The following is a 144,179-nucleotide window of genomic DNA, read 5'->3' as shown; positions in this document are numbered from 1 at the left end:
ATCTATTTTCATTAAAAGAAAAAAACTTACTGCCAGTTCAAATCCTTAGTGCAGACCTGAAGAGATGGCTTGGGCCCTGACGGCCTAGACTCGCCACCAAAAAACAAGGATGTAGCGCTGGGAAGCAAAAATTGTGTAAACTGTAAAGGAAAAGCTACACACTTTTGTTTTTTAAATATTTATTTCTGTTATAAAACTTATAAATAATAATAATAGATAATAGAAGAATAAACAAATAAACTGTGTGTATGTGAGTGTGTGCTCTTGGGTGCATGTCAGTGCAGAGGTCCATACAATCCAGAAGAGGGTCTTGGGTCCCCTGGAGCTGGAGTGGCAGGCAGTTTTGACCCAACATATGTGGGTACTTGGTACTGAACATGGGTCCTGCAAAAGAGATAAACGCGCTCTCTCTCCAGCCACAGGCTTCTTTTAAATGCTCATTTTGTTGTTCGCCACAAACTATGTATTCAAATTCTTACTGGTTACATACTAAATTTATATTAATTGTTTATTCCTCAATTAACCTCTAAGTTCAGAAGTTAATCAGTGACTTTTAACTTTTGGTCTTCCAAGCTGCATAATTTCTTGCATAACGATGGACTTCTCACTAGATTTCTAAAAGCAAACCAAAACCGAACCAGTTGTTGCTGTTTGGGAAGAAGGCATACCCTATAGTGGGGAGGGACCATTTCTTTGTTTTCTTTCCTAACTGAGCCCAAGCATGGCTTTTGACACTGCATATGTGCTGTAATTCCCTCAGGAACCTGAGGGCATGTGTAAACCACACAAGGTTTAATCCTCACGAGTAGTAGCCCTAGAAAACGGGGCACACCCTGCAGCACACGATCCCCTCGCGTCCCCTTGTATGCAACTCTGGGCAGGGACTCCAGGGAAACGGGTATGAGATTTTTAATTAATAGATGGCAAGAGAAATATGAACAGTCCTGCCCCAGGCCCAGTTCCATGCCGTAAGAACTAAGGTTGTGTACGCTGTGTACGAGGAGAACGGTAGCCCACTGGGCAAGGTGGTAATTGAAGAGGGAGTTGCAGGAACTCTAGGTGAGAACTGCAGGCATATTTGACACTTGTGTTCCTTATGGTCCCACAATGGCCCTTGAGAAGCTATTTGTGTGACTAAGAGGAAGCCTAGGAACAGCGACAGAGTCCGTAACATAGGAACAAGAGAACACATGGAGGTAGCGCGGCTGACAGATGAGACGGGGACAATGGGAGGGCCCGCTGTGACGAACAGAACTCGTCCCTGGAGAGTTACAAACCGCAGCACCAAATGCCCACAGCACTGCCAAGGATAGGCTGCCAACATCCGGCAGGGGCCTGACTGCCTTTTTATGTGAATCTGGGGAAAGCGAGAAGAGGCATCAACGTCAGCTTGAGGGTTGTAGGGGTGGGGAAAATTCTGTGGGGACTTCATGGGATGATGTGGATGAATGTCCCAAAGAACTCCAGAAAAGGTACCCAGCCCTTCTCACAGTGCAGGGCAAACACGTGCCACTATGGCAAGAGCTTTGCAGTCCTCCCGAAGGCACCAGTCGTCCGGCACTAGCGTCTTCTTTCTGCCTCAGAGTGCTTAGGTGGCAAAACCCAGGAAACAAAAGGATATATTTATCTACAGCTCTCTATGATATAGACCTTTCATTCTGGGTCAAAGGAAATCAGAAGAGCTAAGGAAATTGCCATTTACACAAACAGTCTTTAGAGTAAAGGCAGCTGGAGGGCTCCAAGGCGGCCACTCCCACATCTGGGAAGAGCAGGGGGCATTCGCTCCAAACGGCTTCCACGTGGACTCTGTCAGTCATAGACAGACTCAAACTTCCATGTTTATTGTTTTTCAGCTCTGTTGCTACAAAGAGAGTATAACTGAATAATTTCTACCAGATATCCAGATGTAACAATATCATTTTGTTTGCTGAGCTGTAAGATTAAAAAGGGAGATAATTTGTAAAGCTTTCACTGTAAGACAAACACAAAGAGAAATTCTAAGTGTAGTTTTGCTATTTTCCCCTCTAACTGAATTATTTGAATTGAGTGATGCCTAGAGAAATTTTAAAAGATGCCCTATTTAAGTGTTGGAAACACTGCTAAATGTGTCATCTGAATGGATTCTTTTTGCCATGAAACCCTGTTTCCATATTAGTAGTGACATAAGGCTAAACGATACTGCTGTCTTCTTCTGCGTATGCAGCTAGAGTTTACTGTGCTTCGTCGCTTCCTGCCAAGGCATCTTTTTATATTAGTTCCCACACTAGATGACTTGAAAGGTCTGCCTCCATGGAAGGTTCCAGAACACATTGTCCTTCTTCCTGCCACAATTTTCACTGTTTTCTGGCATAATTCCCCACTACCCGGAAGCAGCTGGCAAACCTTCCTATGCCCCCAAACCACCCACATATTATGAAATATGCTAACTCCCGTGTTTTCTATTTTTAAGCTTAGTTTTCTTACCAGCTTGATCGGCACAGTAGAATCTGGGAGGGGAGGAGAGTCACCTGAAAACTTTGTGTCCTAGACTCCCAGATGAAGACTTCCAGACACACATCATCTGTACGGATTTCTTCTTCTATGGAGGGGGGGCATACTGATGTCTGATTTGGCCCCAAGCAGTTAGTCTTCCTGCATCGTGTTTTTCATGGGGTGTGACCCAGTACTGGACTATACTAAAGACTCCAAGGTGGAGCACTAAGCCTTAAGCAACTGTCCTCTAATGTAATTAGTCAGCATTAAATAACATTGCCATGGACTGACTACCCAAGGTACAGACAGACTTCCGTGGCAAAGATGGAGATAAATGAATACAGGTTCCTTGAAGATGATAGCAGAGAGCGGACCTAGAGATGGTCAAGGCACTAGACGAGGGAGGCATTGGCACAGGGAAGGGTTACAGCTCGGTCCCATGAGGCCATAACAGACATGGATCCCAGCGTCAGGCAGTCCCCACAGCACGCTCTACACTTCCTATCTTTTCCCCAGACTTCAGCAGGCTCAGGAGGAAAGAGAAATCTTCTCCTGTGGTAGCTAAGAATCCTTTGGAAGGAATAAATTGCTTGTATCTAGGAAAGAAATCAATTGTACCCAAAACAAAAACATGAATGCCACACAAATGAAAAACTTCCGGGAGGTGAGGCTCTACCGTTGTGTTCAACTTTCAGTTCCCCTTTGAGATTACTCTCTCAGCGAGCGGTACAGAGCTTGCCTTGTATGTGAGTTAGTCTGTATCCCAGCACAGCGAGAGAGAAAGAGAGAGAGAGAGAGTGAGTGAGTGAGAGAGAGAGAGAGAGAGAGAGAGAGAGAGAGAGAGAGAGAGAGAGAGGAGAGAGACAGATAGCAGTACGCTACTGTTTCAGATCCCCAATGACTTGGGCGCGGTGCCCTCTGACGGTACTGTGCTCCACACACGGTTCCGCGTGCATTTAACACTCTTACTCATCTCTGCCTTCTTGTGAGAAGTTTTCTTCTTTCAGGACTTATGCGTCTCGATTTTTTTTCCTGAGATGGCCTCTTTTTTATTGTCCTGTCTCCTTTTATGCCAGTATCATCTGTAAAACACTTTCCCACTTGATTTCACAATTTATTTTTCCTTTCCATTGCTCTATAAAATGTGCATCTTATAATGTGGCCACATTATAAAAGTCCCCAGGCTCTCCCGGTCCCAGAAGAACACATGCAGCTTATTGCTGAGGCTGGTTTTTCCAAGTTGATTTCTATTGTAAATCTAGATGACATATGGGCGCCATTTAAGTAGCTTTGGTTTTATCAGTGAAGAAAAACAAGTCAGCAAGAATACTGCTTTTCAGATAGTTCTTACAGTTTCTGCTACAAATACTTAAGGAGTCTTATCTTTTTGTAAGGTATTTTAAAAGGTTAGTATATTTAATTTAGTTTAATGCTAAATATTATCACTTTTATATAATTCAAGCAAAGTTTAACAGTAAAAGTTAATTTAAAAAGTAAAAAGTTGGCACTGGTGGTGCACACTTTTAATCCCAGTACTCAGGAGCAAAGGAAGGCAGATTACTATGAATTTGAAGCCGTTCTCAGTCTATAAATACAGTAAACACAACAAACAAATGAGAAATTACCAAAGATTATGGTAAGCAGTAGGTAACAGAAAGTTTACCCTTTTAACCATTTTAAATATAGGATTCAGTGCCTTAACTACATCCATGCTCTTGTACAATGATCACTGTCACCCTTCTCTACAAACTTCTCACCATCCCAAGCAGGAACTCCCTGCTCATTAAGCAATAACCCTCGTCTCCCCCTTTCAGCCCTTGGCAATCTCTAGTCCTCTGTCTGTACCTGACACCATTCCAGCTACAGCACATACATGGGATCATGCAGTGTTTGTCTGTTCCAGCCACAGCACATACATGGGATCATACAGTGTTTGTCTATTCCAGCTACAACACATACATGGGATCATACAGTGTTTGTCTATTCCAGCTACAACACATATATGGGATCATACAACGTTTGTCTGTTCCATCTACAACACATACATGGGATCATACAGTACTTGTTATTCCAGATACAGCACAAACATGGGATCATACAATGTCTCTTTCAGCTATAACACATACATGGGATTATACAGTGTATGTCTTTGTGAAATGTTTTCAAGGTTCGTCCATGCCATGGCATCTGTCAGCATCTCCTTCCTTACCATGGCTAGAAATCTCTACTGTGTGTACACACACCTCCTACATGCGCTCCTTTGGCCTTAGCTGTTTGCCCCACCTTAAGGTTTTGGTGAACAATACTGCTGTGAACACAACTATACCACGTCTGAGCCTTCAGATCTGTGAGGCAAACACCAGGAAGTAGATCATATGCCAATTCTGTGCTTCGTGTTTCAGAGAAATTATGTTTTCTGTTTTTAAGAAGGCCTCCTCTTCTGAACGCTTCACTCTGGTGTTGGTGTCGTTTCTTCTTCATTTGAGCCTCTCCTCATCTACACTGTCTAACACTACATTGTGTGTGCATCGTCAGTTCACACTCTCAAGGACCGACTGCTCTTCCTTTCAGTATCTTTTCTTAACTATGATTGGGACTTGTGATAGACACTTGTTTATTCTCCCTCAGAGAGTCCTTTCTCTCTGTGTGTAGATCATCCTTCCAGAATTGCCACTTCTGAGGTCCTGCTGAAATGTAAGAGCATAGAGCATGCCTGCATTTTTTGGTCATTTAGATCCTCCTTGAAACTTTAATTTTCTGAAAAATGAACTAGAATAAAAAATGCTTGAAACCACATCATAATATCTGAAGTTTTGTGAAAGCATTCCCAGTAACTGCTGTTTTCCACATTGACGTATGTCCCCTGATTTTCATTCATACCAAGACCTATTTTATTTAATTTACTTATTTATTTATTTATAAAAATTTCTACTTCCTCCCCTCCTCCCAATACCCTCCCATTCCCCCCACTCCCTCTCCTCCTCCCTCTCCAGTCCTAACAGCAGTCAGGGTTTCCTGCCCTGTGGGAAGTTCAAGTTCTTCCCCTCTCCCTCCAGGTCTAGGAAGGTGAGCATCCAAACAGATTAGGACCCCAAAAAGCCAGTACATGCAGACGAAACAAGACCCAGTGCCATTGTCAATGGCTTCTCAGTCAGTTAATACCACTCTTTATTTTAAATCTATATTATACAATTCCAACAAGGGTTTGTTTATGTAAATTAGCTATAGTTGATTTCTGTTGCTTAAATCTGACTTTGTAGAATACCTCTTTCCATTATACAATCAACCCATGAACAAATTTTATAGTTTTCCCCCAAATTTGTTTATTACTTTTAAACTTTAGCTTTGCTGCTTTTTGCTTTTTCAAAAATTTCAATTTTGTGCAAGTAAATCTCTATCAATTTCTTCAAAGCTAAAAAGTTTGTTTCCTCCAGTCGTTATAATTTTTATCTACTTTCTGTTTGGATGGCAACTAAATTGTTGTTCTTTATGCCCAACTTTCCATCAGTCCCAAATATATGATTCCTTTATGTTTAGTAGTAACAAGTGACTTCCCATGGCTAACGTGTTTAAGTCCTCACTCTCCAGATCTCTTACTGTGCTTGATTTTACGGTGTAGCCCGTACTTTTCACCTACTGAGGAGACACACCTCAAAGCTCCCGGGAGACCAGTACTGCATATTAGAAAGCAGTGAAAGCATTTGCTAAGTTTTTCTTTATTTCTACTCCCAGGTTTTTTGTTTGTTTGTTTTCTGTTTATTTGTTTGGATTTTTTGTTTTGTTTTGCCATTATTTTGGATTTTTTGTTTTGTTTTGTTCTGTTTCTTCGCTGTGGAACAAGGAAGGACGAGAACTGTGTTGGAGGTGGGAAGGCAATGAACTGCGGGGAAGCCTGACTACACTGGGGCGATGGCTGCATGGGAGAGTGTGGAATTAACTCAGGGGAAATGGCAGAAAAGTACCAGTGGCACCCCCTGAATTTGTGCTACAGGCATCATTAGCCCGAGTGGTTAGCACAGAGACACAAAACTAGTCATGACAATGCAGAAGCTTCTCGTGTATAATAAGAAACCTCCAGCAGGTCATGGCAGAACCGCCAATTAAAACCCAGCCCTGACGGAACTCTTATCTTTCTGCCGTCTCTGAAATACTATCTTGGAATAGACTTGAAAGAAAAAGGGCATACTCCATCATCATAATCTACACCCAGGGAAAGCCAGTTGACAGTAGCTTAAACAACACACCTCTCTCTGAGGGAGGGTTAGTTGGAATAGTGATCAGAGGAACTGACCCTTCCAAGGAATTTCATAAATCAGGACGTGTGGAGGATCTGGTCAGGGAGGGAGGTGTTGGCAGACACAAAGCCAACTCAATTGCTCTAAAATCATGCTGTACGCCTTGTCATCTGCTCTCTGGATGAATCGACGACCACCAGCAATTTATTGTGAGGCATCATCACAAGACACTTGATACTTTTTAGGAGGTCACGCGGCACTGGTCCCACACATCAATCCTGCTCACGCCAACTGGGGTGCTTTAAAACCAATAATAAATACACATTCGAAGCGATTCCTGGAAGACTGGGAGAAAAGGGTAAAATTTAAATTCAAAGATTTCAGTCTTTCTACAAGTCAATCAAATGGGACTCACATGTTAAAAAGGAAAGTGGAGATTATTTAGTGTCTGAGAGCCTGACAGAGCGCTTTGTTTGTGCTCTCAGCCAAAGAACTGAATGTTCCATAATGTCACTGAAGAAGAAAATGTCATCTGGTGGAATTAATGGCTGATAAATTTAGAGCGTGTGGAAGAAACTTACTCCGTGCTACATTTAGCCAACCTGTGAAAGCCACTGTCATGGGAGGTTATGAAGTTGAAAGCACTGTAGCTGGATTTAAATGGAATGAATAACTTTATGACTAATAAATGCCACTTCCAACTCTTCATGCTAAGATAAAAGGGGTAATCAAAGCGCGTATTTTAGAGTCCAGGCCAGTTGCTGCAGGGATCGGAATCAGGGACCTCTCCCTTGTAAACACTGGTGTATAATTAGCCATACGGAACCCAGGACCTATTTTTCACCACGCTGCCAACTAGGCACGGCTCCCTACAGAAACGGTGCTTACTGGCTGTCTGAAGAGAGTGTGGGGGATGGTCACAGAGGTGCATGGGAAGCCTGCCACTCAAGCTACCCAGAACAATCAAGGAAGCAAGCAGAAGCCAGGAGATTTCTTTGGTCTTGTTCTCTCTATGCCGGGTTTTCGTTCTGTTCACTACAATCAACAGACCCTCACTTTTTCCACAAGTGAAGATCACTTCCAGCCACTCTATTCCATGCCTCTGACCTCAGCAAATGAGAATTCTCAGAATGGTTGCTTCAAGTTGCCAGGCATTCATTCTCCCACCCCAACACAACGGATGAAGCCTACATCTGGAAAATTCTTTGCCTTTAGTCAGGTGTTCAAAAATCAAAAGCTATGAGGATACAAGTGCAAAATTGTATGCATAACCCAAATACAGAACATTCCACTTCCAGAAACAGAAAAAGACATTTTTTTCATTTATGCATAAATGTGTGTGTGTGTGATCAGATCTCAAGCTGGAGATGAAGTTCTATGTGGTTGTAAGCTGCCTACCTGCATGCTGCGAACAAGCATTTAACGTAACTAAGAAATGCTTACAGGACAAGAGGGCAAGACAGAGAGATTCCTTAGTTACGTTAATTAGAACTGAATCACAAGCGTACTGCACAATGTTAACATGTACTTTGGGCTACATATTAAATTCAAAATGGACAGATTAGCAGAAGCTGAACACAGTGGCACACCCCTGTAACACCGAAAACAGTGAATCTGAGGCGAGATCTCAGTCCTGGGTCACCCCATGAGATTATCTCAACAACAACAAATAGTGAACTGGAAACCTTTTTAAGTCTGTTCTTCTCACGTGAAATTAGGAAACCATTGCTTTTTTTCTGCACACGTTTTAGAGCTCGCATTTCACTGTGAAATAGTTGGTGCAGAATTCAGCCCTAAATTCCTTCAGTGTGGTCAATATTTAACTTTATTCCATTCCATAATGGACAACAGATGCTCCCAAATATAGATACTTCCAACTTTAGTCCAGTTTTATATTTAGAACAACGAGTCACAAGACAAGTGAAGAAATTTAATTTCCCAACAGGCCACATTTTGTTCTCAGTATCATATCATACGGTTGTATGGTTATTTTGTTTCTGATAACCCCATGTCCAACCTATCAACACGGAGAAAGACAGTCTAAATGATAATTTGTTTTCAGAACAGAGTTAGAAGTCAGAGAACCACGGTGGTTTGAATGACTGTGGTCCCCTGGGTTCATCCCTTTGAATTTGTGGTCCCCAGCTGGTATAGCTGTTTTGGAAGGCTTAGGAAGTGTGGCCTTGTTGAAGAAGTTAAGCTACTCTCCAGCAGGTAGGATCTGAGGTTGAAGGAGACTTACCCATTCCCAGTGTCACTCACGTCCTGTCTGTGTCTTGAGATGTAAGCTCCCAGATACTGCTTCATGGTCATGCCTGCCTGTCTGCTTCTACGTCCCCTGTCATGAGAGTCACAGACTCTAACCCTCTGACATGTAAACCCCAAGTTAACTGCTTTCTTTCATAAGCCGCCTTCCTTGGTCATGGTGTTTTAGCACAGCGATAGTAAAGTAACTAAAACAAGAGCCTTGCTTGGACTTGAAAAACTGTTCTGCCTCAGTGTTTGGGGACATTCTGTGACCTTGCTGGGGATAGACACAGTTTAGGACTGAAATTGACATAAAAGGCAAAGAACAGGGACAGAGATGTTTTCTGGCTTTGATGAGGTGATTTAAATGTGAGATCAAACCAAGTTTTAAAAAAATCACTGTATTTCTAGAGGTTCTAGTTGTGAATTTGTTATTTATGGCAAACTTATCTGGGTATTTCATAAAGTGTCATAAACTCAGCTATTTTTCAGAAGTGTGCTAGACTATGTATGCATAGAATTCCTCTAAGAAAGACAATACACTGGGCTGAAGAGATTGATCAGTGATTACAACCACTTCCTGATTCTGTAAATAACCCAAGTTTTGTTCCCAATATCCATATAAGGTGGGTCACTGCTTTCGATAACTCCAGCTCCAGGGATCCAAAACCATCTTCTGGCCTCTGTAGACATGTGTAACGCATGACTTTCACACACACACACACACACACACACACACACACACCTCTAGAAATAATAGATATAAATCTTGAAAAGAAAATAGAAAATAGAGGTACCAGATAACAAAAGATTTCAAAATACTTTTCCAAAGTGTAGCTAAGCTGGAAGTTAACAAATGAGGGTGGGTTTGGGGGGCACAATAAGAAAATGAGAGTTCTTGAAAATTCATTGAGTCCTCAAGCTGGTACTGTCCTTAAGGCACTTGGCAATGATTATAGCAGGTTTGAGTTTTAGTTGGCCTTGTGTGAGGAAAGGAAGTCAAAGCCAGGGATCAGAGGAATAGAGTAAAAAGTAGGATCTGGAACATGGTAAAACGAGGTCCACTTGAAGCCTGCTCTCCTCAAGGGGAGAATCCATAGCAAATGTGACCCATAGAATCAAGATGGACATCTCATCCTTTTCTTTGGATGCAATAGAAACAAAAAAAAAATACCCTTCACGCTCTGTTAGGCACAAGTCATATGCCCATGGGCTTTCCACTGAAATGCATATTGACTGGAAAGCCCAAACTAGAAATTAAAGTTTTGTTTTAGTGTGTCTCTTTTTATAGAGTTGGAATTGTACCCACCCAAATCCTCGAACAAGCTAGCTAAGCCTCTAGAAACTGGGTTTAAATGGATCCCAGGTTAGTAATGACCTAGGTAACTGTAGTTAACAGACATGCTCTATATGCAGGCTTAAAAAAAAATTCTCATAAATTTATGAGATGACAGTAAAAAATTGAATAGCACATATAGAAACAGCAATGAGGAACGGAAGTCAGCGTGGCTCTCTGTAGAAGCTGCTGCGCATTAATAAAGACATGACACTGTCAACCCTTTGGCAGATAGCCAAAGTCTGTAGAGAAACTTAAAATTGAAAATGCTTACATGAGAAAATAAGCAAACCTCAAAGCCCACGCACTTATCTTAATACACCGGAAAGAGAAGAACAACATGGATCTTGAAAATATAGGAATAAAGTAATAAATACAAGAGTAGGGGAGAATGAAGGAAAATAACAAAAACAAACAAAACTCCCCACGGACTTTTGGATCAACAAAACCAACAGTGGTTCTGTGAAACCAATGGCCTTGGGTGGGGGTGTAAGACTGGCTAAAAAAAAGAAAGAGAATGCAAAAACAGACCAAGAATGGAAAAGGGCACAGCTGATAAGTAGGCAGAGATCAAAAATGACAAAGGGATCTATAAGTAACTTTAAAATAACTCACTTCATAAGTTCTCTGGAGTGAACAAAACACTTTAAAAGTTTCCCAAATGGACTCAAAATTGGTCTTGAAGCTGCAAACACAGTGCCTCGTAATTTGCCTTTCAGGGACAAAGGAACCAGATGGCCTCCCAGGAGAGTACAAGATGTAGTGAAAGAAAGAGAACTCCAAACCCGAATTTTCCCCTGCAGAAGAGAGAGCCCTGCCAGGCCAGTTGTTTATCTAATTACATTTCCTATCAGAATTAAAAAGAGGAAAGGATAGGGAAAAAAGCCAGGATAATTATTAATGCAAAGGCAAAAATTAATTAATTAAGGCTTTAAAATGCTTATTAGGCGTCTGGGGATATGGCTCAGTCAGTAAAATGCTTGTGAACCAATCATAAGAACTGTAGTTGGGTTCCCAACGGGGTGATGAGTCATCCTGGGCTTGCTGGTCAACCAGGTCAGGTCAATGAGCTCATGAGCTCCAGGTTCATGAGTAACTGAGGAAGACACCCAACGTCAACCTCTGGCCTCCATATAAATGTGTACCCTGTATATACATACATGTCAAACACAAACATGTACACAGTCATACCAAATCAATAGCTAGCTGAGCTCATCATATATAGAAAAGGCAGTAGACACCACAAAGTGGGGCCTCGTCTAAAAGTATAAGACGATTTAATATTAGAAATCTGGAGCTCATTGACATATGAAAGAAGGAAACACAATTTCAGCAGGTTACAGGGAAAAAAAATCGTTGATAACATTTAGTAACCATTTTAGAGACAAATTCTCAGGAAACAAGTTATTAACAAGAATTTCTATGACCAAAATAGGCGTGAAAAGAATTTAGAACAAACCGGTAAGTTATTGTAATTATCCCCAATATAGCTATTTATGTTTAACATGGAGTGATTTCAGTGTAATGAGAACGGGGGGAGCTGCAAGGACTGGAAAGTAAATTATTACTATTATTATTCAGGGATAATAGTGGGAACGCTGAAGGAATTATTCCCAGTGTAGAGAAACACTGGATTTAGGCAAGCAATATTTTAGCAAGGTCACCAGCTACAGGATTAATAAGTGATAACCAGTAGCATTGTTGTAAAATATCACAAAGTAGCTAGAAAACATCTTAAATATGCCATTCATCTAAGTAAAAACGAAAAGAATACCTAAGAAGAGACCTTTCGGTTTAAGTTCATTTTGAACCTATTTCTTATAATAAAGCAAACAGAAACCTTGGCTATCATTTGAGTGGAGTTTCAATAAAGGAATTCAGGAAAGGAATCAAAGTAAAGGTTTTAAAAACAAACCTTTACTGAATCGCTTTTGACCCATCTGGACCCCACTTCTAAATGACAAGGCCCACAATTGCTAGACCTAAGCTGATTAATGGGCATCTCTAATCTTCCCCTCCCAACACACACTTACACACACATGCGCACGCACGCACGCACATGCACACACTCACATACACACATGTACACATACATATACATGTGCACGCACATGCACACACACACACATAAACACATGTGCGTGCAAACACACACACACACACACACACACACACTACTACTACTACCCATACCTTGTAGGATCTACTTGTTCATGAACTCACATCCATCAGTGTCACGTTGACAGGACACATTCAGAGTCCTCTATCTCCCACTCTCCTCTCCCGGTGACCTAAAGAGTTCAAGCTTCCCCACCCCCATCCCAGTTCCTTACTGTCCTTGGACTTCCAGGGAGAAGACAGAAGTATATGGGTTACCATTTACATTGTTAAAATTTTGTTTAGTTATTATTGGCATGTGTGTGTGTGTGTGTGTGTGTGTGTCTGTCTGTCTGTCTGGAGTGCCTATGGAACATGTGTGGAAGTCAGAAGACAACTTTAGACCTGACTTTGAGGGCTGAAATCACAAGGTTTGAATTTCTCAGTAAGCACCTTTACCCACTGAACCCTCTCAAAAGCCCTCAGGTAGCCAAATTTTATCAGAGGTCTGCTATGACTTTCCAGAAACGTTTGTCTGAGGGAAATCAGTTAATCAAGCATTTATCTGGTAACCATAGGCAAACAATGCCCTTTTGACAGTGAGGCAGATGGTTCTGAGGAACCCTAACTGGTAGACTGTGATCACACTAATTGCCTGAGCTTGTAGGCCAGGTTTATTTAACTTGCACTGAGGTATTACCAGTGAGTGAGTCAGAGTCAAGGATAAAGAAGGGTTCCAAGGAGATATCAAAATATTGTTGTGGGGGGGGGAGGGGAATGGACGGCTGATTCAATATGACCTTTCTCTCAGCAGTAGGGTCAGGGAGTCCAACGTGCCCTGGTGGTAGGATGTTGGTGCCCTTGCATGTGAGTGAACCAAGTGTGATCATAGGGACGGAGTACTTTCTATCCTGTGACTGAGAAGTGAAAACAATGAACACCCATTTAGAATACCTGTTCACAGCTGCTGAGCACTGTTGTCTACAACAGGCCTCCAGTGTTACAGCTGTACTCAGGGTGGGTCTACAGGCCTCGGGTATCACAGCTGTACTCAGGGTGTGTCTTCAGGCCTCAGGTATCACAGCTGTACTTCACAGTGTGTCTACAGGCCTCGGGTAATACAACTGTACCTCAGGGTGGGTCTACAGGCCTTGGGTATTACAGCTATAACTCAGAGTGTGTCTACAGACCTCCGGTATTACAGCTATAACTCAGGGTAGGTCTACAGGCCTCAGGTATTACAGCTGTACCTCAGGGTGTGTATACAGGCCTCGGGTATTGCAGTTGTACCTCAGGGTGGGTCTTCACAACTGACTAGGGTATAGAAAATACTTTTTAATGATGACCTTAAAAGATAATGGTAAAAATTTAAAAACTAACAGTCTAAAGAACATTACTAATTTAGATTGAAAATCCGTATCTCTAGCAGAACAAAATTGCATTCTAATGTCTTTCAAAACTCGTAACTCAGCACAAAATCAAATTTCATTTCACCTTCAGATCTTATGTCCTGTTTGCAAATCCCTGGAGCTCAAGCTAAGCTCTCCAAGTTTTCCCTCCCTTTGACTCTTGCTTCTCAGAACCTGGACTGGGAACCTTTGCTCAAAGCCTGTGTGTCTGTCAGGGAGGGCCTCGTAATGAACATTATACGTTTTCAGTCCTAAACAACTGAGGTAATGACCACTAGCCTAGGAAGGCAGTCGGTGCTTTGTTTCTAAACTCACCACAAGGGAACCCTGGCTTCTTGGAAAACACCCCTGCTCTGCTTTCCTCCCTCCCCTTTGTGAGTGAACACTGTCTAGAATCAGTAAGTGCAAATCCGAGCTTTATTGTTATCTTTCCAAGTAAAGGAATGTATATAGGGAGAAAAAATAAAGAGATAAATATGTATTATTCCAGATTTTTAAATTATCTTACTATTATGGGGGAGCATGTAGGCCAGGGGAAAAGAATGTGGGGCAGGGAGCGACCAGATTAAACCCATCCAAAGTGCTCTTGATACAGGATTAGCAAAGGCTTATACCAGGTGTCACCAGGGCAGTGCTGGACTGTAACATCAAGTGCTGTACTTTTGTTTTTTAGTAAAAAAGATTCAAACATAATAGCCAAAGACTCACACTTTGCATGGAGGTATCAAAACCAGTCAAACAGGGAGCCTCAAATCCATAGGCCAGAATTTTGCTAATTTGAGGGACATCATTTGCTTTTTTCCATATTTTGAGTAAAATGAGATTTCCAAACAAAACAAATTAAGTAAGTAAGTAAACAAGCAAGCAAACAACAACAACAACAGAAATCACAGCTGTTCTTATTCTTTTCATTTAAAAAATTATTTTTTGGTGTGTAAGAGTCAACTGTGCCTTGAAAATTGGTATAGATTTTTCTCTTTCTCATGCTTTCTGACCACATATCTGCCAACTTTTGAAAACCAACTAGTGATTGGGAGGCAAGGATGCTAGTGGCTTTTTGCTGGAACCATTAGCTTTGCTATAGTAATGCAACAATTAAGAATTCTGTATGTTTATGGCGAATGTCTCTAAATGCCAAGTGAAAATAGGATCGTTGCCATTTTATATTAGATGCAGTGTGCAAAATGATTAGATTTTTAGGTTGAGAGTCTGTCTTAAGTAAATGAAAGAGATGACAAGTACACATTTAAGAGTGTGACGAGGGGGCTGAAGAGATGGCTCAGAGATTAAGAGCGCTGATTGAATTCCCAGCACCCACATGGCAGCTCACAAGTGTCTGTAACTCCAGTTCCAGGTGATCCAACAGCCTCACAGACATACATGCAGGCCAACCATCAATGCACATAAAATAAAAATTAAAAAGAGTGACGAAACATTTTAAACTTCACAGCGTAAATGTTCATTTTTAAGAAGCTAATAATTAATGAAAAGCATACTCATTTATTCAAATTGTGTTCTGCTGCTCTTAGCTTTCATTACCTCCTGAGTAGCTCATATCCTAAGGAAGAATATTACTAAAAATGTCCAGCATTAAAGCTGTTTCAGAAATCATGTTGCAGCCCTGTATGACCTTCAGGGGAGAGCAATGAGGAAAGGCTTTGGAGGGATCCGGTGTTTGAAACAAATGCAGGTCTGATTGTGTGAAGTGCCAGCACATGACCCCACACAGTGTAAACACAATAGCGTGGCATTCTCTTTCTCTTCTGAACACTGAGAAATATCTTGTATTAAGCTTCTTTCAAAGAATTATTCCCAGGAACCAAACGCCCCACTCTCTACGCTCTCCAGCTGAGATAATGTGTTGCTTTTCTTTTTATTTACTGTTTTGCCAGCTTTTCTGTTGAAAGTGTTTTGTGATTTGTGACCATTTTTTTCTACATCACCAATTTGGCTAGAAGCTTCTTACAATGTCTGTGTCTGCATTTCCCTCTAAAGAATCACGCTATGTTGTTACATGTAATTCACATTCTCTTCCATGCCTCCCCATTCCCCGTCTCTTTAATTTTATTCCCCCTTTTGGTAATATTTCAGTATTTAAGGATCTAGAATTGGGGTAAAGGTGCTTACCAGCCTGGTGACTTGAGTTTGATTCCCAGAAACCGTGCAAAGACGAATGGAGAAAACTGACTACACAAGGTTGTCCTCTCAGACTGAAATCCGTTGTCCTCAAAAGATGTAAGAAAGTGGAGGATGTCATTCCATCAGCAAAAGGCTGGGCTATGGATCTGAGACTTCGTGTCTGGCTGGTTTTGACCCCTCTGTGCTAAGTGAGCCCTTGGCTATTATTTCTGAGTCTATTTTTTGCTAAAAAGCAAAATTATAGCACTTGATGTTACTGTCCAACACTGTACTGGTGCCATTACCATATAAACCTTTGCTAATCCTGTTTCCAGGGCACTTTGGATGGGTTCATCTGGTCCCTCCCCACCCAAAATTCTCTTCTCTGTCAAATGCTACTGCATGGAAGGTCCAGCAGGCAGGCATGCAAGTATGTGTAGTCATAAATCATGCCCGCAGGGCTGGGAACACACTACATCTGTTGCTGTCAAGCAACTTTGAGCTGATGAGACTTTAACACTAAAAGGATTAAAGCGTGTGTTGACATGGGCTCACTGTAAGAATTAGATAAACAGTTGGAATGCTCAAGAAAATAAAGAGTAAGAGAGAAATTAGAGGACCTAGGTGTGATATGCATGCTGGGATTGTCTCCAATCCAGTTAGAAAAGTTTTATTCTGTATCTCCAAAATGTAGAATTAGTGTCAGCTCCCATCAGTGAGGACAGAATATAGGGAAAAAGCCTTAGGTAGAGCTAATCATCATTTAAGCTAAGTATTATAACACACTGGAAACTTTTTTTTTTTGATAAATGATTGATCACTAGCACTTGAAAAGCATGCCGTATTAAAAATCAGGAAGATCTGTTAAAACTCAGGAGGCAGATTTATTTTTCTCTGAGCGTATTAGCAAGAAAAATAATTTACAAGTCTGAACAGCAGAGGGTAAGTCTGATGGAAAGTTCTTCTATGGCAGGCATGAGGTGCATCCCAGCTTACCCTTGACAAGGTTCAGGTGGTTGGCATAGCCCAGGGTAAAAGTATCCACCATTCCATCTACACCACGGACCACCTGCCTCAGTATCACCAGGCTGAGTGTAGAGCTCATAAAACGAAAATGTTTTGATCCCTACTCCAGAGCTGCTGAGCCAGAAAGGGAGAGTGATGTTTAGCAGTGAGCACCCAACTGAAACTCACACCCGCCCACCCAAGTTGAGAAGCGCGCACCTATTTTACAGTTGCTCTGCACATTCTCTGGAGCAGACTCGGCTCATCTCTACTAGTGAATTACTTCTGAACATTGTCTGCACCGGGCTGGGGGGGATGCTCATTACTGAAGTTCAAGGTTCTTACTGATGCCACCAGTAAATTCATCTCCACTCTGAGAAATCAAAGAGTAAGCCTGGGAAGTTCAAGGACGAAAGAGAATAGCTTTCCCTTCTCTCAGGCAGTCCTGAGACCGTAGGAAGGGCAGTTAAATCCCGGCTTGTTAACTTAATACTTTTAAGTACGATTATTCTCATTTTCTCCATTGCCTGCTGCTAAGCACAAAGATTGCTGGCTTCCTGCATAATCCTTTGATTCACAGAAGCTATGTGAATGAAAAATAAAGTTTAAAGTCGCTAATATCTAACTCAAGCCCTGCTAGTTTATAAATCCCTGTATCTCTAGGCTTTGTAGTCTATAGTTTTTATCTTATAGCATTAATGGTCATTTATAATTTTTCAGTATTTTGTTGATTCTGAGGTACACTTTTTTCAAATTTTACTTGGCAGAAATCAGGATTGTCATATTAATTCTTACTAATAGCAACTTTAAGCAACTATGAAGGAGATTGAATAATCTGCCTAAAGTAAACAAAGTGTATATGATATATATATATATATATATATATATATATATATATATATATGAAATCTCCAACTGATTCTCATGCCTATCAAAGTTGAGAGGCACACACCTATTTACAATTATTTTCCATGTTCTCTAGAGTGGACTCTACTCATCTCTACTGGTGAAACACTTCCTATATGTATATACACACGTATACATGTACACACACACACACAGTATTTTATTTTAAGAGGCCTAAAAAAAATCTTAACAGCTGGGTGGTGGCACATGCCTTTAATTCCAGCACTTAGGAGGCAAAGGCAGGCAGTTCTCTGTGAGTTCGAGGCCAGCCAGAGCAAGATTCAGGACAGGCTCCAAAACTACAAAGAAACCCTGTCTTGAAAAAAAAAAAAAGTATCAACAAATTTTTGTATTTAAATCCTCCAGGGTCAATAGAGAAGACACACCGTATTTCGTGTGAAGTGGGGTGCACAGTTTTGTGTGTGTTTATATTTTCTCTTCACCCCTGAAATTATGACTCTGTAAAGTATATTTCATCAGAAATTAAAGAGTGCCTGGAAATTTGTTCTAAATCATGTGCCTAGGCAACTTCTCTTTAGGTAAAGAATGTTGTCTGTGTTAGAAGTGTTTAAGAAAAATGCACACATCCCCAGAACTAGAAAGCAAGGTTGCCCTTGATAATTCAACTAGCAATATCAGCCCGGGATGGGTGAAAGCAGCTACAGGTAAGAATTGTTTTACTTTGAGAGACAATGTAACCCATTGTCTGCAGAACATTAGCAACAGACAGTTTAAGAAAATAATGAGATTAGTTATCTTTTTGCCATAATCAATGCGGCCTCGGGGGTACCTGGGAGGTGCCGTAGAACACATCATCAGAACAGGTGATGACAACCCTGTGGGTGTCACTGCCCATGAAGACAGACCCTCCAGTCACTCAGTGGTGCCGGTGCAAGCTGGTGACACTGAAGGCCCCGAGCCTGTGTAAGGCTAACACGTGCTTGTGTTTTTGCTTTTAACCAAGTAAGTGATAAATGAATAGATAAAAAGTATAGAAAAAAAGAGATAACTATGCAACATGTTTGTACTTTAAGCTAAGGATAAATGGGTATAAAGTTAAAAGAAATTTAAAAGCTTACAGAGTAAAGGAGCTTTAAAGCTGTAATGTCTACTATGCTGGTAAACTGCAGGGTGTTATTGGAGTTCACTGAGAAGCTGGCTCTGCAAGTGGAGTTGCCCCTCCCCATTTCAGACCCAACTCAAAAGAGACTCAAAGTGTCCTCTAAGGTCCCTTGTCTGGGGATAGCTGAACCCCTGATTCAGCAAAAGAAAAGAACAGCAAAACAGTCCAAGAGTGAAAAACGGGTAGGAGGTAAACCTTTTCCAACAGATGTTGGTTGCTATTGTTTGTCCCATGACATGAAGCCAGCTCCAGCAGAAAGAGAAGCCAGAGCCCTGGGAAGCTCAACCGAAGAGGGCAAAGAGGATGTTCCTCAAAGAGAAACTTGGGAGGACTATTTCAGTTCCCCCGTTGCTTGCTACTGGGTGTGGTGTCAGATTTGGTGATGTTAGCTCTATCTGTTGTCTATTTTGCTGTTTACTTGGTGAAGCCTCACCCAAGAAGACACAGCGCCTGAGACTCGCTCCATCTAGAACTCCAGCTACGGATTGACAGGAGCTTTCCCAGAGCTTCCGGGGACATTATTAGGCCTCGGTTTGCTGACGTTGCCTTTCTGCTCTTGTTTGTTCCTTTCCTCGGAGGTCTCACCAAAGAGACTTCTGTAACTGTCCCAACAAAGCTCCCCCAGTTGATTTCTACTAGATGTGGTGAACACAGTTTTTGATGACCTTTTGTAACCTGTCTGTCTGTCTATCCATCTGCCTACTTCTCCACCTAACTTTTGTTATTAGTTTGAGGCCTTAGTCAAAGTTGGTTTCCCTAACGTTGTAATTGGGACTTTGAGTGATTTCCCAGGTAACCAGTTATCTCTGTCATTTCTTGCACCTTTTGAAAGTTGCTTGATTGTACTTCCTGTTTACTCAGGTAATATTATTTCCCTTCTCAGGTCTTTGATGGGGTTGAAGACTAGATAGTCATAGTTACTTTCCTTTCATGACTTAGTCAAGTCATTTTAATATAAGACTTAGACTCCTTAGGATAGGGTAAGTATTGAAACATTCAGCATATGTTTCTTGTTTGATGTCGTTCATGCTGATTGTAATTCTAAGTTTTATGTATGTTTTTGTCTCTTCTTTTCCCTGGACAACACTTGATGTTTGTTCTTATTGTATATAGTTTTTTTTAATTAGGCTTAGAACTCTCTTATTTAGGCAAAAGAGGGAGGTTTTGTGGGAACTCCTTCAGCCAATAGCCTTTAAGATACTGGCCCACTTTGGGCATGGTCTCATGTACTATATGTACAGATGAAAGGCATGTGTGGCCCTCTTTTCTGCTGGATTTGGTTCCTGTTCCCAGCACACACAGAGAACTGCAGATCGCTACCCTCACTGTGAGTTTATCCCTCAAATAAATAAACCTTTGTTATGCTCCATTCTGGGCTACTGTGTCACTCTTTGGTACTACTACATTGACTTGCTATAACTTAATAAAGTTCATCATCCAAAACCAAGTGTATACCTATCATAGGTCATTCTCCAGAATGTACAAAACATTAGCTAGGGCCAATTTACTATTGGAAAAAAAACTTCAATTAAATTTAATGTAGGCCAGCTATAATGTGTTTATAATATACCCGGAAGTGGACAGTAATGTACCAGATCTTCACTTCGAGTCACCTCTTCACCCACTGACTCAGGCATAGTAACATCCACTCCTACAAGCTCACTCATGGTGAGTGCTTATCTTCAGGTACCATTCAACGTTTTATTCTTTCTTTTCATCATATCTTTTTATGTTTAGATATGTTTATATGCAGCAGTGTTCACCTCTTCTTCGTTTCCTTTAGCGTTTAGTACAGCCATATGCTTTACAAGCCTGTAGCCTCACAACGGTAGGCTGTGTCATGAGTGTCATGGGTGTAGCAAGCTGACCCATCTAGGTTTGCATATGCAGCATCTACAGTGCTTATACAATGGTTAAACCATCTACCGGCACATTTCTTAGAACCCTTGTCACTAAGCAAAACATGACTGCTTTACTAGACCTGAAGATAGTGCTTTCACAAGGCAAGAATTCACAAGCCTTTACAATGATTTATAAATTTCATTGTACCATGATTCTCACCAAGACAAATAATTCCAGTATTTTTAAATCAATGTGAATGCTATAAACCGTGAGGTTTCTGAAAAAAATTACTCCACAGATCAATGTTAGTATGATGTGTCTCGTCTTGGAAACACTGAGATGTGACACACCATTAGAGCGAGAGAGGAGAGCAGAGACTCCCATTCTCGCCTCCTTGGTGTCTACTTCCATCTTTCTCCTCAACACAATGATTCAGTTTAGTACACTTAGTTTTAGTACATACATTCATTTAAACATCACACTGTCTAGACAACCTGCATAAGTTAAAGTCATAGATTCTCATAAGTATGTACTTGTGAACCCAGTGCCATTTGCCCTTCCTTCTCCATGTTCCTGGAAATATGGAGCCAGTGGCTGGAAATTCAGCACCTTGAGCTTTGAAGCAGCTTTATAGATAGAGGTGACTTGCTCAAGATTGCAAACAGTCAAGATGAAAGAAGATCGAGTTCTGGTTGCCCCATAAGACATACCAGCACTGCCTGTATTTTCAGACTGCTTCCTAGAGAAATCTGTCTTGTTTTAGCCATGGGTATATACACCCCAGCTTATCTTAAATGAAGTGTGCAGTGATTCTGTTTTCATGGTACGTGATGCCAGGTAGGATTATCTATAGACACGGGTATTATAATCACTAGAAAGAAATATCTCTCATAATGAGAAAGAATTTTTTCCTCTAACTTGTGTGTCGTGTCTGATTAGTACCTTTCAGCCACTTACAGGTTCAATTCATGGCCAATCAGAAAAAAAAAATGGACCAGGGAATTCTACAACCTTGAGGGACATCTATAATTTCTGCTTAATTAATCAGCTAGCTCCTTCTCTCTGACTTTTGGATTTTATAGAATTCTTTCAACATCTTCTGAAGCTGTTCTTATTACATTCAGATATAGAATTCAACACATGTTTAAAAAATAAATTTCATACATAAAGAACAGAACAAGATTCACCTGAAGCCCAAAGTTTAAAAAGCATTGTGATAAAAGGCCACTGAATGTCTGAAAGAGAGCCTGAACTGTACTGTCTTCTTGAGTCAGTTTCCCTGTGTAATGAAACATATTAAACCCAATGACTTTTAAAAGCAAATGACCATTTCACATCCACATATTGGTGGGTTATCTGGATTTCTGTCAGCTTGGCTTTAAGTGCAGGCTGGTCCAAGTCCATAACACGTGTCTTTCATTCCTCTTATATCACACTACCCAGAGAACATCTTTTTCATAATAAAGCCAGGAATAAAGTCCACATCAAGCCTCTGTTTGCATCACTTCTACTAATCCCTCATTGACAAAAACACATCCCACAGATAAGCCTAAAATCAAAAGGATGAAAAGAATACTTTCATCCTATGGGTAGTATAGATACTCAGTATTAATATAAGAAAGTGAGGATTTGAACATAATTATTCATCATGCCACAGTTCTCAATAAAAAATCGATTAGACAAATCTGTAAATGTGGTAGTGATTATAACTGATTATGTATTGAAGCATTTTAAATGGCCAGACAAAACAAATGCCAAACAAGACTGAGAACTGAAATGCAGAGAGATTGGGGACATTCATTAACCAGCATGTGGCAGGAATGTAGAGGGACCAACTAGAGGCCAATGAGGGAGCTACTTTAAGAAATACATTCCCATCTCAAGAGAGTAACTGAGCAATAACTGTCAGTTCAGGTGAGTCTGGTGCAGCATCATTTGAACTCCTCCTTATCAAGATGTTATCATTACTGAGATAGAGCGATCTCTTACTGGTTGAGAGCACTTGTTGTTCTTCCAGAGGTTCAGTTTCCAGATGCCGCATGGTGGCATGCAACCATATGTAACTCCAGTGTCAAGGGATCAATGTCCTTTCCTGGCCTCTGTGGGCATGGGGAACACATATGATACACAGGCATACATGCAGGCAAAACATCCATACACACGAAATTCTTTTACTTTAATAAAAACTTATCATTACTAGTTGAGAAATATTTTCCTTCTAGACTCACACTTAGGATTTTTAATGAGACTCAATTTTCTTCCATTTGTGGAAATTTATTTTGACAAAATACATGAGCATTGCTTTGAAATGATGTAACAAGGAACCAAACCGAAAACCGAGTCATGCTACGTGCTTCAGGAACGTCCAGAGGCTGACGAAGGAAAACTAGGAGTCTAAGAAGAGCTCCAACTCCTGGAGAGGAATTCTGTGGAAGGAGAATGCCATTGACAAGGCCTCAAACTTGAACTCTCCTGGTTCTTTGGGTAAATAGCTCTCCAAAAATAAACAACATCACATTTGTATAAAACGTAACTTAGAAAAAATAATTATTTGAGCTCAGACACTCAACTCTCTGGCATGGAAAAGTCGCTATCTACCAGCTTTGAGGGTCAAGCTCAGTTGCGTCTCTGCCCTTGAAAAGCACAGCATCTAGCATGACTGCATTAGTAGAAGAGGCTTCATGTGAAAAGTTTCGGGGTGACATGCAGAGCGTGTGAGTCCTAACTCAGAAAAGAATCATCATGGGTGGCTGATGGACAACAAGAAATGAAGAAAGACCTTATCCCATATGCCTACCCTCAGAAATTCTAATGTAACATCACTTGAAGATGATCAGGTCCATTTGGTCAAAGAAATAATGATAAACAATGCTGAAGATGTGAACAAAAGAGACCCAGTAACATTGCTGGTGGTAATGTAAATTAACTGAGCCAGTACGAAAGCTTTTCTAAAAACTAGAAACAGATCTACCATATGAGGGTCTCGTTCCTAAGCTCCAGGTGAACACTTCACAGAAATCCTTGAACACCAGTGTTTATTTCAGTACTATTCACAGTGACTAAGTTTTGAAACCAATACAGATGTCCAGCAACATATGAATCAATAAAGAAGATGCATTATGCATCTATGAAACTATTTAACTGTGGAGAATTGTTTCACCTGTAATAAAACGGATGCATTGGAGGTAGTCATAGTAAGTGAATTAAACCAGTCTCAGAATGAGAGATGTCATGTTTTCTCATGTGTGCTCCACAGATTGACAGACATGTAAAATCTGTGTGAGTATACATGACATGAACGTAGAAGGAAAACTGTCTAAGAGAACAAAAGGTACCAAGGAGAGGGAAAAGGAGCAAGAAGAAAGAAAAATGGTGGGAATGCAGGGTGGGAATATGCTCAATGTACAAAATATGCTTATATGGAAACTTCAGTATTCCACAAAGAAGTTTTTAATTCCTCTCTTCCTGGCAGTTGAAAGGACAAGTCCCTGAAAGGCAGTCATGTGAGTTTAGTCACTGGACACATTTAGCTGGGAATGTAAGCCATGCATCGGCTGACTCAGGGCTGCAGCCCGTGCGTCAACTCGGGGATGTTACTGCTCTTTGCCACACACTTGTTCCAGACAGATCTAACGCTGATGAACTTCATGCCAGGGATCTGTTTCCTGACATAAAACTAACCTGGAGTGTGGAAGATGAACACAGTGAAATCATTTCCCTCCTGAGCAAGAGACCCGCATTTCACAAGTTGTGCTAATTCCACATGGATGATACTGGTAGAATTACTCTCTAAACCCACCTCTTCTCTAAATAATGCACCATCTCTTAAAATTCTCTTTAGTATGATTCAACAAGGAAACAACCACAATTTTTATTTTAATGCATGCTAAAAATATTTTAAGTGGATCATTAATGATTAATAATAACTTCTTTGTCCCAAGGACATTAGAATCAACTTGGACTTAAGATAAGTGGCCATCACAAGATCAAATGACTTTACCCATCCCATTTATAGAGAAGTATTTGTAACGAAATGTTTTAACTATGCCAGGGTAAGATGGAATGTAAGGCATATGTACAAATAAAGAATCTTGAAATCTGCAGTGTGCATTATGGAAAACAAATGGAAACAGTGCTGTGCATTCTAGATTCATCTTTCTTAGAATTAAGAATATATTTCTTTAAGGATAAGTCTTTGAATCTCTTGATTGACTGAATTAAAAACTGGTGCTGGTCAGATAATATAAAAACACCTCAGTGAGAAAAAACAGCAAAAGCATCATTGTCCTTCATTTCCTATTAGACTACATGCTACCTCTGCCAAGAAGCTCTCCAAGAATTTTCTAAATAGAATTAGTTTTGTTCTCCCTTACAAATCCCATAAAATTGGATTGTATATTCATTCTTACCTTTCTAGTACTAAATACATATTTAATATATATATATATATATATATATAATGTAAAGTATGTATATATTACACTAAATTTGTATGTTTGGGAAACAAGGTATTTATTTAACAATAATGCCAATGGGTCTTATAAGAGACATTAAAATACTTGTATAATTTATGCGTGACCTCCACATACATTTTCTGCTTTGCTCTCTCTCTTTCTCTCTCTCTCTCTCTCTCTCTCTCTCTCTCTCTCTCTCTCTCTTTCATGAAGACCCTAGAAGTGGGTACTGTGGAGATGGCTCCGAGTTAAAAGTGCTTGCTGCTTTTCAGGAGTACCCAGCTTGGGTTCCTAACACCCATGTTAGCCAGCTCAGGATCTCCCATAACTGTAGCTCCAGGGGATCTGATCCCCTCTTCAGGACTCCATGGGCACCTTTACTCGGGTACACAACACCCTCCTACATTCGCTGAATGAAAAATACAAATTAAATCTTTAATAAAATAGAGCCCTGGAAGAGTTTTGCATTCTTCTCAGCGTTCTTAGGGGACTTAATTAAAATAACAATGTGAGGGTGTGAGGTAGAATCAAAATACTTTCAAAATAGTTACAGTAACTATTAATCTTATTATTTTTATTTCTGTGCATGTGCATGTGTCACGGGATTTAGATGCCTGCAGAGGCCAGAAGACCGCATCAGATCCCATACAACTGAAGTTACAGGAGTTGTGAACTGACCAACATGGGTGCTAGGAACTGGACTTGGGTCCTTTGGAAGATCTGCAGATGCTCTTAACCCCCTGAGCCATCTTTACACCCTCCAGACACTCCGTTTGGATTGTTTGCTGGAGTCCTGGTCAGTACTGCATATACGTTGTGTTCATTATAAGAAAAATAAAGACTGAACCCAGCCTTTCTAAAAGCGATTGTGTTGGTGACCCAGGACCATGCTAGGGCCCCCAGTACCCTGCCAGCTTCCTCTATCCTTGGCCGAACATTTTTATGTTGAAAGATGAACTGAAACTGTCAGCTCACACAGATATCCTTCTGTCGTGATAAACCAGATGATAAGTGCACCATGCAATGAAGTTTCCTCAACCACAGTGTGCCAGGCTCACCTGGCGTTGGTGCCAAGGCTTTTCTATTTTCATGCAGAATTTGAAAATCACAACTGACAAACAGCTCACTTCTTACTTGGTTCTTAAGACAGTTTTAAGCAGATCCTACTCTTGTTAAAATCGGTTTCTCATTCTTACTACACACAAACTGCCCACAGTTCTTTGGAACATGCAGATTATTCAAAGAGAGATGGGGTGGCAGATGGTTAATCTCTAATGCAAAATCTTCTTATTAAAGACAAAATTTTAGAAGAACAGTAAGAAGCTAAATATTATTATTCAAATAGGATGTGAGATTTGTAGGAAGGAGTAAGATTAGAGTCCCAGAAAAGGAAGCAATGAAAGGAGAAGTGGCTGACGGTGTTTTCTTCTTAGAATACATGCGGGGAGTAGCAAAGCCAGTGGTCTTGAAGTCTCACCTATAAATCGGATTTGTTTATTTTTTTCTTTCAGTGAATATTGAGAATGCATCAGATGAAAGTGAAACCCCCAGTTCTAGTGGCTGTTTCTCCACAAACCAGGTCCTGGGTCAGTAAATCAGGAAGTGACAAGATGGGTATGGTTAGATTTGAGTCTTGGAGAGGCTCCCCTGCCTCCATCAGCTTTGCAGAGAAACTTCTGGAAGGGAAAGACAATATTGAAATCTCCTGCAGCTATGACAATATTCTAGGAAAGAGAATAACAATGAATGAAAATGTACTAAGTGGTAAATTCAGTTGGCATTATGACATCTGGGTTAAGGTAGGGAAAAAAGATGGACGCAAAATTAGGATGACAAATTGCCATTGTAACAATTTTACTGCTTCCTGCGGTTTGTCAAGCATATCATGATCTGAGGCACTGAGATTTGAAACCTAAGGGATAGGAGTATTCTACCTTTGCCAACTAAGAGTAAAGGAAGCATCTTATATTCAAACAATATGGCCGAGTACCATCACATTCTCCCCATCACGTAGTTCTAGGCAGTTGTCATTCCTACCAGCCTTCGGGAAAAGAAATAAAGATCTCATTCATTTACACTGAGCCCCCACCCCATATCTGCCACACCGGGAACTCTAGAAAGCAGGCAGTTCTGCATCCCAGGTTTATCTCCATACAGAGGCCCACTGACCTGAAACTACCCAAGCAGAAGCGTCAGGGCCCCAGTGGACCCTCGCATGGCCACATTAACTTATAGTTACAATTTTGCATTCTTCTGATTTTAAGAAAGGAACGAAGCATTTTAAATGTCAGGCCCAATATCTGAACTATCCACTCCCTCTGCTGCTGTGAGAGTGACTTCTTCCCACACTGGAGAAGAAAGATGCTGTCTCCTGCCTCCCTGGTCCAGTTCATACTGTGCCGCACTGGTAAGCCTGGGATGTGCAGTTGTTACTAACTCGTCAGTGACAGAGTGTCATTTGGTATGGACAAAGGCAGATCATGCCCTGTCCCATCTGAGTAAAAATGATTAGATCACTGTACACAAGTCGTGACCAGATGCAGTCATTCTCAAGTCGGCCCAGACTCTGGAATGAGGGCCAGGCACCAGACTCGGCTTTCCCCGTGCCAGGGTTCCTCTAAGAGTTGTCTGTAGCTCTTAATGCTGGCTGATCTCAGTCCAGGCTGCTCTAGTATTCAGAAACACTATAGTAGCACTGAAACTTGAAGCATTGGGGTCTCCTCATTCTTCCCCTGCTTCCTTGACCCTCATAAAGTCCCACTAGCTCCTTTCCCAAGAAGACATCAAGACATTAATTAGCCTGAAAGGGAAGACAGCCATGTGACATCTGGCCAGAGCTCAAGCTCCACTAATTTCTTAACCATCATTTCTGCATAAAAATCAACACTTGTTTATCTTACTTCAATACAAATGAAATAAGTCATTACAGTGTTTCCCCCTAGGACAAAGAGAGACCATTTCAATAGTGTGTCTCCAGAGATAAATATACCTGTTTTGTTTGGGGTTTTGATTTTTGTGTTTGTTTGTTATTGTTTTGTTTTTCTGAGAAAGGGTTTCTCTGTGTAGCCCTGGCTGCCCTGGAACTCACTCTGCAGATCAGGCTGGTCTTAAACTCAAAGATGCTTCTGCTCTTGGGTTCTGGGATTAGAGGTGTGTGCCACCAATGCCCGACCGAATACAAGTTTTATAATCTTCAAATAGCATGATCTCATTTTTTATATTCTCTCTCTCTCTCTCTCTCTCTCTCTCTCTCTCTCTCACACACACACACACACACACACACACACACACACACACACACACACCACACAAACATACACACATACTCCTTGGACTCTTAAAATTATATGTCATTGAAATACCCTCAAATAAATCCACAGGCATAAACAAATCTAATTAGAACCATTACTTGAAACACACTAGAGTCCTCTGTGCTTCGGAGACTTGAGAGACTGCCTTAGAGACTTGACCTCTGAAAAATGCTACTTTATTCTCTCCACATACAGAGTAGAGAAGTCTCTGGCTGTGACTGTGCTGAACCGATGGGCCTTAGCCTAAGGAACTTGAGTGATCAGAACCATCACAGTGACAACGAGACTCAGAGCCTCGGGGTCTCCTCTAGCATTGACACAGCCCTTTGTGCTGTGTGTGCCATGCACATACACACGTGACAGCAGAGATGAACGTTGGGGTCTTCTTTAATTGCTTTCCATTATATTTTCTGAGACAAGGTCTCTCACAAGGGTGGAAATCACCACCGAGCTCCAGAGATCCACCTATCTCTGTCTCTTCAACTCCTGGCAGGTCAAGCTCTTACGTGGGAGCTGGGAACCTGAACTTGGGTCCTTATGTAGCACTTTATTGACTGAACTGTCTCCCCAGTAGCTATATTTGACAATTGAAAAAACATATGCAGGAGCCTTTTATCTTTCTTCACCTTTAAAAAGTGAAATTGGGTTGATTTATGCATTATCTTAAAAACATATAAATAAGTAACTTGTATTTATTTTTAAGTGTATGCACTTAGGTTTTTTGTTTTTCTTGTTTTGGCTTTTTTTTTTCACTTTATTGTTTTATTTTTCTGGAGGCCCAAAGAGAAACAGAAGTTACAGATGGTTGTGAGTTACCATGTGGGTGCTGGGTGGTAAGTGCTCTGAAGCATTGAACTATCTTACCAATCTATTGATAGGTAAACTGTTAAGTTATAGTTCTGAAAGGACAAGCAGAAAAATTCTCAAAAAACTTTGCTTTCAATAATTAAGAGGAAAATTACTCTGTAAGCCTTTAAAACTTGTCATAAAATCACTGGGAAAAGACCTAAGATGTGTCTTAACCCCTACCACATCACAGTATTGCTCTAAGATCTTGATATGTACTGATGTATTTAACCTATACAGCCAATACTACTCTTCTCCAGTTATGAAATAGGTAAGCTGAGGCTCAATGCATTTATGTAAACTTTCCAATGGTTGTGTATGGCAGAGTTTGAGTTGATCTAGTTGATCTGATATTAGAGACCACACTTACCAGCCTAACTCGATTGCGCAGCCTGAAAGGTCACCTCCCCACCCTGAATGCTCCCCTGCCCTCCTCAACCCCCAGCATCTCTGAAAGTGGAACTTGTATTCCAGCCATGGAAACGGGAAGCCTTGCTTTGGAGAAAGTACAGTCTAAACAAGAATACTCTGTTTTGACAACACTGATCTAAAAGTGTAATATGGAAATGAAGACTTACTAAACAGTTGAAAGCGGCCAACAGCAGAATTAGTCCAAACCTAACAAAAGGTTAATTCTCCAGGAAACAGAGAAAGTAGGGGGAATCATTGTGCCCAATTCATGTTATCACAGATTCACAGGGTGGTGCTCATATTGACACACAACTTTGAGTTCTTGATTTATGCCACTGTACTCCAAGCCCATTTACATATAGATAAGAAGAAAAATGCTGTTACTATTTTCTCCTCCTTCTCCCCTCTTCCTCTCCTAATGTGGGATTCTCCTCTGTATGCTGTGAATACCATTGATTAATAAAGAAACTAACTTGGGCTGATAGCGAAGAACAGAACTAGGCAGGGAAAACTAAACTGAATGCTGGGAGAAAGAAGGCAGAGTGAGAGAGAAGTCATGTAGCCCCGCTAGAGACAGTTGCTAGAACTTTACCCAGTGAGCCACAACCACAGAGCAATACACAGATTAATAGAAATGGGTTAAATTAAGATGTAAGAGTTAGCCAATAAGAAGCTAGAGCTGACGTGCCAAGTGGTTATTTAATTAATACAGTTTTTGTGTGGTTATTTCGGGTCTGAGCGGCAGAAACAAACAATGGCTTCTTACAACACTCTCCTTTCTGTTCCTCTTCCCCTTTCTCCTGCTCCTCCTCCTTCTTTGACATTTTCCTGGCAGCTGGTATAAAGGCAGAGTTCATCCTGGGGTGGGGGGAATCTAACATCACCAGGTCGAGTCTATTCACTGAAAGGTTTCACCTGAAGGCACGTGAGAATGGAGCAGACAAGAGGTCCAGAGCTCAGATGAGTTAGGGAGAAGGGCTTTCCTCCCCCAGGAAGCAGCTATCTCAGCGTTCCTCCATCCTGGGTAGCCAGAGTCCTGAAATGTGACTGCATTTTTTTCCAAGGGTACCTAGTGGCTTACTTTCCTTTGAAATTCACCTAGAGGACTTTGGTCTCAGGCTAGTGCTGCTATTTTTCTGATTCCATTGCCAGCACTCCCATCCTAATTAATTTACCAGCCTCCTGGTTGCTATCTTGCTTCAACCAGTTCTTGGTATCAGTTCCCTCTGTTTCTAGCGTTTCAGTACATCTTGTCATCTTGGTGGTTTTCTCTCGCACATATTTTATGTGTTCCCCAGCTCCTGTCAATCTAAGATCATTGATTTTTGTGTTCTGGGTGAGCCCTGACATCCTGGTTGGCTGATGGCGACTCTTCTTGCTTGACAGTGCCTAACCAGCTTACACTCCCCCACACACTGTAGACATAAGGGAACTGAGTGTGTATTTGCACAGACACTGAGTTCAGCCCCCCAGCTTATTTATTCTCCTTGAAGTTATTTAAGCTAAGTCATTTGCTGAGATAGTTTTAATCTCTTGCTTCAAGCCACAGTATTATTAGCCTGCTCTGAAAATGTTACATTGACCTTTCTCATATAACTTAAATGTTATTTACACTTCTAAATAATCAATTAACGTTAGTTTTTCTGGTAAAAGTTAAATTAATGGCAGCAATTCAATATCTCCCTCCAACCCCAGAGATGGTCACTGCCATTAGGTCTTACTGAATGCTTCCAGAACTCTGTTTACTATGCAGATAAAAGCATATTAAAACATAAATGGCATCATAATATTAGTTTGCTCTTTAAAAAAAAGGGAGACTAGAGGTACAAGCTCACTGATAGAGTACTTGTCTAGCATACACAATGTCGTGGAATTGATATCTAGTACAACATAGTCATCATAATAATGTAATACTAAATAATAAGGCATTAGAAACATACCTTTGATTAGAAATATACCTCATTCTTTCTCATTGTTACACAGTGTGGACTGTAATTTATGTGTTGCTTTTGCAGTTGTGACATTGCTCAAACAATGTCCTTGTACATCTCTACTTGTTAGTGTTTAACTGACCAAGAAGTGGCTGGCTGTAGCGGCACATACAAGGAGAGTCCCACAAAGCATATTTTTATCTCTGTCAAATTTCTCTACCTTGGGGCAAGAAATAATTATAGTGTTATAGTTGTAAATTCTCTCAGGAGAACATATGGGCATAATAAATTTTGTGTGATACATGAATACATTACATATGTTTGAGGGGATCCGTGTAATATTATACTTAAAAACAGATTAATATTTATCTCTGGGGAGAGAAGGAGAATTGAATAAGAGCGGAGTACATAGGAGATGCTAGTGATGTTTAATCTCTTGATGGAATTAGGTTCATGGGCTCTTCTACACGTCTTATGGTCAGAACAAAATTAAATGTAAGCAGGTAAAAGATGAAATTTGATCTACTTAATTCAAAGTTTGGAAGCCAGAAATACCTATTTTCAGGTAAAAGAGAATATTCCTACAAAAGTAAAGAACTCTGTACCCAGCGTGAAGGAACAGAGTCAGCCTGGGAAGGAAGACCAGTGAGAATGGAAGTGAGAATTTTTTTCTTCTTTAGGGAAGAAAAAAATTGAACCCAAAAGCTTGTTATGAATCATGATACTTTCATGAATCATGGAAAAAGTCAGGAACTGGTTTCCATCTCTCAGGCAATGACACTTTCCAGAAACATTAAGTGTCTGTACTTACACACATCTATTGCTTTATGTGTACTCAAATTTAAGTGAACCTAATAAGCCATTACCAGCTCAGCCTACCATTTCTAACATGCTAAACTCTTAGAGCAAAAGGTCTTAAATGAGGCTGGATATTTTAGCTTCCATTTTGTAGTGTTTTGGATAATCAAAGAATTCCGAGTAGGTGAATATTTCATCAAAATCACAACCTTCCAGTAAATAAATACAGAATGCCTGCTGAGTAACTTTTTCTTCCTCTTTGAACCAACCCATCCTGGTAGAAGGTCTTTTTCTTAGCAGAATTGCCCAGTAGAGCTTAATCTGTCAGATTAGAAGAGAAGCCAAATGGAACAGTAGTAACACAAGTTTCCAGTAGCCCATGGGCTCTTGTCAGACGAAAAAGGCTGACCTCATTCTTGAATCATGCTCTATCATAAATTTCTTAGTCCTAGGACATTCCAGAGAGTTTTATATAAACTGTAAGAATCACATTCTGCTCACACTTGGTCTCGACAGAGACTCATGCTGTGACCTATACTTTTTTCTATCACACACATATGAATGTACATATGAATGATCTCCAAATGGAAGTTTGGAACCTGTTGAACTTTATCGAAAAAAAGAAAAAGAGAGAGAAAGAAGGAGGAAGGGAGAGAGAGAAAGAAGGAGGAAGGGAGGGAGGGAGGGAGGGAGGGAGAGAGGAAGAGAGAGGGGAAGAAAGAAAGAAGGAAGGAAGAAAAGAGAGAATGGAAAGGAGGGAGGGAAGGAGGGAAGAAAGAAAGAAAGAAAGAAAGAAAGAAAGAAAGAAAGAAAGAAAGCAAGCAAGCAAGCAAGCATTCTGGGTTCTGATTGGATTTGATTGTAAAGGTCATAACACAACTTCAGAAATCTCAGAAGACAGCTGTCATCTCATGGAGATGACCCATCCAGAGCCAGCAAATCACCAAAAGACATGTCCATTCATGCTTACCACCTTTATAATATATTGAGAGTGTCATTTCAAGATTAAAATGCAAGCCCACAGATGTGTAGCTAAGAATACAAGCTTCTAAGATGAGCCAAAACAAAAAAATTAGTGATGTTTGACTCCGCCGACCATTCCTTCTGACAGGAGATTAAAACGGCCTGGAAATTTTTTTGACTCATGACTCACTTAATTCATTTAGACATTGCCAGCAGAGCAAGTTATGACAATACAGATCCAGCTTAACAGGTTTGCTCCCAACTGTTCTAATAAGGAGGAAAATAAAATAATTGAATTGCTGATTTTGATTCTTTTTTACATGTACTCAAGTATTTGAGTATTTGATTTATTATATCAAATAAATCTAAAACTTTTTTATTACATCATCTTATTGCCCTTAGTAATGGGAAATAACTCACAGAATAAACTCCAGGTATCTGTTTAATTTGAAATATACTTTCTATGCTTTTTTTTTAAATTTGATTTTTAAATTAAAACTTTACCACCTGGTTGGGAGTACATACCAATCTAAGTACACAGCTCCATTACAGATAAATGAATCTGCTGATGTTAAACATAGCTTGAGTTAACCCATTTCTCAAAACGCATCTGCTGCGGTGGAGAAGAGTCAGCCGCTATTAGAGAGGGTCTTATGCAGAGCCAGAAGCAGCAAGCTCCTCTCCACAGACATGTGTATTCTGTCCCCATACTGCTGTCTAAAACATCTAATAGTTTGGTTGGAAGTGTCACCCATGCCCCCAACCTCCATATGCCCAAAGAGTCAGGGATGTTTGAGTAAAAGTGTCGCCCTAGCCCCTGGCCTCCATATACCTGAGAAGTTCTGTGGAACAATGGTCTTTTATCCTGTCTCTTGTATTATTTTAATAAAATGCAGATTGGCCAGTAGCCAGATAGGAAATATAGGCAGGGCGACCAGGCAGGAAGAAGAGGAGGGGCAACGAGAATAGGAAAATTCTGGGAAGAGGAAAGAGTCAGTTTGCAGTCATCATCCAGACACAGAGGAAGTAGGATGAAACTGCCTTGCTAATAAAATGTACCGAGCCACATGGCTAACACAGGCAAGAATTATGAACTAGTATAAGTTGTAAGAGTTAATAAGAAGCCTGAGCTAATAGGTCAACCAGTTTATAATTAACGTAGAACTCTGTATGTTTCTTTGGAACTAAACAGCTGCAGGACATGGCAGGACAGAAACCTCTGTCAACAATGGCACCTAACATGGAGCCATTTGTATATTATATATACATAATATACATTTATGTATATTATTGTGTTTTCTTTAAATTTTTTTGACTATGAAGGAGCTAAGTAACCAACATATATACTTTAAAGGTATTTTGTCTTCAAAATTTGAATCTAAGGATGTATTGCTTTGGAAAAGAGGTTCTTCTTTTGTTTCCACAGAGGATGAGAACTTGTGAAATCCTTCCAGACTAATGTGGTTTAATGGAGCAAGACCCTTGTAAGGTGGCTGTAAACATCCCCCCAAAATTACTTTGCCCAACAAAAAATAGGAAGCAGCTTGGAGAGAACTATACCCAAATTGCCTAAATGATTGTTTATAAATGTTTGTTTACACTTAAAGGTGGATATGATATAGATATGAATACTTTGCATTGGTATGGATCTTGGTTTAATGATACAAATTTAAGGTCAATTTTGTTATGCTGTGCATATGTATTTCTGATCTTGATTAAGGTATTGTGTTTGTGCAGCTCATTTAAAAATGTAGTGTATAATTAAGAAATATAGGTTAATAGATAATCTTCTATAATAGTCAAGCTTGTAGTTATGTTAGTTAGATTTTCTAGATGTACAGAGATATATTTCAGATGGATAGGCATTCTTCAAATTTTTCAAAGACTACAGAATACGCATTTAAAATGTTTTAAGAATTTAAGACTTTTCATGACAGAGACACATCTGCTCTTAGCAGCACCAAGCTACTTCAAGAGGAAGATGGGCATTGAAGAGGCTCCTTATGGGGTTTGTTAGCCTTTTGGGCAAGAAACTGCTCTTGCCTGGACTGCTTGATGCTATGCTGTATGAATTGGACATGCAGGACCCACAGAGAAATGACTGCTGAACTTTTCTAAAGGTGAGATGTTCCTTCAGGGTTCCTGCTACGTTAAAGAGTCTGTCAGACATTCTGCAGAACACAGAAGAAAGCTACTGATGGACTTTGCCATTACAAGGCAAAACAGATCTTCAAATTTCCTGCTTCATGGAATAGTCTGCTGAATATTATGAGCCTGGGCTGTGGGCTGAAGATGAATGCCCCAACAATAGAGAAGAACTTTGGGTTACTGTCCAGGCAGCAAGATGTTTCTGTCAGTTCTAGAGTTTTGGAAGTTGCTTACAAAACACTTCTTGTTTACTTAGGTCTTCTTCTGGAGTCTTTGATGGAGTTAAAGAATATATAGTTATAGTTTTCCTTAGTTATGATAAAAGATAAAGTAGATATAAGTAATGTAACTGTAATTCTTTCTTGATACCTGTTTTGTTATATGCAATTTTACTATGTTAAAGTTAAAATCTTCCTTTTTATTTAAACAGAAAAGTGGAGGTGATGTAGGATTCCCCTCTGTATACTGTGAATACTATTGGTTAACAAAGGAACTGTCTTAGGCCTGCAGAAGACAGAACTTAGGTAGGTGGGGAAAACTAAACTGAATGCTGGGAAAAAGAAGGCGGAGACAGAGTGAGAAGTCTTGTAGCTCCACCAGAGACAGTTGCTGTAACTTTACCTGGTAAGCCACAGCCTCGTGGTGATACACAGATTAAAAGAGATGAGTTAAATTAAGATGTATGATTTAGCCAGAAATAAGCTTAAGCAGTTGGTCAAACAGTATTGCAAATAATATGGTTTCTGTGTGATTATTTCGGGGCTGAGCAACTGGGAAAAAATAAGCAACCTCCTACAACAAAAGAGTCTGGGATGTTCGTGTTGAAGTGTCACCCTAGCCCCTGGCCTCCATATACCCAAAGAGTCTGGAATGTTTGTGTGGAAAATTCCATCCCAAGTCCCCTCCCCTGGGAGTTGCCTCAGTCCAGACTCCACCTCCAAGAAAGTTCACTAAATGGTGACCCTTCCCCAGAGATGGAGGGGTGACCATCCCACAGGGTATTTAAATTTCCCCCTCCCAGAGAGCAAACACATGGTTTTCCAGTCTTCCTTCCCCATCTCCATCCCTGAGAAGCTGGAAGGCCACCCAGGAGCATTAGTATCCATTAAACCTGGGCTTTCTCTATTTAATTTGGTTTGGTCTGATTTGAATTATTGCATTGGTGGAAAGGTTTATCAGGGCGCAAAAACTTTTCACTAATGAATAAGAACAAAGAATGGCATATAACACACACACACACACACACACGTCATCATTGAAATCCATTACTTTGTACACTAATTTAATTTGTTTTAATCAGCCAACAGATCCTGTAATGGTGGTCCTTACATGTGATTCGAGCACTGGGGAAGTCAAGGGGTACAGGTTAGAAGTTCAAGGTCATGTTCAGTCATAGACAGATTTCAAAGCTAGCCTGGATATTCAAAATAAATAAATAAATAAATTGTGAGATTTCACAGGGTTGCAGTTCTCTTGAAAATTTTCAAGAATGACTGCTAGGACACAGCATTTCTAGCCCCTAGGATGAAGATTCTCAACATGTTGGTTGCCACTCCACTGGGGTCACTTTAGTCCATCAGAAAACACAGATATTTGCATTAAGATTCATAACAGTAGCAACATTATAGTTATTGCATAGAAACAAAAATAATTTTATGGTTGGGGGATCACCACAACCAGCACTCACCTCCTCCTAATGCTTGCAGTGATGTGGCTGGTGTTCCTACCTGGCCCTCACTTGGATTTCCCACCTGCCCCTTCCAACAAAGGTTTAGAACGTCTGGTGCAGAGAATAGCACACACATCTTAGAGCAAAAGACCTGTACGCTTATGCCACTGTTGTTGCTACAGTAATCTTCACTTGGATTGTTAGCGGATGACAGTCTGTGGGTGTCTCATTAAGTGACAGCTGAACACAGCTGCATGAGTGCATAGCAAGTCTGCCTAACCCTGGTCTCTGGATGAGAGGAGAGGATCATCACTAACGCTGCGTCTTGGACTCAGAATTTTAGATATCATCTCATTCAAACCTCACAATAAGGCCAGAAATTAGGGCCTTACAGGCAAGGAAGGCAAGTTAGAGGAAGTAGAACAAGTTAGTTGATGCTAGACAGCTACTAAATGACAGGCCCACTGGACAAAGATGAGTATTAGTGACTAAAAAATCCATATGCTGTCAATTTCTTATTTCCTTGGAGAAATATATCCTCTCTACAGAAGGAAAAAAAATGTTATTAATCATTAGACTTTCAGAGCTATGCACTAAATTAACGATTCATTTTTATAATGTGATTCTGTGGGGGAACAGTAGCTTATGACACAATATTTCAAGCTTTAAAATATAGATAATTTTTAAGTAGAACTTTGTTATTATTTTCCCAATGGGCTGTATTGTTTCTTGTTCAGCAGCAAATACAATAGAGATTCAAATTAACATGAACCAACCACACACATGCTTTCTCTTCAGATAATAAGTATTCAATGGCTGCTATAATCGCTCTGTGAGGGCAGGTCCCAGGTCCTTATCCAATTCCACCACCCTGTTGTAAATTTTCCATCTCATGATACAAGACAGCCGGCTATAATGTCTACAACCCGGGCACAAGTTGGCAGTAGGGAAAGAAAGCTTCCCTTTCAAGGATATGGTCCTGGAATTTCACACACTATTTTCACTTACATCTCATTAACAAGTTTAATGAAATAGCCACATAGAGACATAAAGGAAACTGGGGAATGACTATTAACTAAGGTGCCACATGCAAAGTTCAATGTGTAACCCTGAAGGAGGATGAGCCAAAGCTATGAAGTAACTAACCATCAGACACACCCTACAACCCCAGTGAAGAAGGAACCACCAATTCACCAATGTGGATGCACACTTCTTTATCCTACGATTTCTGTTTGCCATGCTGTCTTAGTTAGGGTTTCCTGTTGCTGTGAAGAGATGCCATAAACATGGCAACTCTTTTAAAGAACACCTTTAATTGAGGGTGGCTCGCTTACAGTTTCAGAGGTTCAGTCCACTATGATCATGAAGGAGAGAATGACAGCGTGCAATCAGATTTGGTGCTGGAGCTGAGACAGCTACAACTTGCAGGCAACAGGATGTTGACTGTCACACTGAGTGAAGCTTGAGAAAATAGACCTCAAAGCCCACCCCCATGGTCACACACTTCCTCTAGCAAGACCACACCTACTCCAACAAGGCCACATCTCCTAATAGTGATCCCTGTGGGGCCCATTTTGTTTTAAGCCATCTCACATGCCTTCATTTTCATTAGACCACCAAGGTCCTGAGATTTCTAAAATGTCCCATTTTCTATCATCAGAAGAGGGAGAAGATAGAAATGTGATTTGATGAATCACCTTGTTTAGGGCCATTCAATGACTTTCCTTTCTTGTGTCATAGTTTTCAGGATGAGAATGATTAAAAAAAAAGATATCTCTTAAGAAATACCCTCAATGGATGAGGTATAAGAGCCTATTATACAGAAGTGAGTTAAAAAAAATCCCCCAAATCTAATTGATCAGGTAGGATGGATGCAGTTCACACTTTGCTGAAGATACGGTGTTCACAAATAAGCACATTGTCTTCTAGATTCTCTGTTTGAATTGCATGGGTCTACTTTTCTATTGTGGTGTGATTGGTGCCTTGTCTGCATTCTAGTTTAGTGAAAGAATTTGAAGTTAATTGGTTATTGTTCTCCAACTTTGGGGCTTTTTTTCAGTTTCTCTCCAGATCAGTTTGTAAAATGAATATTAATTGTTGATGTTGTCTGTTGCAATTGGGTCTATCTAGATGCCAGTTGTTTAAAGCCCAAGACTCAGTCAATGGTGTTGCTGACTAGTGCCTATTAAATGCATCTGTATACCTGATTCTAACAAAAAAGTCAATACATGTGTTTTTTCACTTTTTCAGTCAAAATAGCATACAGCTGAATAGAAACAAGCAAACCAGTAGCTGGTCATCCTACCACCACCAAGAAGGTGCATTAGAAATTTGCATTTTAAGGACTCGGGGGGGGGGTAACATTTACTGACAAATCAGTGTTTCTCCTGGGAGAGTACTGCAGTAATTCAGGAATTTCAACTGAAACCGTAGGAAATGTATTTCAAGGACCACAGACACTTCCAAGATATAAAACTGAAAACTCATTTTAAAGATTTGCCCTTCAAAAGAGAGTGCCCGAAGGGTCTCTACTCCTTCAGAGTCACCAAGGACAGTGTCTTCCCACACAGCCACTAAAGTGCTCAGAGAGCCATCAACTGTGTAGTTAATTGCAGCTCAAGATTTTTTTCCCCTTTGGCTCAAAATTCTTAAAGGAGAGAATTCATATTTTCTCTCCCAGTTCTGTGTGTATTCTATATTGTTCTCCCGGCAAGTCTTGGTGTTAACAGAACAACTAGACAAACATATTGCAACAGTCTTATCAATCACTAATATTCCTTCTGCAAACTGGTCTATAGATTTGATGCTATCCTTGACAAAATCTTCAGCTCTTTACTAAATAAGCAGCCTAGTTCTGAAACTAATGTGGAATTGTAAAGGGACCACAACAGTCAACACAAACTGGTAAGGTTGGATTTCAGAAAAATTTAAGATTTCTGCTCTTTATAAAATGCGGGTAGGAGTCAGGCATGGTGGAAAACAGCTCCTACTCAAGCAGGTTGATATCTGTGAGCAGAGACAACACGCCTCCCAGAGCTCGCTCTGAGTGCCAGTCTGAAGACGTCTATGGACTCTTCACTTGTGAGTTTTCACTCTAACCATCCCCAGCTGCCACAGGTGCTGCTGAGGGAACAGAACCTTCAGTGCTGAGAACCTGACTCCATTTCAGACCTACTCCAGTTTAGGCCAAAGAGACTGGAACACCAAACCCCCAAAGTGGATGGTTTCTTCTGTGGACACACAGTGTGAGACTCATTACTTGCATCCTGGACCCTGGTGATTTTCTCCTACTTATTGTTGCCTAGAGTTTCATATTTTTTGTTTACTTTTGCATATCCTGCATTTGTGAGATTTACGAATTCTGGAATTAACTTTGTTGCATTTGTTATTTTATTAGAGAAAAAAACCACCCTGCTCTGCTTAAAGGAGAAAACTTGAAGGAAAATTGTCATCAGGTATTAAGTGTCCAGAACGGACCACATTGTTAGTCTATCGTGGTAGACATAATACTGAAAAATAACTTAGGCAAGGCAGAATTCAGGAGTCTAAGCCACTGATTCTCAATCTTCTTGATGCCGTGACCTTTTAATACAGTTCCTCATGTTGTGGTGGCCCCAACTACAAAATCATTTTTGTTGGGGCCTCTTAAGTCCTTTGCTTCTGTTATTTTGCTTCTATTATTAATCATAATGTAAATAGTTTTGGAGATTGAGTTTTGCCAAAGGGGTTGCAACCCACTAGAAATCTGCTAGTCTAAGCAGGTAAGGTCATTGGTTCTTCTACTTGTCCCAGAGATAAAACTTCCTAGTATGCAGAAGGGTTCCCATAATAGTGTTTTTATGTGAACTCCACAAATAGTGTTCTTACAATTTGCATCTAAGCAGTAAATAGTCAAGTGTTAACTGTAAGAACGTGTGATTCGGTTGTTACATATGACTGTGCACACAATAAGGAACATCACCAGAAGATAACCTAGCTCAAACACGATCTCCTTGGAAAAGTAACAGTAAACATCAAAAAACAAATATATGAGCAGGCTCTGCCACACTGGCAGGAGTTTTAAAACTCTTAGCAGGCAAATTCTCCTTATGATGAAATGCCCATAAAAACAACACCAGATAAAAGTGATGGATAGGTGTTTCCGCTAAATTTAGATCTTCACGTTTTAGTCACAAATACGTTATTGCTTGCATCTGAGGTGTCACCCAGTGTCTAGGATTCAGAAAAATAAATGGTTCATTCGATTTAGAAACTATCACTGCAAACAGCTTGTGCCAAATACTGTAATAAATGGTGGAGATATATCAGTGAGCAGAGAGAACATTTCATAACTTCATGTGGTTTATAGCTGGCAGAATTTTGAGTCTTCACCGTAAAGCAAGGCATTCATGATTGTACCTTAAAATGTCTCAGAGGAAGTTGGACCAGTTGTCAGTCTTCTCTTCCCCTCTCCTCCAACAATTCTACATGATATCTTTATTTAAAAATTTCAAAGTTGATAAGTAATATAAAGGATTTTTATTTTAAAGTTCATGCAAACAAATATAGTTATTATAGCATATATAGTTTTCACTCTAAAAATTATCTGTTTATCTACAATTAAATTTTAAATGCATATTGTGGATGCTGTTATTTGAGGTTAAGTCTGTCAGCTGCAATATCTATGTGTGGTATATATATGCATATCTATATCTAAGGAATGTCTTAAGTAATTTAATATCTTAAAGAAACTTATATGATGATCTGTGTTTAGACTATTATTTTGAATGATTAAACATGATTATTAATGATTTAAAGTTATTTAATATAAGCCAAGTAAGTGCTAAGGCAATTACTCAAAATGAGAATGTCCAGGTAAAGCAGCTGACTCTCAAAACCATTGTGATGAAGCCGGTCAGTGGTGGCGCACGCCTTTAATCCCCGCACTTGGGAGGCAGAGGCAGGCAGATCTCTGTGAGTTTGAGGTCAGCCTGTCTACAGAGTAAGTTCCAGGATAGGCTCCAAAACTACAGAGAAACCCTGTCTCAAAAAAGCAATAAAACCATCACAATTAACAATAGTGGATTTTCTGACCGGTTTCCTCTAAAGTCACTGATAGCTCAAAAGAATAAACAAGTAATTATGAACCAATTCATAATTCATTGAATTGTGATATTCAGGGGAGATCACACAGGAGTGGGATGCCCAAAAAAACAGCAACATAAAAAAACCATAGGATAAAAATGGAAGAAGGTAGGAAATAACAAAAGTATTCCTTGTGTTTTGTTTTGTTTTGAAACATGATCTCATTATGAAATCATACCTTGCCTGGAGCTCACACAAGTAGACCAAGCTGGCCTCAAACTCACACAGATCCTCCTGCTTCTGCCTCCCAAATGTCGGGACTAAATATGTGCTACTATGCATAACCAATACTCTTTGTTTTGTTCTAATAAAATCAATGTCTTTTATGCAGTTTAACCAAGTGCAGGGTTTGGTTGTCAACATGATCTTGGTTGTGGAAGCACACCAAGCAGAATGATATGAAGGCTTTCAAGGGTCTGATGAAGAGCCCAAGATTTGGTTTACACTTCAAGGATAGAGGTCAGAACTCTGAAGATTGGAAAAAGTTTGGTCTAGGGACCAGCACACACAGAGGAAAGGTCCCCTTTCCTCTGGAAATGGGAGTGTTCCCATCTCAAGGCATTTTCTCTCTCCAATACAAGGAATCACAGGATGAATTTACCAAGTCCTAGAGCTTCCTTTTTATTGCAATTATATCATTAACATAGTTCTTATTACATAGATTTTTAAACTGTATTTTAGAACTATTTTCCCATTTTATTAGCATTAATTGATTGTATAAAATAATGAATTTCATTATACTTCATACATACATATAATATATATTTTAAAATTATTTTATCTTACTTGTTTTTTATTTACTTGAATTTGTTTGTTTATTCATTTGCTTATTTTGGTATTTTAAGATGCCTTCCTTTCATGCAATCTAAGCTGGCCACAAGCTTTTGCATTTTTTGCATAGGCCTCTCAAGTCCTAAGCTTACAAGTATTTACTGTCATACCCAACAAGCCTCTGATTCCTAAAGTTGGAAATAGGAAAAATGTGAAAGTCTGGAGGCTTCTTTTGGTACTTTATGTGTCCACTTTCTGGCTGCTGCTTTGCCAATCCAGGTGGTAGACTGTCAGCATCTGAAGTTGACTGCACTATGCCACGTGCGATGGGTGTACCATCAACCAGCTCCAAATAAGTTAATAATGAAGAACTTCAGCTCTGGGCCTAGGAGTCAGAGAGGGGAATCTTAGTCAGGATGATTCCTGGTGAATAAACTGCTCCAAGAGAAAGGCAAGAAACCAGGCATGAAATCTCAACACTTGGGAGGTTTAAACAGGAGGATCACAATTTCAATATCTGTTGGGGCTGCACAGAAAGAAACAACTTAGGGTATACATTTAAAAGGTTGTGGACTATGCTAAAAGACTGTAGAAGGTTAAGGGCTGGAGATAAAGGTCACTGAAGAGCAATTGCCTGTAGGCAGAGTTTTCCTGTCCCATCTACCAACTCCAAAATAACCACAAAGGCTTATATCAATTAAAAATGCTCAGTTGATAACTCAGGCTTATTACTAACTAGCTCTTACTACTTAAATTAACCCATTTCTATTAATCAAAGTATTGTCACGTGGCTTGTGACTTTACATGCCCTCCATCATGTCTTGATGCCTTTGCATCTCCTGGTGAGTCCTCCAAATTCTCCCTTCTTTTCCCCATAATTTACAATTTGGCAATCCTGCCCAGCTACCAGCCAATCAGCTTTTTATTAACAATGAGAGCAATACATACTTACAATGTACAAAGACTGTTCCACAGCACTTGCCTCCCCTGTGCTGGGTTTGATCTCTGCATCATCAAAAAGAAGAAAGAGCAAGTTGCAAGTTCAGGAAAGATCAATCTTACAAATTAATTACTTTTCTTCTTCCTAGGGATTTGTTTAGTTTTTGTTTGGTTGGTTGGTTGGTTGGTTGGGTTGGGTTGGTTTGGTTTGGTTTTTCAAGACAGGATTTTTCTGTGTATCTTTGGAGCCTGTCCTGGAGCTCTCACTATAGTCCAGGCTGGCCTCAAACCCACAGAAATCCACCTGCCTCTGCCTCCTGAGTGCTGGGATTAAAGGCATGCACCACCCCTTCCAGGCTAAATGATGATGACGATGATGATGATTATTTCAGGGTTTTCAAAATTTACCTAGGTAGGCTGAGGTTTGTTTCCATTTGCCAGTCTGGCTGCTGTCAGTGATTCCTCCCCAACTGTGGGTAAAGCTAGAGCAGGTAATAGCCTAGGAGAAGCTTTCTCCTTCCAAGTACAGAGAATGAGGGATTTCCAACAGTTGGTGACAAGGAGTTTCTAAGACCAAGAATGCTAAGAGCAGGTGGTGTGAACCTTGACTTCACCAGACCCAAAACTCTTAAGTCCCTTCTAGTAAATAACATGTGAATTCATAACACATAAGCAAAATCAATCAGGTATTTGACCAAAAAGAAAAGCTGAATGCACTGAAACTGGAAGGAAGAAGATACAGTTTTTTCAAGCTGTCTGCTTAAATCATACTTGGTGGGGGGGGCAGTATGACTTATAAGTTTAACATTTGGAGATTTATTATATAAATCAAAGAGAACAAAGAGGGTAACTTTATATCTTGGAGAACACAAGGTATAGCAACATTAACTACACTCAAAGTAAACTCACCACTTTAAATAAACTAGAAAGAATTAATTGCAATAAAAGATGGAAATTTGTGCATTAAAAATAAAAAGCCAAAACAAAACAGAAAGAACAAATAAATCCAAAGGCCATTTTTCTTTTTTTGAGACCAATAAAGACGATAAACTCCCTGTGAACCTAATTAAAAAGAGACTATACACAAGTGAGGTAACTTTCAAAAAATACGCAGGACTCAAAATGAAAAAGCCCCCAGATACCAAGGAGTTCCAAAAACTCACAAGGTATGAAGGCTTCCGGCTCAACAACTGCAAACTTGAAAACATGGAGGAAGTGAATAATTTCCTAAACAAAATATAAATTACTTAAATTGCCAATCACCAAAGACATCTGCATGATGATTAAGAACGATTCGTGGAAAAAGGAACAAAGACCAGATGGATTTAATCTTTAAAGAACAGATGATTCCAATGTGATTTAAATATTTCCAGGCTAGGAGGGAAAGTATCGCCTCAACTCACTGTAGGAAGCAGATTAATTTTGATTCCAGGGTATGATGTGGACTTGAAAGAATATGCAAGATCATTCTCACTAAAGAATGCAGATATAAGTTTTTTTTTTAACTAAAATGTTAAAAATAAAGTGTTGCTATCTTTGTCTCATATCAGACCCTAGGATTACTGAGAGTAGATTTTGGAAACACCTGGTATAAAGGGGCCAAGTCTTGATGCAGGGAGAGAAGCTGACTGTGAGCAGTAAACTCGCAACACTAGTTTGTCAGCATCCCATTGTATCAAAGCTTGGAACTGCTTGCTCATGGACGGTGAGTCCTTCCCAGGAGCATAGCTATGCACCATAGCAGCCTCCAGTACTTAGGCAGTTGGGGAAAGCTTACTGACGAAGAAATCTTAGAATGGTACCATAGCACCCACCATGCTCCAGTGAGTAGAGTTTCCAAGGAATACAGTATGAATGAAAATTTACTCTTTATTGCAAGTTTGCTTTGCTATCAAAAGACATCTATCATTATAATTCTATGCCTCAACAAACTTGAAAAAATATGCTAAGACTTTATAATTAGGGCTGAGGAAATAACTCAGTGGTAGAGTGCTTGCCTAGCATTTATAAAACCCTGGGTTAAATTCTTAGCTTCACACACAAAAATTACTATTACCATAGATGTTAAAATAGGCAGGAGTTAAATTTGTCAACCTATCTACTGTTTTCTATGCATCTGTAGCATTATGCACTGCAGATATATGTGTGTAATATACATCCTGTGTTTTTAAATCATTCTTGTATGGCTGTTCTTCTTTCCTCATACTAATCTTAGTACAGAAGGCAAAAGAAAAGAAAAGGAAAGGAAAGGAAAGGAAAGAAAAGAAAAGAAAAGAAAAGAAAAGAAAAGAAAAGAAAAGAAAAGAAAAGAAAAAACCATGATAGGTTCTAAGAAATACATTTATGTTTGGCCCCAATTTGTTCAGTAAGCACCCAAACCTAGGAGTTTCTTTTTGCATAGGCATGTGCTGCAAAGTTTCTCATTCAATTAAATGCTCTCTCCCTACATCATTCTCTTGCTTTCCTCTTAACACACTGCCAATCTCCCTGGGATACATTTAAGTCTGGAAGTCTAAATATAAACCTGAATAAGGAACATAATGTCATCAAACTGGTCATTTGTCCACAGACAAAGTGTCCATCTTGGTAGTAGGGTGCTAAGAAGAAAGACAGATCAACACTGGCTGGAAGAGGAGCTGAATCAGGTCTGTTCAGTTACTTCAGTTAACATACCTTAGTAATGCCAAGTGTTGACAGAGGTTTCTGTCCCTCCTGGTTCTGCAGTCATTCAGTCACAAAGAAACACACAGAGGTCTACATCATTTATAAACTGGTTGGCCTAGTAGCTCAGACTTCTTACTAACTCTTACATCCTACATTAATCCATAATTCTTTCTTGGCTGTGTTAGCCACATGGCTTGCTACCTTTTATCAGCGAGACATTCTTGTCTTGCTTCCTCTGCATCTGAGTTATAACTGCAGACTCAGCCTTTCCTTTTCCCAGAATTCTCCTGTTCTAGTTGCCTTGCCTATACTTCCTGTTTGGCTACTGGCCAATCAGCATTTTATTAAACAAGTACAAGAGACAAATCTTTACAGGGTACAAGACCATTGTCCCACAATAGGCAAGTAGCCCCCAACACACACGCACACACACACACACACACACACACAACCTCCCTTCTTCATGTAAGAGAAATTTAAAGTAAGATATGGTGAATATGAACACTTTCACAAGTAAAATTATCTTAAATCCTAAAACCATTCTGCAATCTAAGTCTCCGGCAGATGCAAAACATGTCTCAGAGATAAACCTGAACTCTTGCCTTCTCAGACAGAGGGAGGATCCCCATCTCTGGGAGAACTTAGTTCCAAGTGGCTGACGTTAGTGATTGATAGATCTGTCATGTCCAGTATCTACCACCACCACCAGTTCTCAGAGCTCATCCACGCTAGCCAGCACACTTGTAGATCCAAGGCCAGTGTGGGGAAATTGATTCTCTCCTTCTACTTGTCTTTCAGGCAAAATATCTCATAGTTTCTGTTGCTGTGCGGCATACTCGAGCTTCCTGCCCATTCTGCCTATTCCTCCCATCTCATGACTGGGATGCTGGGAGTACAGACTCAAGCTACCACAGTTAAGTGCTTCATGCAGGTTCTAGGTATCTAACTCAGGTCAGGCTCTCTGCTTGGCATGGCAAGTGCTTTTACCAACGGAACCATACTTTGTCGTTTCAAAACTTTCAAGTCTTTCTACAGGTTAGCCAATTCTTTTATACACACACACACACACACACACACACACACACACACACACACACATATATATATATAAATATTTGTTGGAAAACTTACAATTAATCACTGGTGACCTCTTTCTGGTATTCACATGATGTTAAATAGTATAAGAAAGTTGAAAACTGTAGTAGGTCTTCACACACTTTTGTTTGTTGTTTGTACTTGCCTTTGGTGGGGGTCAGGGGATGGGGAAGGAAAGAGAATTCTCTAAGGTGATGGAAACACCATGCCAAGCAATTGAGACAGTCATTGGGTTCACACTGAGCACTAGTCCAGATGAGCTCTTTGGAATCTTTCCCAGCCTCATATTGCCAAGAGATACCTTGTCATGTGATATTCTACTGATAGCCTGATAGCCAGAACATCCCAATGAAATGTAAATAATTCTGACATACAACAGATTTCAAATGCTTTAAAAGAGACATATTTATTGGACTTCAGATAATTAATTACGTATTTCCCATCTATTTTGTGTTATTTTCCCAAGCTTTTCCTTTCATACTAATTCTCTGCAACTCCTTAGGTGGAAAATACTTTGCAATTTCATTTAACCACAAGATTTTATGTTTCTATAACAGTTTTTATCCCTTTGTTAACTCTGAGGGATCCATCTCTACTAAGCTGCCCTAATAACCCAGGTTATATGGTTAGATTGTAATGTTAAAAAAACAAACAAACAAACAAAAAAAAACCCTAAAAGCGTCCTTTAGTGGATCATTTTTGCAAGCATGGTTGTCTTTCATGTGCCTATTACTAATTTAAAAGCAAACAGTGGGGGGCCAGAAAGATGGCTCAAAACCTTTGGATTCCTCTGAATTTAGCTGTGTATTGAACCATCTTCTGACTCTAGCTACATGTTGGCAACCTGGGACCCTTCAAGCATCAAACTGTACATTTAACTGCTTTAAAGTATGAAATAAATTTCTTCTTCCCTTAACAGCCATCAAACAAATACAGATTTCATTCAAACACGCCCAGTTTTGTCCATGTAAGGGTAGGGGGACCCATCTGGCCTGAAGAAATTTCTGGTACTTGTGCAATAAGACAAATTGTGTCCTCTGAGGGAACTTTTAGAGAAAAGCCACTATTTACCATCCGATGGCCACTATTTACCATCCGATGCCAATGCACAAGATTTCAGTCAAATGCACTATGAAAAAGGACATGTGCAGTGAGCAAAGGCTTATGTAATCCAAGCCTGTCAATCAAATTAGAGAATCACCTTTACTAATAATCACCTTCACTTACTAAACTTCCCCAACAATAATTGAGGACTATTTTGGACTGAATGAGAATGTACCCCATAGGCTTACATATTTGAATGCTTGATCACCACGGAATGGAACTGTTCGAGGTTTCAAATGATTATAAGGATGAGATGGTATAGCCTTGTTGGAGTAGGTTTGTCACTGAATGTGGTCTTTGAGATTTCAAAAGCCCGTGCCAGACACCAGCACTGCTCTCTCGCTCTCTCTCTCTTTTCTCTCTCTCTCCCTCCCTCCCTCTCTCTTTATCTTCTTCCCTCCCTCTTCTCCCTCTCTCCTACCCCTCTCTCTCCCTTCCTCTTCCTCTCTCCCACCCCACCCCTTTCTCTCTTGTTCTGGATCAGAATGCAGCTGTCATCTACTGCTCTAGTGCCATATATGTCTCCATGATTCCCATCCTGATGATAATGGACTAGGCCTGTGAAACTGTAAGCAAGTCCCCAATGAAGTGCTTTATTTTATAGGAGTTTTCTTAATCTCAGTGCAATAGAACAGGCCAAGACAGGGCCTTTGAGTCTTCTCTTATTAATGTGACTTACCATCATTCTGGGTAGTGCAGTCTGATCACTACTCAGCACTTTGGCACAGTTTCCTTGCTGCTTTGTCGTCTCTGTGCATGTTTATTATTTAATTCTTTAAATAAGAAACTGAGAAGCTAGAAACAATGGGAGGGCTGAGAACCCCACCTCTGGTAGCAGTGCTGTGATGAGAGATTACCATGGTAGATTACTGTGGGACAATGGTTTGTACCCTGTCAATTGTATTTTAATAAAATGCTGATTGGCCAGTAGCCAGGTAGGAAGTATAGGTGGGACAACCAGACAGGAAGTAGAGGCGGGTGAGAACAGGAGAATTCTGGGAAAAGGGAAATTCTGGTCCTTGGTGTGATCCAGCCACAGAAGAAGCAAGATGTGACTGCCTCACCAAATAAGGTACTGAGCCATGTGACTAACATAGGCAAGAATAATGGGCTGATATAAGTTATAAGAGTTAATAAGAAGTCTGAGCTAATGGGCCAATTCATTTATAAGTAATGTAGACTTCTGTGTCATTCTTTGGGACTTAACAACTGTGGGAACTGAGCAGGACAGAAACCTCATCAGTAGATGATGATTAAGTTCAAGAATAGATGAGGAAGGAATGGGAGCTTAAAGTGTGGGTGACAAGAGTCACAAGATGCCATTGAATACCTGAGCCAGATGCATCCTCTAGGCAGATATTTGTATATTGGTGCTATAATTTTAGTACTAGGTAAGATGTTATCATAATCCATAATTTGTATGTAACAAGTAAATAGGGGTTTCCATGATTCTGCCATGAGGAATTTACCTGTTTAAGATATATTCATAAGTGTCTGCCATGGAAATGACCTGTTACTGATCTCCACACTGCTGAAAGGCTCTGAGGTGCCTGTAGTGTAGAACTCTGTCTTCCAGGAATGATATAACCATTCTTATATTAAAATCAAGGCAGCCGTTCAAAGTTCAGGAATCTAGCCAACTCTCTATGGTTCCTTGCTCACCGTGGTCTCCTCTCTAGTTAAACATAGGGCTACTCATAAACAGTATAAGGAATCTACAAATGGCTTTCTCCAGGCATGGCGGTACAACACCTGAAATTCTAGCATGTGGGAGACTGAGACAGGAAAATCACAGGGAGCTCCAGGGCATCATGATTTACAAAGTGAGACCTTGTGTTTAAAAAAAATGCTTTAAAAAATTACTGTCATTTCCTCAAGAACAATTATATGCCATGCTTAGCTGCAGTCTCTAAAATGGTTTGGTAAGCTCACATATGTAAAAACTGGGATGAAGAAATCCACTAATATTTCCCCTCATCTTCTTTCCCTTCCCAGTCTCTGCCATTTCCTAGCCTACCAACCATGAACCCCAAGGCATGCATTCTTCCTCTGTAACCCTACTGGAGCTAAGGAACACCTAGGAACACTTAGTTACATCCGCCAGCCTAGCTGACCCAGTAAACCTTATTGACAGCCACAATAACAAATTGGTCACAAGGAGTCCATCAATCAAGTATAGGCCACTTACTTACAAAATGATGCAATGTTCAAAATACCCCTAGTTGTTTAGAAAATATTTTATAACATTGACTATGGTGAAAAGTAATTTTCATTATGGAAGCAATCATTTTATCATTGCAATTAGCAAAATTATTACCTATTTGGCTAATTTTCTTTTAATTATATAATTTAAAGAATTAAACATCATATGACTTTAGGCAATGCCAGATTCTTATTTCATAATTTCCCAGTGAAAAGTGTAATTTACCATACAGTACAATATAATTTCCTACAGAAATTAAGTCTCATTTTATTCTTAATTATAGGATAAATCCTCCCATAACTGCCATGACCTGTGCAGAACCAATGAGAATTTGGTCTAACAGGAAAATGCAATTGCAGAAGATTAAACAAAGAAACTCAGCTAGGTTTTTTCAGTCATACCAAGTGCTGGCTTCCCATTCAAGGACCTCAGGGATCTGTACCCAGCATTGACCTCAAGGGGCTTCACAGTAGAATATTCCTAAGAGGGCAAAGCAAAGACAAAACAAACAGGAACAATCTGATGCCCCAGAGAGCATTTCTGAGGATCTGTTTAATTGCTCTGGGATTGGACCCAGTATGTCTTAAATCGTTCTTCAGATAAAGTCAGGGCTGAACAACATCAAAAAGAAAAAAACATTTTAGTCTGTTGACACTAATTTTCTTTTATTTTAGAGAGAGTTGTTGGTCAATGTTGAGTCAAGAAGACTTTCTGAAAAGAGGGGACAGAAGATGACAATGATGAGGAGGAGGAGAAGGAGGAGAAAGAGGGGAAGTCAGCTGCCTTTCTGTTGAGCATTGACTGAACATGGAATGCAAGAGGACCTAGGCAGCCATCCTGGTTACAGGCTCACGTACTAGGGAGTCAGCATGCAGTGTGGAAGGGTGAGCCAATGGTGTGAGACACCATTTCTAAGCTCCCCCTCTCCATGGCTGCGTCATACCAGCACCGTTTGTTAGATCCATTCAGAATGGTAGGAATTCAAGTTGATAATTTACCTGCTACGAGAGAGAGAGCACCTGATTCCCAAAGCAAAAATTTTCCCAGCTACAGATTCTTTGTAAAATTATGGGTTGCCGTGTTTTGAACTCATGAATTTTTTTAAGAATGTAGAGCTGTAGGCTGGAGAAATGGCTCAGTTAGTGAAGTGCTTGTCACACGAGCATGAGGACCTGTGACCGTTGCAGGCTGTCTTCCTTCTAACTCTCACACGTCTTAGTTGGCTTACCAAGGAATCAGTTTCTGTATGGGTTTTTAGTACGCTGTTCATTTGGTTAACATTCCATTCTCATTCTCCTGGCCTCCCCACCATTTGCCCTCTCTCTCCTTTGGAAACTCCCCCTGCCCTGCCCAGTATTCCTCTTCTTCATCTCCTTGTTGCTTATGCTTTGTTATTAACATTTATTAGTCTGGTGCTTTTTTTGTTTTTTTTTTAACCTAATCAGAACTCCTTCCTTACTTGTTTTTGTTTTGTTTTGTTTTGTTTTGTTTTGTTTTATTGTTTGGTTGGTTGGTTGGTTTTTGGTTTTTTAAGAGAGGGTTTCTCTGGAAAACAGTCCTGGCTGTCCTGGAACTCACAGAGATCCACCATTCTCTGCCTCCCAAGTGCTGAGATTAAAGGATTGTGCCACCACTGTTCAACTAATTTCTTACTTGTAAATCTATATAATCATGCTCATAAACTACTTTATAATCTTATTTGCAAAATAAAAATATAGACACAAGTAAAAGCTCATTCTGTATTTCTTTTGAACCATGTTAACTTCAAAAGCTACCAAAATTATATGTGTGACACCTAGTAAGACACTTAGAAATAAATTGTTGTGCTATGTGTTGTGTGTATGTGTGTGTATATGTGTACATATATGTGCATGTGTGTGAGCATGCGTATTATATGTGTGATCACATATTTGTATGTATGTAAACTTCTGCTATGTATAAGCACATGTGAATGCACGTGTTCATGTGTGTACATGCACACATGTATGTGTATACATGCTCATATGTTCATGTATATGTGCTAATAATTGTGTGTTTGTGTACATATATATTCAGGTGCATGTTTGTGTGAATGTGTACATGAGTGTGTATGTTTGTGTGTTCATGTTCATATGTGTGTATATGTGTATAGGTATGTGTATATTAGTATTATGTGCTTACATATGCTTGTGTGCATACACAAGTGTTATAGGTGTGTACATATTTGTGTGTGTGTACACATAAATGTGCATCTACACATTCATGTGTACATGTAAATGACTATGAATGTGAGTAGGTGAGAGGTCAACATCCAGATGTCTTCTTCAATCATTCATCACCTTATTGTTTGGAACAGGGACTTTCAATAAACCTGGAACTTGCCAGTTTGGCTAGACTGACTGGCCAGCAAACCCCAGGAACCCTCTTGTCTCTGTCTTACCAGTGCTATCATTAAAAGTACACATCATAATCCATCCAGTCACACAACACACACACTTAAAATAAAATGAAGTATTAAAATTAGCAGATGACCCAGCCATTATAGTTCCAAGTATATAACCAAAGAAAGAACTCTACATCAATATACTACAGAAATACTTGTACAACCACATTTATTTATTTCACTGTTCATATTAGCTAAGAAATAGGATCTGTTTAGATACCCCCAACAAGTGACAGGATAATGATGTAGGGTTCCCCTCTGTATAATTTGATTATGTTTTATTGCCATTGGTTAATGAGCAAAGCTGTTTCGGCCAGTGGCTTAGCAGAATAGAGCAAAGTGGAAATACCAAGCAGATAGAGGAGGAAAGAAGACCAAGTCAGTAAGATGCCATCTAGCTGCTGAAGAAGAAAGACACCCGCAGAAACTTGCCAGTAGGCCACAACCTCATGGTGATGCACAGATTAATAGAGATATGTTAATTTAAGATATAAAGTGCTAGCTAGCAATACGCCTAAGTGATTGGCCAAGCAGTGTTATAATTAATACGGTTTCTGTGTGATTTTTTTCAGATCTGGGTGGCCAGGAAAGAACAAGCAGCCTCCATCTACAAGATGAAGTATGAGCTACATTTGCTGCCAATGTGGACAGTTGAATCCACTTAAAATCTGAGAGAGCTTGGGAAGTAATTTTAGACATAAAAGAACAGAGTTAAGCATGGTTTCTTTTTAGCAGCATTTTCTCAGGTAGACTCTGTTTGCTAGAGGCAAGCGTGGCTCATTTAAGAGAGGCTTCCTGATTCAGCTTTAGCTGCAAAAACCTTGTAGCTCTTTTAAGAGGCCCTGTCACCAACCACTTAACTGGTGTTTATAAATAGCTGATAGCATGCTTCTTGGTGGTAGCCAGGTCCTTGGAATTTCAAAGAGCTGTGGCAATAAACATGGCCAGTACCTCTGCCATGAGGCTAGACTCTCAGAAAGCTAAGGAATGGGGATGGATCCAGCCATCAAAGCCACAGCTTTAATCCTAGCCATATTGCTTAGCAAATTAAATACTCATGTGATCAGAAAAAGAGGTATACAGTAAAAATAGAGTCAGGTGAAAAAAAACCCTCTAAACAGTTTAGAGTGTGTTTAAAAATATATGTAGGCTTAGAAGAGAAAAGAAAAAGGATGAAGTCTTTAAAATAAAAAAGAAAGAAAGAGAATAGTTGGGTATGGTGGCATACACCTTTAATCCCAGAACTTGGGAGGCAGAGGCAGGCAGATCTCTGTGAGTTCAAAGACAGCCTAGTCTACAGAGTGGGTGCCAAAACAGCCAAAGATACACAGAGAAACCTTGTCTCAAAAAGTCAACAATTAAAAATAAAAATAAAAGTAAAAATAGAGTTTAAAATAAAGCCATGAAAAGATGGAAACTACACAGAGAGTCTGGATACTGTATGTTATTGTGTTATCTTTAAATTGTTTGATGGCTGAGGAAGGAGCAAAAGCTGCTAAAAGACATTTGATTACAAATGCTGCTGGATTAATCCAACACACACACACACACACACACATTGAAATTGCCTTGACTTCAAAATTTAAGTCAAAAAGTATGGTATGTTACTTTGGAGAAGAGGTTTTGCTTTTGTTTCCACAGGAAGTGAGAGGCTGTGGATTCATTCTGGGTTAAGAAAAATTAGGTTTGATCAAGAAAGAGCCCCCAAAAAAATCTCTGATAGGAGCAGATAGCCCAGATATCTGAGTTCTACATCCAGAATAACCTCAAGACTTCTGACTGAGATGATCAAGCCTCACAGAACACTCAATCAGGACTTAACCATAGTTCAAAATTTTCCTTAGGTCCGCATAGATTATCAGCAAACCCAATCAGCAGGAAGTAGCTTGGAAAACTATGCCCACGTTCCCCAAAAATGGACTATAAATATTTGTCTTTGTTTAGAATGTTAGTTGCAAGTTGTTAAGGGTAATGGTCAGGAGAAAAGCTAAACAAAGGAGATTCGATTCAGAGTTCTTGTCTTGAAGAAAATGGGGAGGGAAGTGCTGTGGGACAATGGTCCTCTACTTTGTAAAGATTTGTCACTTGTATTTTAATAAAACACTGATTGGCCAGTAGCCAGGCAGGAAATAGAGGCAGGGAAATGAGAACAGGAAAATTCTGGGAAAAAGGATAGGCTGAGTCTAGCAGCCAGAAGCAAGAACTGGAAGCAAGAGAGCACGTGCACACTTTACTTTATACTGTAAAAGACCATGCCCAAGTGGGCTGGTATCTTAAAGGCTATTGACCAAATGAGCTGAAGGAGCTCACACAATACCAGAGTTTCACTCAACTTTAATAAAAAAATTAATAAAATTATGTTTCTTTCAGAAAAATGGATAAAACTAGAGATCAGCATGTTAAGTGACATAAGCCAGGCTCAGAAAGATAAATATTACATATTTTCTTATATGTGAAATGTGTCATTCATATATATATATATATATATATATATATATATATATATATATATATATATATCAAGAAAGTAGAAGGAGAACCAGGAGGAGGGAGCAGTCTAAATGGAGGAGAGAGAGAACAAGAAAAGGTAATACAGGACAAACAGGTAAAATATCACATATTTTCTCTCCTCTTAGATCGAGATTTCAGAGAGAGAGAGAAGAGAGGAGGAAAGTGTGTGTTTCTGCCATGAAAGCAGAATGTGACTTGTGGAGGAAGGAAGGGGACTAGTGAGGGAAGATGGGTAGGAGAGAATGGGAAGGTAAATATGGGTAAGGTACAGTAGTATATGTATGTGTACAGAGTCGTAATGAAGCCCACTATTTTGTAGGCTGTTCCAGTTTCATTTCTGTTGTAACCAAACACCCTGATCTAAAGCAACTTAGGGAGCAAAGGCTTATTCTGCAAACCATTCCACTTTACAGTCTACACTGTAGCAAACTCACAGAGGCAGAGTTTGAGCCTGTTGGTCATATCACATCCACAGTCAAAGGCAGAGAGAAAGGTATCGGTGCTGCCACCTTGCTTCTGCTCAGCTAGCTTTCTTCACACTTACACAGTTCAGCATCCAGCCAATGAAATGGTGCTGTCTGCATCCAGGGTGGGTCCTCCCACCTCAATTAACAACCAAGGCAACCCCTACAGACATGCCCACATGATTTAGAGAACTCCTCAATGAATATTCTTTTCTCAAATGATCCTACATAGGTCAAGTTGACAGTTAAAAACTAATCAGCACATATGCTAACCAAAAACAATAACATCAAACACGACCAATTCTGTATCCAAGAAAACAAGTTTTGGCCTTTTCCCTTGTGTCAGCTTCTAGGTAGATACTTTGAGAGGAGAGATCCTATACTTACAAAGAAAACGCTACTGGCATTTTAAATAGCTCCCATTTCAAGGCCGGTTTTGGTTGTTTGGTTTGAATTAATTTAATTCCTTTGAAACAAGGTCTCACTATAAGCCTGGGCTTGCCTTAACTTGTAATCTTCCTGTCCCAAATGCTGGGACTGCAGGCACCTCCCCATCCAGCTGCAAAGCTGGTCTGTTCCAGAGAAGGACTTGCAGAGGAAAGCACTGTGAACCAGTCTAAAATCAAAACAAGTGGCTCCTCACTACCCGAAGCGCTCTCATGAGTAACACAGAATAAAAATGGCTTAATATAATCTGATTTATCATTCCAAGTCCTCTACCCATGGGTGTGCCCATTTGCCATTTTTTTAAATGTATAACGTATGAAGGATGACCCTGAAGTATGACTGCTCAGGAATGTGCCAACCTCTGCATATGCTGACAAGTCTTCCCTGCATGAATGAGATTCTACAATAAGATCTCTTTGCTTTCTTATTCAAGGAAAGGCGGTGCTCAGAGAACAAGAACAGCATTCTTCTTACACAAGTAAGAAATTTTTTTTTTCACCTTTTACTCCTTGGTCACATGTATTGGCTTTCCATTCAGAAAGTAGCAACCCTAGTGCACTTAGTTACAAGCCTTTCGTATTGATTCGAATATCTTATCTTTTCTAGCATAAACACCTTAGTGCTATCAATTCCCCACCTAAAGTATTGATTTAAAGGCATCCTACAAATTTTGTTGTGCTGTGTTTTCATTTCAACCAGTTAAAAATATTTTCTTGTGTCCCTTTTGGTTTTCCAGCCTATCGATTATTGAGAAGTGTTGATGCCAGCCAGAAGCTTACAGATTTTTCATAGATCTATCTGTTATTAATTTCTAATTTAATTTCACTATGGTCAGAAGACATTGTGTTATTTTTTAAACTATTGAGACATTTTATATGGTGATAGTATAGAGTGTGCCTTAATAAATGTTCTGTGGGGCTCTTGGTAAGGACTATGCTCTGCTTTTCTTGGATGTTGTGATGTATATGCGCATCGACTCTCTCTATTTACTGCCAGGTTTTGAGACCTGAAGATTTTCGTGTCATCTCCTTTAAACAGTTTTTCTTTGGTGAAGAAAATGCTTGTTTTGTGAAATTTTCATGCTGCCAAAGTACACATTTTTCTCAGTTTCCAAATAGTATATTAGAGAGGGAATTGGCTATAGAGAACCGGATCAGTAGCCCCACACAAAGGAAGCAAACTGGATTCTGCACTCCTCTTAATCTGGAAAACTACTGCTAATTCAGGGTTCTTACAAGTATTTGTTACAAGTTATTACCTTCCTGCAGCTTTTGCTAGTCTATTAGAAAATCAAGCTTTCCACAGTAGCTGGAATTGGGAGCAACCTAAATACCACCTGCCAGTGGAGGCTACTTCACTGCATTGCAGTTGTATATTATGTGGTCCTTAAGATTGCTGCACTTCCCTCAGAAGACACCCAGGCTGTGCTGTAGTTCTTCCATATAATGTAATTTCATTCCCTCAGTCTCCATGTGAGGCAACTGTAGCAGAGGCTAAATAGAAGATTCCAGACTCAAGCAGTCTATCTCCAGAGCACTTCCCATGCCTGTCCAGCATCCCATGTACCCAGTCTCATACAATGCTCACATATCTCATTGCTCACCAGGGCTGACCTTTGGCACCTCTGGCTGAGCTGTGCCTGGGAGGGAAGACTAGAATTCATCTTGTCAATACTGCTCTACTCCTTTCCTCCTGCTCCTCAAAACTCGGGTCATTGTTGTGCCAACATTTGCTCCAAACTCTACTCCCTGCCTCCTCAATGATCTTTGCCCAGTACTCTGTGAATTGGTTACGTGAACTCAAATTGACCCATCAACTGTGACCTAACACTTCCTTGAAGTTTTCAGTAACTTTCGCCTCTGAGGCCCCTGGTCAATCAGCGTGGAATTCCACAGCAAAATTCAGAGCTGGCTGTGGTTCTTACTCTTTACCCAGCATTAAAACCATAGGGAAAATGAGCTGAGCTTGCTTAGACTGAAATGCAGAACTAGAACCACCATGCAGAAACGACTAAAGGGTGTATCTGGGCTTCCTAATGCAACAAATTGTCCAAATAAACACAATTGTGTAAGAGAAAGAGAAGCCTCTGGAGTGAGTGAGCCTCATTTCTGTTACCCAGTGATAAGGCAGGCTTCTGAGCCTGCCTCCTGATTGACTGAAATTGCAGAGGTGCACTGTGACACATAACCTGAGACCTAAGAAGCCTTTCAACAGGAGATCCCTGCTGATGGGGCTTCACGCAGACTGCTGCTCCATGCTCCTCTCTTTAACTAAACTTCAGAAGTGCATTTATTGCCCCTGACCCTTTACAAACAACATCCCAATTTGATCTCTAACATTAAGGTACCTACATACTGGGTCTTACTCATGTAAGGGAAGGTGACTTCCACTGCACTGGGACAGTAGACGATGTAAATTTAGGACCTGGAAGCTGAACAGATAGTTGTTGGGAAGAAGAACCTACCATGGTAGACGAGGGAACAACCTAAGTGACTTGGTTTTGATATCTACTAGCATCTGAAATTCTGTGGTGCTTTTCTCAGTTTGTTGTTTTAGTTATTGTCCTCTATTTGTTCGTTATTTATTTTCAAGTCCAGGAACAATGGTAGGCAATCCTGTGTTGAATAAATCAAAGATGGTTCGATTGGATAGAGTAATAGCGGAGTGAAAGGTAAGGCAGACAGAGGCATGAGATGGGAGGATCCTGGACAACTCCAGGCAAGCTGTGCCAGCCTGCTGTAGGGCTAGGTTGCTATAGTGATAGGAGAAGGGAGACAAACACTGAGAAGCTGCCATCCACACCAGAGCAGTAGCCAAATCCATCCTCTCTTTATGAGGTGAGAGCAGTGAGGCAGCCATGAAAGTGATTTCCAGGTAGACAAACACTCCTGAGCTCTTCTTGTTCATTCACTCTTTCTCCTGACTCTTCCCGAAATATTTAACGGGGGATTTCCCAAAACTCTATTAATCACACTTTGTCTTTATCATCAAGAGAATTAAAGAGGTTTTAGAGAAATTTTCTTTCAATCTCTATTTCTCACCCAAACAAAGTCTCCACATGGTATGAGAAAGTCCACTTAAAGATCTCAGGAGTTGCTGTGGTGTCCAGGGTACTTAGGGAAAAGACTAAGTAGAGCCTCCCAACTCTCTAGAGTAAAATGCTATGTATAACTATTGATTATGCATTTGCTAAATGAATTTATTTTGAGTGAAGGTAACTAGACTATGAATATAAAGAATTTCACAGGGTAAAGTAACTGGTCAGGTGTCACATTTTCTTGAAATTGATGGACAGCTTCTTTTATCTGGAGGCAGAATCTTGCTCTGTAGCCTATGCTACCCTATAACTTTCTTTAAGGCCTGGCTAACCTCAGACTTACAGGAATCCTCACACTTAAACTTCCCATTGGTGGAACTATAGGCATGAACCAAGTCTCACTTGAAAAACAGTCTTCTTAAGCCTGTCACTGTAGTTCCTAACTCAGTTCCTGGGAAGAGCCAATACAAATGCATTGAATGGATGAATAAATAAATGAAATGAATTTTACCTTTTTTTTTCTGAATGTGGGAGAACTGGCAACCCTGACATCACTGAAAGTCTTGGTTGGGGGTCTAATACTGTTAAAGCACTTAACAGTGCTTTCTGTTAGCTCTGAGTTTCCCAAACTACGTATTTTGACGTTTTGAACAGTCATTAGCTTACTTCTTGCAGTGCTGGGTATTGAACCCAGAGACTTGTGCATGTTTGGGAAGCAGTTCACCACTGAGCTATAACCTCAAATCTTGGCTCTTGAGAGAGTTCTTAAAAACTACTATTTGGCTAATGGGTAAAGAAATCACTGTTATCTGTGATGGTTAGTATTGCCAGCTTAACACCTAATGAGATAGACCTCTGGGGATATGCCTGTTAGGGGTTATCCTGGTTATGTTAGCTTCTGAGCACGTCTATGAAGTATTATCTTGACTAGACTAATTGAAACTGGAAGACCTGCCTACCATAGGTAGCACAGTTCCCTGGGCTTGTTTCCTGATATAGCAAAAGGAGAAAGTGAGATGAGCCCCAGTATTTATCACTGTTTGCCAGAAGAAGCAGTGTAACCAGCTGCGTCAAGTTCCTACCCAGTGATTTCTGAGAAATGGCAGACTATAACCTAGAGTTGTAGACAACAAAACAGACCCTTCCTAAGCGGCTTTTCTTGGCGTATTTTGTTATCTCGACAGGAATGTGACTAAAACACTAAGCCAACATGAAGCACTGAGTTCAGATCCCACTTAAAGCCTGCATCTGCAATGCCGGTGTTCTTCTTGTGGGATGAGAGGTAATTACAAGCTGCTAGCCTACATTTGCAATGGTGAGCATTGTCCCAAGCAATGTGAAAGGCAACAACCAAGACCCAAGGTTGTCTTCTGACCACTGCACGTGTGCTGTAGCCCATGCACACCTGTCCTCACACATAAATGTGTGTGCATACACACATACAAAAAGTTTTTTTTCTAAAAAACACTGCGTTACATATCAGTCATATGGTAGTAGAGGCACATTTTCAGTGTAAAAAATTCATAGATAGAAAAATAACAAAAATCTACCATAAACTATATAACACTTTAAAATCTATAATTTCCTAGCCAAAACAAGTATAAACATCATTAAAATATGCATATATACATATACATTGTGTGTATGTATATATAAATACATGCATATAGTGGTTAAGATGGTCTTTAACTGTGAGATTAAACTGCCTGGATTTGAAGACCTATTTACTTGCTAACTTCATGATCTTGAGTAATTTGCTTAATCTCTCTGAGGCTAAGCTCCCCCACCTGTGGAATGGTACTGATTACCAAACAAACCTCATGGCATCTTTGTGAAGATAAAATGAGATAATGCATGCCCAGGGCTTGGCACAGTACAACTGTCTCACAACTGTCAATGTTATGTGTTCAGCCTAGATGGTGATTCACTTGTTCCTGCAATAATTTCTCCCTTGTTAAGCATCTGAAGCCCACATATTGGAAACACAGTCAGACCCTGATGTGGAATTCTTCTCTGTATGCTATGAATATGTTTTATTACATTTGGCTAATAAAGAAGCTGCTTTAACCTATAGCAGGGCAGAATACAGTAAAGATGGAAGAGATATAGAGACAGAGTAGGTGGAGTAAAAGAGATGCCATGTAGCTGCCAAAGGAGACAAATGGCCCAGAACCTTACCAGTAATCCATGAGCTTCGTGGTAAAATACAACATAATAAAAATGCATTAATTCAAGATGTAAGAGTTAGTTAATAAGAAGCCTGAACTAATAGGCTGAGTGATGTTTTAATTAATACAGATTCTGTGTGATTATTTTGGGTCTGGGCAGCCAGGAACAAACAAGCAGTCTCGGCCAACAAGACTCTGCAGGCACTAGGACACCAGGATATGATGCGCCTTTAGAAAGAATGATGGAGAGTAGCCTTCTACTGTAGAAGCTTGAATTGGGACATGGAAAACTCCAGCACAACTGTCTCTTCTCAGAGGCTCTGGTTGGCAGCTGAAGCAGTCTCAGGAAGAACCTACCACCAGGACCCAAGAAGAGCTACCACTGGCTGGTCTAGTCCCTGGGAGCCAGGTACCACAGTCAGTAAGAGCACTATGACCTGCTGTAGGGTCCCTACTGATGGCACATATCAATGAGGGTAGACTACAGAGGGGAACCCAGAGATCTCAGGATTGAGCTATCACTCATGGCCTCTTGCTTACCAAAAAAGAGTGGCAGCCCCAACTTTCTGTGAAACATCCGATTGTGTCTGTGTGTGTATGTGTGTGTGAGGGGGGGAACCTAAACTAAACAAATGAAGACAAAAAAAGAAACTATGCTCTGTACCTGACACCTGTGGAAGAAGGTCAACAGTCATATTTTCACCAAAAATAAAAAATAAAATAAAAATTGAGGCCAGAAATTGGATAATGATTAAACCTGTCTGAAAGTCTTGATCTTTCAGAACCTGGAGCTTCTATCCGGAGTAGTTACAAGGGTTAGTTTTCAAATGCTTAGTAAGACAGTTGTGGCGAGCATGATGACCTTGTTCATTGTGTGCATTTACATGTATCCACGGTATTTCCTGTGTTACGATAGTACCACAGTAATAAATAGTGAGACTATAGAGGAGATAACAAACAAAAACTTTTCTCCAAGACAAGAAACAGAATCTCACAGTTCAAATCCCAATTAAAGCACCAATTGCTTTTCTCAGAACTGTAATTTTGCCATCTTCAATATGGTAATAGAAGCTATGGCTCTTAGGGTCACTCTTAGCTCTTATACTTCTGCCTCCAGTAACCGTGATTGAATCATATGACCAGGCTACTCCACGACGTGGTCATAGGTGTGAAAACACAAGCCTGCCCTCTGCCTTTGACCTTTTGTGCTTTTGAAGTCTCTTGCTTCACCTTGCTGCACCCCCTCCCCACTCCTCCACAAAAGAAGAGGCAATGAAGCACACACATTTAATCCCAGCACTCAGGAGGCACAGGCAGGCAGATCTCTGTGAGTTCATGGCCAGCCTGGTCTACAAGAGCTAGTTCCAGGATAGGCTCCAAAGCTACAGAGAAAGTCTATCTGTGGTGGTGGGGTGGGCAAAGAAGTGTCAACAAATAGGGCTTACCCCCAAGGCTTCTCCTGAGTTCCCATAATTTTGGTAGTTTCCTGAGAATGTGAAACTCTGATATAAAACCCCATTTCTATACCTTTAGAAGGGCTGTGGTCTCCAATAGACTGAAACTTCCTGCCTTCCCTTCACACGTTAACTGTAAACTGTAGCTGGGGCTATACGCTTTCATAGTGTGTCCTTACAATCCTTAAGACTTTCCTTACAAAATTATTGACTCCTATGCAACCCTGTTCTTCTGATAGAGCGGTGTGCCTTATTTTTCATCATGTGGTCACCCATGTTGAGTCAATATGTTCATCTTTCCAAGTTTACCTTTCTTATGAATTTTAAAGAAGAAAACAAAAATATATCTTTGTGTTTGAATATTCCAATCTTTTCATTTCTGTTTTTCTAGATGAAAAAAAGAATAGTAAGCCATGTTTGTTCCTCTATTTTGAGAGGACTAGGCCTATATGTATCAAAATCATACAAAGTTGGGCTTAGGAATGATATTGTATTTTCCCTGAGGGATTGCCAGTTGGAAGTAGATTAAAAATGTTTAGAATAGAATGAGAAATTGGAGTCATGATGAGTAGATTTAAGTCAGACTTTTTTATAGGTTGGGAAATAATTTCAATAACCAGTACAGCTTTATGTTTGAAAGGCTGTTGCAGAGAGACTGAACAGCAAGGTGCCTGGAGCTCTGTAAACCCGTGACTCTGATGGAGCGGTGTCCTGCAGTACAGCTTCCAAGAGCAGGTGGGCACTGTGGTTCGGCGTGGCTCGTCCCTGTAGGCTCATGGGCTGGAGTTTACTTCCCTGTTTCACAAGCTCTTCAGGCACAAGAGGATTTGAATTCAAATGAGCTTTCAATACGAGGTTCTTTCATTCCATTCCAGAGCCATATAAAGGTGATATTAGCATTCTCTTAGTGTTCGGTGAACTTTTAAAATCTAATAGCTTGATTTTAAACTGTAACACACAATACACTTTCCGATGTAAACGTTTAAGCCTCTAGGAAATAAGCGTATGTAAACGAATTCTCAAACCAAATACAAAGTAGGCATTTAGGCTATATGATTTGATCTTAATATTTTTTGTCAACATGAATGCATGTCTTTGATATTTAAAGTTAATGTAGTATTTGTTCGTATGCTGCTTAAGAAATTGAAATGGATTGAAGTGGAGCTCCAGATAAGAATTTGTATAAGGAAATGTTATTCAGCAACTCAGAGACCTGGTGAAAGTGCCTGGAGCCACCACACGCAGGTGGAGAAGAACAACTTCTGATAGTCTCTTCCTCAAAAACCTTTCAGTGAAAATTCAGCCTCATAGATATATGTACCCTCTAAATAACAGAGGACTTTAAGCAAGTTTCCCTTAATTGATGCTGTTTGGGTATCCTGTTATATAAAAGTAAATAATATAAAAATGCCACAAATAATAAAATGGTAGACTGAACTAATATATAAATAGTATAATTTTTAAAATCAAAAGAAAATACACAAAACTACATAAATATTAATTAAATCGAAGAAAAATATGAAGAGTCAATGTTCTCTTTCCACTTCCTCTATGAGTCTTTATGGCCAGTGTAATCAGACCCTGAAGGGGGCCACAGTATAGTCAGACCCTGAAGGGGGCCACAGTGTAGTCAGACCCTGAAGGGGGCCACAGTGTAGTCAGACCCTGAAGGGGGCCACTTTCTAGGCTGCCCGTATGCCTTCTATCGCAACTTCACAAAGCAAAGAACAGAGACAGGTGCCAAGTTCTCTCATCCTCTAAGAAGGCACTAATTGCACCTGTAAGGGCCCACCCTCGTGAACTCCACCCCCAACACCATGGCAGTTGTGGGAAAACAAGTATTCCATTCATTGAAAAGTTCAGGCAGTCACCTGAAGGAACAACCAACACTGAATTTTTCTGACTTAAAGAAATAGGAATTTCATACACTTCAACCAGACATACAGAGGCACTATAAATAGAGGCTCAATAGTTTAAACTCAGAGTTCAGAGATGCCTTTTCACGGAAGAAAACCATCACAGGATTCAGCACAGATTTCAGGTAGATGAAGTGTGCTTTGAGGGTGAAGCCAAGTAGAAGGTCCTCGAAGTATTCAAGTAGCTCACAGACAGCCAGGGGCTCATGGTTTTTCAAACCCTAGAAAATCTATAAGCAAGAGAAAAATGAAAGCCCCTCCCCTGCAAGTCTATACCACCAAAGCGAAGTGGTGATAGTGAGTTCACTGAGCACATGAAGTTACCTCTCACTGCTGACACACCTTTAAATCCCAAACTAAAAATAACTTCTACAACGGGTCTTGTGAAAATTAAATAAATCATAGAAATAACGAACCCTGTACCTAATAACTACTTAGTGTCAGTTCCCGTCGTCACACTCTTGGTTGACTTCCCAGGGTTTGACCATTGAACCCTCATCCTGAGGGGAGAAACTGTTGCAGAGCCAAGGACAGTAGCTAACGCAGCTGCTCCCAGGCCTTCGTCAAAGCAAAGCAAGCAGCTGCGCGAAATCACTGCATTTTTCGTCTATCTGTTCATTTGTTTTGCAGATTTGTTTTAGTTTTCTGAGACAGCCTCTCATACAGCTCTCAAATACACCTCAAACCTTTTCTCCGTTTGTAGCCGAGGATGAACTTGAACTCCCGGTTCTCCTGCTTCCACCTCCCCACAGGATTATAGGCAAACACCACCACACCTTCTACACCGGTTGTTTTGGTCGAGACAAGATTTGCCCATGCCTCTCAGTCTGTCCCTGAACTCACTAAATAGCCTGACCACCCTTGAGCTCTCAGTCTCCTGCCCGAACAAGCCGAAGGACTACAAACATGAACTACCGCGCCCAGCTTAGGTTTTCTTTTTATTACCAGAACCTCTTTCTATTTTCGATTCCTCTCCCTCAAGTTTTCATGACTTCCTTCAAGCACGTCTCCTGAGATGATTTCACGAATATCAGCAATGACTCCTCCTTTTTATCTCCAGCTCCCACCTCAGAGTGCTGTGCAGCCCCGGGATGTTTTGCAGCACTCTCCTCTCCTCCACATGTCTTCCTTCTCTTCCCCAGCTCTCCTCTACCTGCGCTCCCTTCTCTGGTTTCATGTCATTTGGACTGCTCCCCTGCGTGCTGACCCACTTTCACTGTACACTTACGATTTTCTTCAAGCCCATGACTTGAAGCGCTTCTATACATTTCCGTGCTAGGTGACCCCTTGGATTGTTTGTTTGATCACTGAAGCCGTAACTTCAGCCGCCTGAAGACTAGCTTTACTTGAATGCCGCAAAGACATCTCAGGTTAAATCCCCAAGCCTCCCAGCTCTCCCCGGCTTCCAGGCCTTTGCATCATCACACTGGACTGCTGGGGTTTTAAAATATTCTGTCATTGAGGAAAATGACTCCTTTCTATTCCAAAACAATGGCATCCAGCATCTTTTGAATGAGACTGAGCAGGTTATGTCCTTTCACCCTGACCCCACTGGACTGGACTCCACTTGTCTAGGTTGTGTTTTGGTTGCTGCGATGCACTGTTTTAGCTCCCTCTTGTTGCTAGGTGATTTCCTCGGGGGCTCGCTGGTCCTGGTTGCTGAGTTTCGTATGCCCTGTGATTTCCACTGGTAGCCAAGTCAGCATTTTTTTTCTTTTTTAAAAAACCAGCCACTGGAGCAGCTCAGACCCCAGCCACAGCCACTCATATCTGTGGACTGTAGCAATCAGGAAAGGAGTCTGGTGAGAGCCACACATTCTCCAACCCTTTCCCTTCAAAGTCCTGTTCCCCCAGCTGTCACAGCTCAACCCTCTTGTTTAAATATTTATTGCATTGCTAACAGACCTGCAAGTTTATAAGATGAAAAGGTTTATTAACTCAAAATGTAAATAAGAAGATTGAAGCTTTATTCCTAGCAACTATAGGACACAGACTTTTTGTTGTTTTTCTGTTGCGACTGAAACAGACACTATAGCTGACTTTTCTTTTGACCTTCATTAAAATTAGGCTAGGGAGGATGTCTAGGCTATCTGCCTCGTACAAACATGTTCTAGTATACGTTCATTGTCTAAAAACATTCTGATAATTGAATTTTGATATTCTGATTGACTTGATGTCCTAGTTAAGCAATCCAAACATATTGCTTAAAATTTTGCAACACTGTCTTTGATACTAGAAGGAAATCACAAAAAGTTTTACCGCACAGAGGCAGGCATTATGGGGAGCAGAGGAAACCCCAAGTGTGTGAAGTCCCGAGTGACTGTGTACGATTGACACAGGCACCACCATGGGAGTAGGAACGCTTTCCCAGGGTAGGGCTCAGGAGTGTGGCAAAGCTTCCTTGGGTTCAGATGCTGACGAAGTGTGCAGAAAATGTAAGCTTCTTTCTTCTGAATATTTACATGTAAGAGATAAATCAGAAGGCATTTGTCACAAATAATCCCCAACTCCAAAGGCCAACTCCCTGCGTTTGAGTCAGCGCCACCAGTTAATGCTTCTTCTCCTCAGGGAACTCTCTGAGCTCTGTGGATGGCTTTCTGATACATTAAAAAAAAAGTGTAAAAATAAGTAATTAATCTCAAAGGACTATAGTTATCTGATGTGGTTATTTCCCTCATCCCTCTTTTTACACACACACACACACACACACACACACACACACACACACACACTCATCCATCGGAGGAATAAAGTCTAGAAATTTCTAATGTGTTTCTAACCCATGCACCTTCTCTGAGCTCCAAAGTCTCATATAAACTTTGGAACACTCATTTCTCCTTGCATCTCTAACAGGGCCTGTATTCGTTTCAGTTTTCCTTCTACTATAGCAAATTACATCTTGTAATTGAAAAGAACTTAAAATGATTATTTTGTAGTTCTATAAACGGGACGGTTGGCACAGGCCTTAGAGGAATGAAATCAAAGTGATGACAGAATGGATTCAATTTCTTGAGGTTCAAGACAAAACTCTGCTTCCCTACTTCCTCTAGTCTCTGGAAGCCAGTTTTGAGTCATGAGCCCTCCCCCTTCATCTCCCACTGCATTTCTCTCCGTCTCACTCTATCTCCCCCTACACTTTTTAAAAATAATTTAAGTCCTAATTCACATGCCACAAAAGTAACCTTTTACAGTTGCCCAAACATCATTGCAATTCAATTCTAGAATAATTCCATCATCTCAAGAGGCCAGCCTATAATCCCTATTTCCCACTCCCCAGGTTTGCATCTCGTAGTCCTTGGCAACCATGGATCTTTTTGTCCCTGTAGATTTGGTCATCTGGGACCATTCACACATGAGGTAACATTAGTTGTGTTTACAACTGGTTTCTTTTAGTTAGCAAAATGCTTTCAGAGTTCATCACTTTAGAATGAATCAATACTCCATTACTTTTTATTGCAAAATAATATTTCATTTATGGATACACTACATTTTGCTCACTTGGGTTGATGGGCACATAAACTGTTTCCATGTTTGGGCTACTATGAACATCCATATTTAGGTTTTGTGTGAATACATTTTCAATTATCTTGTGTGTTCACTTAGTAGACCCATATGATAATACTATCATCAACTGTCTCTATGAACTGTCAAACTACTTTTTAAAATTTACACTCCTACAGGTAGTGTATGAGGACTACAATTTCTTTACTAGCTTTTTATCTTGTTTGATGTTGTAATGTCACCTTTTGAGGCAGAGGGTCATCATACATGTCAGCCTGGCTGCTCCTCCTCCTTTCCCTCCCGTGTGTTGAGACCATACACTACCTTACTTGTTACTTATTTCTTTTGATTTTCCTGGCATTTGTTCATATACGTATGCGCATAGGTTTATGTGCACATGTGTACATATGCACACCAGAGATCACCATCAGGTGTCTTTCTTGTTCATTCTCTATCTTATTTTTGGAGTCAGGATCTCTTGCCGAGTGTATCAATCATCACTTCAGCTGACTGGCTAGCCAGTGAGCCTTAGGGATCCTGCCTCTCTTCAGAGTGGATCACTGTGCGCCTTATCACATTCAGCTTTAAATGGGTCTTGGATCAAATTTTAGTCCTCACGCTTGTATGCTTTGCTAACAGAGCCATCTTCTCCATCCTTGAGAATTTTTTTTGTTTTTGAGAAAATTTTATAGCCATCCTAATGATGCTCCTCATCCTGGGTTTGATAGCCCCCATTCCACAACATATTAGTGACTATGAAGAAGTGTCCCAGTATGGTTTTGATTGACATGTTACTAATACAGTGTTGAGCATCTTTTCACACATTATTGACCATTTACATAAGTTATTTTTTATGAATGTCCCAAACCTCTGCTTCTTTCAAATACTTTCTTGTCTCTTTATACCTGGGTTTTATAATTACTTTTATAACTAGATTCTGGAGTCTTCTCAGATAGATGAGATGAAAATATTTTCTCTCAGGCTATAGATTGTCTTTTTACTTTTTACATGATATCTTAAGACTTGAAATGCTTTATTTTAATGAAGTTCAATTTATTTATGTACTTGGGTTTTCAAATCAAAGATGAGTCAAAGGACATAAAGATCCCCACAGGTTTTCCTCTAAGAATTTTATAATTTTGACTCTTACGTTTAAGTATCTGACCTATGCCATATCTCACACATGGTGTGAGAAAGCACTTCAGATTCTTTCATGTGTGGGTGTCAAGTTACTGCAGCAGCATTCATTGACGTGACTGTTGCTTCCTCATTGGATGTTACTACACTCTTCTCCAGAGTAGCTGACCACATATTTATAATTTTCTCTTTCTAACTTTGTTCTACAGAACACCGTCTGGATTATTCTTCTATAATTGTCACTTGGAAGAGCCCATGAGAGTTACTGTTCCTCTGAAGCAGAGCTTGAAATAGGTAAGTTCAATCCCTCAAACTCATTCTCTTTTTCAGGGTTATTTTGACTACTCTGAATTACAAGGCTTCTTGTAATTCCACATCGATTTTGGAACTACTGCCCATTTGCAGAGAAGAGAAAAAGGCATTTGGGGTTTTGTTTATATCTGTAGTGACTTTTGATGGCATGTGTCGCTAACTTAACAACATCAAGCTCTTGCTCTGAGAACATTGCCAGTCTTCCTCAGGAGTCAGGCCTTTCATTTCTTTCAGCCATGTCTTCCACTTTTCCACATACAGGTCTTACATATCCCTGGGTAATTTGTTCCAATGTATTTTATTCTTTTTATTCTATTGGGAGGTTGTTTTCTTAGCATTGTGATGAGATCCTGCGCAGCTAGGATATGTCAATATCTTAGTTTTCATCTTGGCCTTGCAAAGTGCTTTCTTAGTTTGAATAGTTCTTGTGCGTTCTTTCAGGTCTTCTGTGTAGAAGCCCATGCCATCTCCCGTTGGAGACTGTTCACATCTTCATTTTCTGTTGAACAGAAATGGTGACGGCTTGACTTTCTTAAGAGAGAGCTTTCAGGTGGTCATCATACACGTAATGTTAGCTGTGAGTTTTTCGTATATGCCACTGCTCGGTTTGAGGAGGCTCACATCTAGCTCTACTTTTCTGAGTATTTTGTCAAAAAAAAAATCCTGCTGCATGTGGTTAAATGATGCTTGTGCATCCATTGTTTGTTCTTGAATCCTCTAAAATGCTCTATAAAGACTCATTATTGTCTGCTGACGCAACCTTGGATTCCTCAAATAAGTCTCTGCTATCATTGCATATAATCAATTACAGATGCACATGGGTTCTGGTGAGCAAAATCCATTGAAGATTCATAAAGGTATTGATAACTACTTTTCTTGTGATGTTCCATCTGGATTTGTCAGGATGATAGAGGCTTTACAGAATCAATTAAGAAATGCTTGATTCTGATTTTTGGAAGAGTTTTTGAAAGCTTGGCAAATTGTAACTTACAAATTGTAAGTTGGTTATTTGGTAAATTTCACCAGGGAAGCCATCTGATCCTGGGCTTTTCTTTTCTAGAAAATTTTTAGTTTCTGAGTCAACTTTATTTGTTATAGATGAGTCAGATTTTCTATTCCTTTTTGAAATAGAAGGTTTTTTGTATCTTTCTAAAAATCTGTGAATTCTATCTAAATAGTATAACTTACTGACAAACCACTATATGTTCATTCATCAAAATCCTTGTGATCTTTGTAAAGTTGAAAGTAACACACACACACAGTTCTTTCCCAATTTTACTAATTTGTCTTCTCTCAATTATAGCTTATCTAACATTTTATCAAATTTATTGTTATCTTCAGAAAACCAACGTTTTCTTTTATTGATTTTTCTGAATTGCTCTTCTATTTTGGATTTTATTTTATCTTCTACAACTGTATTTTAGTTACATCATTGTTTATTTTTGTTTGCTTTGTATTCAGTTTACCCTTAATTTGTCTTGTTTCTGAAAGTAGAAGCTTTGGTTGATTATTGGAGCAATTTCTTCTTGAAAATGTAGCTAAATTTATGCGTAAGGTGTCCTCTGAATGTCCCTTTGACTGGCTACCATATATGTCTAGTATATTGTGTTTTTACCTACATTCACCCTAAAGCATTTTTTAATTTCCCTTGTGGCTTTTCTTTGACTCATTGGCTCTTAGATGTATGTTGTTTAATTTCTGCAATGTGTAAATTTTGTGAATTTTCTTCTGTTTCTGATTTTCATTTTCATTTCATTGTGGCTGAAAGGACATACTTTATATGGTTGCAGTCTTTTGAAAGTTATACTTATTTAATGGTCTAACATATGGTCTAGCTTTGTGAACTTTCACCAAGTACTCGAGAAGAAAATTTACACTGCTATTGTTGGAAGGAGTGTTCTACAGATCTCTGTGTCATCTGGTTTGTATACGGTGTTTCTCAAGTTTGCTTTCCTGCTAACTTTTGTCTACTGACTATACAGACTTCAGTTCTCAAATCCCTACATATTTCTGGGCTGTCTGGGATCTTTTTTTGCTGTTATTGTTGTTGAATTGTGTCCGCTTTTGCTTCAATTATACTGTCTTTGTTCTCTCAGTTTGTTCACATGGTCTTCCTTCTTGTTTAGTAAATAATTTTAGCACACAATTTTAGTTATCTTCTATCACTTATTATATACTTTATATTTCTGAACCTTAGTTATTGCCATTAGTTTAGTTTTTCTTTTATTTTCTTTCTTTCTTTTTTTTCTTTTCTTTTCTTTTTTTAGAAAGAGTCTCACTATGTCACCATGCTGGCCTGGAATTTACAATCCTCCTGCCTCAACCACCAGAGTGATGGTATCACAAGTATGTTCTACCATATCCAGCTATAATTGATATCTGAAGGTCAACTGATTAACAACCTTAATTCTATCTATAACCTTAATTCTTCTTTGGAATAACTTATGCAAAATAAATTTATCTATAGACTCTATAGATTGGATGCGGGCATTGTAAAGGGCCCATTGTTCTCCTTACCATAGGTAACTAGAAGCAATTATGCCTAAGACCCTTTTATTAAGTGTGTGCAGCTAAACACATGAACAGACCCCTCAAAATAAACAAATGAATCATAAGGTTCTGGTTGTTTCCTGTGTTCCCCATCTGGCTGGATGTCGTCAATGTGTAGCAAAACCTAAGAGTCATGAACAACACCTTTTGCTCTCACCTTCCAAACTATTTATTACTCTCCCTAATAAATTCACAATCCACTCTGTGTTCCGCATGGCTACTTCCAATACCTTAGCCTATCTCTTCATTATCACTTCATATAAAGCCTTATGAACACCTTTCCCATAATTTCCTGTCCACAAAATACTAATATTATAAATATACTATGTATCTAGAATTTATGCATAAAGGAGTAAATATAAGACTTACCCATTTATTCAGTGCAGGAGTAGGAATGGCTAGGTACTATCCCAAATTATAAGGTAAGTCATGGGTGGGCCTGCAAATGATTGGCTCAGTGGGTAAAGGTGTTTGCAAGGCAAGCCTGATGACACGCACATCATTCACCTGTGAGGCCCAATCATGCATACATAAATAATAAGTAAATAAATATTTTTAATGTAAATTTAAAGCTACTCTTGGAGATGTAACTCAAGGCTGGTTTACACCCAGCATGCGAAAGGCTCTGTATTCAGTCTTTGGCATCACACTAATAATAACAATCATTATTATTATCATCATTTAACTTAACTTTAAAACTATTAAATTTTAGTAGAGTATAATGATACACACCTACAATGCCAGCACTTGTGAGGTAGAGGCAGGAGAATCAGAAAACAAAGACCATCTTCAGTTACATATAGAGTTTGAAACGAGCCTTAGCTACATACAACCCTATCTCAAGAAACCAAAACCAAAAACTAAAATAGAAACTTATTATATACTGACTTTTAAAACAACTTAAATGCTTATAAAAATTGTAATGTATCAAATTAAACATGTGAGCAATTCACACTATATATTATTTTTAAAAGTCATCCATGGTAATTTGAGTCATTCAAATTGTATTTTCCATCAAAGTATAAGTATTTTAAAAATTAACTTCTTGAAAATTATTAGAATTACTTTTAGTGAGCTTAACTTTTGATTTTTGCTTGATATGAGAAAATCTAACATATTTAGCAGCTAGAAACCTATTCAGATATTTTTGACATTTTAAGCATCTGTCAAAACAATGAGTCAACTTTAACAAATTAAATATTATATATAAAACATATTATTTTAACTCTCAAAGCTCAATGTAAAAGTATGGGGAGTGTGCTGGCTAGTATCTTGTCAGCTTGACACACACAATAGATTTTTGGAAAGGGGGAAAAATGCTTCTACCAGATTGGTCTGTGAACTCCCCTGTGGGGCATTTTCTTGGCTAATGATCAATGTAGGTGGGCCCGGATCACTGAAGCAAGTGCCCCCCTCTGGGCAGGTGGTACTGGACAATATAAGAATGTAGGCTGAAAAAGTCAGGGGGACCAAGCAGGGAAGTAGCATCCCTCCGTGGCCTCTGCTTCAGTTCTTGCCTCCAGGTCACAGCCCTGCTTGGGTTTCTGTCTGATTTCTCTCTGTGACAAGTATAACCTGAGAGTTGTGAGATGAATAAACCCTTTACCCTCCAAGTTGCTTCAGTCATGGAATTGTATCACAGCAACAGGAACCCTAAGACAGGAATCATACAACAGTATGCGGAGCAAAAATAAACCCTTGTAGCCCCATAGCGGCCACAGCCAAGGCCAGGCCAGCAGGAGGATTTCATTGAAAGGTTAGGGCAGAGCTCACGTACCTTGTCTGACATGCGTCCCTGAGTTCAGTCCCCAGGACTCGAGGAAAAAGAGTTAAATACTAAGGAGTGACATATTATCAATTAGGACAGAGAGAGCATTGAATGACAATAAAATGCTGTAATCACTAAGTTTGTTGTTGTTTAGTCGATTGGTGTTTTAGCCCTGTCTGGCATGACATCATTTGCTGTGGGACAATGATTTGTACCCTGTAAAGACTTGTTTCTTGTACTTGTTTAATAAAACACTGATTGGCCAGTAGCCAGGCAGGAAGTATAGGCGGGGCGACCAGAGAGAAAGTAGAGGTGTGACAATGAGAATTTGGGGAAGAGGAAGCAGTCAGTCTGCAGTCGTCAGCCGGCAACAGAGGACGCAAGATGTGACTGCCTCGCTGAAAAAGGTACCAAGCACATGGCTAACAAAGACAAAAATTATGGGCTAATATAAGTTATAAGAGTTAATAAGAAGCCTGAGCTAACGGGCCAATCAGTGTCTATTTAAAATATAAGTGACAGGGTACAGACCATTGTCCCACAGCAGTCATTCCTACTGAGAACTGATCTCTTACAGGCATCTTAACTGTGAGTTCTGCCAAAATGGCCATCCCATAACTCTCCACACTTTCTTGCCCCTCTGATTGGCTCACAATGCTGTCCAGGATTTCCCAGAACAAACCCACCAATCACTCGCCTCCTTCAGTGCTTTGAACTGCTCTCAAAATAAAAACAAAAGCCACAGCACTGTTGACTCATACTCAGCCTGTCTTCCAGTCTTCTTTCCAGCTCAGAGGCATAGCTCTCCCTTACACAGAACCGAGCTGAGCCACAGGGATGCTGTACATGCTGTTCTGCCTGAATGCTTCTCTGCTTTCCTTGCTTACTTTAAAGTACTTTCTTTAGACTTTTGCTTAATTAAATTTGCCTTTAATAAACTGATATAAACATAACCTCCTTTCTGTAGCACTCATCACCACTGGAATTTCATATTTATTTGTGCTCTTTATTCATTCACCCATTCACTCTCAAACAAGGTCTCATGATGCAGCCCTGACTGGTCTTGAATCTTCAGTGCTCTTGCTCCTGCCTTTCGGGTTCTTAAGATCATAACATCCAACTGTACTACAGAAAGCTGTAAACTCAATTCTTTTTCTCATCACTATCCCTTCATTGTCCATCAGAAATTGTCATAGAGGAGTTGTCTACTGCATTTGCTGAATAAAGGCAAAGTTGACTCATTGCATTTTGAAGTGTTTGCTAATTAAAAGAAGTACAATGTCAATTGCAGTCAGACCCTACCAACCGGAATAATAAGCTATAATGATCATTAATACAACTAGACATTGTGTTTTCCTTAAACTGCATTCCATTCATCTTAAAGGTCAATTTAACAAATTGCATTTGACTGAGAGCTACCACACTGTCACCTCGCAATGTAGTCAATGACAAAGCTGTTCTATACACAAAATTTCTCTCTGATATTTCTTGTCACATCCTGGGAGCTAGCTATCCCTTAGGGACACCACGTGAATCATACTTATCATGGTACAATTCAGTGGTCTCAGACAACAAGGGATTGCTTGGCGGGTGATGAGGGCTGTAAAAAGTGCTGCACCAGCATGTTGCTTCCCAGGCTTCTGTTGTGCTGTAGGCCGTAGATAACGCCCCAGCACACAAGCATGCAGGCAGGAGCAGATCCCACAAACACAGGGTGTGAAGGCAACCACTAACCTCTATCCATGGTAAGTGTGCAGCACACCCTTACAGCCCAGCTGTTTCATGCTGCCCATGCGGAGGGCTACAGAAAGTACTGAAGACTATTACAGGCTTTAGTTATTGGGGCTTAACCCTGCTTCCATCATTAACCAATTGCCTGACTTAGAAAATGCATTTATCATCCATCATTTGACTAGAACGGATAAATAGGATTTGAGGAGTTTCACCCTTTGTTAGGATATGAGTATGCAACATAGGAATATAAGAGCATGCAGAAATATATGTGGCCAAACTGTGATGGCACATTGGCTGAGATGGATAGCTTATGTGCTTCTATTATAACAAATTTCCAAGGGGTAGGGGCTTACAATCACAAAAGTGAATTGTCTTTCAGTTCTGCTGGTCAGAAGTTCAGTATGGTTCTACTTGAACTAAAAATAAGCTATTGGTTAGACTGATGGACTTTGGAGATTCCAGAGAAATCTGTTTCCTTGCCTATTTTGGTTTCTAAAGGTCACTCATGTTCCTAGGCTCATGGTCTTTTTTCTGCACCAGTGGGTTGAGTTCTCACATAAAATCTTCCAAGACCTTCCCTGGACATCATTATCTCCCTTCTGACCACGGGTAACTCCTCTCTCTCTCTCTCTCTCTCTCTCTCTCCTCTTTTCTCAAGACTAGAATCTAGAATCTATTCCATTCTAAGCCCATGGGTCATGACCCCTTTGGTGTCACAGTTTTGCATGTCAGATATTTACACTATGATTCATAACAGTAGAAAAATTATAGTTGTGGAATAGAAACAAAATAATTTTATGTCTGGGAGTCACCACAACATGAGGGACTGTACTAAAGGGTCGCAGCATTAGGAAGGTCGAGAACCACTCAATAGCCCTGAGCTTGCTAGGCAAATATGCTGTTATTGACCTACATCCCAAACTCTAAGTATTTATGCTATTAGCTGGACCCACTTGCATAATCCAGGAAAATCCCCCATCCAGATCCGTACTTTAACTACATCTGCATAGCCTTGTTTTCCACATGGGAGTCCTAGAACTTAGGATGTCCACCATTGGAGATAATTGTTCCACCAGGCATAGCTACTTGTATCACAATATAATTTTCCTTTTCTTCAAAAGTAGGAACTCCATGTTATTAAATTTCCTTTGATGAATTTGATAGAATGGAAGTAGAAATGGCAAGTGCCGCTTCCAGGAGTTTCCACAAAAGGCATTTCAGTCTCTTTTACACTTTCTGCTGTCCCAAATGCACATACGTTGGATGAAGATGGATCTAGAACTCAGCCCACAACACAGAAGGCAATGGTAATGAGCATGGCCAGGCGAGGAGAACGCAGACCATCTCCATGGGTGGTAGAACCAGCATGTCAACAGTTCCAGTGCTAGGAAGAAATCCAGCTCCCCTTTTCTTAGTCCCAATTATCTGGGGCCTTGATGCTTTCAGCCAAACGCAGTCTTCTCAAAAATACAGGCTGCAAAGGGGCCAGCACACTGAAATACAGAGGCAAGACAAATGGAGGGGAAATGAGCAGAGACTTGGGATCCCCCCAAGCTCACACCACTTAAAGGAGCTATAGGCATAGACACATCCATGGCCTCAAAAAAGGTCTGACTGGGCAGGATAGATACACAAGGAATATGTAACAGGGCTCCTCCCCTTTATCAGCCTTTTCCACAAGGGAGGTTCTAGCATACCAAATTTCCTTTCTACAGACATTAGAACCAAACTTTAATTTGAAAATTAAAAAAACATTTATAATTTTCAGTGAAAATAAAGTAGACCCCCCCAAATCTCAGTGACTAAAAATAACAAAGTCTCATGTTTCTTTCACCCTATATATACGTCTTGAGTAAAAAGTGATCTGTGCCATTGCAATCACTCGGAACTTACACTGGAAAATGTTCATCTTCGTACGTGCTCCCTTGATCACAGCAGCAGGCAACAGGAAGTAGAGTAGAGCGGTTTGAATGAGCAATGTCCCCCAGAAGCTCAGGCACTTGAAATCTCTAGTTGGCGGCACTGTTTGAAGAGGTTTTAGAAAAATGCAGGTTTCCTAAAGGAAATATGTCACTAGGGTAGACTTTGAGAGTTCATAACTTCAGCCCTCTCCCGGTTTGTTCTCTTTGCTTTCTGATTGTAATTGAAGATATGAGCTCTCAGCTTCCTGCCCCTGCCACCATTCCTGCCACTTGCTGCCAGGCTTCTCTGCCATAGTGGACTTCATCCCTGGAACCATAAGACAAAATAAACTCTCTCTTGCATAAGTTGCTTTTGGCCATGGTATCTTGTCAAAGGAACAGAAAAGTAATTAAAATATACAATAATCCTATCCTGAATCTCAGGGATCATGTTAGCCAAGCAGTGCTGTTCATAATAGTGAAGAGCCAGAAACACCCCAAGAGTCTATCATTGGATGAGTTTATAAATAATATGTGACGTACTTATAAAGCAGAATATTAATCAATCTCTAATAAGACGTCATCTATGATTCACAAAAACACAGACAGGAATGTTGTGCTGAGTTAAATAAGACAGAAGAAAAGAGAGAAACACTGTGTGACTCCATTTACATAGGTGACCTAGCGTAGTATAATTTGTAGTGACAACAGAACGGGAATTACAAGGGACTGGGACGTGGGGTGGGAACAGGGGTTGTTCAGTGCCTCAAGTTTCCGTTTGCAAGATGAAAATAGTCTGGAGACTTCTTTCATGAAAGCATAAGGCAGGGATATTTGGTGAATGCTAGTCAAGACCACCATCCTTCTCCTCTGGTGCAAATATTTCTTTCTCTTTTCTTCTAGTGCGTAAATTATTTCCAATGACTCCTTTTTCTCAGAAAGAAAACTCACAAGTCCCAGTCATAGAAGAATGCGCAGAAAGTATCTACAACAAGCCTACACACATACCTTCTCCCATTGACCCACAGTCCATCATCTGACTGGCTAGGAGTTGTAGAATGCCTATTTTGGAGACGAGGAATGGTTCTTAGATGTTCCATGTGGGCTCCTCGGAGGGGCTCATTGTCCACTGACCTTCAGAATTCCAAAATTCTCCCTTCGGGCAAGGTTTTACTTAGTCCTTGACTAAAATTACCTTTGAGACTTGAGCTATGCCTGCCTTAAACGTTGGACAACCTTCCCAACCTACTATGTTGGGATGCTGAGCGTCACTTTAAGTCTCAGAAAACCATGGTCACCTGTAGCCTAGATTAGAGCCTTCTAATGATGAAACTGTCCTACAAATGTATGCTTCCTCGACTCTCTACCTACTTTCTAGAGATATTTGTATTTTCCTGCCCCCGTGCCTGTCTTAGTCTGCTATGCTCCTTCCACCTCAAACTCTCCTTTACTGACAATGGCGCTTTTCTGGACCATCGAAGTCATTTCAAGTCATTTGGCCCACTGAATGTCATGACAGGATATCACAGCCCATGTGATCACTGATCTGATTTTTGCCGAATTTTATCAGCTTTTGTTTCTCAAGCAGTAATTTTCTTTTTCCTCACTTGGGGTAAGAAGCAGTTGACTCTTCTAGCCTTATGAAGTCCCCCAATTTGCAGACTCTCTAGTCTCTTTCATTTATCCTCACAAACCAGTTCTTCTCTGAACATATATATCTTTTTTTCTTGCAGTAGCTTATCAAGTGAAACTTATAGCAACCAATAAACAACTGAAAATCTTATCCCAACCTTTACCCTAAAGTCAGTTGTGTCATTCTGCTTTTCCAATTTACTGCGAACAAAGAGGGTCACCAAATATGCCAACACTAGGAAATGTGGGTCTCTAAGCCTCTAATCCTCAGTGATAGTTTCTGATTCCCTCTGAAGAACCATTAAAACAAAGCAACCTACTTTAAAGTTTACCATTAAAGACATACACACTCCACTCTTCGGTTCTAAGTTCTATGTGACTTCAGGGTAAGGTGTAATTCTGTAGTAACAAATTTCCTAAAGTTCCAGCAGGCTAAATAAGATGTTTATGTTCTTAGCTGTGCCCATTGGAGTGTGGTACTCTCTGGTTTTATGTCAACTTGACGCAAGCTAGAGTCACTTGGGAAGAGGAAACCTCAAATGAGAAAATTTCCCCATTAGATTGGCCTGTGGGTGAGCCTATGGTACATTTTCTTAATCTGTGATAGATAGGTAAGGGTCCAACCCAATGTGGGTAGTGCCACCCCCAGCAGTTGGTCCTAGGGTATAAAAGAAAGATGACTGAGCAAGTCTTGGGAAGTAAGCCGGTAAGAAGAACCTCTCCATGGCCTCCCCATCCGTTCCTCCCTAGAGGCTCTCCTGTCTTGACTTCCCTGGATGACGGACTGCAGCTGTAAAATGAAATAAACCCTCTCCTCCCCAAGGGTTTATTTCTTCCCCATTGCTTTTGGTCACGGTGTTTTATAAAAGCAATAGAAAAACTGAACTCAAACAAGTGGTTTTAAAGGCTCTGTTTGCCACAGGCACTCAAGGACACACAAAGACAATAAATACATCTCTCTACACCCTCTCCCCAAGTCACAGCTTCGGTGGGAAGGAGTGCAACTCGTAGAGTTGGAAATACTCAATAAGAAGTTCTGTAAGCTGTGATCTCTCTGCAAAGACACACTCTACCCAGTGAAAGGAGAGAGACTCGATGTTTAGTGGTTTGTAAAGTAGCTGGAGGAACTGAAAAATCAGACTCTAGGTTAGGAGGAAGCAAAACGAAAGAAACAGATACTAAGTAGCTGTAAAGTCTCCCAAAGTTGTACTGCAAACCTGACCAACAAAGGAAGTCACACTTCTTCTGACATCAAAACGCTGTACAAATCAAAACACTGTCTCAATCAAGAAGACACCATCTCTGGTGTGCAATAGGCCTGCTATGCCTGCTATGCCTGCTATGCCTGCAGAGCTGGGAAAGCCATGAGACTAGCGCCTAGGGTCTTTACTGACACAGAAAAGCAAGAAGCAGTCCACATACAGACGGAGCAAGTGAAGCTGCCTTTAACCTCCGTTTTCTATCTCTCATATAAGCCTGTCTGGTTATCCGCATGTGGATCACTCACAGAACCTGAGCTGCAATAGGGACCCCAGCATCTGGGAAGAACAAAGGAGACATAGAACAACTATCTAACACTTCTATCTAACACAGGGCAACGGGCCATACCGTGGAGTGGCTATAAAATACCTGTAATTACCCTATTCTACTCCGATTTTATTTATTTATTTATTTATTTATTAAAAATTTCCACCTCTTCCCCGCCTCCCTTTTCCCTCCCCCTCCCCACCTCTCCCTCCCTCTCTAGTCCTAAGAGCAGTCAGGGTTCCCTGCCCCTTGGGAAGTCCAAGGTCCTCCCCCTCCATCCAGGTCTATAAAGGTGAGCATCCAAACAAACCAGGCTCCCACAAAGTCAGTCCATGCAGTAGAATCAAAACCCAGTGCTATTGTCCTTTGCTTTTCAGTCAGCCTTCGTTGACAGCCACATTCAGAGTGTCCAGTTTGATCACATGCTCCATCACTCCCAGTCCAGCTGACCTTGGTGAGCTGTTCTACTCCGATTTTAAAAGAATCCTGTTCAATGTATAAAAATAGGTTCTTGGAAATTCAGGAAAAGTATAAAAGTTTCTAGTGTTTTCTGTAGTCTAAGAAGTAATATACTTTCCTTCAAACAAAATATGTAAAGTACTATGTTCCAGGCAAATGTATATGACAATAATTCAGCAGACAACCACTTTGCTTTTCCTATGCAGTATAGTGTCATCTGGGGGTTGTTTGCAGATATGCTTCCCAGACACTGTCTACATGGGGCAACTTTGATCAAACAGGTATTTAGTTTCCATATACAGGAAGTGGTGTGCTGTTGGGTAACCCAAAGCCAGGACAGAGATTCAGGAGTTCAGATTTCAGAACTCGCTTCCTTAATTTGTAACCCTCACCTCTTTGGACATCAGAAGGCTCTGATTCAGACACTGGTAACAGCGCCCAGGACAGAAGGAGCCACGGAGCTAAGGTTAAAGACTAGCTAATGGCAGGTGGTGTTTACACTAAGGCCCTGTGGCTTTTTGCATGCATTTCATTACCACCAACCTTGTCACTTAGCAACCTGTGTTTGCCATGGAGCTAGGGAACAAAAGTCTTTGTTTTGTTTTGGCTAGAACTATTCCCAAATCTAAATTCTGTTAGCAAAGAACTTTATGTTGGTACTCCCTCGTGATAAACAATTTTCTTCATTTTGCAAAATAGATAGTTTTAAAAAGCACCACAGAGAATACCCAACCCAACTCTCACCCTGATCTCTTCTGAATCTTCCACAACTTCCCCCTGTCCTACCTGAACAACACTAGCTCATATGTGGAACAGGCACAGACTCCCGAGACCCAGGAAGGTCCTTACGCCTATCACAAGTTCAGACCTGGTTATAAAGGAAAGACTTTTTACTCTGTGGAATGACTTTTTAAAAAGACGCTTATATTAAGAGTTTGGACCCACTCTCCCTACTCTGGTGTGTGTGTGTGTGTGTGTGTGTGTGTGTGTGTGTGAGAGAGAGAGAGAGAGAGAGAGACAGAGAGAGAGAGAGAGACAGAGAGAGAGAGAGAGAGAGAGAGAGAGAGACAGAGAGAAATGCATGCTGTTTAAATACCCACCTCTGCTTGAAAAAATTAATCCTTTAGTCTAATTTTTCACCTATCTTAACTGTATCAACATAATTTCAGTTGGCTTTTAGTTATGCACATCTTTGGCACATCCAGCCCAATATGCCTTGGCAATTTGTTTTGTTCAGGAAACTGGACCAATTGTTAAGGTAGTGCCAAACACAATGTTCTTCATTGTCACTTGAAAGCTTAGCTTGGCTCCTCCAAGCTGCCTCTGTTTTGCCATTGCTGCAAGGTTCACTTAGCTTCCAAGATGTTAACTAACGTGACCTTAGCTCAGTGAGCTGATGCTTGAACCCAGAGCTGTGACTGCAACCACTAAGACTTTTGATAAAGCATTTGCTAAAGTTGCAAGATTGTTCTTGTCATGTAAAGAGGTAAATTACTGAGATAAAGCAGACTATGATAAACCTTTTCCAAAATTGTGTGTATATGCATACATGTGTGGCACAGCATGAGTGTGGTGGTGAGAAGACAACTTTCAGGAGTCCCTTGTCCCCTTTTACTGTGGGTTCTGGAGATCAAACACATGTTTTTCAGGCTCTGCAGCATCTGAGTAGTGTCAAACACTGGTTTTGTGGGGGCCACTCTGAAAGACATGTTTACTGTGTGCACTGGCAGGGATGGGTTGCTGGCTGTATCTGTGAACTCCTAAGGATTCTCAGATGTTCTCTCTCTCTCTCTCTCTCTGTCTCTCTCTCTCTCTCTCTGTCTGTCTGCTGCAGTTTCTTGAGAGTAGAACTAGGAGTAGAAATACCCATAGAAAATGAGAAATTTTTAGCAGAAGTTACATGACCTCATGTTTATAAGACAAAAATTTATCCAGACCCAAAGTCTGTATTTTGTTGACTAGGGATCTTGCTGTGGTTCATGGTCTCTGCCACTTAAGAACTACAAGGTAGGAAAAATCTCAAGTGCAAAAGATAGCAGTGCGGAGGGGGTGGACACGCATCTCAGACACAACACACAGAATGAGTAAAGACAGGCTTGTCTTAGGGGTGAGGAAACGCACATATACAGTTCAGGTTGCGAAGACACACACAGAAAAGACCCTCTTCAAAGCAGAGGGGGACTGGGGGTTATGCCCAGATCACAGAGTCCCCCAAAAACCAACAAGGAGACTGAGTCCCGTAAAAACAAAGAGCATTTATTCAAGTTCAAACTCAGATTCTTCATGTGTCCAACACATTGGCAGGATCAGAGAGCCTCGAGCTCAGTTGGAGTGGGGTTTTTATCATAGCAGAAATTGGGGTGAGGGATTTCTAAGGTTCAGGATCCCTGATTTGATGTAAGAGGTTCTTCTGTCTATGTGTTGCTTTCATTGGTTGAATAAAGAAACTGCCTTGGCCTTTTGATAGGGCAGAACTTAGATAAGCGGGGAAGAAGGGCAGCTGGCAGACACCATAAAGCTTCTGCCTGAAACTGACGCTGGTTAGAATCTTGCCAATAAGCCATGACCTCATGGTAATAAACAAATTACTAAAGATGGATTAAAACAAGATGTGAGAGTTAGCCAATAAGAGGCTAAAACTAATGGGCCAGGCAATAATTAATACAATTTCTGTGTGGTTATTTCGGGAGTTAAGCCAGCTGGGCGGCAGGACGTGGCCTGCTCCTCCATACAACACTGATTGGCTGACATTTGTTTAGGAATATCTTGGTGAAATGGGATGGGTTTGTGCTGGGCTAAGGGACATCAGGTGATCTCATCTATAATAGTTGGGACGTTAGGAATTTCCTTTGGAACAGTAGGTACTTTCCCTTGGGAGAATCCTTTCCTGGGTGGTCTTTCCTGGAACCGGGTATTGCCTTAGGGTAATCTGAAACTCTGGCTTCTATTGAGCTTGTCACAGCTGGGCCCTACATTGGGAAGCTGAAGCCTTGTCTGTGAAGGGTCTTTTAGGAGTTGTTTCTTCCCCAATCTACGGTTGGCTAGTTTGAACAAGACAGGATAGCTGACTGGCCCTCAACTGTGTACCAGTTCTCATCAGGCCTTGAACTTGCTGAGCCAGTGCACCAGCAGGGGGGCCTACTGACAGGTGAAAAAGTCAGGTATCACATGGGAAGGGTGGGGGGGAAAGCCAGCCATCTTAGAAGTTCACCATCTCTGTTATCTAGTCAAGGCCCGCTCCCTATTAGGAAATTTATCTAGTTCCTAGTCACTTATATACCATGAACTTTTACTTAATGCGCACAGTTAGAACAGCTACTAACCAAGTCTCCAGTCACTTTATGATCCTTAGAGAATTATTTCTTTAATTCTTATGCCCTAAAGTTTAGATTAGGTTTTCATTCAATCTTTTAAATTTAATTTAGGCTTCTTTGCTTATACTAAGAAAAGAAAAGTGTTTGGTTTGGTTGAAAAGGCAAATCTACTGTGGGCAATGACGGGGATGTGCTGCTGAATGTCTCTTGCCAACTCCCAGGGGTTCTGCAACTCCTAAAGAAATGCAGGAAATATCTGAAATGGTAAGACCTACCAATTTATAAGACAGGGTGTGTTCCTGTTTGAGAGTGGGCTGGCAGCGACAACAGACTCAAAGAATGTGTAACTCTGCCAGAGGGTGTGGCAGAAACCATTCTTTCCCCTAGGGAGATGGGGGCTATCTTTACTTGGTTGTGTCTTTATCATAATCCTTGGGGACTTCCCTGCACTCAGTTTCTCCTTTTTTAACCAATGTGCTCTTTCCTTGGGATGTGTAGAAAGAGATGACTAAAAGACTGTAGCCCATTCCCTGGCCCTAACTACAAAGGGTGTCTCATTTATCCTCACATAGTCATTTTGTAGTTACAAAGAGAATTAATTACACACCTGTGGGTTCACGCACCATCAGAACCAAGGAAAGATAAATGCACAGAGTTTGGATTTAAAGGGACTTGGAGATGGGAGAGATGTATAAAACATGCTCAAGGCAAGTTACCTGCACACAGGTTAAATTGGACTGAAGTTGGAGAAGAGAAAAGATGGTTCCTGTCAGAGGGTCCAGACAACCTTGCCTCTCTTGCAGCTAAGAGCTACAAGTGTTGGTCTAACTGTTAGCATGATGACACAACGAAAAGTTATTGCTTGCAGGAATTTCGGGTCAGGTACCCTTTGAGGGTCCACAAGCTGCCTTGAGTGGTTCAGGGAAAGACAGGGTTGTTTTGAATCTGGGGGTGTACTTGGTTAATTCCTCTTCGGGTGTCTTGTAGCTAAAGAAGAGGAAGAGTGAGGGAAAAAATCAGTACCAAGTCAAGCTGGAAAGTGGAACAGAGGGTGAGGTGTACAGGTTCAGTGTCATTCATAGGACTGTGTTCCCACTTTGGGAAGATAATGAAGAGGGAAGAGCAGTTGACGTGCACTCCTTTACTACTTATGATATCCTAAACCATCACCCAGGACAAGTATCCTCAGAGTGTCCACACTGTATGAGCCCCAAGAGCTGATCTGAAGGTGACTTAGTGCATACCAGACGAGATGCCACTTCATAAAGACATTCACGGATGTCTGCATAGAGGGTCCTGGAATGAGGAACAAATGTTCCTGTACTCGGTATATATGTTTTAAGAGCATAGACCTAGCCTAGACTTCTCAAATTCTAGAGCTAGAACACAGGAAACCTAGCTGAAACACAGGCTCCCAAGGCCCAGTAGTGAGATTCTGGGTTAGCATACTGGAGTTGGAGTCGAGGGATTAGTACTGTTAGCAAGTTACTCATTTGATTTGGATCGGTAGTTCTTACACTACCCCGGCTATTTTAATCTCTCTCGAAGTTAGCATGTCAACAAATGAGAGGCTTTACCAGTAACACAAACAAAACGGAATGTTCAAGCTTGTCATGTCATAGACATATTTATGTATGAGTGCCTTCTATGGGAAAGAATACATATTTGTCTCCTTGTTATTGCTCCTCTATCAGTTCCTTTCTCATCTTCTGCCCGTTTGCTGTTGTTCTTGCACTCAGATTCGTCTTGGCAGTCTTTATGTGACCTTTAATGTGACCTGGAATTAGAGCTATTGGAACCAACAATACCACAAACTGCAGATCCGACTTCTCCAGCAAAAGCCAAGGGAAGCTGCCTAAGTTTTACACAGGTGGGGAGCGACAGGTGGGAGGGGATTTGCAAAATAGTCTTTTCCTTTCAAACTTCCTTTGAAAGTTTCCTTCTAGATTTGAAGACTGTGCAATTTTTTTCCAGAGGAAAATTACTGGAGCCCCAAAGACCCACAACATTCATTAGAAATGTGTACTACTGTTAAATATATTTTATATTACAGCACACACACACACCAGTTCACATGTACATGCATGTGCGCACGCGCACACACACACACATGCAGCATGTGTATCTTTATGTGCAAATAAATGGGAAAAGAATTAATCTCATTTTCTTTTTAATTACTTAAAATTCTACTGTGCCAGGGCTGGAGAGATGGCTCAGCAGTTAAGAGCATTGCCTGCTCTTCCAAAGGTCCTGAGTTCAATTCCTAGCAACCACATGGTGGCTCACAACCATCTGTAATGAGGTCTGGTGCCCTCTTCTGGCCTTCAGGCATACACACAGACAGAATATTATATACATAATAAATAAATAAATATTAAAAAAAAGAAAGAACCAAACTTTAAAAAAAAATTCTACTGTGCCTACTAGTACATGGTACTGTTACACTCTGTTTCCATTCAAGAATCTGTTGTAGATTGAGCACATCCTCTTCATGCTTCTCACCTGCCCATTTCTCCTTCTCTTTCCGGCCCTCTGGTCCTCTCTGCTTCTCTAGACAGTTTCTCTTCTATTTGTTTCCTATCTTTTCCTTCTTTCTTCTTCAGACAGCAACTCCCTTGATTCATCCGTTGTCTGTCTGAGCTCATGAAGGATCTGCACTTTGTTGAGAAGCTTTCACTGTCTTAAAGGTTGGTCATTCAGAAAAGCACTAAAAATGTTCTTTGGGATACATCCAACGGCAGAGTGGTGCTTGATCTCTGCGGCCCCACACTTGGCAAGTTCAGGCCTCTTTATCTCTTAACCTGAAATTCTAACTGCCTATCCAGTCATTGTCTTTGCCTCCTCCTCTTACCCTCAGCACTGATTTCCCCGGCAGGTGCAACCCATATCAAAGGAAAGACAGCCACTGCTGTTTTCAACTCAAATTGTGACTTTCAATATTTAGAAATGAACTAAGAGACTCAAACACTCAAGGTTTTTCATAAGAAGCTTTAAAAAATTATTTATTACTTTTATGTTATGTGTGAGTGCTTTGCCTGCAGGTGTGTGTCCTTAACGCCCTTGAAGTCAGCGAAAGGCCTCTGACTTCCCTGGATCCAGAGTTATGGATGGTTGTGGACTTTCCACAACAGGGCGGCTGGGAATCAATCCTGGGCTCTCTGTGAGATCAGCCAGTGTTCTTATCCACTGAGTCGTCTCTCCAGCCCCACAATCAGCTTTGTTTATCCAGCTAACACGTTTCAATTTCATTGCAACTGTTTTATTTTGTGCACTAAACTATGATTGTAACTTTGTTTGTTATTCTTAACTAAGCATTTGGTCTTTAAAAGTAGCAATGAAAGAAACCAACTTTCTGGGTCTCTTTTTATTACCGGAGGGGAAAAGTTACCTTATCCCTAACACTGACATCTTTAAATCCCCATAAAAAAAAACCAACAGGGTTGGGGATGTAGCTCAGTGGCAAAGCACTTGCCAAAAGCAAAAAGCACAATTCAACCCAGATTACATTCTTACACTACCCAGCCTCTTCCCCACACACTTTACTAAAAATATCTTCCCTGGCATTTTTCTCTTCCTCTTCTTCAACCATCAAGTACTTGGCAAGTTAACTCTCCTCCAAGACATATTCATTATATTTGTTTAATGGTAACATTATGAACCTCTAGGTTTTTGTGCAGCTCTAAAACAGAGAATTGGTTTTACCTTAGTTATTTTGAGTATGTCATCTACTGAATTTCAGAGAGAAAAGATCCATCAAAGACAACTGGGACCACGTCCCAAGGTAGACTCACTCTGACTGAAAACGGGAAACTCTGAGCACTAAGACAATAAAAGCATCAGGACACTGAGGCACAGCAGGTAGTGACAGAAAGAGACCAAGCCACACCAGAGTTTGTAAAGATGCACCAGAAAAGGAAGCCATTCGTTACCTCTCGAGCTTGCAAGGATTCCAACTCATTTGTTCTGTAAATTAACAAGGAAAAGGTGAAGCAGGCGTTCAAATGAATTGCCCGATGACTTGTTTGATACTTTCATGCAGGCTCTGCGTGACCAAAGTAGATCTCATCTTATGTATTGTAAGGCTTCAGTACAAACTCCTATGATGAGACTTTTGCCTTGTGAACGATTCTGAGGCCAACCCTGCTTAGTTTAGTCTGCTTTTCCTGTAATTTTGTGCAAATGAAATCATCCATCGCCGTGTCTTGTATTGACTTCATTTTGCTTCTGCTACTTATCTGAGCAGGGATAGCGCATTTCTTTGATGCAGAGTAATACTCCATTGTACGGATTTATCACGACTTGCTCACCCATTCACTAGCATTTCTCCTGCAGCTGTTAAGATGATCTCACTCCTTGTTATAGTCACAGGCTGATTACACTGATTGATTTTCAGATGTTAGACAAATTCTGTATTCCCAGGGCCAATCCCTGGTTATGTATTATCTTCTTAATGTTGTTGAATTTGATTTGCTAAATTTTTGTACGTGTATTTGTGCCTAACCCCACCACTGAGGTCATTCACCAGGATGAAACTGACCCTTATAACATAAATTCAGAAACATATTTTGCAATTCTTGTAGAACTTTGAGCAACATTACACTATACATGAAAGGTAACTTGGCAGGTGTTGTTTAAATGTACATACTTAAAATATAAATTTGTTCTTCCTTTCTCGATTTCTCCCTAATCCCCACAACAAACACACTATATCCATTTTCACACAGAATTGGCCAAATTTGTATGTGACTTGTAATCGCAGGTTAAAATTAATAATTATTATAATAATAGATGACAATTAGATCGAGGTATTTTTCTGTTTGCTCGAGGTGGGACTGAGAGCCCTAGAAACTGTAAGACTTCCTGAGCAGAGGACCTTCCTATCCTATACAGATCTGCACCATGAACACCCATTACAAGTTTTTATGAGTAACCTGTGTACAAGATACCCTGTGTCCCTATTTACATTATAAAGTTAACATGTCAGTACTTAACTTTTCTTTTCTACGACGAACGTGCATTCTGCTCTAATCCAAAGAAGGCGCGTGAAGCGATGAAACTCCAAGATAGTGGCCTGAAGCCTACTAGTTCAATTGGGCATGCTCAGTCGCCAGGCAGATTTTTTTTCTTTTCTTTTCTTTTTTTCCCAGTGAAGTAGAAACTACAACTGCGCGTACTGGGTGAGCGGGGGTGGGCGTGCCCTCGTGGAATTTAGAACGTTCCCTCAGCCAATAGGGCCTCGCGACCGGCTGGCCGGGCTCGCCATTGGGGAACCGGGATGCGAGCGAGTGGAGCGCCGAGGGAGGAAGCGGAGGTGCAGGTCGGAAAGGCCGGGCTAGCCGAGCCCATTGCAGGAGCAGCTGCAGCAGCTAGGCAACATCCAGCGGCGTGCCAGGCGGCCCAGCCCGTTGCTTTACTTTTTACTGCACCTACGTAGTCATTATGCCGAAGAGAAAGGTAAGTCCTGCTGAAAAAAAAAATTGCTCGCAGGCCCTCGAGTGTGGTCGGAGCAAGCCCCCGGTGTTGCGATGGACGTAACGATGCGCCTAGTAACTCGGGCACTGGGCACCGCTGCTGCCTGCTCCTTTTGCAGATGCCTGTTGCAGACCTCGCTGTTCCCGCACCGAGCTCCGAGTGTTACTTTCCCTCCGGGGTCGTGTCCTCCCCTTTCCATCAACTCCTGGCTGAAATGGTTTCCACCTCTTGTCAGCAGCTGCCAGGGCGAGTGTCCATCCCCCTCGCAGGAGTTTCCACTTGGCAAACTCCAGGTTGTTCTCAGGGTGGAGGGAAAGCAACTGAAAGAGTCTCCCAGGTCAGGGAAATCAAAAACGGTGGAAAGAGTCTGAGGAGCCAGGCGGGGTCAGGAGTGTCCCCTGGGCCATGCCCAGTGCGAGCGATGCGGGCGGAAGGCCGGGAGAGGGAAAGCCATGTTTCCCTACGCCAGCCCTGCTGCGCCGTGGACCCGTATGTACCCACTCCGGTGTCGGTGTCAATCACCGGCCGCGAGGGCGGGAGGGGCAGTGCGCAGCGCGGGGTAGGCGGCGAGGAAGGGGGCTGGTGCCAAGCACACCGACCCTGGCCAAGGTCAGGGGCCACCAACCCCTGACTGCTATCCCATCCACCACGCTACGCTTGGATGGGCAGGGAACCGGGGTCATTTTAGTGTCTTTTCTGCCCCTTGTGGGTTGTGTCCCCTTCTGCGCAGGGACATCACGAACCACACGTGGGGTCACACAGCTTCCCAGGGTGGGGCTTCGACTTGTCATTGGACTGGTAAAGGAAGGGCAGATTTTTTTTAACCCCTCCCTGAGAGAACCGGTGTGTGAGAACTGATTCCTAAAAAAACAAAACAAAAGAAAACAAAACAAAAAACCTGCCCCAAAGCCACCTGGCCAAAGGATCTAAGTCAACCAGTGTGGCCATTAAAGTTGGAACTTGATTCAGATAATGCCCCGCTTTCCCCCAAGACTGCAATGATCTGTGTGTGTGGCTGCATTATTTAAAATTATCGAAGCTTTAAATTTTTAGAAGCTTTTGCTTTCTTATATATTGTCACTGGAATTTGATTGTAAACGCTTCCACTCCTTTCAAATTTATTTTTATTACATTCATTTATTTTGTATGTGCTGGGGATGCACTGGCACCCACATGACAGTAGTAGATACTCTTCTGCCATGTAACTTGTGGGTTGTGGGAATCAAAAGCAAGAGTCTTTACTTCTTGAGCCATCTCCCCAGCCCAGGCATCTCCATTCTTTAAAAGAAAATCAATCCTATTTAATTAGAAGGTCTTTCTTAAAGTTTAATGAGAACCTACCCTGTGCCTCATGCTGTGTGGAGTCGGATGTGCATTATCTCATTGAATCCTCCTAACCACACAACTATTTTAGACTCATTGAGCAGGGTCTGAAGCCGGATTGCCCAACATTTCATTAACCATTGGTTTATAGTGGAGCTGCCATCCATCCGAAGGTCTTATTGGTCACCATGGACAACTCTTCTCTTCCTTTAGAGATGGGTAGGGACCAGGAGAGTTTGGGAAATCTAGAGCCTTGTAGTTGAAGAAGCTCGTGGCATGCTAAGAGTAGGAGCTCTTGAGTCTCGTTGTTCAAGCTTCATTTGCTGGCAGCACCGTTTTCCCAGCACTGTCGTACTAGAATGATGTCACTGTTTGCAGCCTTTTATCTGAGGTTAGTGACGAGCTGGGAATTGTAGCGGAATCAGAGGAACTAATTATCAAGACGTGAGTTACAGAGGGAGTTGAGACTAACTCTTTTCCTGAGAATTACTAACACGTTTGGTAAGCAGCAGGTCACTTGCACCTTTTATGAATAATGGCTCCTGGTTTGGGGGAACTTTTCCTTTAAAACCTGATCACCAGGTTGGGGAGATGGCTCAGTGGGCAAAGTGCCTGCCCCTCAGGCATGAAGATCTGGGTTTTATTCCCAGCACACATATAAAAGTCAGATGCCTGCGTGCTCATGACTCTAGTGTTGGAGAGGTAGTGAGAGTCAGTCTAGCCAAATCAACGAGGTCGAGGCTCAAAGACCCCGTCTCAAAAAATAAAATGGAAAGCAATAGACGTAGGTAGCCAACTTTGAGCTCTGACTTCCACCCAGGTCACGTGTGTGTGTGCACACATGTGCATGTGCGTGCAGACACAATTTAATTTACAAAGTAGAATAGGTAGTTCTTTAGACAAGGAAATATGGTGATTATAGCATGCAAATCCTTCTTCAGCAATCACCTGGCTTTACAGACCTCTAAGACCTATGCATGGATTGGCTCCAGTTCCTTTCTTGCACAGCTGGGCAGGCTTCACCTAGGGGACAATGGTTTCTAATGTCAGTTCCAAGGAACTCCAAGACTCCACTAAGGCTTGAGGACTAGGTGGATGGCTATCACATCTCTGCTCCATGTTTCACTGTTTCATAGAGATGTTACTTAACAGACTTCTACATCCTGCAGATCAAGACGTAGTACTAAAGTCAGTGAAAACGTGTGAAGACCTAGCATGGTCTAAATATTGTAGGGACACGATTTGTTCTCCAGGAGCTTATATTTAATTCAATGAAGTGATGGGATTAGCAGACAGAAAAAGAGCTGACTGACATTCGGGCTTATAGACGTTACAGAATGTGCTGTTCAGATTCAAAGACCAAGGATAGATAAGAAGACAGGTTGAATTTAGACTGGTTTGTCTTGAAAGTGTGGGTAGGACTCAAGGTAAAATTCAGCATCATTTTCTGTTAGCAGGCATTTGACTGCCTCTTTTTTTTTATACCCTAGACAGTTAGGCCTCAGCTACACAACTTCAAGGCCACAATAACATCCATATTATTATAAACTATTCTTAAGATACTTCTTTGTAAGTTTTACACATACACACATACACACGTTTGCTTATTAGTGGCATTAAACCAATTTTTAAATGACCCGCAGTTTATTTTGTTTTAAGCAGTGCAACCCTTAGCACTGTAATGTCTTTCTAAGATTTAAAGGAAGTTGAGTTCTCTGTATTATAAAATGGGTGGTGAGTGAGCCAAACCTCACGGACTCAGGTGGTGGTGGGACAATGGCTGACTGAAGTCTAGACTATTCTGCTCTGACAGCCACAAATGCCAGCAGAGGTCATGTTGTGATCTCATGTTCTGTACAGAAGCATTACCAGCAAGGCCTGGATTCAGTCCTGCCTGGTCAACAAGCCCATTTTCGCATCCTTTTTGTTTCTGATGTTTTAGCCCTACATTTGCTGTGTCTGGCACATCATGCCAGAAGTTGTCTAGTACAGTATTGTGTGCACATAGTGATCTCTTTCCAGGAAGGAAAGACTGCCTATTCCTTACCGTATCAGCTGTAGGAGTTCCCTGGTGGCATTTTTCAGGCCACCTTTGTGTACTATCATATCATCTGTAAATAATGGCACTTCAACTTCTTTCTTTTCAATTTGTAGCTCCTTGATCTTTTTCAGTTGTCTTATTGCTCTAGCTAGGACTTCATGTACTATATTGAATAGTTATAGAGAGAATGAACAACTTTGTTTTGCTCTTGATTTTTGGTGGAATTGCTTTGCGTTTCTACCCATTTATTTTGATGTTAGCTATAGGCTTGCTGTAGATTACCTTTATTATGTTCATGTTTGTCTCTTATATCCCTGCTCTCTCCTGGACCTTTGTCATGAGTAGGTGCTGGATTTTGTCGAAGACCTTTTCTGCATCTAATGAGATGATCTTGTGGTTTGTGTCTTTTAGTTTGTTTATATGGTAGATTGCATTTACTGATTTTTGTATGTTGTGTGCAGATCCCTGCATCTCTGAGATAAAGCCTACTTGATCGTGAATGGTCTTTCTGATGTGTTCTTGGATTCAGTTTGAAAGTATTTTGTTGAGTATTATTGCATCTATGTTCATAGGGGAAACTGGTCTGCTATTCTCTTTGTTGAGTCTTTTTGTGGTTTGGACATCAGAGTAACTGTGGCCTCATAAAATGAATTGGGTAATCTTCCTTCTGTTCCTATTTTGTGGAATAATTTGAGGAGTATTGATGTTAACTCTTCTTTAAAAGTCTGATAGAGCTCTGTGCTACAACTATCTGGTACTGGACTGTTTTGATTGGGAGAGTTGTATGCAATGACTGTTTCTGTTTCACTAGGGATTGTATGTCTGCTTAAATTGTGCATCTGATCTTGATTTGACTTTGGTAAGTGGTACCTATTGAAAAAATTATCAATTTATTTTAAATTTCTAATTTTGTGAAGTACAGGTTTTTAAAGTATGTCTTTGTGATTCTCTGGATTTCCTCCGTGTCTGTTGTTATGTTGTGTCCTCCTTTATATTTCTGATTTTATTAATTTGGATATTTTTTCTCCATCTTTTGGTTAGTATGGAAAAGGATTTGTCTCTTTTGTTGACTTTCTCAAAGAACCACTCTTTGTTTCATTAATTCTTTGTAGTGTCCTTTTTGTTTGTATTTTATTGGTTTCAGCCCTCAGTTTGGTTATTTCTTGCGATCTACTTATTCTCTTGGGTGAGCTTGCTTCTTTTGGTTCTAAAGCTTTTAGGTGTGCTAGTATGAGATCTCTCCAAATGTGTGTGTGTGTGTGTGTGTGTGTGTGTGTGTGTGTGTGTGTGTGTGCGTGTGTGTGTAAGTATTTAGCTCTATAAATGATTTTCATTGTGTCCCCTAAGTTTGGGTATGCTGTGTATTCATTTTCATTGAATTCCAGAAAGTCTTTAATTTGTTTCTTATTTCTGTCTTGACCCATTTTTCATTCAGTAGATAGTTGTTCCTTTTCAATGCATTTATAAGATTTCTATTGTTTCTGTTGTTGTTTATATCCTGTTGCTTTTGTTTTGTTGTTGAGACAGAGTTTCTCTGTATTGCTTTGTAGCCTTTCCTGGAACTTGCTCTGTAGACCAAACTAACCTTGAACTCACAGAAAACCAACAGTCTCTGCCTCCCAAATGATGGGATCAAAGGTGTGTGCCACCACTGCCCAATAATTTCCACTTTAATTCTTGGTGGTCTGATAGGATAAAGTGGGTTATTTCAATTTTCTTGTATCTATTGAGATCTGCTTTGTATCCAAGTACGTGGTCAGTTTTGGAGAAAGTGCTGATAAGAATGTATATTCTTTTGTGTTTGGGTGAAATGCTCGATAAATATCTGTTAAGTTCAATTGGTTTATGATGTCTGTAGGCTCCAGTATTTCTCTGTTTAGTTTTTGTCTGGATGACTTCTTGGTTGGTGAAACTGGGGTATTGAAGTCGCCCACTGTCAGTGTGTAAGGGTCAATATGTTATTTTCTCTTCCTTTTACAAAAGTGGGTACCCTTATGATTGGGGCATAGAGGTTAAGAATTGTAATGTCATCTTAGTGGATTTTTCCTTTGATGAGTATGAAGTTTCCTTTCTCATCTCTTTTGATTAGTTTTGATTTGAAGTCTGCTTTACTAGATACTAAAATGGCTATACCAGCTTGCCTCTTAGGTTCATTTGTTTGGAATACCTTTTGTTTTTTTAAGAGTCTCTTCAGGCTCTTCTGGCGTTTAGAGTCTCCATTGAGAAGTGAGGTGTGATTCTGATCAGTCTGCCTTTATTTGTTCTTGGCTCTTTTCCCCTTGCAGCTCTTAGTATTCTTTCTTTGTTTTGTATGTTTAGTGTTTTGATTGTTATGTGGTAGAGAACTTTCTTTTCTGGTCCAATCTGTTTGTTATTCTGTATGCTTCTTGTACCTTTATAAGCATGTCCCTGTTTAGGTTAGGAAATTTTCCTTATGATTTTGTTGAAAATACTTTTTAGGCCTTTGAACTGGGATTCTCCTTCTATTCCTGATATTCTTAGGTTTGGTCTTTTCATTAATGTTCCAGATTTCCTGGATGTTTGGTGTCAGGAATTTTTAAGAGTTAACATTTTCTTTAACCAATGTTTCCATTTCTTCTATTGTATCTTCAGTGCCTGAGATTCTCTTGTATTCTCTTGGTGATGTTTACATCTGCACTTCTGATTTGCTTACCTAGGTTTTCTATTTCCCCCAGAATTCCCCCAGTTTGTGTTTTCTTTATTGCTTCTATTTCCATTTTCAAGTCTTGAACAGTTTTATTCATTTTCTTTAACTGTTTGTTTGTTTCTTGTCTTTCTTTAAGGGATTTATTCCTTTCCTCCCATTATTTGTATTTTTGGCTTTCTTCAAGGGATTTATTCATTTTATCAAATTATTCATTTATACTTTCTTGTATTTCTTAAGGGACTTATTCATTTCCTCTCTAAGTACCTCCAACCTCTTCATATAGTTGATTTAAAGATCTTTTTCTTGTGCTTCAGCTCTATTGGACTATTCAGGGCCTGCTGTGCTAGGATAGCTGGGCTGTAGCGGAGACATATTGCCTTGGCTGTTACTGTGTTCCGAGGCTGACATCTAGGCATCTAGGTTTGGGGTGATTCTAGGTCTCGGTACTGATTTCTGGGTTTGTCTCTGTTGGGTGGGTGGATTTCCAGAGAATGTGCTGGTTGTGTGTTGCCATTTTCCTGGCCTGCTAGGCTGGTGTGCTCACTAGGAATGCCTGCTGGTGTTAGGGACGAGGATGCAGAGATGAGTTGGGTAGGGAGGTGAGGAGGGGGTGGTCTGTGGGATCCACATGAGGTGTGGACAAGGAGGAAGGGAGGCTGCAGCTGCTATTCTGTTGTGGAGCTATGGATGACCCTAAGAACTGAGTCTGGGTGAAGAAAGAAAAGTGGAGAAGATATGCCCATCCATCGTTAGGGCAGCTTACTTGGTCTTTTGGAAGGTACGGCCTGTGGTTGAGCAGTGGGTGTCCACCCAAGTTGGGGACTGGGAGGAAGTTCTGGGGAGGGGGACGTCAGTAGGGCGTGGTTTGTGGAATCCACAGAAGGTGTATGGTGGGGGCTGCAGCTGGTGTTCTGTTGGAGTATTAGGGATGGCCCTGGGGATTGGGTCTGTGAGAACAGAGAGCTACTTTGAGATTTTAATTTGAGATTTTTTGTTTTTTAATGTTTTTTTTTCCCTTTAATGGAAGGGCCCAATAGCAATGAACATGGAATGAAAGAGACATAATTAACAGTACTCAAGGTTTCAAAGTGTGTTTTTCAAAAGACTGTCACTTGTTATAACAACAAAGATGGAGACTATAGATGAAATGTTGATAAATCTGGCTACATATGGATGAATATTTCAATGTGGGGAAATTATTAAAAACTTAAAATTTGTGAATTAAAAAAACAGGAAAAATGTCTTTACCAAATAGCACTGAAAGGAAGAGGTTTGCTATCTTGAAGAGAGTGTCTCACATGTCTTTATAGAGATGATAGGTATTGTTATAGGAAAAACATGCTCAAATAAAAGTAGTCACTCTGGGGGCTGTAACTGCTCTTGCAGAGAACCTGAGTTCGGTTCCTAGCACCAGTGTCTTGCAGCTCATAACCACCTGTAATTCCAGCTCCGGGGAATCTGATGCCTTCTTCTGGCCTCTATGGGCATCTGCATCCAACATGTACACACACACACACACACACACACACACACACACACACACACACTTTAAAAAATAAGTCTTTAAAAATATTTACATGTTCTAGAAATCAGAGATATGTGTATGTTGTAATTGACAAGATGTGGTTTTCTTTAAATAATCAGACTAAAATAAGCATGATTGCCTCCTGATGAAGCATTACAGATCCCTTATACAAAGATTTATTGAAATTGGTTTCCTTCCCATTCATCTGGAGGGCACAACTCAGTGACTTTTCAGTGAATTACAGAGCTGTACAATCGTTCCCACTATCCAGTTTCAAAGCTCAAAAAGATACCCTACAAAAAGCATGCTAACTCCCACCATCACTGGGCTGCTCTTCTTTTCTTCCTATAGTTGCCTTTTCTGGAAATTTCATATAAAAGAAACTTACAGTGTATAGTGTTTTGTTTCTGACTTGTGTCCTATTTTTGAGGTTCCTATATGTGATAGTATACGCCATGACTTCATTGTTTTATTGTCTATTCATACTCAATTGTATGGATATACTGCCTTCTTGCTCGTCTCTTCAAAAGGTGAAAAGCATTTGGATAGTCTCAACAACCTTTGTCCACTATAGATAATTCTGCATGTATTTGTGTATAAGTCATTGCATGGATACGTAATTTTTAATCATAATTTTTATCTTGGTAATATTTCAGAGAGTGGAAATGGAGCGTTCCTTTGCACACATACTTTGTGCACACACTTGGTGTTGTGCAGGTGTTTGCTTATGAATTTTAACTTAAAACCTCATGAGTTTTAACTTACATTTCTATAGTCAGAGATGATGACCATCTTTGTGTGTGTGTGTGTGTGTGTGTGTGTGTGTGTGTGTGTGTATTTTCCTGGAGTGCCACGGATCAAAACCAGGGTCTTATATGTATTCTGCATTCTGCTTCTGAGCAGCAATGCCTGTTCAGATTTTTTTGCCCATTTTAAATTGGGTTGTGTCTTAGTTTGCTTTTTATTTCTATGATAAAACACCATGACCAAAGGCAACTTGGGGGAGGGTTATTTGGTTTATAGGTCACAGTCCTTCATCAGGTGAAGCCAAGACAGGAGCTCATGGCAGGGACTAAAGAAGAGACCGCTGAGGAATTACTGGCGTTCTTCCCACAGCTTGCTTGTTTTTTTTATACCCACGTCAGTCATTAATTAGTGCAGTGCCCCACAGACTTGGCTACAAGCTAGTCTCTGGAAGCGTCTTCTAACTTCAGGGTTCCTCCTCCCATACGGCCCTAGATTGTGTCAGGTTGACACAGACACAAGCTCAGTTTGTTTGTCATCATATAGACTTGTAAGAATTTTTATATATTCAAGTTCAATGTTTGGTTTGGTTTGGTTTGATTTTTTCCAGACAGGGTTTCTCTGTGTAGCCCTGGCTATCCTGGAACTCTCTCCATAGACCAGGCTGACCTCAAACTCACAGGGAGCCTCCTGCATCTGCCTCCTGAGTATTGGAATTAAAGGTGTGCACCACCACTGCATGGCTAAGAATTTTTAAATATTCAAAATATAAGGTCTTTATCAGGTATGGGGTTCTCAGATATTTGCTACTTCCTCAGGTTGTAAGGCTTGACCGTCGACGCCTTTCCCAGGGAGTCATCTGGCTAACCCTGCCCTGACAGACACCTTTCCCCTGGAGTTGTCTGGCGAACCCTGTCCTCTTACTTTTTCAAGGTTGTTGTCTAGCACCTCGTATCTAAATCAACACAGTTATTTGATTATGTTTTTAAATTAACTCTGTTTTGAAATCCTTCTAATTTTACTGAGCCATGAAATCCCTTATTCCCCCAGAGCACCGGACAGAGGTACTATACATGTTTCTTGGACAAGTGGATCAATTAATTGTTTTTAAGGGAAGAAAATAGTTAAATTTAATTATTTCAGACTTTTGGGGGAAGATGCCTAATGTGATAATGCTCGTATCATTGTTTACTGGCCATGTGATTTGGTGCTGTTTACCTAGCCCCTCCTTCCTTAGCATCTTTGTCATTTTCTAGGGCTCGGTTTCCTAGTGTGTAAAGCCAGGATAATAATATATTCTGCCTCATTGGGAATTAATTGAGCTGGTGAGGACACTTAGCACAGTGCTGGCATGGGGAAGGATAGTCATCACTGAGCTGGTGATAGTACTTAGTACAGTGCTGACATGGGGGGCAGTCATCACTGAGCTGGTTATAGTACTTAGTACAGTGTCGGGATGGGGGAGACAGTTATCACTGAGCTGGTGATGGTACATAGTACAGTGTCAGGATGGGGAGACAGTCATCACTGAGATGGTGAGAGTATTTATTACAGTGTCAGGATGGGGGGACAGTCATCACAGAGATGGTGAGAGTACATAGTACAATGTTAGAAATGGGGGGGCAGTCATCACTGAGTTGGCGAGTACATAGTACAATGTTAGAAATGGGGAGGCAGTCATCACTGAGCTGGTGAGTACATAGTACAATGTTAGAAATGGGGGAACAGCCATCACTGAGAAGATGAGCGTACTTAGTACAGTGCTGGCATAGGCAGAAGACTCAAACATGGGTATCACCAAAATAATGAAATTTTTAATTATTAATAAAACCGTAATGAAATAACAGACATGTCATCAACCCCAGGCTTCCATTTTGGGGGCGGGAGGGGCGAATGGCAGCTGACGTAGATAGGGAGCAAGCAGTTCTCACGTAGACGGCTGGTTAGCTGCAGTTGGTGACAGATAGCCAATGACCCAAATCACAAATGCATGGGTCTAAGAACATAAGCTTGAATCTTGGACATTCTCCTATGGTTGTCTTGTCTCACAGAAGAAAATTTCCAAAATATCTCTCTATAATTAAGTCTATATTTAAAATTTTAATTTATAATTAAAAATCTCTTAGCAATCAGTTAAATAACCCTTTCCCCTCTATATTTCTCTCTTAAAATGCTGTGTTTGTTGACACCAAAGTTAAATAGGTTCTGCTTTCCTGTAGGATGCAGTTTGGCAGTGGTGACGGAAATAAATGCCATCTAGACCGTCTGCTTTCACAGTACCTGGTATGTTGAAATGTGCCGTTGGTCTCCTGAGTAATTTAAAAATCAGTGTTGAACATAAACCAAATCAAAATGTTGAGTTCTTTTTTTTTTTTACCAGCTACTTATTTATTGCGCATTTCACTGTCTTGGAAGAATTCAGTCCTGTAGTTGTTAGTGAAGGTGTTTATTGAGTTCCGGCCTCTTACATCTTATGGACATGCTCAGGAGCCTTGTAGGTGCATGCTTGGCCACACATACAGCAAGTGGTGCATCCATTCAGAAATGAGGAAACAGAGAAAACGACTTCTATCTTCAAAATGGGTTCCAACACTTAATATTTTAGGAGGAATTGATATCAGTAGTTAACATGAGCATGTATATCATTGTTCAGATTTAAATAACTACCTAGCATTATTGGATGTTATATGTCTGGTCGTTCTAGATTTGAGTTGTGTGTTTTATGTTCTTTGGGCTCTTTAGCTGTGAAGCTGTGTTATTAGAATAAATACATAGAAGAGGTGCTGCACTGCAGTTTCATAAACAACACAAAGGCTTACTGTGTCTGTGACATTCTGGGGACTTCTGTGAGTCAGGTCCTTTTCTTTCACGTTGTTTTTGTAAACATAAACCCCTCAACCACTCAGTCAGGTCCTCTCATCTTCATTGTACACACTGAAGCACCAGAGGCTGACGTTTCCCCCAGCTCCTTGTGAACTGTGACTTCATTCCTACAGGTCTGGCTCCAGAGACTGTGACCTCAGCCACAGAAAAGGATTGAGTATCAGGATTCAGTGAGATGAGGTTGTCCCATCTGGATCACGCAGCCAGACAATGAGAGGACCAACATTTTAACCCAGAAATTGGAAATTTCTCACATCTGCTTATTTCCAATAACTTGAGCTTTTTAAAGGAAAATGTAAACTAAGGGGCCTAAAAATGAAATGAGAATTAAATTGCATAAATAATGTATTGCTTATTTGTTTGAAATATTATACTTACTAAATCCAGGCTGTTGCCATCCCTTCTAGGCGCCCGTCATAGAACGTTACTAGCCAAGCTGTGATTGTGTCTGCCTGAGCAAAAGGCTTGCTCCAGAGTCCAGGCCTGAGCATGGGGGAAAAACACATCATCACCAAACCGAGATATTTCAGTAACTAATGGTCCATAAGTAGAGGTATACACAGATACACACACACACACACACACACACACACACACACACACACACACACTCTTCCCTACCAGTGTACTGGTTTCTTTGAATATGGAAAAATATAAGTCTTTTTATTTTCTCACATTCTACAGTAAGCTGTTTGATTTTTATATGTCCAAGATACATTGCTTGTGCCTTAGGTTGTTATATGTAGCTAGAGAGGTTTTTCTCTATGGCAAGGAACATGAAAATACACTTGATTACTTTACACTGGAGTCCGAGATTGCGATATGAAGTAAGGCGCCATTACTTAGATGTTGGATTTAGAAAATGGAAAGGTATTTTTAGTTTTAGAATGCACCAAATAATAGTGAAGTAGATTAATCTCTATGAAAATCTGTTAGACCTAAATAGAACTGGATGGATTTTTATTCTAATTTTCTGGATTATCATTGCAGTAATAACAAACATAAATTTAAAAATAGACGAAGTAATATTGCTTTTGAATTATGTAATTATTTGACCACACATACACAAAGAAATACAAACTTCATACTGAAATGTGTTTATTTTTTATCTTTTTTCTTTCCTTTTGAGGTGTAAGTTATACTTTAAAAAAACACTTTATTGCTAATATTATTATGGGGAAATGCCCCAACCTGTGTGTGGACCTCAGAGAACAATTTTGTGGAGTTGGTTCTCTCCACCTTTACATGGGCTGCAGAGATCAGATTCACATCCTTGGGCTGCCAGTTAAGTACCTCTACCCACTGAGCCATCTTGCAGGCCCCAGCCGCTTGCTGCTGCTGCTGCTGCTGATGATGATGATGATGATGATGATGGTGATGATGATGGTGATGATGGTGATGATGGTGATACCTCTGCTTCTGCTTTTGTTGCTTCTTCCTCCTCCTCCTTTTCTTCTCTTCCTCCCCATCCTCCTCCTTCTTCTTCTTTGAATTTTTCATTTTCAGCACAATTATTTAAGTTCTGTAGGGACCCATGAATACTAGACCTCGTTTCTCATTTATGTACTCATTTATATATGGGGTTCAATTAAGATCTGAGGGGTAAGAAATCTACTCACAACGGGAATCGTCTGTCCATGTGTCTTTAGTCTTCTCTGTATCCTTATTCTTCCTTGTTTTCCTGTTCTCCATTGTTCTTAGTTCTACATCGTTCTACATTGTTCATAATTCTATCCACTGCAAACATTTCCAGTCATATATATCCTTAAAACCAGCAATTCCCCAGCCCTACCAGGTTCCAGGATTGGAATTCTTTTACCCCATAGGAAATCAGATAAGGGTTTTCACACTCACATACATTTAGAACCGTGGGAGTGGCTAGTACCCATCTGGTGAACTTCTTAATGGAGTTAGAAAGGAATTAAATCATCGGGAGAATCTTAGCAGGGAATCTTAGCAGGGAAGCTTAGTGCGCTACATTATTAGGTATTTTAGATATTTAGGTATTTTAGATAAAAGATCTAAAAGATTTATTTTCAGTAAAATTATAAACAGGGCACAGATTGTTTTTTAAATCAATGTGTCACTACTTTTCTCCCAGCAAGCAAAGAGGCTACCAGAGAATCAGGCAACCTACATAGTCAGAGAGAAACTGATGATTCTTGATCAGATAGCACATACACCAGACGCTGCAGTTTCTGCGGGCCTTAGGTATGGAGTTAGACCCAGGCCTCTAAATTATCAGCTCCAGGCAATGCTGTTATCAGCCATTCTGATCATGGGTGTTGTGGGTCTTTCTCTGGGTTGCAGTTAATTATCCCTTCTGCTGTCCTTGAGAGTCCTGAACTAAAATCATCAGTAAACTGAGATGAAAGTGAGTATAAGGAGTTAAAAATCTTTGAAGTGGGGTAAAACCAGAGCAGCAGCTTGGGCAGGTAGTAATTCTATGTCCTTGGAGATCTATGAATATCTTAAATGGGATGTTCTTTACCTAAACACTGACCAAATGCCTGCTAATGAAGATAATTTCAGGAAGGCAGATCTCTGCATTTACCTGAGAGAGAGGAACAAGGCCTGGAAGTGGGGAACTGTTCTAAACTAGGGAATTAATTCCTAAATATGTAACAGAAAGGAGTTCAGGTGTAGCGAAAAATCTACAGCAAAGGACAGCCACTTTATTCATAAAGCAATAACACAAAAAAGCCTTGCATTTTGGTTTAGCCTTTACCAGATCCCTTGGTTCTGGTGAGTTGCTCGTGAAAAGATGATTGAATAATTACTGTATAATGTTGCAGCTTGTAGCAATGTACTTAATATGAGATAAATGTACTAAAGACTTGAGGTGATGAGAATGTTTTAGAGGTGGCCTCTGGATGAGCAGAGCAACACCCCCATGTAATACCAGCACTCTGGCAGCAGATGCATGAGAATACCAAGCTTAAGACCGGCTAGGGTGTCACTGAAACAATAGTTCACAAAACATCAACAAAGCTCCCAACAAACCCCCCCTTTCTTCTCCAGTTCTGTGTGTGTGCAATATGCAGAGTTTTTAAACCACATGTTGCAGTCTGGTTTTGCTTTCTTAGCTCCCAACAGCACATTTAATTTTATAATTCTCCTTTATCAATCATATATAGATTTCATCATAGTTAACTGATTTTTTTTAAAAAAAATAAATGGAAGATCATAATTGCTTACTATTTTCTAGGAGTTGGTTCATATCTGGGCAAAGGAGAAAACAGAGTTGACTATCTAGTAACATCTCTGAGAGCCCTGGTGTAAGCGTTGAAAGATTGCCACTCTACCTGCCCAAGGCTGCTTGACCTCTTTGAACCTTTAGTCAGCTTTAAGATGGAAATAGTGAGGCTGCCCGTTTGGTTGGCAATGCTGAGAGGATCAAACGCAACAACGGGGCAAAAGCATATCAAAGCTGTAAAGTGCTCTAAGATGATAGAGCCGTGCTAGGGGTGTGGCTCAGTCAGCAGAGTGCTTACCTGGTATGCATGAAGCCCTGTGTTCAATCCCCAGCACAGCATAAACTAGAAATAGTGGCACATGTCAGTAATCCCAGCACTCTGGAAGTGTAGGTGGAAGGATTAAAAATTCAATGTCATCCTGAGCTACATCGGAGTTCAAGGCCAGCTTACAACACAGGAGAGCCTACCTCAAAAACAAACAAACAAACCAAAAAAAAAAAAACAAGCAAAAAGGGATGATTTACTGCCTTTTCTTTAGCTATCATAGTGAGATTTTAAAAGAGAAAAAGTTATTATCTGTATATATGACCATTAAATCTGAGCATTTGGAAGGTAGACCCAGGAGCATCAGTAGTTCAAGGCCAGGCTTACAATATCGTGAGTTCAAGGCCAACCTGAGAGTCTCAAACAAAAACATGGACAGCTCAACAGCTGTGCTTTATTGGGATACTGTTTGTTGTCATCTCAAGAAGCTGTGCCTGGAGGGTAGATGGAAATGTCTGTGATATGTCATGTGTTCCTTGGTTAGGCTGTATTTGAATTGTTTTCCTGAGAGCTCTTTGCTGTCTGCATCCCTGACCGGCAGCCATTTTGAATGCAGCTTCTTTGAAGAATAAATATACTGTTAAGAACATGAAACCTGAGTCAGTCCGCCTGCATCTTGGTCCCAGCACTTTTACTTACCAGCAACTCCCAAACAGAATCATCTTGAACACGTTGCTACTTATCCTCTGGCATCAAAATCTCATCTGTAAAATGACTATAATACTGTTTTACCAGCCTCGTGAGATTGTGGTGAAAACAGAGCCATTTGATCATTGCTCTGGACTCCACCATCATCCTCTGCACTGCCGTCCTCAGCCTTTCCTGTGCGCTCAGTACCCCGTAGTGTGTAGGACTTGTCTGCAGTCTAACCAACAAGTGAGCCGCTAAGTCAGGTCTCTCTTTGTTGTACTAGTGAATAACTGCATATGCAGCAAGAACGTGAGCCAACCTAGAATCCAGACTTCTAGTTTAGGCAAGACCTTTCTCCATCATCCCATATGCACAAAACTAGAAATAACAGAAAAGGTAACCTTGGACAAAGAGACCAAGATGAAAAAAAAGTGTAGAATATTCTCAGTTATTTCTTTTGTATTGGGTTATATATATTTAAACTCATGAAATTGACTATGCATACGTGAAGAAGGTATTTTGTTACCATTCATGTTTTGTTATTTATAAAATGTTTTTCCTTTCCAATGTAGCTTAGAAGATGGGTGTTTACTCAAGTTCATCCAGGCTTCTGAACAGATAAACAGAGTTCTTTCTCTACTTTGATCTTAACAAAACATTTGAGGAAGACATGCTATCCTGCTGTGACCTTAATCACTGTGGGTAGCTGAAGCACAGGCAGGGGAAGAGGTGACAGAACTTGATGTGGGTTTGATCATTAGTGATATGAATGTGATCCCTCGGTTCCGATTGTAGAATATCTCATAGTGACTACAAAGTAGCCCAGTGCCGGACTGGGAAGATAGCTCCGTTATAAACTGCTTGCCCTGCATGCACAAGACAGATTCCCCAGGATCCACGAAAATCCAGGCACACCACTGTGTGTCTGCAGTGCTATGGGGAGATGGAAGCAGAAGCTAGGCACAAGCAGACCATCTCAGACCAGGCATAAGGCAAGGACCAATCCCTGAGGTTGTCCCTTTGACTTTGATGTGTACCATGGCACATGCGCCCACATCCCCACACATACGACAGGTGCACATGCGCACACATGTGCACTCAACGTGAACACGAGTGTGCACACACACATACACATACACACACGTGACTATTACAAATAAAATATAAAGGAGTACAGCTTGGGAGTGTCTCAAACTTGGAGCTACAGAATGAACAAAAATAACCACAACAACGTTAAACATAAAATCTTGTGGCTTTGAACAAAACTTCCGTGTATTTTATGTCATAGAAAATTATTTCAGTTTCAGGAATTTTCTTGTTATTTAAGAAATTTTGTGCCAGTTTTATAATTAGTACCCTCATTGGTGGGGGAAAATGATCTGGTGTTGGTTAGTTAGTCTATGTGTAAATGTTTGTCGGCCATTCTCTTCATCGCTTATTTTTTCACTTTAAAGCTCCAGAATGGCTTCCCACTGCATTCCAACTCTATTGGCCCGATTTTTTCCCTGCAGTGAATTTAAGAAATAAAATTGTGCAGGTTAATCTATAAAGAAAATTGGAATAATGAAATATTCCTTAAAGTATTGACCATTACATTGGAGGAGTCACCCAGTCTGCTCTGTAGGTGAGGAGACGTGATTAGTAGCCTATTTCTTTTCCGTGTCTCCTCTCAGCTTTAACCCATCGGCACAGACAGCCCAGGGGAAAATGGCTTGGTGTATGAAGTGCTTGCTGCGCAAGCGTGAGGACTTGGGCTCTGGTCCTTACCAGTCATGTAAAAAGTCAGTGCATGAGCACGGACTTGTAATCTCATAGCTGGGAGAAGCAGGGGTGGTGTGGAGACCTTTCTAGCCATTTGATGAGCTCCAGGTTCAGTGAGAGAACTGGTCTCAAAAATTGAGGTGAGAGCAATACAGAAAGACACCTGACATCTATCTCCAGCCCTGGGGTATCTGGATGCATGCACGCGTGCGCCACAGGTCCAGCAATCCCTAATACGAGTTCTTAACCTTTCCTCTTCTGTGTGGCTCATGACCCTGCACCAGGAAACAGACCTTATTCTCTGTGGCTTCTCGCCACAGCCTCCGGAGCTTTCTCTGAATCACAGATCCTCAGTCTGATGCCATCTCCAACAGATACCAAACACATGACGAAGGGGGAAAGGATTTCCTCATCTCCTCGTGTTGTGGGAGTAACTTCCACTGCCTCAACCAATAGTCGCTAAAATACGAGCCCACAGTGCAGCGGGGAGTGACTTCCGCTCCGTCAGCCAATAGCTACTGAAATACCAGCCCACTGGGGCGGGGTATATTTCTCTTTTAAAAAGAGAAACATATCCGGATCAGGCTCTCTTGGTTCCGGCTCTTGGTTCCGGTGCTTGCTCCTGGTTCCTGCTCCCGGCTCCTGTGATTAGGCTCCCTTCCTGACGGTTTATGGTGTATGTAAGTTTTACCCCCCAAAATAAATAACCCCTTAAAACATAACTGGTGTGGGATTGATTCGCCGATAATTGACACCCAACGTTTGGTTTAAGAACCGCCCCACCCCCCCACCCCCAGCTCGGCCTCCCAGGATACACAGGTCCTAAAAAAAAAAAAAAAAAAAAAAAAAAAAAAGAGGGATAATTGGATTATGGGATAATAGCTTTGTACTTGTGAGTTATTGTTTTTAGACAAATATATTGGTATTGATTCTTATATATTGATACAAACTTAAATTATGTTGACTATTTTAGGCATGCATGCTTCTACCTTTGTTTAAAACATTTTTATGTATTGACATATATATATTGTATTGATATATGTATATTTTACCATATTGCATTGTACACTTCTACCTCTGATTAAGATACTTATATATTGTTTATGTATTGATATATATATTTACCATATTGCAATGTATACTTGCACATTGTTTATATTTGGAGGTCATCTTGTCCCCATTTATTGCACAGTTGTTTACTATTTCAGTCTTTAAGTTAGATAGATATTGAGAATAATATAGATCAATAGTCATCTAAGTTTGTCATTTATAATTAGACTAATCAGGTTCTTTAGATACATAGACATTATATTCAGTATAGATAGATAATCTTCAACCTCTTCAAAGAGCTGTAGAAAATGGCCTTTAATCTAACTCAGAGTTCTGTGGTAGGGAGACACAATCACTCCTGGCAACACTGATCTATTCCCAAGAGAATGTTGAGCACCAAAGACACTCCACCTGGAGCCTTTCTTCTTGGCAGAACTGGCCTTTGGGTAAAGAAATGCCCATACCTCAACTACTTAAAGAGTTACAGAGTATCCGTAAATGGATAAAACAGGACTGTCATATCCTGCCAAGACAGGATAAGATAGTTTTGAAAAGTTCCTTGCCTTTAAAAATGGTATGTCAGTTACGTTAGGCCTTAGCCAAAGTTGGTTGCTTCAACGCTACAAACGTGATTTTGGGTGTTTGCCCAGGTAGCCAGTTGTCTATGTGATTTGTTACATGTTCTGGAAGTTTGATTGCACTTCCTAATTACTCAGGTAACATTATTTCCCTTCTCAGATCTTTGATGGGATTGAAGATTATATAAACGTAGTTACTTTCTTTTCATGACATGGCCAAGTTATTTCTTATACAAGACTTAAGCTAGTTAGAATAGGATATTTGTATTTATTGTATATAATTGTGTAGGTTTGTACTTACTATATATAATTTCGTAGTAGGCTTAGAACTCTCTTACTTAAACAAAAGGGGGAGGTGTTGTGGGAGTAACTTCCGCTGCCTCAACCAATAGTCGCTAAAATACGAGCCCACAGTGCAGCGGGGAGCGACTTCCGCTCCATCAGCCAATAGCTGCTGAAATACCAGCCCACTGGGGCAGGGTATATTTCTCTTTTAAAAAGAGAAGCATATCCGAATCAGGCCCTCTTGGTTCCGGCTCTTGGTTCCGGTGCTTGCTCCTGGCTCCTGCTCCCAGCTCCTGCGACTAGGCTCCCTTCCTGACGGTTTATGGTGTATGTAAGTTTTACCCCCAAAATAAATAACCCCTTAAAACATAACTGGTGTGGGATTGATTCACCGATATCCTCGGACCTCCTGACTCTGGTGGACAAAAGTGGTTCACTAACAGGATAGTCGCCACCATTTATGCTCAGTGAAGGTCAGCGCTGCCTGTCGGGTGGGTGGTCTGTGGACTAGAAGTACCAAGTTTCTTGGCTTTTCTGCTGGAAGGATTTACAGAATGCGCAGTGTAGTCCCTGCATTGTACTTGAGTGACTGCACATCAGAACCCAGACTCCTTTTGAGAGCCCTTGGTCAGTGGCTAATGGTGGCCATGCTCCCTCCGCCAGCTCCTCGTACCCCAGCTGGAGAGGAATTCCAAGTCCAGTTCCTTCCTTTACTACAAGTGAAGAAATGATATATGTTGAACAAGAAAGCAAACAATATATGAACCAGACTGATAGCGTGTATTAGAAAAACAAAAATGCTAGCTGCCACCAGGGATTTGTGTCAGGGAAGAAGCATGGCATTATTAAATGGGACCTGATACAACAAAATGGTTTTAATTTTTCTTCCCAATATGAGTAGCTTTTTTTTTTATTTAGAAACATTTTTAAACAGGAAACAATTGAACATACCTGTTTATCCACTGCCCAGATTTCACAAATTAGAATATTTTGTCTGTTCGCTTCAGGTCCTCCCCCTGGAAAAATAAGCCCATATGGAGAAATTTTCCCTTGAAAATCCCATGTCCCCTGGCACTGTGGCCCTCCCTGGAGGTGACCACTTCCATGGTTAGTGTACATTCTTCCTGTATATGTGTTATGCTTTTACAGTTCATTCATGTCTACATTCCCAGTATTAACCTGTACATGGTGTAAAATTTACAATTAAGTGGGTGTCCTCTGCTTAACCCCATCAGAGTTAGTGATAAAGTGAGCTTTTCCTAATGACATAGCGTATGTTTTCTGTTCATCATGTGATTTTGAGTTTTTCTCTTCTCTTCTGCCTTACCAGCCAGAATTGCCTCATTCATCTTCCTGATTCGGGTGTTCATAGGCTGAGACTTTTAATAACAATCATTGCATCTTATTATAAGAGAGTCAGACATATTTTGGTGTCTGTTATCTTCCAAATCAATGCCAGCCCCCCAGTTGATTGAATTCTCATCCTTCACCCCCTTTCTCATCTCCTGAGGTTGTCACTGCCCAGAGACACCCCCAACTCCTCCCCACTCCCCACCCCTGCTGTGTTTGGTGGTTACAGGCTGAAGGAGGTTATTGAATGTGTAAAAAAGAAAAGAACTGGAATTTCCCGTTTGGGTTATATTTAATCAATGTATACTTACAAACTGAAAAGATTCAAGTATTGGAAAATTTTAAGTGTTTTTTTTTTAATAATCCAGGTAAAAGTATGATTTTTTTAATTCTAAATGCACATCAGGCATTTGCAATGAAAATTTAGTGTTTGGTAGAGCTGGTCTGCTAAGTGTAAAATATACAACAGATTTAAAAGATTTAATACAAAAATGAGCAATACCACATTAATGATTCGTATATTAGCTACAGAGTAAAATGGCATAATGTTATATATCCAGTCGAGTAAGGCATCGTGCATGGTCCTGTTTCTTTTTGCTTTGTTAATGTAGCCCTCAGAAAATCTAAATTTACAGATGCTGTTTGTAACGTGATATAGGTTGGCGCTGGTCCCAGATTTCTGGTAGGACATTTTAAAACAAAACAAATAGTGGGTATTATCTGTGCACAATAATTACATTTACCAGGATACTTCTTTTAATTTTTTTTCTTACCTGCCTGCCTTCCGTGTAGATTCATTTTTCCCGTTTCTGAATTTGACCCTTCAATAACAGAGCCACGCTGAAAGAAAGGCTTTGTTGGTGGTGAACTCTGTGTTTGTAATCTGAACCAGTTCTGGAATGGCAGCAAGGTGGATTCTAGGTTGACACCGTGCCTAGACGCTGTGGACAGCATTGGCTGATATGTATAATTGCTAGTGAGCGGTCACTCTTTGCAGATAGCCTGCCTTTTAACTCTGATGACTTTTAAGTTCTTCTCCAGTTTGTTTTTGTTTGTTTGTTTTACCGTACTTTGTTACAGTGTGCCCTGTACTCAGCCCGTGCGACTTTGCTCTCTTCTCCGTACCACTTTTTTCTGCCTCTGGGCTGTCTTAGAGAGAGTTCAAGCTTCTCGAGTGGCTACTTGTTTCTTCATATCTCTTTCTTTCTCTCCCTCCCTCCCCCTCACTGTCCGTCTTTATTGTTCTTTGTTGCACTCTGGGATATTTGCTCTGTGGCAATCAATCATTTCTCTTGTTGACCTCACTTAGAATTTATGTATGGTTTGATTTTTTTTTTATTTCAGAATCTGTGAGCTGCTTTTCTTTTTCAAAATTTGTAAAGGAAAGAAAATAAGATTTGTTTTCCCTTCTTGCCTGTTTGGTTCCCTTCTTGCCTGTTATAGTTCTACAAAGATAGTTTAATATAGAATATGTACATTTTCAGTATCTATCTACCTATCTATTTTCATCTATCTATCATCTATCCATCCACCCAACCATCCATCTATCCATCTCTCATCCATCTATCTATCATCTATCATCTATCTATCTATCTATCTATCTATCTATCATCTGTCTGTCTGTCTATCTGTCTGTCTGTCTGTCTATCCATCCTTCTTTAAGTAGAAATAGTAAGCCAATATGGTTCTCATCCATCTTGTGAAGTACAGCCTTTGCCAGTGAATTTGTTTTTCCCACTTTTCACCCAAAAGTAATGTGGTTGAGTTTGTGGTTTTTCTTTACTCTTCTTACAGGTTAAGCACTTACATGTAGTTTTAAACTTTCTTTCAAATCATTTGATACTTTTTTTTTAGTTCACCACTGTTTTGAGACTTATGCATAATGACATGCCTGCCCGTAGTTTCTTTTCACTACTACATATTGTTTTGTTGTGTACTAGTGTGTACTTTAGTGCCTGCCTGATGCACATGGGCTTTAGTTTTTAATTAAGCACAGCAGTGTGTAAGGATTTGTTCATTCCTTCATTGTTGGTGCTGAAACTCAAACCTGTTCATGGACATGGAGCTACGTTCGTAGCTCACAAATAGATTTTTACATCCCTTATTTTCATGCTTTCTATATTCTTGAATTTTTTTTTTTAGTATTTATCTTCTTGGAGGGGTGGTATGCAAGTCTAGATACATGTTAACTACATCAAAATTTGTTGTTTCTAAGCCTTTAAATCTGACGGGGCAAGCAAGTACTCCTCCCTTAGCCCTACCCCATTTGTTTTCCTTCTTGAGAAATGATAGAGGTTCTTGGAAACAGCCCAGGGCTAGCCTGGGGTGAAATCATAGAGGCACTATCTTTACATAAGTAGTTACTAAAACACACAAGAAGCTAACAGCCTTTGCAGAGATGAAGCACATGCAAAAGTGCGCTCACACACACACGCACACGCACACGCACGCGCGCACACACACACACACACACACACACACAAATGGATTGCCCATGTTGGCCTTAGCACTGAGAGGTGAGGGAAAAAGAAGTTTCGTCCCTGATGTGTGGCCGTGTAGTACACCATTGCTGTCCTGACAAATTGTAACCCTAAGCTCTAAAAGTAGAAAAAGGGTACAATAATTTATCTTGGCATAATATATCAGCTATTGAGGAAAGCCGGTCTTCAGTTGAGAAGTCAACCCTCCCACTGTAAGAGAGTCTCCTGTGACATTTGCTCTTTAGATCCCTTAGAACTTCTAGGTCATGAAACAAATGTATAAACCGGAGCCTGGGATTAGCACAGCTCTGAAGCACATGGCGGTGCCTGTCAGATTCCTACCCAGCTCATCCTGCAGAGGGCGATGTTGTTCAGCTCCAGTCATACAGCACAGTATCTGCCTTATCTCCCATCAAGGGTACCTGCTCTTTTGAGATTGCTTTAGGTGAGCCGTGCTCCCTCCAAATAATCCCCCCCCACCCGGGCCTTCTGGCTGAGTCAGTGTCCTAATCCCTCTGCCTCTGACTGGACACAAGATCAACTTGCATTGATGCCTTGACCTGTGAGACCCTCTGTTGTGCCCACCTCCTAGCCATTCTGAATATCTCCAACCTTCCTTGCTAGTTCTTGCTCGCTGGGAGTTGAAGGAGCCATGAGGATATGCATGAGACCTTTATTTGACCACGGTTCTCATGCTCTTGGGTGTTCTTGGTTCTCACCGGATTCACATATGCCTGGTGTCCACCAGACAGTGAAACAGGAACCTATTGGCCTGACATTCCTTGCAGCCCGTGAACCGCTCCTGACTTGCACCTCTGCCCACTAGAAGTCACCTGAATTTGCCTCTAATCCTCTGTCTCCTCCTTTCTTTGTCCTTATTTCACACAATCCCCTGGTGCAGTCTGCTTCAGGTCCTTCACAGTTACAGTGTTGTGGCGTGCAGTAAGGCAACTGTAGTGAAGGTCTTTCCAGAACAGACGCCTGGTCATCGCAAGCAACAGGATGAGGGCCATTCACAGGAAATCTGCATCTAAGGAAATGTGCGCATCTTTAAGGCTACCCTGGATGGACCTTTACATTTTATAACTCAAAGGATTCCTTAAAATTACCTCCACCTTCTATCGTACAACATCTGCATAGCAGTCGATTCCCGAGCAGCTTTCTCCAACCTCTGGCTAAGGGATAATAAGCATGATCCTTCTTTGCATTAGATGGCATTGTTAAATCATTGATGTAGAGATTGAGCCTCTGACCGCGTTGCCAGACCCAGCTCTTGGAGCCAGGATACAAGGCAGAGTTTTGAGCCCACAGCTTGTAATCAGGCTGCTGAAGCATATTGACCCCAGAGAAAACATCAGGTGCTCCTAACTGGAAATGTGTCTGAGCTTGGTAATAAAAACCCCTGTGGAGAGACTGCGGAGCAGCCAGCCCTGTCTGGAGCTGTACGTTGTCGCATCTGTAATCAGTTTGCTCACCGGAAAGCATTAGCGTTTTCATTCTTCATGCCTTTTTAACACAGTGTCTTTTGTTGCATCTAATAGAAACATCATTAGTGTTCCGCCCAGATCCACAAAGTCCCCAAAAACCAACAAGGAGACCCAGTCCCATATGTAAAAGCAAAGAGCCTTTATTTCATGCAAGTTTGCAAATTCGGTCTCTCCGCATGTCCAACGTATTGGAATAAACAGAGAGCCCCAAACTCAGTTAGAGTTGCATTTTTATAGTAGTAAAGGTGGGGGGTGAGAGGTTTCTGAGGTTCAAGACCTCTGATTGGCTGACATTTGTTTAAGGGGTGTCCTGGTGATTGTGCCCTGGCAGGTGATCCTATCTACAATGGTTGGAACCTTAGGCATTTCCTTTGGATGGTCTGTTCTTGGGTGGTGCTCAGGTAATCGCAGTTTGTGTTCTTCCTGCAACCAGGTATTGCTTCAGGGTAAATAACTGAGACTCAGGCCTCCATTAAACTTATCAACAGCTGAGTCCTACTCTGGCAGGTGATAATGGTTGGAAGTAAAGAACTTCCTTTAGTGATCTGTTTGTATTTAGCTTATCATAGCTGGCCTCTACAATTAGATCTACAATTAGATCTATGTTTAGAGATTGATGTCTTGGTAATATTGCCTGCTAATCCATGGCATAAAACATTGAAAGTAGTGTTATGAATGTTGAGTTTATATAATGTTCATATTTGTGTGTGTGTGTGTGTGTGTGTGTGTGTGTGTGTGTGTGTCATTGGTTAGGGTTTCCACTGCAGTGATAAACACCATGGCCAAGAGTAAGCTGGGGAGAGCAGCGTGTGTTTCACCTTACAACTCTCACATCAGCTCATCACTGAGAGAACTCGGAGCCAGGGTGGGAACCTAAAGGTAGAAACCACGGAAGAATGCTGCTTTCTGTCTTCCTCCACAGGGCTTGCTCAGCCTGCTTTCTTATACAGTTGAGGACCAGTGGCCTCAGGTTGGCACTGCCCACAGTGGGGTGGACCTGCCCACATCAATCATTAATCATATTAATTGAGAAAATAATTCACAGGCTTGCACATAGGACAGTGGAAGCATTTTCTCAACTGAGATCTCCTCTTTTTAAGGCCCTTACCTGCTACAAGTTGAAAAACTAAGCAGGATATATTTATATGATACATACATTTATATAATACCAGCATACTGCTTTCTTAGTCATTTATCTGTTACAGGTAGAGGCATCCCTGATTGACAGCTACTGACTGCCTGACCATCTGAAAATCTGGATGGATGGAAGCACTGAGTTTGTATAACCTAGGGAGTTGAGAAAGCAATGTCTTCTGTCGAAGCTGTTATACGCTCAGACTTGCTGAGATGCTGGTGTCTAGAACTCAGCTAACAGATACAACACAAGGGCTGTGAATCTGGCATGGGTACAAGGGTAGAGGGCAGAAAAGAGAATGTTATGTTTCCCTTCAGGACAGGGGTTCTGTTTGGAGGAGAGAACAATTAGACAAGTGTGGAAAAAGGGCTCTAATATTGTAGGCAAGGGAGCTGCTAGAAGATGCTAAACCACATGTGACCTAGACAGGGGACAGAGAGTATTCCCTGTGACCTTTGCCTTGAAATGTTTCGTTTTCCCCAAAGACTATTTGCAATCTTTACATTTTACTCATTATTTTATTACCTAATTTTTATAAATGTATCGTTAATTTATGTAGATATTTATTCTCTTATTTTATTATGCCTATTCTAATCTCACTATATTAATAGTAATAATTTGATTTTGAGATTTATTTTATTATTTATGTATATGCTTTGAGTATTTATGCACATGTGTGCATGTACCTGTGGAGGCCAGAAGAGGGCACTGGATCCCCTGAAACTGGAGTTACTGGTGGTTCCAAGCCACCCAAACATGGGTGCTAGCAACTGAACTTGGGTTCTTTGAAATAGCAGTAAGTGCTCTTAGTCACCAAGTCATCTCCCTAGATGTAGTTTAAATAGCTCCTAATTATTTATTGAGCATGCATATTGTTTCCAACTATGCCATATTAGGGTATAATAGAAATACAACAATCTTTTTTTTTTTTACAAAGAATTACTAGGTCATCACCTTGTTATCTCTCTGAGCTTTTTCCAGGTTGTTCTTTAAGAAGCTTCTATTAATCTACAGTGTTACCAGCCCTACTAAGCAGCAGTTTTATGATCTGCTTACTTTTGTTATCAGATGAGGCATGAATACAGCTGTTTTATTGTGCTAACCCAAATGATGAATGTGAGTTTGCTATTTTTGTGGGGTTTTTTCTTTTATTTATTATTCTGTGTACACATGCACATATGTTTGCCATGGTGCTTACATGAAGATGAGAAGGTGACTTTCAGGACTTGGTTCTCTTTTCTTTTTCTTTTTTTATTGATTTTTATTGAGCTCTACATTTTTCTCTGCTCCCCTCCCTGCCTCTTCCCTCCCCTTCAATCCTCCCCCAAGGTTCCATGCTCCCAATTTACTCAGGAGATCTTGTCTTTTTCTACTTCCCATGTAGATTAGATCTATGTATGTCTCCCTTAGGGTTCTCATTGTTGTCTAGTTTCTCTGGGATTGTGATTTATGGGCTGGTTTTCTTTGCTTTATGTTTAAAAACCACTTATGAGTGAGTACATATGATAATTGTCTTTCTGGGTCTGGGTCACCTCACTCAAAATGATGTTTTCTAACTCCATCTATTTGCCTGCAAACTTCAAGATGTCATTATTTTTCCTGCTGTGTAATATTCTGTTGTGTAAATGTACCGCATTTTCCTTATTCATTCTTCAGTCAAGGGGCGTTTAGGTTGTTTCCAGGTTCTATCTATGACAAACAAAGCTGCTATGAACATAGTTGAGCACATGCCCTTGTGGCACAATTGAGCATCTTTTGGATATATACCCAAAAGTGGTATTACTGGGTCTTGAGGAAGGTTGTTACCTAATTTTCTGAGAAATCGCCACACTAACATCCAAAGGGGCTGTACAAGTCTGCATTCCCACCAGCAATGCAGGAGTTTTCCCTTTGCCCTACAACCTCTCCAGCATAAGTTGTCATCAGTGTTTTTGATCTTGGCCATTCTTACAGGTATAAGATGGAATCTCAGAGTTGTTTTGATTTCATTTTTCTGATGACTAAGGATCTTAAACATTTCCTCTGGTGTCTTTTAGCCATTTTAAATTCCTCTGTTGAGAGTTTTCTGATTAGGTCTGAACTTCATTTTTTTAAAATTGGATTATTCGTTCTTTTTGGTGACCAATTTCTTGAGTTCTTTGTATATTTTGGAGATCAGTCCTCTGTCTGATGTGGGGTTAGTGAGATCTTTTCCCATTCTGTGGGCTGCCATTTTGTCTTGTTGACCATAACCTTTGCTTTACAGAAGCTTTTCAGTTTCAAGAGGTCCTATTTATTAATTGTTTCTCTCAGTGTCTGTGCTGCTGGGGTTATATTTAGGAGGTGGTCTCCTGTGCCAATGCGTTCAAGTGTATTTCCCACTTTCTCTTTTTTAAGGTCCAGCGTTATTGGCTTTATGTTGAGGTCTTTGATCCATTTGGGCTTGAGTTTTGTGCATGGTGATAAGTTCTCTTTTCACTATAGGTTCAGGCTTGAATGACAAGTGTTCTTCACACACTCAGCCATCGCACTAACCCTGTTTGTGTATTTTCTAAGGGTGCACCAGCCTCTTGGCCACCTATTCATGCCATAGTTCTTACCTTCTAGTTTTATGTAGTCTTAAAATATATTCATTTGTTCAATTTTCTAATGAGCCTTTTTGTAAGATTTATATTATTTTTATTTATGTCTCCCTGTGTGTATGTCTCTCTGAGATTCATGTGAAGATGAACCTAGGTGCCCACAGAAGTCAGAAAAGGGTTTGAGATCCTCTGGGACTGAAATTAAAGGCAGTTGTGAGCCACGGATGTGGGTGCCCAGGTACAAACTGTCACAGGCGTGTGCGGTGCTGCCTCAAGAAATGGATCAAAATCTGCAAGCACCAGGGCAACTGACTGTCATGCTCAGGGTAGGACTGTAATAAAGACGCCGGAACTGATGATGGAAAAATAACCGATAAGTTTATCAAAACATATCAAGGCACAGTCTAGATATCAAAGTGAAGCAAATGCGGGATGAGAATGGCTTCTGTGGTGGCTGGGGCTTTGTGGAGCACCCTGCCTCTCTTTTTTATTATTATTATTTTCTTTGATAATTTCATATATAACTACTGTACTTACATAGTTTCTATCCCTTTCTTCCCCCTCCAACTTCTGTGTCCTCCCAATTCACTCTCAAATTTATACTATATATATATGACACATATATAACATATATCTATATATAATATGTGTATACACACAACACACATATATACATATATATGTGGGGGAGGATATATAGATATATCCTGCTAAGTTTAGTTTGTGTTGCTCATATGAGCAATGTGTTTAGGTATTTAATAACCTCCCAAGGAGTTCAGTCCTGGAGAAGGCTGATTCTCTGACTCTTGGCAGTCATTAATTGCCTGTAGCTTTTCATCTAGGGGTGTGCAGGCCCTTGTGTGATGTCTTTCATCCATGTTGACTAGTGTTGTCATTGTGCTGGCTTTTTACGATGGCCTCCATCTGCTGCAAAATCCACTGCTTTGATGAGGGTTGAGACCAACACTTAACTGGGTAAAAGGATAGTTATTTAGAATACAGTTATTAGTGATACTAATGCATGAAAGTGTCAGTAGGTTCTCCCACACAGTCCATAACCTTGCTAACCTAGGAAGATGGCATGGTTTCCCTCCTGCTGCATAGGGCTTAAGTCCACTTAGGCAGCTGTTGGTTGCTGCCAAGATATGTACGTATGGCACTGTTGCACCTTTCCATATATCTTGCCGTGCTGGCCATTGCCATGTTGTGGGTCTTAGGTGTCATAGCTGGGTAGGATGATAATTGTTTGTCCCCTTTGGCAGCTTAGCACCATCAGACTCTGTAAGAGCCATCCCTCAGGGAGGAGACTACTAGGTCAGTTCCAGAAGGACTTCCAGTCCTGTGCTTGAACTATGTTGTATCTTCAGCAATAAGATCTTGTTCTGGAATGTAACCAAAGTCACTGGCAATAGCCAATATTATTTTGGGAGTCTCTCGGACTCTCCTAATAACTCAAAGGGAGGTTTCTCCTGCCTGGAACTGGGACTTTTGTTTTGTCTGTGGCTCTTGATTGAAGTATTATTGCCTCAAGTAATGTCACTTTAGTGTGTGTGTGTGTATGTATACATATGTTTTTATAATATTTGCGTTTTTTAAGTACACATGAAATATGTTTCCCTGTAGCTTTTAAAAACATCCTTAGTGTGACTTAACTTCCTCCCTCTTTCCCTTTGTAGTGTCCTCTGTCAACTCCCCGGTTAATTTCCACCCCTCAAATCCCCTCCAACCCCTCATGGCACTTTCATCCTCTGTCCTACTTTGTAAAGCAGCAAAGTAACTTGAATAAGGAGGTAAATAAGATGGTGGATTCCATGTACCCCCCCCACACACACACTCGTCAAGGACAGATGAAAATTGCTTCAGGTGCACGCACATTGCATAGAAGGATGCATAGCAGTTCTTTCCCGTTCCCCGTAGGGTACAGGGTAGAGAGAGATGGCTCAATGGTTACAAGCACTTCCTATTCTTCCAGAGGACCAGAGTTTGGGGCGGGGGTGGGGGCGGGCTAGGTAGGTGGATGTAGTGTTTGTTGTAAAAATATGAAGACTTGAAATTGGATCACCAGCACCTCCATGATAGCCAGAGACTGCTGCACGTATCTGTATTCCCAGCTCTGGGGGCAGAGATAGGCAATTCCAGAGCTTGCTGGGTGGTCACCCTGGCCAAACTGAGTTCAGTGAGGGACCCTGTTTCAAAAAATAATGTGGACCGCCAGTAGAGGAAGACATCTACTGTCAACCTCTGACTTCTATACGTGCACACAGAGCTGAGTACAAACACACACACACACACACACACACTTAAAATACATACTTAATAAATGCCTTTTCCCATGGTCCTAGGTGTCATATTACCATGCACGTTTTAATCATTGTTTGCATGATTACAAATTTAAATACGGTTCACTGAAATGTTTTCTTTCTAGTCTCCAGAGAATACCGAGGGCAAAGATGGACCCAAACTAACTAAACAGGAGGTAAGCATACCTTTTCATACCGACATAGCCTTGCTATTAAAATGTTTAATGTTCTCTGCATGTGAAAGAATGCCATTGCAAACAAATCCACTGAGGCTAAAAGCCAAAGATTACATGTAGTTCCGCTTGGCTCAGGCATATTTCATTGAGTACGTTGATGAGGTATTTTCCGATGTTGTTTGTGTTTCTACCTGTTGGTCCTGCTGTCTGTCAAAGCGGGTACTGAGAATTCCTTCTGGGCAGAGAGTAAGATAATAGGTAAATTCATCAAGGAAATCAGAGCAGGCTTTTTATAACAAGAAAATGAAAGGTTGTTGATTTCATAAATTTTCTGCTCCAACGAGTGAATTATGAATTCCTTTTTTGATTCTGAGTATTTACCTAAGAGGATTCATCTCTAAAGACAAAACTATGAAAAGATTTATAATACATCAAAATATTAAAGCTTTTGTTTTAATTAGGAAAATTCTTCAGTTATTCAGATAACAAATTAGTCCACGACTCAGAGATGCTTTGTATTAAAATACAGAAACCTGGAAAGGGGTTAAGAACTTGGAAAACATGCTTATGTCTGACTCTTGATGAGGCTACTGAAAAAGATGTCTTAAGAAGTCAGCAGCAAGCAGTGTCTATGATGACAGTCATTCCCTTTTGCATAGAGATTTCCAGAGTGTGGAAAACTTCAGCTCTTACACTCGAACTTATAACCTAAGTGGGGTCACAAGAGAGCAAAAACAATATCCAGTTACAGATCCTTTGATGGGGTGATTCATATTATGGTTAATAATTCAGAGGAATCTGTTGTGATATCCAACTCCCCACCTAAGCTTTGTACATGGAAATCCATTCTGCCAAGGACGAAATCTTTACCAGAAGCTGTAAAGATGTAATGTACAAACAAAGCCGCCTGCCTGCCCTTATCAGCCCTGTATCAACAGTGAGCCTCTGGAGATAATCATGAAGTCAGAAAGCACAGTCAAGCCACCACACACTTGCTGGCATTAAACAAAAACACGAGGAACATCTAGAAAATGGCTAAACATCATTTCAGAACAGTTGATGAAGTGTAACCTCAATGTTTTTGGGTCTGTGTACCCCATGCACCCAAAGCGTTTGGGTTTCTCTCTGAGGGTTGACATTTAACTTGATCAGTCAGAAAGCCTTAAAACCATTGCTCAGAAGAGACGCTGGGCTACAGAAAGCCTTCCCAGTCAGTCCCACTACGCCAGAAGCAAATCCTGCTGCCTGGGACATATGTAAAAGATAAGTATGAGTTTTATGTGTATAGCTTAGGTATGTTAGCCCAAGAATCTTCATGCTTTATGCTTTTCTGGTTAGTTATTTTTCAGTATAGATTATATATTTTTATATCATTCCTAACAAAAGTATTTTGTAGACAATGCTTTAAAAAAAAACTTACCATGTGTCTTCAAGACATCGACACAGTCATTTGAAAGTAAAAGGTCGTCGGTTAGCTTGAGTGTTGACTAGTGCTAAAAACTGCCAGACGTGCACTGATTGATCTCCTCCACCACCCCCCAAAGTGAATTGAAATTCAGTTCAAACTGAATTTTCCAGGTATGTCACTTCATATGTCACCCAGGATGAACAGCTGCCGGCTACAAAGGGGGCTCTTCTTTTTTAGATTTCCCACTACGGCTGTGATATTTGGAAGGCATTGTACAGAGCCCTGAGCTTCAGGAGACTGGACAATAAATGACCTAAACAGTGTATCGTGGCTATTACTCTCTGCCGTTTGCAAAACCTTTTCATTTCCATTCTTGTATCTGAGCTGTTCGATAACCTAAGAAGCATTCCCCTAGCCCCCCCTTCTCTCCCTCCTTGCAGTGATGGAGATGGGATCCAGCACCTTGTATATACCTGCTCAGCTTTACTATGCTACACCCCTGACTCACAGCATTCCTTATCAAAAATGTATGATCACTTACAAATTCTCTCAGCACTGTGCCAGACCCTGTGGGTCCCACAGTGAAAAACAAGCACAACTTTGTCTTCCTAAAACCTCTGTCTTGGTATGGAAGAGAGAGTAAAGTGATAGGACATTTGCTATTTAAACCAAAAAATTAGAGAGAAAGTCAGGAGAAGAAATAGCAACTGTCAGGGGAGTGCTGATTCTGATAGCTGACGGGCGGGTGCAATGATCCCTATTTTTTCTCAAGGAGAAGAATTCTTAGAGAAATAATAGTTTTCTCCAAATGTCACAACTTGTAATTAGCAGAGTCAGAGAAAACACCTGGTTCCCATCCTTACTGGCCCCCACTTTTTGTACAGTGCTTCAGCTGAGTGACCCAGTTCCTACGTCTTCATCTTTTCCACTGCCCAGCCAAGGCTCTCGTTCTTTCTCTGTCTCCCAGCTTTGAAAAGAAGGCTGTTCCTACTGAACTTCTCATTTGTTTGTTTTTGAGTCTCAAAAGCAACTTGACTTTCAAGTTTTGCTTTTAAAGAACATGCTGAGGCCCAGAAGCAAAGGGGCCTTTGCTTCTTATAAAAAATAGGTTTGAAGCAATAATCAGCAAAGTCCAATGATTATTCTTGGATCTCTCTCTCTCTCTCTCTCTCTCTCTCTCTCTCTCTCTCTCTCAACTTTGTGAGAGTAGATGTGTATGCTGCATGTGCAGCCAGAATGTTGACATAGACCCCATGCCGTTCAGATGGGGGTGATCAGTCAATCAGTAATGCTTACTGGATAACTCTGACGTCTCCAGTAGCTATAAACCATGATAATCTGGCATCCTAAACCTCTTTATTCCCTGTCTGAGAGCCAACCAGTTTTCCTATGATTTCTCAATCAACAAATTAAGAAAAATTCCTTAACAGCTCCCCTACCCAGTTCTACCAAGTAAGGCTGAGCTTTAAATGAATATTTCAAATGCTTTAAATGTCTCAACGAGGAATAAATAGCAGTCTAGTCTGTTTCATATCCAATAAATTTAGTCCAATCATTTATAGATGTTAAGGCTGTGGAAGCCTATGGAACTTTCCAGGAAGGCATCCACACTTGCATTCGTAAGTGGTACTGCTGACTGAATGAAAGGTTAGTCTCAGCCTTCACTGCAGTGAAAGAAAAAATCCCTTATGGTGATTACTGGCAAGGAAGTTAGAAAAGGCTTTTCTTTTATGGCATGGACAAGCTGGTAAAATTTAGGTAGGAAGTCATAAAATAATTTTATGGTAAAGCATATACATTTTAGAGTCTGGCTGGGTAAGATAGCCTATAAAGACGGATGTAGTATCAATTTCCCGAGCCTTTCTTTTGGAACACTTATTCTGAACCTAAATTAAGACTGTGGATCAGTCAGCTGGAGGCCCGCCCTGCAGAACAAGCTTTGATGAGACCATCCCCTCTGGAAGGCCTATTCTGGGTGTTCAGATGTTAGCATGGAGAGGCAGGGTTTCGCAACTGGGACATCCTTCAACATGATTTTTACCTCTCTTTAGTAATATTCTGCCAACAGTAACTGGTTGGGAAATGGACAGACAGTTATGTATCATGGCTAATGTGTTTGGCTCCTTTCCATAAGTAAATTATATATGGTTTTCTGGCACTTGCTTCTTCCATTTGCCTTAACACTTACTCAGGGTCCCGGCTAGGCATCGACAATACTGAAATAGAAAAAGATGGTGCTTTGGGGTAGGAGATACAGATGGGAGATGAATGAAGTAGCCGGTGAAGTGAAGCCAACGGAATGCTTGTAGATTGACAGCCGAACAGGAAGGGATTTGGGTAAGGTCCATTTGCTTCCTTTCATCAAGGGAGCCACTCTTCCCCATGGAGAAAGTTGCTTTGCTGTTGGACTTGTTGGATGGTGGGAATATGTTTTGAGGCTACACAGAAACTTCAGAGCTGAGCTCCCCAGTAACGGAGGGAGGAGGGCAGGAGAGATGCCCTTCTGTTCTTCCACATTCAGAAACCATGGTGAAGCATCCACATGTTTTGCACAGCTGTAGTGGGAATGTTGTCTTTTCTTCAGCAATCCTCAATGCCGTTGACCATTCTGAGAAAGGCATGGCGGGATTTGATCCTGACTCCTAGGGACTTGTGGGTGTGATGTCACAAAGGCTCCCAAGAGAACCCTAGCGGGCATCTTGGTGCTTCCAGTGGGGAATCCCTCCCGCATCCTTCTTTACTGACCACGGTTGTGCCTCAGGCTGGGTGCTTCTGCAAACCTGAGTAGTGACTGTGTCCCAGTCAGCAGCTTAACTGGCTCCTTATTCTGTGTAGACCCTGTTAGCTGGACTTAAGTCCAACTCTGATCATTCCTTGAGACCCCAAGGTTAAAACTATTCATGGAGGCCCTGGCCCTTCATTTCCGTCTGCGGATGAAAGGAAGATGAGTTGAGCTCCGCTTGGACTTTCAGCAAGGAGGTTTTCAGATGAGGTGATGTCAACAACTATTTCTTCCAGTCTGACCTGACCCACTGACCTAGACTGACTTCAGCAAGGATTCAAGAATTTCTGCAATGCTTCTCAATCATGACACGAGTTCCCACTGACCGTTTTTGCTGACCCACTTAAGAAAAATGATTTGGAAGCATTTAAACTATCAGTGTGAGTCAGAGTCTTGTAAAGCAGTGTGAGTCAGGGAGAAGCTTGAGTTCATCTGCTCAGCAAATGTTCTGGATGTGGCAGGTGGTGTCTGCTCTTCTCCTGGAGATGGAACCTAAGTGAAATGAGCAGAAAGTATGGGATAAAGCCTGCAGAGAAAACCAACTTTAGTTTTAGGAAGCTAAATCCTTTTACCCAGGAGAAATAAGTTCTCCTGGGCTAGTAAAGAGGGTCCATTTTTTGTGTGCTGGATGCTTGTGGTATTTTGTGTTTTCTTTAGGGTATCATTGGCTATTAACTGGTGCGATCCTCAAAAGATTTTTTCTGAAAAACAGAAAAGCTAAATTCAATCAGTATCTAGCTAATCAATTTTCTAAACTTTTGGAATTAAGAGATTAATGAAACCTGTTTTGGGTAGATAATTGTGTTGATCTTGTTCTGGGTTTGAAAAAAAATATCTTTCTTGCCTGTGTAAGATCTGCAGTCATTGTTTTTCCAAGTGCTGCAAAGATAGACAAGTCCTGTGTTGGTTTCTGTGTAATTACTTAAGTCTCTTTTACCAGTTTAAAGATTTTGATTCTGTTGTAACGAGACCATTTCTTAAGGTAACTCCGTGTTCTGATGTCAGTTTATCACAAAGGGAGCGATTGTGGGTAGAGCGGAGCCAGGATTCCTCTGTTCCCCCGTCTCCCAGTGCTCTTAGCTGGGAGGAACCGCGTGATGGAAGCTGAGCCTGTATCTTGCAGCAGCCCTTTCTCTGGAGCACCCAGGGGTCTTGGTCTGTTCCATTATGCTGATCTGAGAGGCTGATGGGTAGCATACATTTCACCATTTCAACAAAGTAAAATATATCAAGAAAGAATATTTAAAAACCAGCCTGGATGTTTATAATTGCCAAAAACAAGTTTTTCCCCATTCTTTTGTAGCCCACAAGACGGTCAGCCAGATTATCAGCGGTAAGTACCTCTGAGCCCCTCGATGTAGCGTCTTAGGAATGGGTACTCCCTTTGTCCCAAGCAAAAGGATGATTTGTTGGCATTTTCCTTGAGTTTATTTTCCTTTGGGGTCTCAGTTTCTAGCAAATCAGGCCTATGCTGCCAAGCAGTTTACTTGATTATCTGTGTCAGTGGAAAACAGTGGCCAAGTCCGCTATCAAGTATATAAAGCCCATGCTCATTGAAACTGCTAAATCCCTGAGACAAGCAAGAACATTAGGCAAATCCCGGTCCCCAAATTCTACACCTGTTAATATTGAAATGGATCCAGAATGTTGATTCTCTGCGCACAACCCATACTTTTGAGCATTTTATGCCTGGATCAGAATGTTCCTAAATTAATTCATAGGCGTTAGCCGCATTCCAGTCCTGGGACATCTTTGAAAGGGTGGCTCTTTTCTTTGTCTCTTTGAGTCTCCTTCAGCTGGCCATGTCCAGGGAGAGGATGACTAGAGCTAGGTTGTACAGTGGTACTGATCCTACCCAGCCTGGATATGTGAGCCTATGCTCCTGGCCAGACCAGACGTGTGAGCCTGTGCTCCAGCCTGGAGGTGCTTCTCTCTGGTTCCTGGGCTCCTTCTTGGGAGTCTGCTCATCTGTTGTTCCTCATTTTATCACCTAACAAACCCACCTGACTCTGGGAGAGGATTTTGCCCCACCCCCACACTGATTGTCACAGGCGCTGCTGGAATGTTTGTGGACGTGGATGTTGACTAGGAGCCCATAGAGCAGCAGCGTCAGTCACCAGAAAGACTCAAGAGCGCCTGCAAAGCTCAAGCCAGTTAAGAGAATAGCCTTTGGGAGTCAAAAGAAAACCGAGATTTAGAAACCTTTTCGTGAGCACCAGGAGCCAGCACCGTAAGAGCCCTTTGCGTGGAAATCATGTCCTGTGAGGTCACCACAGCCTCATCTGAAGCCAGCAGTGCCCCATACTATAAACCTCTGAGGGCTGGGGAGATGGCTCCCCGGGTAAGGTGTTTGCCAGGCAAGCCTGGGGAACTGGGTGTGGATTCCCAGCACCTGCCTAAGGAGCCAGGTGCAGCAGTGCATCCCTGTACATCCCAGCACTGGAAAGCCGAGGCACGAGGGTCCCTGGAGCAAGCTTTCCTGTCAGCTTTGCCCACCGGTGAACGCCGCTCAGCATGAGACCCTGACTCTAAATATAAGATGGAGAGTGGTCGAGGAACGCACCTGACATGGACTGTGTGCCTCATCAGGACACAACACTCCCCACTCCCCCCCACACACACACACAAGCACACATGCATACACCCACACAAAATCTTAGTTTCTTAGGACTATCGAAGCACTGCTGAGCCAGGTCCATCTCAGAAAATGATAAAAGTGGAAACAGTTTGCTAAAAATCAATCAAGAAGATGTCTAGACTAGTTTATCAAAATTCACAGTAACAAATTTTAAAGTCACGAGACTTCCGAGCCATAATCTACGTTTGGGAAGCAGACTGAAGGTTTAGAGGAATAAGAACACTGGTTAAAAAAAAAAAATGTCTTGCTTTTTAAGCGCCACCCTTTTTTAAATTTGATTTTTTTTAAGGGTCATCTGTTTCTTCTCCTTTGTTGAGAAAATAGTGTTATTACACTGATTTACTTGTGTGTTGGGGAGTCAGAGTATACCTTTCAGGAGTCAGTTATCTCTCTCCATCCCGTGTGCCCCAGGGTTAGAGCACGGGTTATCAGGTTTGGCAGCAAGCTCCTTTACCCACTGAGCTATCTTCCTGGCCCTCCTTTTTGGATATTTGAGACTGTGTCTTACTCTGTACCTGAAACTGCCCTCCAACTGACAGCCATCTCCTGCCTCGGTGTCCAGAGTGGGTCGGTATGTCTGGCCTCCCCCCTTTTTAATATTTTTTTGTTCTAACAACTGGTGTTTTGGAACTGAAATGCCTTCAATTAAATTTTACACATAAAGACTATTCAGTATGAACTCTAGATCTTTTACAGACCCTAGAGGGAAACATCCTTCTTCACAGAGGACACCCTGGACAGTGCTTTCTATTTTTAAAACATTCTTTTAGTGCTCAGAGAAATGTACACATTTTAAACCTTTATTAGAGAAATATTTGACCTAAAATCCCCACAGGAAAAAAAAATCTTAACTTTTAATAGCCAGACAGGGCGCCATAGTTATATACTTAATACAAAGCTCCAGAGACAAAGGGACCCAGTGTCTTGGTGTTAAGCAGTGTACCTTAAGCTGACATTGGAGAGGATGAAACAGGAAGAGGCTTGGCTACAGAACCTGAAATCTGTGTCGGGGGAGGGAGGTGGTTATGGCTTTGAAGGACTTCACAGGCCTCAGCTTTGATGACCAATGGACAGTGAACTTTGCTTGTGATATGCTGTAATTTCTGGTCTCTTGGGAAGGCTGCTGAGAGTGAATTCATCAAGCCATTTAGCCAAGGTTTGGAGTCTCTCCTCTCACTGCGGTGTTGTGAAAAAAAGGAAGTACAGGGATATCAGAAAGAGAAACCTAACCCTGCCCCCAGAGAGCTCTACTGAACCAATGCCTAATGAGTTAGCTGCTTCTTATCTGCCCATCGTTTGCAAACCCAGGATGAAGATAGCGCCTGGTGCTGAAAGGGCCAGTTCGAGATGCCCAGAGCCGCAGTCAGAACCAATGCCTTTTCAGCCCGTTTGCCTTCTTTTTGATGCTAATGGTGTCAGTTTCAGTATTTGTATGATTTAAATTATTTCTGCAGAAACCTGTTCCGCCAAAACCCGAGCCTAAACCAAGGAAAACATCTGCTAAGGTAAGAGGCATTCCCCTCTTCCCTCCTGTGGTTTTCTAAACAATGAATAATTTATTCATTATAATCCCATGCCGAAAAATCATCTGAGGAGAGATCCTGTTTAATGACTCTGCCTAAAATGTGCAGACCAGAAAGTTGTCCCCACCATACGGGCTCTCTTTAAAGATGCGAAGCATCAGTTTTGTACATTAGTAAGAATGTGTTTTCCTTTTGGTCAGTGAGGTGGAGGGAGCACATCGCAAGTGGCTCTGGGCAGCCTTGCTCGCAGTCACATGGTGGGGTTAGACCTGGTCCTGGAACCCACTGCTGCCACCAGCACCAGAGGTCAGAGAGGGGCTCCCAGCCTCGTAGGACGAACTACTAGTAGATGGCCATTCCCAGACTAGCAATAAAAATGTGATCATTTACTCTAGCAAGTAGTGAGCTCTAACCTGAGACTGTGTGAGACCCGTTCTGGGTGCTTTACGTCGTGACCCTCAGCTCGGTCTGCGCTACTGAAATAGATATGAGTGTCCTGTTTGGCAGCTGAGAACACCTGAAGACCGCTGATGCCGGTGACCTTGGCTACAGTGACTCTCCTGTACCGCGCCTATCAAAGCACGCACACTCTCTGAAACTGCCTGTGGTAGTGAATACCGCTTTCCAAAGCGGAGCTCAGCTCTGTGACTCAGTCATACAATTAGCAGCATTTCTTCATCTGGGCCTTTATTTTCAGGGCCTTTCTGGTTGTGTAAGATGTGTGGCTCCACATGACTTGTGGCATCGGGGCACAACAGGAAAAGCCACAGCCCCTGGTGGGTGGGTTTTCCCCCCCTCCGCAGGTTTTCCCCTTTCACCAGGTCCTGTGGCTGAAATGTCCCAGGAGTTCCCATTGTCCCACAGACTACAAGTGCTGGTGGGCTCAGCAAGCAACCTACTACAGTTTTATGGAGGTGCAGTGTAGTTCAGGTGACACAGCAAATGGGGGCCCCCACTTTCCCCTAAGGCCACCACGGGCAGCTGTCACTGTGTCTGGCTGGGTTCCAGCAGGGGCTTCTACCATCACCCAGCACCTAACGGGTTCTGTTTCCCTGTGCTTCGATCCATTAGAAAGAACCCGGGACAAAGATTAGCAGAGGTGCTAAAGGGAAGAAGGAAGAAAAGCAGGAAGCTGGAAAGGAAGGTACTGCACCATCTGCAAATGGTGACACTAAAGCTGAAGAGGTACTTTCCACGACCACCTCCCGCTGACCGACTCGGTGTCGTAAAAGAAATTGCTCGATCCTTCAGCTCTGGATAGCACATTCATGATGTCTCTCTTTATTGCCTGTAATGTTATTGCAGATCCACATCTCTCGCTCAACTGTTAATGTCTCAGCCTGCAGAAGTCCCCCACCCAGCACACTGTCAGTAAAGGGGCAGATTGAAACAGTCAGAGTTAAGGGTACAGTAGACACTCTGCATGTTTGCAGTGACTAGAATCAGGTAGTAGCTTGCTGTTTCTTATTGTGCACACTGGAGCCCACAGGTAAGGCTGCTGTGGTTGTTTAAATGGCAGAAAGAATAAATGCTGCAAGTGTTGCCATGATGCCTTCCGGCCTTGTGTGTTTTCCACCCAGAGTCGAAGTGTGTTTTGAAGTAGACCTGGAAGGAAAAGGAGGCCACATGCTCAAAAGTGTGTTTCTTGGTGGGTGGACTTTCCTTTAGTTATACTTATTTTGGTGGTAACTATATATTGTTTTCTTTCTTTTTTATTCGCAGGCACGGAGAACTGAATCTCTAGGTAACGAGGGAGAATGAATTGTCGTGGAAAACTGGGGTTGACTTCATGTACCTCTTGGGACAACTTTTAAAAGCTATTTTTACCGAGTATTTTGTAAATGCTAATTTTTTAGGACTCTATTAGTTGGCATAAAATATATAAAGATGGACATTTTATCCTCTTATGGTGATGTTTTTTGGAAATTTCCACCATCCTCAAGTAAAACAAATACCAATTTACTATCGGAAGCTGCGTGTAAAATGGATTCAGCATTCCATACCCTTGCTTTAAAAATTTAGTCCTGTGCATACTGTGGTGTTTTTACTGTGCATATTTGAAATTTTCATGCAATTTTTCTAGAGCAATAATCAGTGGTGCTTTTGTGCCTAGGTTTTATGTGATTTTAATGAAATATGGATAGTTATGGCCACCTGCTGACTGTTTGTGGTTTCAAATAAAAAGGTTTTCTTGTCTGCAAAATACCTGTTTGTGTCTTTACTAAACTTAAGAAGTGATTCATTTGATTAGTGCAGATGACATAAAGAATGTCTCCAGTTGGTACTGCGATGTTATCGCTAGGAAGTCAGGCAGCACTGGTTCATAATTTTGGGGGGCTTTAGCATTATTCTTTTAATTAAACATGTATGACTGCTAGGGTAGAAGAATCACATATACCTCACTCTGTAACAGGCATGGCCAATAATGATTGTCCTGTAAAATAAAGCTTAATATAATATTGATGTTTATAAAGTCCTTAAAAACAAGTAGAGTTCCACTAAACTGTAACTAGAAAAAAATAAATAAAAATAAGCTGGGTAGCGTAGCACGTGGGAGGAAGAAATGAGAGAGAGAGAGAGAGAGAGAGAGAGAGAAGAAGGAGGAGAAGGAGGAGGAGGAGGAGGAAAGGGGAGGGGAGGAAGAGAAGAGAAGAGAAAAATAAAATAAATCTGGGCTCATCTTTTAATGTCTCCCACTTTCAGAAAAACCACATCAGATTGTATAGGAGTGCTTTCCCATGTGTGAGATTGTCAGAGCTGCGAATGCTCTTGGTCCCGTATGGCCACGCTGCAGCCTGTATCAGTCCAAAAGGAACACTGGCCAGCGTGTTATTAGAGCTCCTTTGTAGGTGAGGAAATGGGAGTGTGTGACATAATGGAGCGGGAGAATCCAGGCTTGACTTACTGATTCTCAAATAATGCCTTTCTGTCCGTGGAAGGGCATAGCAATGTCAGGGACAAAGAAGCTATTCTAAATGTAACTTATTGTTTATGGTCCCCAAATGTGAACCCCACCCCCGGAAAGCTGAATGCTCAGGAATCTGCTTAGCTGGAAACATCTTGTAAGATGGAAAATAGTGACTACATAGCTCAGGGACTTGTGGAAAGAGACTCTTGGTCCTCAAGACCTTACATGTCCACAAAACAAAGGCCCCTCCTGCCACATGCATTTTGGGCTAAGCACGTAAACTTGTATCATTGTCCAAAATCTATCATTAGTTAATTATAAGTATGAACCCCATTGTGTTAACAGTGATCTCGTGACGAGTATTCCTTGACTTCTCTCTGTGAAATGCGCCTGGATGCATGAGTTTGGGTTGTACTGAAAGCGGCTTTCCCCTTAGGGAGAAGCGCCTGCTAACCTGGGGGTACTTTACACAATATGTGTTCAGCATTCTGTTAATGCTCAACTGAAGCCCTTTGCTGGCTGGTGTCCAGTTCAGTACTGGACTAGAATGCCCATAAATTGACTTTTGAAGAATTACAGGGTGGTAGAGATGATTTTAAAAATACTAGGAATTACAGTAATACACAGAGAAGTGATTGTATGTGACTTTTTCCTCACGTCTGTGTCTCAGAGGCAATCGCTGTGCATTTGTAATGTGTACGTGTTGTGTTTAAAAGAGGGAACCTTACTAGGTTTCAGTTTATTCAGCTAGTAAAGTATAATTGAAGATAGCTCTCTCTGGCTCCATTTCTAAGGTTGCACAATAACACCCTAGACACAGAATGTCTAAATCAAAGAAAATATACATTTGACATCTTTGGCTGTTGCCCAAAAATGACACTAATTTCCACTCCTGCCAGTGGTATATGAATGGCTCCTCCCTCAGCTTTGCCAGCATCTCACTTTGTCCAATCTGGTAAGTGAAAATTATCCTCTAGTGTTTTAATTTTAACTTTTTGATGTTTAGCATCCATTTAAATCACTTCTGGAAATCCTGTTTTTGTCTTACTGTTGAGACATTGCTCTCTTCTAAGTCATCCCTCATAATAAGCATCGATGGTATGTGTCTAAGTGTATGGGTATACGCACCCCTCATCCACAACTTCTGGGAGTGCTGTGGAGCTAATGGCGACCAGAGTAACCTCAGAGCTATGGGAGAGTTTCCTAGCACCTGAAGACTCGTGTCCACTGTGCCACAGTAAGGACACACTGCCTGAGGCCACAGGCCGAGTGTAGGAATGCCCACTGCCACCTCTTAGACTAATTGGTACACTTTAGAAAAGAGATCCTCTTCCCCCGGATGCTTGTGGGTTGATTTGCTTGAAATGGCATCCATTCAGTGAATCTTAGAAGACTGAATCAAACAGTGCCCGGTGTAGGTGAGTTACATTATGTAAACAATCATGAGTGCACACTTGGAATTGCATTATGTATACAGTCACGACTGTACACTTAGAAATCTCCCTTGAGGTTGCCCAGTGGTACTCTAATGGAGTTAGAGTGGGCTTTAGAGGCACACAGCCCTGAAATTCCCTATTACTTGTTCTGTGATGAAGCAACTCATGTATCAGGGTCTAACAATAGATAAACACTCTTTAGTGCACATTAACATAAATAATACGTTTGTAAAATGATTTATTTTTTCCCAAGTGTTGCAAGACTTTGCTCTCCTGTCTGCAGATTTAAGTGTTCTTTAGTTTGTTAGCTGAACAGTAATAGGGAAGCCATCTCAGCTAAGCTACTCACATGGAAATGACTTTGAATGTTTTTCTTTTAAGCATGAATTCCAAACTTTTGTTATTTTTTTAGTTTATTTAGAACATCGAATTTTAAACCTCATAATAATTATAGTGATTAAGATAATAGATAGAATGTATTTAATGTCCTATAATAAACATGACAAATTATTAATTTGGGAGATAATTTATGAATTCTATAATACCATGTTCAACCCTCTAGTAAGAAATAAGCCCAGTTTTCCAGCATGAAATGGAGGGTCTGGCTCACTTTAAGCTGCATAGTGTGTCTCGTGGGAGAAGTGGAAGTTTAAAAATGATCTTTTTACATCACATTTCCTGACCTTTAAATGGGCAAGATCTCTTGAATATGAAACCCAAAGCACAAAAAATCAAATCAAGGAAATGGATGACATCTAAATTTAAAACTTTCAGGACAATGGATACAACCCACAGAATGGGAGAGAAACATTTCAAGTTATCAGTCTCATATGGGACTTGGAATACATTAATGTATTCCAAGATACATTAAAAAAACACTTTAGAAAGTGGGGAGGTGATTTGAATAGACATTTCTTAGCACATACTCATGGTCATAAGCCTGTGAAGGGATGGTCAGTATCCTAGTCAGGGTTCCAATTGCTGTGATGAAACATCATGCCCAATGCAACTTGGGGAAGAAAGGACTGTTCATCACTGAAGGAAATCAGGACAGGACTTCAAACACTGCAGGGACCTGGAGCCAAAAGCTGAAACACAGGCCATTGGGGAGTGCTGCTTACTGACTTGCTCCTCATCGCTTGTTCAGTATCCTTTTATTTAGAGCCTATGACCACCCAGCCCAGGACAGACCCCACCCACAATGAGGTGAGCCCTCCCACATCAATCACTAATTAAGAACACGCCCCACAGGCTTGCCTACAGCCTAATCTTTTGGAGGCATTTTCTCAATTGAGGTTCCCTCCTCTCAGATGACTCTAGCTTGGGTCAAGTTGACATAAAACTAGCCAGGACTGTCAGCATCACTCTCCACCTTTCTGAACCTCAATGCCGTCAAGGAGGGAAAGAAGCAAGTTCGGCAGAGAGTATGGAGAAAGGTGAGCACGCACAGCTGTGTAAAATGGAAAATGGTGTAGGGTTTTGGAGGGAAAAGTTTGGTCCATCCTCAGAAAGTTCAACATGGAGCCCTCACCTGTCAGTGCCACTCCTAGGTTTAAACGAAAGAAGACTGAACGCATGTTCAGACAAAAGCTTGTGTTTGAGTTTTTATAGAAGTATATTTTCTAATAGCTCCCAAGTGGAACATTCCACATGTCTGTCAATTTATGAAAAGATAAAAAAATTAAGACTATGAAATATAATAGTATGCTACTGTAGAGAGGGATATACTAGCACACAATGAACCCTGGAAACATGATGCCATGTTAAAGAAGACACACATGAGCTTGGTGGTTAGGAGGTAGAGACAGGCGAATCTCTGAGTTCAAGGTCAGCCTGGTCTACAAGACCAGGACAAGCTACAAAGCCACAGAGAAACCCTATCTCGAAAAACCAAAAAAAGAAAGAAAGAAAAAAAAAAGAAAGAAAGAGACACAAAGGCTACATGTTGTTCCCATTTATGTGACATACTGAGGGTCGAGGAATCCATAGAAACACAGATTAGACTAGCTGCCAGAAGCTGAGGAAGAACAGGAGGGGCAGTGGGGGTGTGGGACACTTCTGTATTTTGTCAATCATGTTTTAAATAAATGCTGATTGGTCAGTAGCAAGGCAGGAAGTATAGGTGGAACAACCAGACAGGAAGTAGAGGCAGGTCAATGAGAACAGGAATATTCTGGGAAGAAGAAAGCTCTTCCCCAAGTTTTGTCCAGACACCAAAGAAGGAAGATGTGACCTGCCCCACCAAAAAAGGTACTGAGCCATGTGACTAACATAGATAAGAATAGTGGGTTAATGTAAGTTATAAGAGTTAATAAGAAGCCTGAGCTAATGGGTCAATCACTTTATAACGTATGGAGACCTCTGTGTGATTTTCTCTGGGACTAAATGGCTGGGGGACTGGGCAGGACAGAAACCCCAACAAGCAGGTCCTCATGTTACACAGTGGCTGCTAGTGGATACAAGGATCTATGGGGAGTGATGAAATTCAAAACTCATATTAGCACAACCTTTCAGTATATCAATAGCCACCATCTTACAGTTTACAGAGAAATACAATTTATAAGGTTATTGAAAGCTCATGATTTCAGAATCAGAAGATATGGGTTTAAAACATTTTAGATGGATTTATTTATTTTTTTATGTGTGTGAGTCTTGCCTGCATGTAGGTATGTGTACCATATGCATGCCTGTGTTTATTGACATCAGAGGAGGATGTCAGATGCCCTAGAACTGGAGTTACAGATTGTTGTGTGCTGCCATATGGATGCTGGGAACAGAACTTGGGTCTTTTGCAAGAGCAAATGCTCTTAGCCTCTGAACCATTTCTCCAACATCTAAGATCTGAGTTTTCAATCCCAAAGCTACTCCTCAGTAATTGTATGAACTCAGACAGGTGATTTCACATCTACTTATCAATTTACTCATTTCTACAACAGAGATGATATCAGCTTGACAAAGCTATTAAGATTGAATGAAAGTCACCGTGAAATCAGCTAGTATAAGTGCCTAAAATGCAATCGATCATAAATATCAGTTGAACTACATAGCCTTTGTAGGTAGGCTCGGGTAGAAAGAAGACTCAGGCTTCACCTGAAAGACAGTATGCTGCAGTAGTCAGGCCGTGAACTCTGCAGCCATGCTGTCTCTAATTCAGTCTTTTGTATTACTCACTGCCTACGTGTCAATGAACAATTCAATCAGTCCTTCTCTACCTTAGTGTTTCTATCGATAAATCAGAATAAAAGTATTTTTTCTCAAGAGAGCATTATAAATCAGTGACTAGGCCATATCGAATCTGTTCACTGAAATGAAAAGTAAGTGAGCCATCATTTTCTAGATGGTGGAAAGGCAGAGTTGTTCCATTCTCCCTGTATCTCTTGAGCTTAAAATGTTACAGAGTAAATGCCTGCTGAACTGAATGTCCTCCTCAATGGACAGGAAAGGGACATTCTTGTAACCACTGCTGTATCCATTTCATTTGGTTACTCTTTATATAGACTTTTAAAACATTAATGCCATAACCTTAGGAACATATTTCTGTTGGTTGTGGTCCTATTCTTGTGACATATTTATTTAGCCTCTGTACTTACAGATTTATTTTAGATATAGCCCCCAAATTTTTCTATAAATACAAATTGTGATTTGTGATACCTTTCATTTTAGGTCATAAAGTACTTTACTAGTAAACAGAGAATATTCCCTTAGAGATACTATACCTGAACCTAGATTAATGGGTCTCATGAGTTCTTGAAGACCGGCCATAAACTTGACAGTTGGGAAGAATCCCTGAGAGCATCTGCTCCCTCTCTGATATGCCTTAACACGTCCCCTCCCTCTTAAAATAAGGCTAAGCAAGAGCTTCACAGATTCAAAAAAGGATTTGTCTACCAAAAGTCAGCTATGGTGGCCCATGACGAGAATTCGTCTTGGAAGGTAGAGGCAGGAAGTTCAAGAGCAGCCTGGATGACATGAGATTCCGTTCTATGCACACACACACACACACACACACACACACATGAAGTTATCACCAGAACAACAATAACACTTATAAAGTACTTTGAAAAATACATTTATTTCAATCTTAACATTTTAAAAGATGTATTTGTTTTATTTCTGTGTATGCATGTCTCTCTGTATGTACACATGAGTATGTTTGCTCACGAAGGCTAGGAGAGAGCATCAGATTCTCTAGAGCTGGAGTTACAAGCAGTTATGAGCCCACCCAATGTAGGTGCTGGGAACTGAAGTGGGGCCCTCTGTAAGAGCAGCATGTGCAATGAAACATCTCTCCAGATTCATAAAGGACTTTTTAACTGCTGAATCACTTCCAGTTATTAATCCCAATTCTGCTAGGATTCAAGCATATGACCTAAGTCAATTCTGCCTTCTTGAGCATCTGAAGACACTATCATCCTATCCAAAGCACTGCCGCTCACCCACCCTCAGGGATTACGGTAGCAAAACAAGTGTCTGTTTTTAAAATGTGCTGTATTTAAACAACCCTTTCAAATTCAGATATTTGAGAAATGAGAAAAGGTTTTCAAAAACAATCATATTCTGGTTAAACACAGGAAATGCTGATTTTTTTATTCTGAGCCTACAAAACTGGCTCTAAGTGCCTATACCCACATTTCCTCAAGTGTCTTCCTGCCTTCCTAATTTTATCATATCTTATGTGAGTTCATTCCAAACTCTAGCTGAAAGATATTTTCCTGGGCAGAGAACTCCAGGATTACATCAGAGTCATATTGTTAATAAAAATATAATGTCTGAATATCGGGCATTTTGCAAGATAACACGGATATGTGCAATAGTGAGGTCAGTCTCTCTACTCTTATGGGCTTAGATTCTAGTGGAGAAGCCAACATTCATTATGTAGTAACACAATAATGCACATTGCAGGAGCCATTATAGAATCCAAACCTCTCCCACACTAAACTCTGTCAGCCCTCTAATGGATTTTATTTCGAGGACTATATCTCATGGCCCTAACAGATGTTAGCCATAAACAAGACTGCAGGAACTCAGTAAGTTAGCTTTCTGAATAACATTCTTAAAGCATTATTCATTGGGTTACCATAAAGTACCTGCCAAAAAAAAAATGACAAGTTGGGTTTGGCATGATAAAGGTTTATTTTTATTTGCACTTCTAAGAAATAATTAGCCATATTTCTCATGGTTTGTTCCTTGATGACCCTGAGAATTTGAACAGCTGAACAGGTAAGATAGAGCTTTTTGGTTGATGACAGCAGAGAGGTGGCTTCATATATAGAAACCACAGAGCTGGGACTGTCTGTGGAGATGACGGATATATTTTTGTTTTTTAGAGATGAGGCTCCTTTAGATCCCAAAAGGATCATTTGCTTTTCCTGAGACACTTGTGAACTCTTCTAGAGTAGGAACTAAATCAGAATAAGGTGATTTTTAAAGTGATCTTTCGGCTAGGCATGGTGGCATACTCTCTCTGTATTCCCAGCACGTGGAAGATAGAACTAGGAAGAGAAGGAGCCAAGAACACCATCAGTTACAGAGAGAATTCCAAGCCAGCCTAGGCTATGAGAGACTGTTGGGGACCAACTTCGACAAGTATACCACTTACCAGGATAGAAAATGGGGATTAGAAAAATAAGTAAAAAGAACAAAGACATGAGTAAAAATAATAAAACAGAACTATAATAATAATAATAATATATAATAATAAAACAGAAAAAGAACAAAGACATGAGTAAAAATAATAAAACAGAACTATAATAATAATAATATATAATAATAAAACAGAAACATAGGATAGTACCGGGAGGGAAATTCCAGTGAATACTTAAATTCCCCACATCTAATTTTCCATACCTTTTTATTCCCTAATACAACAGAAGAGAAGAAGACAAGAGACTGTCTTAACATGATACAAAGGGCGACTAGAACAGATACTTGCTTCAATACTTGAGACATCAAGCCAATAAATCATGAGAAAAGCTTTCTGTTGTTTAGGCTGTGAACCCACTCTAGACCAAGTATCCTAAAGGTCAACCCTCCTAATTCAAAAGAAGGAGCGGAAGCGTGTGAGCATTCTCTGACCTTTGGCCAGGGTGGACTGGACCTACCTGCATGGGCCATCTTAATGTTTAAACCACCAAGTAACCAAACCCTAGGTCAGGGTGTGTAGCCACATTTGTTAATAACTCTGAGCCAGCTGAAACTCTGCCCTTCAGACAAGGTGGAAAAGGCTCACATTTTTGAGCCTCAGCAGGAGACTCTGCCTTGATGATGATGAAGATGACGATGACGATGATGATAACAGTAAGAAAATAAATTGCTTTTTACTCTGCTGGAAGACTGTAAGAAACCGGGAATAAGTGATACTCTTAAACGCTGGTTTACACTTTGGACATGCTAGCACCCCAGCTATTTAGAAGACTGAGCCAGAAAAATCCACAATACAAAAAAATCACCCCAGGTAACTTAAAGAGACCCTGTCCCAAAATAAAATCACATTTTAAGTCTTAGGTTCAATCCCCATTGCAGAAAAGCAAACAAGCAAACAAACAAAAACCGAAAATAGTTTGAACAAAAATCAAGTCGCTGCTCTGTGGAGTCCTGTGCTCCAGAGAAACCACAACTCTAAGAGACATAGTTTTTTGGCTTTGCTCTTAGGATGCAAGACAAGTCCTTGGTCATGAAAGACCCAGATAAATCTAGACCCCTCTAGCAGGAAAAATAGAGCCAAAAATCTAGGTTAGCCAGTTCAGTGACTTTGTTTCAGGAACTAGTTGAAGATAAAGTTAGATTATAATCTTGAGAATAATCTTGAGAAACAGGGAATTACCCCCTTGTGACTATCACTGGTATTTTCGGAATTTTCAATGATCACTGATATTTTCGGAATTTTCCAATGACGCCCTCGCTACCTACTTTACGGGGTTGTGATTTCTTCCCTTAAAAACCCCTTCTCCCAGCTACTCAGGGTCAAACTCTCTACCCCTGCACAGGAAATGAGTTTCAGCCCCAGTGCACTGGTTCCTGTCCTGACAATAAACCTTGTGTGATTGCAGCAAGGACGATCTCTCGTGAGTTCCTGGGGGATCGTGTTATGCTGAGACTTGAGTGAGAGTCTCCCCGCTCCAGAGGTCTTATAGTCATAGACCTTCCTGAGTGTTTTTTTAAACAGTTAAAACTTAATATTAACTCATTAAAACCGAAATGGTACAAAATTCCTGTCAATAAACAAGTACCTAAAGTGAGCCCTGCACTGGATAAGGGCAAACCTTCTCTATCATTTCCATCACTGTGAGTTACATTTCCTTCTGAATCTTCTTCTCATCCTCCTGTGGACAGGACGCTGCCTCACTGGCCAGATGCAACAGAGCCAAGGATTGCAGGCTGCAATCTCAGAAACTGTGAGTCCAAATCTTCCCTCCCTGTAAGATGTTGACGTCAGATATGTTGTCACAGCAACGAGAAAAGAAATTGCAGACGCTATAACTCATCTCCTCACCCTCGAGGTGTTCCCTGGAGCTCATTACTGAACCAGGGGACCACCTATGGCTCGGGTGACAGAAAAGCTCCTCCCAACAGTCCAAAAGCACAATTTGATCAGAAAGACACAGAGATGCCATGACTGAAATTGGTGTGGGGCATCGATGTTGAGAAGCTGTGCAAATGAAGACAGACAGTATTCCTCACCATACAAGCAGACACCAAACTCAGGAGCTATTCCACAAGCATATGTGGGAATATGTGAGACACACACAGACCGGGACAACCGCACCAGTATTTGGGCTTGATTGAGGAAGAAATAAGAATTCCAGTTTCTTTCACATGAGAGAACAGGAAGAACATGTTTTCTGAGAAAAGGAGTATAGCAACTAGCCAGGTCCCTCAATTAGTTCATATTTCCTTTTTATTTAGCATTTAGACTATCCAGACTATTATATATTAGTAGATTACTGTTAGCTGTCCAATTAATGGCATCATGGTTATTAATATGAAGTGCATATCAGAGTTTTCAAAGGATTAATGGTTGTCATAGCTGTTAATTATTTTCAAATTATATATGTAATGGTAAAACACTGCACAGTTCCCCAAGGGGCACAGCGGGCCACTGTGGGTGGTTTAGGGCAGCAGCATGTGGGAGACCACAGCAGGCCATGAGGGGCAGTTGGTCCCACCACCCGAGGCTTCTGTGGGTTCCAGGTGGGTGGGAGGCAGCGGGTGAGAGACAAAGACGGATAGGCACACCATGCATAGAAAGTGGGTATTTACTTAGTGGATTATGGAGAGGAATGGAAAAGGGGAGGAGAGAAGGGGGAAGAGCAGAGAGAGGCAGAGAGAGAGAGAGAGAGAGAGAGAGAGAGAGAGAGAGAGAGAGAGAAACAGATGAGGGGAGAGAAGAAGAGAAGCTACCTCTTCAGGAGAGAGATGGAATAGAAAGAGCTCAGGCTGGAAACAGAAGGAATATCGGCTTACCTCAGCAGATGGGGAAGGGAGTGGTGGGTAGGGCTTGTCTCTTAAAGGGACAGGATAGACCATTACAATACAGACTCACACATATATAGATAAAGAAGTTTGACGTAATGTTGTTGGATCTAGTGGTGGTATATAGGTATTTCTTACACTATTTGTACATGTACATTTTCATAATAAAAATGAAGTTGGAAAAATATTGTACTTGGATCTTACAGAAGGAAGAAGACAGCTGATAATGACAGTCATAAACAGTACCAGATCACTTACTCTGTGTCAACTGTGTGCTAATGGCTTTGGTCTGACTCAGACTGGGGTGCGGCTCAACTGGTAGAGTGCTTGTCCAGCATGCAGGAAACCATGGGTTTGATCCCCAGCACTGGGTACAGTAGCACACTACAGGGCAGTCTCTTCACGTCCCTGTGTCCTTTCTTGAGCATTGACTCTTTCTTATTATTCGGTTTCCTCAACAATCTCTGCAGAGCCCTCACTCCCTTTTGCACACTATTCTTCTCTCCAGTTATTTCAGCCCACACAACTACATTGCCAGCAATCAAAAGGTAGAGACAAGAGGATCAGAAGTTTAAAGTCATTCTCAGCTCTACAGGGAATTTGAAGTCTGGCCTATGTAAGAGCTTAGCTTTAAAAAAAAAAAGAAAGAAGGGAGAAAGAGCAATGGAGGGTGGGGAAAGTGAATTTGGCCTCAAAGACCTGTCTAATTTTTGTTTCTATCTGACAGTTTGTGCTAACACAGCTACACCTGGGCAGCCCCTGAGGTCATGTAGAATCAGCTTAGCCTCAGAGACCAGGAGGTAGTCACTCCCCCAAGCCAGTGTGTCTCCATAAAAATTGTGAACACTGAAGATCAGGGGAGCATTCCAGGTTGCCACACCCACACATATTACCACACATTGATATTCAGAGAAGAGAAATTTTGAGGACAAAAGAAAGATCGGGAAAAAAAAATTGAAAAAAAAAAAAAAAGATTGGAATCCCCCTCAGTTCTGCCCTGTGTCTCCATCTTTAGGGAGTTCTTATTGCATTGGCATCATTTTACACAACAAACAGTGGCCACGGACGAAATGGAATGGCTTTAACTGCGTTCACTTTTAGCACTTTTTGGAAGTGGTTTGGAAAACCTTTGACTTGCAGAAGCTGTCAAAGACTACCCCCAGGACAGTCTTGGGGATTGTGCCTTCAAGCACTTGCGCTTTGACTAACTCCAGGTGTTCTCCTTGATGCCTTTGTGTGAATAATGAATATATACCATGACCATTAATGGTCATACTAAATCTTACTAGCTTACCTGCATTACAGATCTGAAGAGACCTGGAAACAGAGAACCAAATTATTGCCCAATATTATTCAGTGAATAAACGGTGGAACTAGGATTTAAACAGGTGAAATGGAAACGTATTTAGGAAACGATAAATAAATAGAATTCCTTAGTAGGTAGATTCAGGGAGAGCTGGGGTTTGGCCCTGTCCCTTTTGCCCTCTAACTAGCGTTCTCTGAAATATGGTATGACCAGAATGAGACACTGAGCACAGCTCTCTGGAAGAGACTCTCCGTAGTTTTA

At 40.8% G+C, this 144,179-nt stretch overlaps 1 protein-coding gene across 5 annotated transcripts; it reads left to right on the top strand.

Annotated features, from left to right (window-relative positions):
* The first annotated feature begins 90,729 nt into the window (after positions 1-90,729).
* On the top strand, positions 90,730-131,999 carry Hmgn3 (high mobility group nucleosomal binding domain 3). 5 transcript variants are annotated; one of them, XR_007232355.3, is made up of 8 exons: positions 90,735-90,929; positions 101,468-101,531; positions 121,395-121,445; positions 126,939-126,968; positions 129,728-129,778; positions 130,868-130,981; positions 131,102-131,432; positions 131,519-131,999. XR_007232355.3 is itself a non-coding variant. In XM_048435744.3 (7 exons), the coding sequence occupies exons 1-7, from the start codon at positions 90,915-90,917 to the stop codon at positions 131,530-131,532; spliced, it is 375 nt and encodes a 124-aa protein (XP_048291701.1). In that variant the 5' UTR covers positions 90,852-90,914; the 3' UTR covers positions 131,533-131,999. The 5 variants fall into 5 exon arrangements, 3 of the variants coding, with proteins under 3 accessions (XP_085545582.1, XP_048291701.1, XP_048291703.3); XR_007232356.3 differs by lacking the exon at positions 101,468-101,531 and having other exon boundaries at positions 90,743-90,929; XM_048435744.3 differs by lacking the exon at positions 101,468-101,531 and having other exon boundaries at positions 90,852-90,929; positions 131,102-131,201.
* Positions 132,000-144,179: the final 12,180 nt, after the last annotated feature.

This window comes from Myodes glareolus, chromosome 4, assembly GCF_982192425.1.
Source record: "Myodes glareolus chromosome 4, mMyoGla1.1, whole genome shotgun sequence".
Classification (NCBI taxonomy): domain Eukaryota; kingdom Metazoa; phylum Chordata; class Mammalia; order Rodentia; family Cricetidae; genus Myodes; species Myodes glareolus.
Note: the sequence above shows the minus strand (reverse complement) of the source record. Positions and strands in the feature narration are given on the sequence as shown.

Coding starts and splice junctions, on each gene's coding strand:
- Hmgn3 (XM_048435744.3), top strand. Junction 126,969..129,727: donor GGTCAGCCAGATTATCAGCG/GTAAGTACCTCT, acceptor TTATTTCTGCAG/AAACCTGTTCCGCCAAAACC. Junction 129,779..130,867: donor CAAGGAAAACATCTGCTAAG/GTAAGAGGCATT, acceptor TCGATCCATTAG/AAAGAACCCGGGACAAAGAT.